General features: G+C 34.2%; 4 protein-coding genes and 1 long non-coding RNA gene across 21 annotated transcripts; 2 read left to right on the top strand and 3 right to left on the bottom strand.

Annotated features, from left to right (window-relative positions):
* Positions 1 to 5,593: 5,593 nt before the first annotated feature.
* Positions 5,594 to 7,520, bottom strand: LOC105329760 (uncharacterized). The gene is made up of 5 exons (XM_011431160.4): positions 7,375 to 7,520; positions 6,938 to 7,104; positions 6,638 to 6,772; positions 6,304 to 6,538; positions 5,594 to 6,189 (listed from the first exon to the last, which is right to left on the bottom strand). The coding sequence occupies exons 2-5, from the start codon at positions 7,091 to 7,093 to the stop codon at positions 5,849 to 5,851; spliced, it is 867 nt and encodes a 288-aa protein (XP_011429462.3). The 5' UTR covers positions 7,094 to 7,104; positions 7,375 to 7,520; the 3' UTR covers positions 5,594 to 5,848.
* Positions 7,521 to 9,075: 1,555 nt separating this feature from the next.
* On the top strand, positions 9,076 to 10,877 carry LOC105329759 (uncharacterized). Its single transcript, XM_011431159.4, has 5 exons — positions 9,076 to 9,231; positions 9,366 to 9,539; positions 9,645 to 9,779; positions 9,928 to 10,162; positions 10,297 to 10,877. The coding sequence occupies exons 2-5, from the start codon at positions 9,390 to 9,392 to the stop codon at positions 10,623 to 10,625; spliced, it is 849 nt and encodes a 282-aa protein (XP_011429461.3). The 5' UTR covers positions 9,076 to 9,231; positions 9,366 to 9,389; the 3' UTR covers positions 10,626 to 10,877.
* A 3,078-nt stretch (positions 10,878 to 13,955) lies between these two features.
* LOC105329757 (pleckstrin homology domain-containing family G member 5) lies at positions 13,956 to 74,058 on the bottom strand. Of its 14 annotated transcripts, none has more exons than XM_034481474.2 (24): positions 73,335 to 74,058; positions 63,638 to 63,723; positions 54,093 to 54,228; positions 52,630 to 52,780; positions 52,254 to 52,338; positions 51,836 to 51,943; positions 50,606 to 50,694; positions 49,973 to 50,109; positions 37,456 to 37,529; positions 36,536 to 36,556; positions 35,406 to 35,558; positions 32,897 to 33,064; positions 20,452 to 20,610; positions 19,664 to 19,759; positions 19,224 to 19,274; positions 18,954 to 19,103; positions 18,616 to 18,726; positions 18,058 to 18,207; positions 17,629 to 17,766; positions 17,398 to 17,514; positions 16,889 to 17,021; positions 16,659 to 16,771; positions 15,542 to 16,545; positions 13,956 to 15,408 (listed from the first exon to the last, which is right to left on the bottom strand). In XM_034481474.2, exons 1-24 carry the CDS (start codon positions 73,459 to 73,461, stop codon positions 15,399 to 15,401), a joined length of 3,567 nt encoding a protein of 1,188 aa, XP_034337365.2. In that variant the 5' UTR covers positions 73,462 to 74,058; the 3' UTR covers positions 13,956 to 15,398. The 14 variants fall into 14 exon arrangements, with proteins under 14 accessions (XP_034337365.2, XP_034337367.2, XP_034337364.2 ...); XM_034481476.2 differs by lacking the exon at positions 73,335 to 74,058 and adding an exon at positions 71,758 to 71,871; XM_034481473.2 differs by lacking the exon at positions 73,335 to 74,058 and adding an exon at positions 69,456 to 69,798.
* A 3,061-nt stretch (positions 74,059 to 77,119) lies between these two features.
* Positions 77,120 to 96,708, bottom strand: LOC105329756 (D-glucuronyl C5-epimerase B). Of its 3 annotated transcripts, XM_066079685.1 has the most exons (7): positions 96,659 to 96,708; positions 86,996 to 87,086; positions 83,814 to 83,944; positions 83,396 to 83,606; positions 82,195 to 82,372; positions 80,581 to 80,823; positions 77,120 to 80,383 (listed from the first exon to the last, which is right to left on the bottom strand). In XM_066079685.1, exons 2-7 carry the CDS (start codon positions 87,011 to 87,013, stop codon positions 79,347 to 79,349), a joined length of 1,818 nt encoding a protein of 605 aa, XP_065935757.1. In that variant the 5' UTR covers positions 87,014 to 87,086; positions 96,659 to 96,708; the 3' UTR covers positions 77,120 to 79,346. The 3 variants fall into 3 exon arrangements, with proteins under 3 accessions (XP_065935757.1, XP_011429445.3, XP_065935758.1); XM_011431143.4 differs by lacking the exons at positions 86,996 to 87,086; positions 96,659 to 96,708 and adding an exon at positions 84,243 to 84,395; XM_066079686.1 differs by lacking the exons at positions 86,996 to 87,086; positions 96,659 to 96,708 and adding an exon at positions 84,148 to 84,170.
* LOC109618944 (uncharacterized) lies at positions 84,412 to 95,305 on the top strand. Of its 2 annotated transcripts, none has more exons than XR_010712152.1 (4): positions 84,412 to 84,553; positions 86,885 to 87,113; positions 94,291 to 94,475; positions 94,971 to 95,305. It is a non-coding gene; the product is annotated as an uncharacterized lncRNA (long non-coding RNA). The 2 variants fall into 2 exon arrangements; XR_010712151.1 differs by having other exon boundaries at positions 94,291 to 94,482.
* Positions 96,709 to 125,279: the final 28,571 nt, after the last annotated feature.

Here is a 125,279-nt window from a genome sequence, read left to right as displayed (position 1 = left end):
TAGAATATTGCTTATTTAAAAATCGCTTAATTTTACAACAAGAATTTAATGAGCTATAACAATGAATCTGTAATTGTTGCACTACTCGTATACAACGTGTAAAATATTTGATCAATTATTTCCAAGTCATATTGAGTACACATTATAAATGTCCCCCTAAGATTTTCAAATAAATAAAAAAGCGTCAAATTGAGCAATCATTTCCCTGCTTACGTATGTGATTTCTTTCTTTCTTTCTTTCTTTCTTTTGAAAGCATTATTTTGGGTAATAACGGAACTTAACGCATACGACGAGTTTTGGAGTATGCGTAAAGATAATAGTGTCCGCTGCGGTAAGTTCATAGTGTGCAGTATCATTATGATTATGGTTCGGGCACGTTTAAAGTTCCATAACTCAATCGTTCAAATGTAAAATGATACCATGTTACTTTAATTCTGAAAATGATTGCATTATCTTAATCAAACATAATGTTTTTTAGTTGGTTTGATTGGTTTTTGGTTTGAACATATTTTATTGTATAAACATATACAAATGATTCGAACACAAGTTTTTGCAACTTACGAGGTTCTTACCAAGTATAACAATTTACAACTGTATGGTAGTTTAGAATGGAAAGTACATAGAAATGGATTTTACTGAAATAGTTAAGTTATTGAACAAACGTACATGTATTTAAAAAAAACAGTTGAATTTGCTCTAGGCAGTAAGATCGAAATTACGAGAATCTGCCACAATCTCTGATAAATCTCTGAACAGCTGTAAAAATATGTTGAAATTGACACTCAGAGATTCATCTCCCCAAAAAAGTAAATGACAATTAATTATGTTAATTTGATTTAAGTTCAAAAGGTTTGAAAAAAATTCATTTCGTGCATTGGTATAATTTTTACAACCAAAAAGCAAATGATAAAAATCTTCTGGTATTCCACATAATATTTTTTCTGAAAAGGTCGAAGTTTAAGATACAGTTTTGTCTAAGTTTTGTGTGTATGATATTAAGTCGTCTCTTGCCGAGGCAAAATTAGGACGGAGGTTTAATTTGGTTTAATTGAATACTGCTTTTGAAACCTGTAAAGGAGGAATTATTTCTGATAATAAAACTTAAAATATTTTTGTTTTAGTTATAGCATACTTAGTAATAATTTTATGATCGATTCACATTAAAATGGCTTTAATTTCCTTTATAAAAGTGTTTGTCCTGAGAGATTTACAAAGCATTTTATGGTAGTTAGATAAATAATACATCAACACAAATATCTAGATTTTTTACAGTTAACTGGTAGGCTAAAACGTGATTTTAAAATGTAATTCACACCTGAACGTAAACACATCTGTTCAAAAGCTTGTTGCATCAAAAATTATTTCTTTTACCTTTTTATAAATTATATTAAATCTTCCCTAAAACAAAGCCCTGAAAATAATTTTGTTTTCTCATAACAATTTTTATAAGAGCACCAACGTACATGTATCTAACACATTGTTAGAGAGTCAGTGCTGTAAACTTCAAATTAATAGAAAACAAATTACTACTGTACAAACAAAAACAGATAATAAAAACATTTATAAAATAAAGAAAATACATTCGAAGTAAACCATATTTATTATGAAAGTTTCCATCCACTAAATGACGTTCTCTGGACAGGAGCGAGAGATTCTATGTTTCCATGGATGCCCCCTGTTGCTGAGGTACGGACATATACTACGTCACCTTGTCTCACTTCCTTAACAACGAGACCGGTCGTAGAAATTCTATCATTATCAGACAAGGTTTGGGTCAAAATGCCTCCGACAACATCAGCATTAACAACAAGTTCGGAAAACACATAGCCTGCCATAGAATCAGCAATTGTCCAAGAGAAGACATAGACACCAGATGTAGGAACGCTGAAAATTCCACTAAAATGGTTGTAGCCGTTTCCCAGATTTGTCACAGGGATGTCAAAGATGATGGTATGGTGATTACTAGGGCTGTACTCTGTGTGACTCATGTAAGCGTAATAGGCAACGACACCAGCTGTTGCTGTATTAAAGAATAACAACATTTAAGAACTAATTGTTCATTACTTAATATTGCTGTTTCCCTTTCTATTAAAACTGAAAAGCTAAGCACCACTCCTTTCTTACAAAGGGGCTCGGTTGTCGGATAGTGGAGTTCTTTGTTAATTTGTTCCTAAGGACCCTAATGATTAAAATTAGTAATCTTAAGTGTATTTCTGTCTATTGCATTTAGAATATTCTCTGAAAACCCCTGTACCAATCAAGTTAAAAAAGTGTATTGTACATTAAAAAAAAGTAAAGAGACGACACTCCTATAGGGAGTCCTCTGTTCACGCTATGTCTTAAACAAGTTTTTCAATTGATCCAACGATTTCTGACGATATCTAGGTTGGATAATGATCAAATTACTTATCCCTATCGTCTCTATGTGCGCAGAATAAACGCATCGTGTCGAAATGAACTAGGTACGCCAAACTAAAGTTGATGCAAACTCTCCATATAATCACTGAGGAGATCCGAAAGCATACGATAAACCAAGAGGGATCTTTTCGCGGAATTTTTTCTCCCTATAGACTTATCATATGTTTTCGGAACATCTCAGTGATTATATGGAGAATTTACGTCATTCAAATGTAAACTTTCGTTGCTTTCGATAAGTTTGGCGAGTATCTAATAAATTTCGACACGATGCATTTATTCTGCGCACACAGATTTAGTCTGACGATATGGATAAGTAAATTGATCATTATCCAACCTACATGTAGATCTCGTCAGAAATCGTTGGAGAATTGGACAACTAAGCTTGTTCAAAACATAACGTGAACCGAGCACCCCCTATACGGGGGTAAAGGTGGCGAGTGTCGTCCCTTTACCTTTTTTATTGTACATTGAACACACTTTTTAAACATGATTGAAACAGGGGTTTTCAGTGAATATTTTTTAATGCAATAGTCAGAAATACACTTAAGCTTACTAATTTTAATCATTTTGGTCCTATAGAATGGTATTTCCGGTAGAATTTGATTCAGACATGTATTTTTCCAATAGGATATTAAGTTTTCCTATCGGATTTAATCAAATCCTATCGGACTTGAAATTCCTGTAGGAAGTTCTTGTATTCCGATAGGAAATTTCAAATTACCTTTAGGAATATTGTTTTTCCTATGGGAAAAATTATTTTCCAAAAGGAATTTATTTTTGAAAGGTAAATATCTCCCCTGACAGGTGAGATACAATGATAACAAAGGTGGTTGTTAATTCTTTAAGCAATGGTCTATCATATGGCATATTTGAATTTTTCGATATATGCAGCTTAGACGGGTGCAAAAATGCCACCTTGGCACTGGCACAGTGTTAATTATAATTTTGTTTGTAACGTATAATGAACCTTACCTCTACGAATACGTGGTTTCTGGATTTCTGTACGGTTGAGACTTTTGGTATCACTATTAGTGATTAAAGTAGTGTTTGTGCTGGCGTTTCTTCTCCATTTTGCTTTAGACCGCAATCTAATACACGACTTTCAAGTGATTCCATTCTTTGTACCAAAATTAGTTTTTCCTCTTCAGACTTCGAAAGCTTTTCCTCGAGAGTAGAAACCCTTCTGCTCTGAACGTTGAGTTTTTCTGTCAGTGAGCGAATCATTTTAGTGTTTTCTGCAACAAGTTTCCGTAAGTCAAAGTTCACATCACCAAAACTCCCAGCTGCGGACTGCAATTGTATGAGATCTATACAAAAAACAACAAAGACAATTCTCCATATGTTCATTCTGGTCAGATGTTATATGCTATATGATTATACGTATTTGTTCATTCGTTATCTTTTTGTCTTGCACTTAGGTTTTCGTGTTCAGTGGCACAAAATTATAAGTACATCATTGAGAAAAGAAAGTGGGCGCACAAGATTAAAGTATGAATTGTAAGTAAATATAAAGAAGTTTTCAAAACAAGAATGTCATATCTCTTGACTTATTTATTTTTCTTCCAAAATTATTTTTGAAAAGGTACATAATTTGTTATCTTTGAGTTATTTCTCCCTCTTTTTTTAAAAGCCGCATATCTTAAGTTCAAAAATGTCATGTTTAAACGTTTCAAATTCGTAGAGAGAGAAAACCAGAGACAACAAAATCATTAAAAAACGGCTGCAAATAAGTATAATTTTGTCCCATTTTATGATAAAACCTTCTGCATTTCATTTTTTCTTTTTCCAATGGCTTGTTCCGAAGAAATCAAATAATAATTATAATTTGCAAAATATGCTCAAATATTCGATGAAATTTTAACTTTTCCTGTGTGCCTGGTGTACATCTTAAGAGTCAGTTTATTATGGAATTCATTTTTTTGCAATATTCATTTATGAGTTGGAAATGTGGTAAGTATCCCATAAAAATATACCTGGGTAGAGTATTGCGACTGATAACTGTGATATCATTGCGTATATCTTCAATGACACTCCATGAGTCATGTTATTCTGAATGCCGGTGTAACACGTGCTTGTTTAATAGAAAACGATTTATGTACGAAATCACACGCCATTATTAGATCGTTGATTTCTATCCAAAGACATTTACTATCATTCTAACAGATAACATACCGAAATATATGATATATAGCGAATAATTGACACGACAGAGCGCGTTCCTATGGAAAATGATCCCCGAGTTGCTTATTTCTGAGATGGTTACAATGTTTAAATTTGCTCAAGGTATACTTCTATCTGTTATTTTCTAGAGAATAAACACACAGCTGTGTCTCTGACTTCATAACGACCCTGAGGAATTGGTGAATCGTTTGAATCTTACATGGTTACGGAATACAGGTTCTGGCTGGTCCCCTGTGATATTGTACCTCTTGAGGTTCTGTTTATCAGCTACCCCTATTTATTAAAACATTGTCAGTAGGTCTAAATCCAATGATCAAGCAGCTTTGCTGAAATTTACCTAGGTGTTTACCATCTTTTGAAATAAAAAAAAGGACTTACTTTAGACTCAAGGAGGGTGTACATCTAAACTTTCTACCCAATACCTTCATCGCTATACATGTAATTTGTGGGGGGGGAGGGGGGTTCATGCGGATTCCATTCTAATGACTGTCCAAGAAGTTGTGCAAGTTAACATAGTAACATATATGGGAAAATCATATATAACCCATTTTATAAAGTACATCCCCTAAATTAAATTATACATAAAATACAAACATTCTGTTAATGCGTATATTCAAACTCATTCAAATTGAAACTTATGGAGGGAAAGTGGGGCCATATAAGAAATGCAATTTTCATCAAAGGTATACAAACAAATCTGGAAAACCTATTATATCAAGGAAAACGGGGATAAAACTAAGAACAAAAAAATTCTTTGTTTAAATCTTGGCCTTTCCCCTGAAGCCAGATTGTGGCCACATAATAAGTTTAAAGTTTTTGTTAACATTTAAACAGGAAAAGTATAACAGAGTGTAAAAATTAACTTGAAAATTGATATTCAGGTGAGCGATGTTATATTGTTCATTTTGAAATGTAAGAAATACTAAGACGTTAAACACTTTTGAGGATTTTAATAAAAAATCAAAAATGTATACAATATAAGTACAAATATAAAAAAAACATAAAAGAAAGTCATTTTAAAAAGCACATCAATATCAATATTGCCATCAACATGGACATTTACAAGAACAAACCAGTCAATAAATTAATAAATAACAAAGAAAACAGTTTGTGAAGCTTTGAATGACACATGCAGGCAATGGAATTGGCTGAAAAGAAAAAGAATAAGAAGCCTGATGACAATTTCACAGAATCACAGGTGATCACATAAAAAATTCTCGTTGGGATGAAAAAAATTGTCATATGGTCTTAACCATACACTGTGAGTTTTTGACACGCAGGCGTACAGTATATCATAGGACAGTAGCCTTGTCGGCAATTTGATTGGCACCAACTATCGGCAAAACTGTTAATGAGTCTGAAGGCTTGGACCCCGCGACAAGTTGCCCCATCCCCATTCACGAAGGTAGGAATGAGCTGAGGGCGAGATTCTACAATCTGTTCCTGTGCGAGGTTTGGACGAGGACTTCCGTTACCTTTGGGTCCACTGTCGGCGGGGCTGATGGCTACGTCTGCGCATCCGTAGAACTGTTCCTGTTTGCCACATCCTTTACAATTCCGACCGTCATTGGACATTCCATAACTATTTCCTAGGTTAAGGGAAGCGGAAAAAAGATTTTAACATTTTCAAATTATATTACCGCTAAATTTAGAGTTTACCAATATATGATAGATTTACGGAAAAAAATCAGAATAAAACTTACCAGCGTTATATTTCCACTGCAAAACACACTGGGTACAAGTTAATCCTTTTGGAAGCTTCAGTTTTATTGCGTAAGTCTGCGGACGCCCCTGCTCGAGAAATCGAACACTCCCAGATGGTTGGTGAAGTACGTACTGATTTAGGCAGGCCTGCGTGGCGGGTTTGTGGACGTTGTTGTTCGGACATAAACGGAATTCAAAATATCCAAAATGAGATGCCGTAATTTTCACCTGCACCTGCAATATCATTATAAAGAAATGCATTAATTATCCATTGCATTCTACGTAAAATTTTATCATTTATATTAAAAAGTGAAAAGGTTTTTTTGTCCTTACATCAATTATTTGTCCCTCTTTATATTTCCTGCTTATTATCCCCGTTGCATAACGTCCACCAGCCTCGTTTTCACGAACTCCATCCCAAGGATCGCCACAGATTCCACACTTCCCGCCATTTCTATCCCATTGTCTCTAAAAAAAATACCCACAAAAACCATTTGTTTAAAATGATTTTTAATTACCGTAGAACTTGTTTTCTTTTTTATTAAAAAAGCAACAACCCTCTTTAAATGGTTTTAAATTATCGTAAAACTCCTCCTTTTAATTAAGACTACATGTATTTTCAGTTTAACTTACTTGAAATCCCCCACAGAAAAGTTGATTATCATTATAGTTGTGGGGCGTGTTGTACCCGAATCTCCACATGCTAGAGCGGGAGGATGGTTCCTGTAGATAGCCGTGCCCCAGGACCGCGGGGAAAAGGCTGGCGACGAACAAGAGGACGGACGTCATGATGCTTAAATCTGAAACAGAATTTTTTTTTTTTTTCATTTTAAGACAAAAACAAATATGATGCTTTTCTTCAGTATGCTAGAATCGAAACTAAAAAATGAATTGAAAACATGTGGCATTATATTTCTTAAGTTTAAAAATATACAATCAAGAAATCAATAAATATATAATTTGCAACAAAAGAAAATCAATTGAACAAATAAAAAAAACTTGATAAATAAAAATTTACATTGAGTCCAGACTTTTTTTTTTTAATTTTGGTTGAAGAATATTATCAGTACCTTATAATTGTTTGAGTATTGTTTTCCAGCGGCGAGTTATTTGTTTCTAACCAGCCCACATCCAAAGAGCTCCTATAAATACGGGATTCCGATTTGAGTCTTTATTTACATATGTCTCATTTTTCATACCGCGTCTGCGTAAACTTTTTGCCCTTTATCTGAAATAATTAAATCTCTAAGATAAGCAAATCCAGATTTCATTCATAAAATCCCTGACATCCATCTTTGTTTTATTAAACAGATCTCGGAGAATTCCTATATTGTCCTTCAAAAACCTCAAGACGTCAGTGATGGATAACAAAATAAAACGACTTAGCTATAATATGTGCGTGCGTCTTTTTTACCATTACTTTTTCATGGTAAATATTAGATGAGATTTTGGTTACCTAATTTCTATGATAATTATTACAAAGTTTGTAACCAAGTAGCACCTAGTTACCTGGAGAGAACGTGTAACATCCGATTGTGTTTTCCCCGTTATCAGGATTTGCCGATGATGTGTCAACCTTTGGGGTTAGGTTGCGGTTTATACATCATAACACTGGCCGGGTACTGTCACTTAGGAAGAACAGATAATGTCTTTCTATTTTTTTCCCAAACATTCATCCTGTCATACACCGGGTATACAATAGATTATCGAAGGGATTCCCCTTAATTCGCCAAGTTTCTAATGAGTACATGTACTTCCATGTTTGCACAGAACACTCCTCTAAGCTTTTAGCAAAGTTTGCTCGCTGAGAATCAATGTTTAATGAAAATACATAAATACTTTTTAAAAATCCAAAACTGCGTTTTACAAAAGAACCTACGATAAAGTCGTAAATATTTTTAGTATATTGGAATGATCTTTGATGAGTCTTCTTCTTTTTTTTTTTTTTTTTTTAGATAAAACTACTTCAGTTTCAGTTATTATATTTTAAAGCAAATATAATTAAATACTGATTGGAAAATAATTGATAAGCATTTAATAATTTGATCGTAAGTCGTGAGTTCTTTTGTAAAATGCAGACCAGAAGCTTTACATACAAATATGTCATGCTTATTTAATTCTTTGAACATTATTTCATACATGTAATAGGTCTCGAACTAAAAATAAATGTTCAGAAAACGGGGTCATTGAATCATATTTATGTCAGGTTCAAAGATGTTTAAGTATCATGAATAAAGTTCACCACTAAGTGTCGATTTATATTCTTTGTTAATTCATTAATCATTGACTTAATCAAAGAAAAGTTTGATAATCCCAATTTTGCGGTTTAATTTTTTTTCTGGTTTTCTGAATGGCTTTATTCATTGCTTTCAGTGTTGCGGTTCCGTATACTTGAGACAGAAGTCTTCACGTAATTATTGATTTAAATGTTACCTTATTTACCCTTTTTATCACAACAAATACACCAGTTAATCAGCATTCAGAGCTATTCTAGGACTACTACAGTTCATATCTATGTTTGTATATACTCTGTATTAACTTGATTGGTGTGTAAGCTTCTGTTATCAATAAGCAAATTTCTGTTATGTCTGGTAAAATGCATATGACGTAGTTTATTGAAAACAAAACAAAGAATTTGCGTACCCCGAAAATTATAACAATTGATGACTAGCACCCAAACAAACTGTAAGGTATACAATGATGTCACACCCTACAAGAGTCTTTCGAGTACGGAATGATGTCAACAAAAACTGCACGGGAAGTCTTTGAGTTTAACTTGAATTTAAAATCTTATCAGTGGTCAGATTGCGTAGTAGTGATTGTGATATGTACACAAAAGGGTAGATAAAAATTTACTATATATACGACCATCGACTCTCTCAGAGTCAAAACACAACAAAAACAACATCACAGACCTACCTCAAAAAGTAAGTACAGTATGAATTGTAAATCAAGTAATATCAAACTTGTGCTTTTTGCGATGCAATCCAACCGTGTTGAATTACAAATTCTATTAATATTGTATATTTCTTACTAATTTTTTCTTTTTACACATATTTAGGTCCTGCCAACCTCAGTTTTGAAAATGATCTGTCTTCTTTTCCTGGCATTAGTCCCCGCGGTCCTGGGGCACGGCTATTTACAGGAACCACCCTCCCGCTCTAGCATGTGGAGATTCGGGTTCAACACGCCTCACAACTACAATGATAATCAACTCTTTTGTGGGGGATTTGATGTAAGTAAAATGCACAGACACTATAAAAGATGGTTTCGTCACTTTTCAGCCTAAATTGCTACATAACTGCTTCAAACCTTTGATATTAAACTTTTTTTATTATAGCGACAGTGGAATAAAAACGGTGGAAAATGTGGTATTTGCGGGGATCCTTGGGATGGAGTGCGTGAAAACGAGGCTGGTGGACGTTATGCAACAGGAATTATTAGCAGAAGATACACAGAGGGACAAATAATTGATGTAATACATGTTTTAGTTTGCTTTTAAATCCCAGTCTTTGATCCCAGTCATGTTTTACAAATTGTATCCCCTTAAAAACGATTTTCAGAATGTAACAATTTGAAATCAAATGATATGAAAATGAGAATAAATTTGTTTTCAATTTCAGGTAAAAGTGAAAATTACCGCATCTCATATGGGCTATTTTGAATTCCGTTTATGTCCGAACAACAACGTTCATAAACCCGCCACACAGGCCTGTCTAGATCAGTACGTACTTCACCAGCCATCTGGGAGTGTTCGATTTCTTGAGCAGGGACGCCCGCAGACTTACTCAATAAAAGTAAAGCTTCCAAAGGGATTGACTTGTACACAGTGCGTTTTGCAATGGAAATATAACGCTGGTGTGTATTTATATTCTACATGTAAAATGCATTTCTTTTTTCTAAAATAAAAATGCTGTTGATTTCAAAAGAAACCATAGTCTTTGATTTTGTTGTTCGGTTTGAAAGATTTGCATTCTGTATTAATTTTATAGGTAACAGTTTTGGAACTGCCCCGAATGGCCAAGTCTGCAAAGGATGTGGTCCACAGGAACAGTTCTACGGCTGCGCAGACATAGCCATCAGCCCCGCCACTAGTGGTGCTCACCAGGCCGGAAGTTATCACCCGTACGTTCCCCAGGGAGTGGTGGCTCGCCCTCAGCTTCCGGTGGGTGGGAGTTCGGTCACCTGCACAGCCACGACGGCCTTCAGAAGAATCAGTCCTTGGAGCGCCGACAGCTGGTGTGTCTCTAACTGCCGCATGGGAAACTGTCCGCCAATGTATTGTAACACGCCGTGCAAGAGTCTGCGCGTGTTCGGGTAGTTCTTTCAGGGTTTTTAAAAGTATTTTTCTAGTCACTTGTTATTTACAATCATACTTATATATTTTTTGTACTTTTACATGTTGGTTGCATTAAGTTCTATATTTTGTATTTTATAAGACTAGTCACATGATACTGTAGTAGTGTTTTATCACAACCGTTATGTCCTTGCTTTTATTTTTAAAAGATCAATTCAAATAAGGCTTTCATGTATGTTTAATCAAGATGATTTGAATATTTTATATTGAATTTTGTTCCATTATAGTTTCATTAGTAGAAACAACTGTAAAATTATTTAATTTTTGACAACTTTACATGATATTAAGCATAATATATGTATGTACTTTTATTTATTAATAAATCATTGTATTTATTTCTTGATTCAGTTTATTTGTTATTTTGAATATGCGGAATGTTAATTAAGAAATGGACATATTTGATTGGCTCAAAATCCCTAAAGGTCAACCACCTCCACAGACAACGCTGCTGGATCCAAGATTTGGTTAACCTTTGTTTCCTTTAACAAGTTTTTTTTTCTTACTTGCTATGTTCGATAAGGTCTACATCCTCTAGAAAGTTTTTTGAAATTTCAGAACAGATACCTGAGTCGTTATATTTAAGCGTTTTGTAGGTAACTCTAGACCGGGTTCGTTTCCTATATTCGACTATTTTTGGCCGACAACAACCGCTCATGAAGGACAAATCAGATATATGTAACCGCTGGCCTGTCGTTCGAAAACCCGAACATTGTGGGTGCCCCATGCGTTAGCCATTTCTATAACTAAATACGGTATTCTCCGTAACACACGGTGAACTCCATTTGTTAACTGCTGCTTGTAGGGATCGTTTCCAGTTATCATACGGTTGTTGTCCATTATACACTTTTTAAAGAACATACATTACGAAATATCAACTAACAACAAAAAAATGAAATTGCCATATGTCCACATATTTCCATTCATTGGGCGCCTGTTACCTTTATGAAACTAAACCAAAATATATGATCGCAGGGTTTCGGTATGCGAAATATTTGACGGAAAAAGTTAATCTGTTAAAGTGCATTGCATTTGGAGGATGGAGTGTGCCAGGATTTGTAATTAAAGTCTTTAATAATTTTAACTTTGTTCTGCTTTATAATCAATGGAAACTGATGAAGTTTAATACATATTGGGATATACCAATCCATTTCTTTTTCTTTTTTGTATATCAACCAGAATTTGACAGCTTGCATAGGTGATTCATCAATTACCTAATGCAAAAGAAAAACAACGGTTTTAATTTCAATAGAAATGAGTAACTACTCCATGTTAAGCTTAACCACTGGTGGTTGAAGGAAAAACTCGTTACGTCTTCGGATGGGTACGCTTTGAATACTCACTTTACACAAACCTAGAACTCGTTAACCAAAACAAATAACAATGTGAGAGGAGCATTGTATAGCCGTCATATAAGATGTGATTAGAAATCAAGTTAATTTGTTATTGCAATCAAAAATCAAAAAATGGTTAACCACAGCATGTCAATGTCAAAACAAAATGGAATTCATCATTTGTTCAATCAACTCATATTGAGAGGGGGGATGAAAGTTGTTAAGGTCCGATGTAGTTCAGGTACTCTGTTGTTTTTCTAAATGATGTGTTCAGAGTTTCATATTTCGGTTCGCTGGAATTACATATAGATATAACGACTCGAATCGTATCGAAGAAGCTTTAAAAAATCAAGATATTGATAACTTCAATCATATCCTGCGCTATGCACCCATCCAGAAAATTGTTCGGGGGGAGGAGGGTCCGAGGGATATTTGTGTTTGCCAGAGGGGTCCTATGCCTTTTTTTTGGGGGGGGGGGGGGGGGGTTAAAAAATGAGTTTGAATTTTCAAGGGGGGCTGACCTCTAGATCCGCTCATGTTGGGTCGAATTTTCGTATCAACGTTTCCCCCTTGTTAACTCTCAAATCCGTAAAAAATATTATACTGGCAAAACTTTTCTAAAATCTAAATAACACATCAGTGAGTTTGCATCTTAGTATCCTCTCCTTTTTAATATGCCCATAAATTAATGTTTTGTTAAACAAATGCTTCATTATCAAACATTCTAAAACATGAAGCCATATTCAATAGAAATAGATTTACATGTACGTGTAATATCAATCAAAAAATGTAAAAAGGGCATCAATGAAATAAAAAAATATTATAAAGCCTAGCTTGGAACATTTTTGAGAAGAAACCAAATAAACTGCGGAGACGCTCATTTCTCTATCTTATACGTCTGATTTTCGATTCTTTTTTTATATTTCCATGCCAAGTGAACAAAGCATTTAACATCTGTTGAAATTGAATAATCATAGTATACCTTTCTGTTATAAGTTTCCCATAGGTCAAAAATTGTTAACAAAAGAAAAATCAGTAAGAGTTATCCCTCTTCCTAAAGCACGCATACTAACACTATCAAAACTTGTCAATCACTTCATTCACATGGCGGATCGGTGCTCCATCTTAGGACAAGAACTATTTGAATTTCCTTCTTCATGATGCTGCTGTACATTATTCAAGTCATTTTCAGATCTAGTCTTTTTTTCATTTGCAGAGAAAACGCTTGCCCTCTTCTTTAATTCTTAAACCCTTCAAGGTACGAGCTTCCCAAATGACGTTGTCTATAGATACTAATCGTAGACAGATGTTATAAAAATGACTTGAAATTTTTTCCACATGGAAAAAATCATGTCCTTAGCGTTTATATCTATTTTGCTTCTACAGATTTCTTAATAAATGCTGTATTCAAGGTAAACGTATACAACGTTCAACAAATTCAACGTAAAAAAAATCGGTGAATTTACGAACATCTGTTTTATTAAAATTTACAGACAGGGCCATTATTTTCCTCGAAATTAAAGAAATATAGAAAAACTCATTTATCTCGGAATCCTGTTTCTCTATGATGCAAGACATTTTGTTTTAATTCGTTTAAATGATTTAACAATCAAAATATAAAATAAATTTTTAAAACGAACCCGTCTATCCTAGTTATGAAAGCACTAAAAGCTTTCCTGTCCATCATAAGAACTGTCAAGGACAATTCTAGGTATAGTCATGAGATCTGTTATGTCACATGAGTATATATCTGGAAGACATTCAATAGCTTGTCTGCTGCTGCCAAAGATTTTGACTATATTTTTTTAAAATTAAACTGTAAATGTGATGTAACTACGCAAGGGTCATTTGCAAAGAAAAAAATTACCCTTGTAATAATTCAATCTTTAATCACATTAAAAGCAATTGTACAACCCAACACCCCGACCTCCAATAATGCTAATAAAAAACTCTGAACACTGTGTCATGTTTTAAACTTATCATATTTTTTTATTTTTTGTAACAAAAAAATTGATTTTCAAAGTATACATGATATGGAACAATCGGGTACATATAATAAATAGAGTGGGCCGTTACATTTATCTTGGGACAGGCACTGTCCAAAGCTAAAAAACCTGGCCCAACCATGACCTAATTAACCAGGTCAAAATCTGATGGGTCAACACTAGTATGCCATTATTAATAGAGGAATAGTCACATTATGTCAAAATAAATCCAGGGAACTTCCTTCCATTGCATAAAAATGAACACTTGTTACATCTCTCTCCTAACTTTTCTTTCTTTCATCTCCTGACATTTTAATATTACTGTACTACAGCGAGTCTAATTATTTCACAAATTAATCAAGATTTTTTTTACATAGAAAAAAATTTAAATTCAATCTATATATGAGTTTTGCATTTATAATCCAATATATCTGAAAAGAGTAAGGGAAAATATCAATAGCATATCTAAAAGTTAAAAAAAAAAATCACAAAAATATTTTTAAAAAGGGAGACAGATAATTCATCATTGCAAGTTTAATTGTATATAGAAAGTAATATGTCATTAATATATATTGCAGGAAAGGGTAGTAGCATTGAGCATACATACTTGTATATATATTCAATATATTATCACATGTACACTAAAAAGTAAAGGGCCTTACTGTGACATGGTTTAGTTTTTTAATAGGTCACTAGGTCAATGAACATATTTGAATACATTCAATTCTGAGATACCAGACCTCTGTTTCGATAAAAAAGAAATATTAATAAAGAAATTGCACAATATTATAATAGATATGTTTAACAACAGATCTTTCTCAACAAGTTTGTGAATGTACATATACCAAAATATACCACAAACTAATAATATATACTGCAGTTTAGTTTTGTTTAGAAATAATTCATAAATGAAGTAAAATCTAACAAAATTAAAATTTTAAAAACCAATACATGTATACGTATATGTAGCACATTATCACAATTTATGTTCATCCTGTAAGACAATCATGAAAATGTAAGAGCACTCAAATATCACAATCTTGGCCATTTTGTATTGTCATGGCAACAATTGTCATGGCATGCAATTCAAGTCAGTGGAATGAATATCATAGATTGATATGTCATGATTTCGACAATGTACAGTAAATGGAAACTGATTTGTGCAATCGCAAAGTGCATATCAGTGTGGCACAGCACATTGTCTGGAGCATGAAGTCTGTACTGCACATTTTATGGGTTTTGCACAGCACATTGTTTGGAGTTTGCACAAAATATTGTCTGATTTATGCTTAACATAGTATCTGTTGCAGGCAGGCTAATAGAACTTGGATTTGCTTAAGGAATGGATTTTATGGGCCATATTTTGCCGGATATAGAGCTGATTGTAGCACTGAGGTTTGCTGTAGACTTTTGGCCACTTTTTAGACTTCACTGCAAAAAAAGATGATATGAATGAACAAACATATATCAACAACTTCAGAACTTAACAGAGTAAGAATATTAAAATACATGTACAAGTATTAAGAACTACAAACTCAAAAGACATATACAAAAGGATTTTTACCTTGCTTCAACATTTGAGCTGAGTAGAAGCTGCTTCTTTATCTTCATGATTTGAGCATGACTATATTTTCTCTTCTCCAGGTTAGTGGGAATGTCCACAGACGAAATCCCATCCTTCACCTCACTCGTATGAAGGTCCTCAAATAACTTAGAAATATCTGTGGTAGATTTAGATTTGTGTCTATCTTTCTCATTGATATTCTCCTCTTCATTGCAGCTGGACTCATGAATAGTGCTAATGTCATTGTTATTGTGGTAGATATCCTCAATAATGTCTGCATCAGGACTTAAATGCAGAGACCCAGTGGAACTTACGCCACTAGAACTATGTATGCTCCTTATAGAGTCAGTACTTTGCACTTTGTTTTTCAATGTATTTTGCCTGAGTTCTTCATCTTTGGTTCCACAGTTCCACGAAAGTCTTTTATGAATACTAGTGTCTTTGTCCTCATGTTTACTGAGTTCCTGAATTGCATCAGCCGTGAGGTACCTCTTTGTATCACTCCTCGAGGACCTCCTCTGATTCAGTTTCTGCCTCAATCCATCATCAAGGATATCTGGCAGTGAGGAGTTACTTGTTGCTGAGGAGCCATTTGAGGAGGACTGCACCTGTCCTTTGTCCTCATCATGCTCCTCATTATTCACAGAATCCTCAAAGCTGGGTACTGAGTAGGAAGATTGCACTGGGTGATGACTACTTTGAATGTCCTCTGAACGCGTCCTCTCCTTAGAGAGCTGTAAGCGATGGCTTTGGATTGTCTGTTCTGAGTTAGATTTGTGAAAGTAATGAGGGGGACACTTATCGAAGGGGCTGGGCATGGGACTACTGCTGCTTCTGAAGAGATCGGACACGTCGTAAGGTGTCGTGGAGGGAGACAGAACATCCTCGTTGAGGGGGTGGAGGGGGGTGGTTCGTATCACTTCCTCCTCCACTACTTCCTCGTTTCCAGGATACATAAAGCTGTTGTGTCCTTGACTGGACTTTCTAGCTTCTCTGTACAAGGTCTGCAAACACAAAAAAACTATTAAGTAATTTGCTAAGGGTTTGACTTATTTAATACCAATGATATTCAGTTTCAGTTTTTGTTAGAGATTCAGTAAGAGTTGCTGCCCTTTACCTGAGCCTTCCTAATGTGTTCCACCCACACCCTGATGGATGCCTGGTCGGCATGGAATGTGAAAGCAGACACAGGTACGTGGTACTCATTCAGGTAAATCAACAGAAAGCTCCCTACAAAAGACGCACAGTATAAAGACAGCTGTGTACAGCCTATAGCTACAGTGATGAGACTGTTGAAGAGTCTTGTTTCAGCTGTTTATACATCAACTACTACGCTGCTGGTCTTACCTTTGTCTTTGAGTTCCTGAATGATCATGCGATCGACTCGCATTGGAGGTTTTATGATTTTATACTTTTCCATTCGTTTGCTTGGTTTACATATCAGTAAGAGATCAGTGAATAAGAGACACTCCACATCCATCTATAAAGGTCCAAAACAAGATAGTCAGTACATGTATATATGTGTAATATGTGCATCACATAACCCATATGTATGGCTCTGTACACTTGGCATTCAAGATAACCCATTATATGACAGAGTTTATAGAAATAATAAAGAACTTTTTATTTTTTGTAAACCTCAACGAATTTGCAAAAGTTTTAATTCATGTTTTTAATTAGGGATTCATTAAATTTTATTTAAATATTTATAAATTAAGAAATAAAACAATTTTCAAGCAACCTTTGTTTTATAAATAGAAAAAAAAATCAATTTTTTTTTTATCAGAACAACCCGAAACATCCCCTTCGTTTAAATAAACGTCAAATGAAATATCCAGTATAACACGAGTACTCACTCGAGTTGAGTCCTTGAGTTTGAGCACAGATTGCATAATTAAGGTCCGGGTGTGATCAGGGCTACACCCAGGCATAGGTGCACGAAGGTCAAAGTTGTCATAATATTCTTGAATGTACTGTAAAATAACAATATATTAAAGGTTATGTCAAAATTTTTCATTTATGTTCCTTTCCTTTCAAATTTGTCTACAATTTAATTCACAGTTTTTGGAGATCTGATCATGACTTACTCGTAGACATTCATCATTCGGTGACTCTACCGCATCATACGACTCAATTTTTGCAACAATCGCATTTAATCTCTCTTGGTCGTGCTTATGACGCAGTGTCACATTGACATGCGAGACAAATTTGTCCACCCCAGCAATCTGCCAAAAGAAAAATTTCATATTAGTTTCACATAAAAAATTTAATTGTAATTATAAAACTTTATCTTAAAAATTCAATATAATAACATGTAGCATGAAAAAATTCATCCAAGTTTTGACAAATACATATTAACTTATTCCTCAATGCACAATTTATACCGTAAGAAATTTTTCCTCATTTAGCAGTCATAAAAACAAGCTACAATATTCTATTTTGTTTGAGTGTGGCTACTGTTTGGGTGGTATGTATGTGAGTGTGGCTACTATTTGAGTGTGGCTACATGTCCCTACCATTTCTAGGAGGTCTCTTCGTTGTCGATCTTCCTCCGTCTTGCGGAGTATGGCCTGCAGAAGGAGGGAGTATTTGGTCAGACGCTGCATCGGCTTCACCAGTAGGTCCGTCAGTTTCAGCCGGTTACACTGTTTCTGGGTTTCCGCCCACTGCAAGAGATCAACAAACTTACAAAAATGCCAAACAGCACAAAACAAATCAGGTCAAAAGTCAAGCAACTGTAGATTTGCCCGAACAAGTTCCTTAAATCTGTTGTTACAAAAAGCTATAAACTTGGAAAACAAACATTACTTCATTTAATTTGAATTTTTTTGTAATTGAACAGGAGTAAAAACAACTGTAGAAAGTTTAAGAGCTTTGTTTACAACAGTTCTCCTTTCTCATATCCTGATTTTTTGTAGTTTGTTTCTCCACACCTAGTTAAACAAGCTCCTAATGTGACACATGACCTGCATTGATTGCAACAAGGGACCCAACAAGGCCCTTTGACAAGACCTTTCACACACCGCTTGCATTGTCTGGGAACACAGCGTCCACATTGACTGGGAACTACTTACCACCACAAAGGTCTTAAACAGGTCGTTATCGGCGTATCTGGCTTTCATGTACTCCGTACAGTTCTTCTGCTCAGTGCAGTATTTGGTATACGACCCAAACAGCTCTCCAAACTGTCAAAAAAAACCAAATTTTATTCATTTTATCCTATGCAAAAAAGAAAACCCCCCCAAAAAAACTTTTATTGTAGAGTGTTGTGTGAAAGCTTTAAAAAAATTGCTCCAATGAATTTGGGTGCAATCACATCTTTACTTTTTTGAATCCTTACAAGGGTAATAAAAATTTCATTCTTCTTTTAGTTTTGTCAACATTTAATTAATACAAGTTTATTTTATTTTACCCTTTTGAATCCATCCTTCATGTCTGAGGGATTGAGGGGTGTTCGGTTTTCCCTGGCTTCTAACAGCACTTTTAACAGGTGAGATTCCCAGAAGTCACAGTTCACAGTCAAGACATCACTGATGTTCCCAAACAAATGTTCCGTCTCAATCTGTTAGCAATCACAGATACAAATCCATCAATGGAAATCAAAGCAAAAGCATTCAAAGTTCAAATGTCAAGCATCAAGTGTTCAATTTCTTCTTTGTTTTTACATACTGAATAAACCTACCTCATTTAAAAGACCTTCAGCTTGTAAGTTTATCAAACAGCACATAAATAGCTGAAAGGATTAAAAGTATATATATAAAACAACAAAGTTTCATTGATGAATTCATGGATATTGATGATATCAGTGATCAATAATTTTTCATCCAAACAACAAAGAAAATGTAATCATTGCTTTTATAAAAATCACTACACCTAAGAATTGTACTGTTGCATATGTCTAGGATCAAAATAAATTTAAAGTACATGTATATGTTATTCTTTTTTTCATTTGTATATATAGACATGCATCTTTTCCCCTCTAGGTCTGTATGCTAAGGCCAGTACAATCCATAACCGGATCAAAACTGTATACTTTTATAACTAGCTGTCTCTCACTGTCTACATCATGGTAGAAAAAAAAGGTCCAAATTTTGTTGAGCTAGCTGTTATCTGTGGACTTACATCGACAATGACCCTGAGAGCCTTGATGTAATGGAGCTCAGTGTTGAGTAACTCCCAGATCGCCTCCTGTTGATCGTGCTGTCTCTTCGTCAACATCTGAAAGACAATACCAAGATGTTCAGGCTTCAGTGATGCTAAAGTACAGGTTAGGAGATAATCAGAGTGCAACATTGACACAAATTGACATTATCGGATTCCCAATCTACCATTGACAAGACGTCCAACAAAGAGTTCTTTACGGATCGCTAAGCGTTGTTTACAGCCGAGCGGACCAATCTTGACAGACATTTATACTAATCTGCTACTTCTACAGTTTTTAAAAGGACAAATGACATTCTGAGCGATACAAGTCTAATGGCTCCAAAAGGCCACCGATCTAACTAATTTAAAGATCAAAACAACAATCAACAGTTACTCCATTAAATGTTTGCTTCTTATCCATGTCATAAGAATCTTTAGTTATGGTTTTAATCCCCTCTCCAATCCCTGGGCGTAAACAATAAGGTCCTCGTCCTATATTGAGTTATTCTGAGTTAATAGTAATTCAGTTTGTAGGACTATTATCAATGTTCTTTTGGTCAATTATCTAATTCTAGTAGATAAAAAAACCCGATAAGTTTCTGTGCTCTAACAACAAATTCTTAAAGATAGTCTTAGTTATGGATATATATCAGACTGTAGTAAATTAGTCGAAAAAAGAAACAAAAAATTGTTTTTCTTGGTACCCAATATGATTGTTATGTACATTTTTATGACATCATCAAATACGCCATAATAACAATTCTTACCGAGGCATTTTCCACCACAGAACTCCAGTGAGGTTCGATCTCGAACAGGTTTTCCTGGATAGTGGGCCGTCCGAGTTTGAGGAGGGTTGGCATATCTGGGATACCATTGCTGCTGTAGTTGTTCAAAATATCACTCAGCTGGTCATGTTTCTCCCGATCCTGAAAGTACAGAAATAATCCAATTAAAACCAATCTAGCAATAAAACAAAACTTATCGGTAATCATGGATTAAGACTAGATCATTTAAACAATAATTGTCAAAATTGAAATATGTACTGGCTGACACAGGTAAATATCTATGACTTTTCTACATATCTTAGTGATTGTTTCATAAATTACGACCATCCACAAAAAACAAAATAATGTTCACAAAAGATTTACTACAGATCATATCCATTTCTATCCAATATATTTGAAAGAAATTTTTAAAATTTAAGTGAATGATCATGAAAAGCAATGGGTTGTACTGCTTTAATTTGTAAAACTGCATTCACATACTGTAGTTGTATGTGGTTTCATCATAATTCAACAAAACCAGTTTTCCTGGATTTCTTTGTTGAATTGATCCACGTACGTAATAGTATTTATCAAAGTAAAAACAAAAAGTTAATTTTTTTGTAATTATAACCATACAAAATTATGTTTCGTTTATTGCAAATAAACTTAATTTTTGCAAAAAAAAACGTGCATGCATGTCCACAAATAGCAATGACACTATAGTACTGAAACACATATGTACAGACCATTAGTAATTTTGACAAAATCTTTGTGTCAATGATTTTGACATGAAAATAAGAAAAATCAACAATGAATGCTTTCTATTGCTATCTTAATCTTAAACATCAAATATTCAGCTGTTTCTGGCTTAAAGGTCTCATTAATACATTAGACATCTGTTCCTATCTATATTCCAATAAGTAACCACTTGTCCATGAAAATTATCACAAAATAATCCATTCGCTTTATAGCGAGGCATCACTATTGGCAATATACATTATGTAAGTGAACAAGTAATTGTCAGGAAGCTTAATACTGAAAAAATCATTTGTTAATAAGATCTTTAGAATATTACGTTGTATAACCTCGTAAATAGAAAAAAATCAATATTACTAGTAATGGTCAAAGTAACAAAGCTAATTTTTCTTACATCGGATTTGACACTAAAGAAAATGTATTTGCCATAAAAGGTCAACTATCTAACAAAATGGGGGAGTTAAAAGTGTCTGCGATACAGACAATGCATCATTTACATGTAGATAATATTAAGTGAGAGACAATTCTCTACAATAAAATGCGCAAAAAACCAAGTCCCATTCAGCCTGATGATATACAGTTAGCAAAAGGGGAAAAAATGGTTTCCTTATAGCAGAACTTGACAGCAACCTTTCTGTGCCATAAATGTACCTGCTGATGGGAAAGTAATGGTCAACGTTTGAGTGGAGAGGACATCGCAGAGAACTTACTGTCGATGTCAGCGGTACACACGGAAAATTACCTTTTGACTAGACTTAACCCACATCTCTACATCTTTATGACTGCGATGTCGCATTTTCCGTCTCTGTTTATGACTAGACCGCCGAAGTCCTGAGAAATCCTTCGAATGTCCCATCAACCAAATTCCTTATACCCATCAGCTCAATTTTTCACAAAATTTAAAAGTTTCTCATCCAAACTCAATTTAATATGAGTACAAACAGAGTGTATTCCAACATCACTGGTAGCAGTATGAAGTCATCAGATTACTGGAACAATGCTTTATATTGTACAAACAATCCATTTAAACTGTTACAACATTATTTCGTGTGGAAAACAAAATCTGGCAAAGCATACAAATATGAGGTCACCAATCCAATTTAAGAAAGAAAGAAAAACAGGTTGATTTAAAGTTCAGCCACTTTTATAAATCCCCAGATTAATTAATCTTATATAAAAGGTTCACTCCGTCCAATTGTGAATTCCATACTCGACTCTATCCATCCATACACAGGAGCCTGATTAGAAAGTCACTCCACCTATAACTAGCTAGATTACAGGTGTATGTAATAACCAGCTAAAGTTGCAATAGCACCTTATCTTCTGCCGCACTTATTGATTCCACCTGATCTGACGGAAAAATCCAATATCGCGGTACTTCAGACATACATAATTAAGTCAGGTAGATTCCGCCTTCTTGCTACGAAGAATTCTATCTCATCATCTTTGAAAAAACCAGTTAAAGTAAGATCAAGTGGGTGTCATGTCCGCGTGTACGTATGTCCCAAAGGAGTCAAGTTTTCTGTTGATCCCAACGACAATGACATAGATAAATAAACAATTTCCATAACAAAGCTGGTGTGACCACTGTTCCTATTGACGTTTGGGGTATTTAACCTAAAAGTGTGTGTATTGGTTGTTGAGGTCTTCCCATGACTCAGGTATTTAGAAATGAATAGTCAACCCAAAGTTCTATAATTATAGAGGAGTAAAAAAAAGTGAGCCAGACACTCGTAAATCACAATTTTCATTTCATCAACTGCACATAATATACTTTTTTTCTTTATCTCAACCACAAGGTATGTTACCATTCTTGGTTAAAAGACATGAATAAAATATCTTAAATTCCCCACTTTCACGAAGCCATTCAATCTTAATCGATCGGAGAGAAATATTTCTCTACCATTAAAGAAAACAGAAATTAGCAAGAGAAGTCAATCTAGTTTGACAGGTGTATTAAAATTACAAGACAAGTTTAGGTTGACATTAAAGTTGTTTGGGTTTTTGGTTTTTTATGATTTATCGAATTGTGACAACATTGACAGGTAAGTATTTATAGGTCAGTAACTTCAAATAACCTTATTTGTAACAATTATATCACACACTTACCAGTGATCAACATCATAAAACTTAATGTTCATGGAAATACAAATATAGGTTATATTATTCATCCTTTGTTTTAATGTAATGGTTTTATCATAAATGATATGACCTAAAATCTATAATGAGGCAATCCGACTAAATTGGTTTTAATGATACTTACATATTGAACTTTAATATCTTAAGAATATCATGAATTTAGCAATATGAGTTACAAGTTTATATTTTCAGCGTGCACTCTGAAAAATTCTCCTGAACAACCAAGAACACATGTCCAGGACAACAAGAATCTATAGGATAAACAGATATTCCTTTCCTGACCCCCTCCCCCCCCCCCATTCTCAGTTAGTAGGTTATAACCCATGCATATGTCATATAGCCAAGCACATTATGGGCAGAGTGTCCTATTTTATGACAGTCAATCATTAGTCCATATCTAGCAATAATTTAACAACATAGATCACTAATAGAGTACTTGGGTACTAAATCCTCAGCGACAATGCCTAACTTGTGTGATCTGATCTCAGCTTCTATAGCTTGCATCAATAATTGATACCAGGGAAATGTATTTTATGTAATCATATAATAAATTCATATGACATATAATATAGCAGAGATGTAATGAATTCTATGAAAATTATTGACAGGTAAGCATTTATTCCTTTCGCATTTCCCCCCTTGTTTGTTGATGTCAACATTTAAACAGAATATTGATCAGTGTAAATCTTTGGGCATTATAGACCATACCTACATAAAAACATTTTATCGTTCATCTATTTGAACATCCTTCAGTAAGTACGTCATCGTCGTAAAATCAGTATATTTGTAGTGGGACATAAAAAACGCCCTTTTGTGCTGTGTATAATGAAGAAAGGGACAAACTTCAGCAGCCAATATTACACAGATGGTGTACACAGCAGCCGTCAAAGAGAACAATAATCAAAAGATGTCTGTCTCACAATAAATGGCCAAAACAGCATGCATCTGATTTTATTTGGAGCCATATGCATCAATACCCTCCCTTTTTATATTGACACACAATATAATGAAAAAAGAAAGTTGGTTATCTCACTGAACTAAAGCTTTTGAGATGGTAAAACCGCTTTTCATGGAAGCAAAGAGGATTTTTGGCTTGGTTTTCTATTTGTCCTGTACTTTCAAGAAGACATTATTCAATGAACGCACCTGGATCTGAAGAGATAGGATCTCTCTCACTACATAGATATATCTACCACACAAAAAGTTAAAAAGCCTTAGTTTACAATCTAGGGTTCCCCACCTAGATTTCTGATCATACTTAATATGACATCAAACCATGAACTGTAACCATATGAACACGTTTATGCATTTGATTTCTAGAGACTTTCAAGAGGGTCTTTAACTCCCTTTCATGGAGTGTGCCAAGGACCTCTTGATACAGTGCAGATATGATCAAACAATGTCCTACTAAAATGGGTACAAGAGGTACTAACAAGATGTTTTGCCAAATCTGAGTAAGGCTGCTTATTTAGAATGAGTAAGAACTAATAAATCTTGAGTGAGAACTGGACATTATTCAAAACAACGTTAAAGCTCATATTCATTTGTATTAGAAAAACGTTCACACAGCTATTATTGCATTCTCCGAGATGGCCCTAATTACACCAAGAACAAATAAAAACTCTTCTCAGAATAAAATAAAACCACAATTTGGCAGTGAAACAAACATTTCTTTAAACCACCAGAGAAATTAGGGGACAAAAATTAAAATCATTGAAGTGTAAAAAAATACATCTCAACAAATTTAATTCCATTAAACATACAATTCTTAAAGGCTCTTTCAGCAGAGATTGGTTCTTCTTTAACACACATATTATATTGACATGACCTGCATATACATGTATTCTTGTCATCTTCTGAGCAAAAACTTGCTGAGTAACTCCATCCATAGCTATACTTACATGCATGATCATCTCAATGACGTTTGTGATGGTTGTTTGCGAGTACCTCCTCATTTTGGAGGAAGCTAGGGATTAAAAATCCACGGAATTCCAAAGTATCAATCTCCAATCACATCGGAATAAAGGCCTGTGCTATAAAATAAGGCCATACTGACACACTGTCAATGACCACTGCTAATAATTCTCCTGAGGGCAAGGATTAAACTGATCAAATATCTGTTATCTCTCTCAAGACAGAAATTTAAACATTCCTCAATTAGCCTCAAATGGTCCACATGCAGAACACAATTTGTCAACCCAAGTCAAGGTACCGATCATCATAGGCACACAAGATTTTATCATCATGCCTCACAGGCTAGTCCCAGAAACATCCTAGGATCTGGGAGTCCTTATTCTCGTTGGAATGGGGGGAGAGGAACGCGCTGACAGAGAGCTGTCAAAGCCCTGACACTGTGTTATAATGGCGCTGGACATCCATCACCACAGCTCACCACAAACTCTTCCACTGGTGTCAGAAGTGAGAGATGAAAAAGACATAAAAGTCGCTACCTATACAAGCCATCTTTGCATAGATTATGAAATTTATGAAGTTATGATGGAAACGTACAAATGAGAAAAACCCTTTTCTTGTGCCAGAGTGAAACTATTTAGCAGGATCTCCCACAATGCAAATATTAAAACAAAATTCCATTGCAACAGATTTATGCAGATGACCAGAATACTGTAATGATTTCAGCTCATATGACCTTAAAACTGTGACATATCCATTAATTATTCAAGAGTGATTAGGTGTTAGATTTTCAGCAAAAAAGGGTGTTATGTAGAGAAAAAAAAATTTAACATGCCTAATCATATTGACAGTTCAACTAAGACAACACCTCTATTTGGGACTTGCATATGGTTTCTTATATTAATGAACACTATAACTTGCAAGGCTGCCATCAAAATATATGTATCAGCTAAACCATACAACACATATAACAAACAGGCTGACAATTAAATACTGTTTAATATGCATGGAAGCCACTCTTACACAATATCAAATACCTTCACCGTGTTTGAATGTAAATAACAGTGTAGGTATGAATTCTGATTAAATAAATCTAAGCTAATAGAGCTTGTAACATTCCATTTACTTAGAAAAACCCAGCTCAATATCAGATTCTCCACATACTAGGGATGACACTCACAGCTGAATGTCTTGCGTAATTAACTCTGTTCATTTGATCTAAAATCAATTGGCAATCCGATCTGGACACTAAGCGATGATTAAGTATGGATTTTTGTCTATTGTTATTGTTAGAAATTGAGTAAAAAGTTAATCAGGCTGGCTGTCACTGTAAACAGGCAAACATTCTCCGCATTTCCTGACAAAATGGCCCCCTTCCAAACCATCCCATCACATCCTCTAGCATAAGTCACAATAACTGCTCTCTCTCTCTCTCTCTCTCTCTCTCTCTCTCTCTCTCTCTCTCTCAACTTCTACTACTATAATCATTATAAAAATTCTCAAAGTGTGAAATTAATTATACATGCAACTGCAACTTAGGTTGTGAATTTTTTGTTATCAGTGACTTCCCTTTGATGTTTCTACCCATAACACTTTACACCAAGTTCTTTTCATTGAATGAATAACACCCTCCCAAAAAACACCAAACAAAAGAAAACCAAGCATCTATCAAGTTGCGCAAGTCACCATAAACTTAAATAAACCCAACTCACAAAAGACACAACATTACCCCTTTATCTAGAATGGTTGGGAAAGGCATGAGAAAACATCATTGATGCTAAGCTGCACATGCATATAATTATACAGAGTGGGATGACTAGGAAGAGAAATCCGAAGCCCATCATTTGTTGAAAGCCCTGCGAGATCAGGTTGCATCCCATTTCTCACCGGGTCCTTTCTATTGTGTGGGGTATACCTCAATGTAAAGTCACCTATGACATAAACGGTCATCTACTGAGTGGTAAAATAAAGTACAAATTTATACCGCTTACGACAAGGTGAAGAGGAACCATTAAATGGTCTGTATCCCCTCAGTTATCTAATACCTAACTATAGAGCATAAGGTCAGACAACTCAAACACAGTAAAACTTAAATGTATCTTACGAAAATACTACATAACACATGTGATACTGCGACTTAAGCTTATTCTTTTTCTGTATGATTCACTCATGACTTTCTCTCATCTTTCATTCCCTCTCAAGGTTAATCTTAAAAATTCTACAAAGATTTAATCAGTATTATTATGTTTTCTAGCTGGTTTCAGTAACCAGTATTTTGTTTTCGTTTTTAACTTCGCAGAAATACATGTATGACCTCTGATCCTGGCTGGATGATTCTGGTGTTTGTGATGTCGGTCTCTATACCTCCAAGTCATTTCGATTCAGACCAAAGCAGCACAGGAATTTCCAATAATATCAAAATCAATTTCCCCATTCACATATTAACAACATTTGTATGTATGATGTGCTGTACTCTAATACAATACAAAAGTGCCCATTAATTTTGTATTGGATATACCAACTACAGCACTCTGTGTCATTACATCTTACAGCTTCATTCATGAAGCACTGATTAAGAGTCAGATGTACCTCAATCAACTCACTTAATGTCTTAATGAACAGCAGTTCACATGCATCTCTTATATATACCAATAGACAAAGCAGTAGTAGAAAAAGCAGACACCAAAAGAATAGGAACCGGAATATTCAAGTTAATACAATTGTGGACATTATGATTGTACATACCTTAGGGTTCCTATTCCCGTGAGGAGGGGCCAGAGGCCATGACCGCCTATACAAGGGGTTGTGAACATTACGGTGGGCCCTACGCTTGACTTCTACACTGCTTGGCAACATGATAACGGTTTATCCGCGACCCGAGGAAGAAAGCTCCATCAACGACAAAAGTTAAAGCTCCCCTCCTGCATCACTCACTTGTCTCCTCCACACAGCCATTAGAAAGCATCCAAATCCCAAGAAGCATTGACACCCGAATCAATATTGTTATGACTGATGACACTCCAAACTCGGTTTTTGTCAATCAAACATGAAGTAAAACACCATCCAGAATCATAAGTGGTTCATATCTAACAATTGAAACAATGCTTCTTCAAGTCCGGCAGGGTTTAACACTGAAAGAGATCTCTGCGAATCTGGTTTAACTCGGTAAACATTAGCCCGGTAGTGGCAAAGAAAACTATCCCTTTTGAAATAGGTTTTCAAATTGGCTCACTGGTGACAGTGATCAGACGCTTGGCCATGTGACACGGTATAAAACCAATAAATGCAATTGATTTATCTCTGACAAATCCATGTTTGTCTCAATTATATCCAGTGAAACCGGGCTATGGAGAAGACATTCTTTGACCTTTTATTCAAGAGAAAGACACTTAAAAACCTTCACACAGGTAAACGTAAATTTGGGTTTTGGCTTGTTCTATAATTAATTCCGAGTTAATTATAAAAGGTCCAAGTCTTGTATCAACAAAAAATCAATAGCTACCGTTCAGAAGTTTTACACCAAGGTAGCAAACTGTCAGGGAAAGAATGCAAGGACAGATGATGGAACAAACCACAAGCATAAAGAAAAACCCCACCTTTGTAAAAAAAAATAAAAAAATGAATATTCAGGTCTCTGTATATATAGAAATAGAGTTTGAAAGAAACCTCATTTAGTCAACTATCTCAAGAATATGTCAGGTATTTCTATGTCAGTAGTTTGTGCATACATTAAATCCCTGTTGATTTCCATACATTTAATAATCAATTATTGAAGTAAAGAAAAAAATAACCCATCCTTCACAGCTTAAAGACACATTAGAAGAGACATATTCAACAAATGGAATAAATCCCTCCTGTCTTCTAAATTTAAACCGCAGAATTCATTGCAGTGTAAATCATTACTAAATTTTCACACATTGAGTTGTTCCGGAGTCATTAAACTTGTCATGCTTCACTGATTTTCCTTTTGCAATAAACGATCAAAAGTTGCTTATGATAAAATTCATAGGAAATTTTATAACCGTGTATGCATAAAATTTGAAATCCAAATTTTTAGAATTGTTTTCCACTCCTCATTTTTTTTTTTAATCTCCACAGACAAGAAGACATGTATGACACAGTTTTTGAACTTCTACAAGAGGGAACTCTGATAAAATATCAATCAAATAAAACACACAAAAAAAATTGTCTGTAACAACATCCTGCTTAGAACAAAGATTGTACTAGAGTATAGTAAGGTCAACTAACTACTTAAGTCTGTAAAACAATCGAAACAATTTGAAAATGAAGCCTTTTGAGTAGTACTCCATATAGAGCAAAGGAAACGTGTCGGTACCACCTAAACATATGCGATCCAATTTCTCTTGCTAAAAATGTCTTTTGTTGACATTGAAAGAAAGCAAATACCAAAAAAGATTTAAATAGCAAAGTGAATTCAAATATTGCTGCAAATAAATCCATCACACTACATTGTAACTTGAACTTGTAGCATATAATTAAAACACACCTGACTAAAACTGCATTAAAATACCAGTACGGCTGACAAATTGGCAGGTCTAGTCATTAATGAAGAGAGTATTTCCTCACTAGTTTCACTCATCAAGCTTGACAATTTTGTACACAACTACTGTATGTAACACTTGAAGGGGATTTCCTTTTCATTGCAAACCAGGAAAACTACATGTCCCAATCCTTAGAGAGTACACTGCTGTTAATTGCTCTTTAATTTGTTCCATTAAGACCCTATCAATACATGAATATGAAGCTTACCTTTTTTACCGGCATCCACCGAGCTACATCCCCAAGATCTGGATTTTCTCCATTCGGAATAAAAAGGGATGGGGGCCTGCTACTATGACCAGCGGATGGCTGAATCATATTGGCCAGAATAAGCCTGGATATGGTACCATATCCAGAGTCCTTGGACCCCCTCCGATTCATATTGTCGCCCACCATTGGAAACATTCTTTCATAGTCTAAATCCCTTCTTAACTTTCACACAAGTGCACGCATCAATTATTTACTGGAGTAAATTTAGTTTAAAACACAGCACACAATTAATTTTCGACCTCTATATGACAGTAGTCTTGTGTCAAGCCTGTATCAAATATACTGGAAAGCACAGGTAGATGGCAAATATCAGTCAGCACAATTGGCCAGCTGTCAAATTTATCTTTTGATAAGTATTTCACAGCACCAACGTGGTCAGACCATCAAGCGGCAAATTTCCATCAATATGGTATACAATAGGGCAAATAGGCCCCTTAACACAACAATCTCACAAATGTAGCCCTCCAATTTGCCAAATAAAGAACTTCATTACAAAAGTTACAGAAGTGCTGTTTCTTTCCATCAAATCTGCCAGATCTTCACTGCAAGCTACCTCATCTTATACCATTCAGGAAGTTAATTAACAATATATAAATTTATATATACAGAGGGAGAGAGTGCAACACAAAGAAGCCTTGACAGACTTTGCACAAGCAACTTGTTATTCAATTTCGGGGGGAATTCACAAGATCAATGCGATGTAATTGAGGAACTTGTTTGATTTCCCGTTTGCTGATCGAGGTGTCACCGCTTATATCCGTCGGATGGGCAGTGAGGACTATTTAGTCGTCAGAGACACATACTTAAATCACAATCGCTGTCAATTTGTAATTACTGTTGTCACTTCTGCTATGAATTTCCGAACCAAATCAACAATTTTGGAAATGCAGTCCTGTTTTTGGTCTGTTCATCAATTTAAAATCACTGCAAAGTCATGTAAAACTGCGACACTGTCTGCTCACAAGACAGGAATGGCAGGCCCCAAAAATAACCGAAAGTATATATATACGGACAAAATCATATCTTTTATAGCTCCCAATGGATAAATCACTATCTCAAGAATCTTCAATAGAAATATTTTGACAGCCTTTTTGGTGAAATTTAAAAATGCCGGATGTTCCTCACTAATCGCACAATCCTTTTACCTTTGTAATGATAGAGAATTATTTGTTCCACTTAATGGCCAAGTGATATTGCATTCCTATCGAGTACATAAACAAAAACTGACTCAGAGTGAAGCCAACAAGGCTAAAAACTTCTCCAAACAAAAAGTGACAAAGGAAATACGCCAAAAATGTCTAACAAAGAAGAAAGTTTCTCAAACAGATATCTTGTACATAGATACATTTCCAAAACAACAACACAAGCCACCAACAAAAAAACCCAAGCTCTCTGGTTAACTTTTGAGTAATTCAACACCCCCAGGTAAGTCGAAAGATCAACAGATTTTTGTGTGGAAACCAGCATAAATTAATTCACAATGGGGAATGTGTAAAATATGTAACAATTGTAATCCATTGTATCCTTCCATATCCTCAGGGGACCCTTTTCTTTCTTAAACACCAAATCAACTTAAAAGACTGTAATCATCACACATTAAGAGAATGAGAAAACCTCCATGTTTGTCTGATGTTTATTGTATTACAATGGGGGGATTAAGAGACATAATCAAAACCATAAAGTCTAATGTAAATTACATATAATATGCTCTGCAATTATCTAAGTTATCACAACACTTTTGTTTAATTAACTCTCTAAATTCATTTACTTTTTAAGCCAATATAAGCCAATAACTTTCACATTTGTTGAAATTGGTACATGTACTGCTAGATTATGACAAACGAGAACTAATCATATTACACCACAATTCATTATTCTACAGGTTTAAAATTTTGTAAAGCCAATTTCCAAGTCAACCTAAAAACACCTAATTTGCATTAGATTTTACTGTATTAATGTAATTAAAAGACTGTTTCGAATTCTTCCTCTAAAAAGAGATGATTACCCAAAAATCTGAAAAATTTTAGCTCAGAAAATTATACTGGCACTGTACCAGTTATCGGCTAAAATTTAACGATTTTCTTTTCGTATTTCCTTATTTCTTGATATTTTTGGAAGAAACTTGACATTCTTTAAATGGTGATGTCCTTGTTTATACATCTGTTATATTAAATCATTATTTAAGAACTCAAAACATCCTGCTTTTGTGCTTTTTAGCACGCCCCGAATTTGCCAAGTTTTACGATTTACTGTACCAGTTATCGGCTTTGCGATAATAACATACTTAAATCCCTGTACATTTTGATTTGATACTCTGCATACTGTAATTTGAATTATGCCCCCTTTGGGGTCAGACTAAAGGTCGTATGGGTTATGATACATATTAAACAAAACTCATAAAATTATTCGTTTATTTTCATACTGACTTGCGACCAGTTCTCACCGAGTACCATTTCTCGCCAGTACATTGTGATGTCATTTTATCAACACATAAAATTATAGACGAAAAATGATGTCACAATGTACTGGCGAGAAATGGTACTCGGCAAGAACTGGTCACACGCCAGTACGGTAATACACAAAATTGTAGACTATTCAATACGTAATATTATTGTGCAATCAGGAATTAAACTGCGATATGAATCTCGCAGAATTTAATGAATTCCTTTTGTTTCTACATGTTATATGTATTGATATTATATATCAATTGTGTTTAGTAAATCCGGTAGATACACCAATTCATATCCAGATGATCTGGATAAACCTTAATATTTTAAGCATTAATATGCAATCCCTATAAATGTTTATTTACCTTAGAACCAGCTGGACTGAAGAGATTGGTCAATTTGCTGCGGTCTTTGTTTCTGCGCCCCTCTGTGATGGTCCCCTGCGGACTGACCGAGGAGGACAGGGTTTGTGGGATGGGGGTCATGTCGTCTATGGACAGGTTGATTCCCCTACGACTCCGCAGACTTCCCACCTACAGGACAGAGTACTCCACAGTCACAAACAGGAACCATATATTACATAAAATCATTGGTAATTTCCAATCTTTAGGTTTTTAAGTTAACAAACTCTTTGATTATTTTTATGATTGACAGCTAATCTCCAGAAACACACAATTCTACCGGTAATCAAATTTTAAAATGTAAAGTTTTAGACTCACACGTACAAGATCTACTTCATCACATATGATTTTTAGAAATAAATACGGAAACTGAGTTATCTTTATGGAACACCTGTATATGTTATCAAGATATTTCTACAGTCTAGTACAGACTATACAGTGAGATAAGTAAAAACAAGTATAAAGCTAACATATTGGTACAAAGGTGACTATATTTTACGATATTTTTAGAGGTGTACATTATAACATACATACATAATATAGAAAATACAGATACATGTATATACAACAGTTCATGTATATATTGAATACAAATTTGTTGATACTATTACAGTATTACATAATTACATTATTACATACGATAAAATATGTAATTTAGTTATAGGGTTATTTTATGTACATAATATCTATACCAGTATTTCGTAAACTCAATGATATGAATTCTCTGGTTTGTTTTTGGTATCCATGATCAAAGGTTGAAAACAAAGGTTTCCAACAATAAAAACATTTTGTTTTGTTAGTTCATTGAAGTGAATTCTATTTCTACAAACCTAGTAACATTTCATTAACAATGAATTACCTAATCATGCTAATTGTTATATGAAACATATGAAATTGAGGACCTAATTACCCAGTACAATAAGTTGTTGAAATCTTATCATTTGGAGTATGAAGATAATGATTCAAGTTATAAAATGCAGTCCTTCTGAGCAACTCAAAAAATGTGTTCCAAAAACCTCACATTCAAATCTTACTTGAAAATCAATTTTATAAGATAGAAAAAACATCTTTAAACTTAAGCTTCAACAATTTTACTCAAAAAGAAAGACGGTACATGCTAAGATCATAAGAAATAATCTTGTATTACAGTATTTTTTCATCAGGTAGTTGAGAAAAGAAAACAAACAAATTTTTAGAGGTGCATCAATCTCTCTTGTTTTTGTTTTTTTTATTTTGTAATCAATTGATCCCCCTTGTCATTTTATAACATGAATTAATGATAAATGATTTCCTCCTCATCTTAAAAAAAATTGATCTGTACAAATAATAACATGATAAAACCCTCTCCCCTCCCCATCTCTGTTACAGATACCTAGCTCTAGACATGTCTTATCTGTAATTGTTAGACGGATTAATAGCTCTGATATACAATGCGTTAGAATAAAGTGCAGACATGTATAAGCCAAGCCAAAGCATGAAGCATTGCCAGTGAAGCGCAGAAGCAGCATAGTGACAGAGAATGCTGCTGTTAAGCATAGGGTGCAGCGCAATGCATGACAGGTAAAAAGATTGTCCAATGACAACATGCAAGAAATTGCTTGAACACATGAAAAGAAGCACATTGCATCAGACTGACTAGATATAGAAATATATTACAACACCAAAGCCCCATACCTCCATAAAAAAGATAAATTATGGCATCATTCATTTAAAAAAGTCCCAATAAGCATACCTACTACCTATCACTTTAATATTTTATAATGTTAATTGGGTTGTTCCACCCTCAAACATTTATTTATGGCATAGAAATTAAATATTTATTATAAAGTGGAATAAAAAAAAGAAATGATGGATGCAGATTTCCATACGAAAACAAGATATTCAAAGAATGGACAAAAATAAATGATAAAAAATTCAATAGCAAATGAATTTGGTTCAATAGAAGATATGATGGTGCATTTTTTTCTCTCAGATGATTGATGATTCATCCATAATTAACTACATGTATTAATAAATCAAAAATGGATTCATGTGAATAAATAAGCTGAATCAGGGACATATAAGAGCCATGTTTTGACCATGCAGTTTTTAACCGCCTGATTTTTTTTACATGCATGCATATCATGTCATCTTTCCAAAAAAAAAAAATCTTTAAAATTATTCTGTGATATATCTGTTTCAAATACTTTTACTAATATAATAGAAGTCCATGTTAAAAAAGGTGAGCTATAGCTAAACATATTGCTGATTTTCTATGCCAGGGAATACACGTAGTACGATGAATAAAATATTTCAAAATGTGGAAAGATAGATAACTCTCTGTGGCCAATGGAAATAATAAATATTGGAGATAAAAGCAGATATACAAGATATATATTCCATATATTGTATATAAAGAGATAATCAATCTGATGCAATGGAGTTGACAACTTGTTGTCAAGGTGACATGCATTACCATGACAACCAAACTTACGGGCAGATTATCGTCAAGCAACTTTGGCCCTTCACCCTGTTTGGGTGTGGGGTGTGAAAAAAACGGGATAGACAGGGAATTTCTACGTTGTTTTACCGACGGTACTTCGACCACAGGTGGCACACGCCCGAACAGAGATTCACGTCGTCCCATCTGTATGGTAACCAAGGAAACACATAACATTGAGCAAGAAATCGACATAGACATGATATAAATATAAGTATTAGGCTTAGGACACATACAGCATCACTTGGCATCAGTCCGTTACAGTATTTAATGTTAGTGCCACAAAGGTGCCACCTCTGCAGGGTTCTTTAAAGCTTTAGATGCATTAGTGCATGTGTTATTATATCTCCACTGCATTTTTTCTTTTCAATTTTTTTTAAAGAAGAAATAACAGTTTTCAAATTTACTGGAATGTGCTTTAGTCTTTAGACAAACTGTAGATATTCAAAGTTACAATTTTTTTTTTCATTTAAACAAATGAGCCAAATATCAAGATAAAAATTAATGAAAATCAAAAGATGAATAAAAATGGTGGCAAAATAGAAACCCATGTAAAAAAAATCTAGCAATAGAATTAAAAATAGAGAAAGAAAAAGAAAGTTTTATGATTTAAAAAAAAAAAACTAATTAAAATCAGATAAAGGGGCTTTAACTTATATAAGAGCCTCATGCTATCAACTGGAAAAAAAATTCCATGTTTTTCTTCATCAGGCCTAGGCTTATTAACATGCATTCATATTAAGGTGCTAGAATTACAGACAAACAAACCAACATGCAGCTGCTCATGCGCCTTGGGTGCAGGATAAGACATGCTTCACCCATAGGTAAAAAAAAAAAAAAAGGAAAAGAAAATACTAACAAAGGTACATGGATGATTAAACCTAAACTGATCAAATTAGGTAGTTAGAACTAAAAGGTTAACGACTAAACCTGATAACAAAATACAGTCTATAACTTTAATTCCTGCAGAAAATGTTTCTGTTTGTTTGGCCACAACCTGTTCATTAATTAATTACATGGACACCCAGGTACAACATTATTTTACTATATGTACAACCACCTAAACACGTTGACAACTTAATACAATGTGAATACTAGACCCGTTTCTTGTACACATCATTTACCCTCAAAATGGAGTCCCTTCTCTACAAGAATGCAGGTAAATCATATCATTTTAATTTTCATTTCAGTTTTGTTTCGTAATTTTATTAACACCTTTTATACTAATTTCTAAATATTTCAAATCAAAATTTTACATTACACAAATTTGATGGTTAGATTTTCTTTGTTTAAATAATTTGATAAAGCAGATTTGAAAATTTTATTCATAGATTTGTGATTAAGATGTAGAAGTTTGAAGCAACATGTAAATCTAAGAAATGAGAATGAACTGTTCCTCGTTCATCAATAATAAACCATTGCTAAAAAAAAAAACAGAGAAAAACAAAAAACTTGATCCGTCTGATATCAACTACATTAATTACTGCTATACCAGTAGGTAGTATTAATTATGAAAAAAACTTAAATTCGAGATCAGAAGCACTTTATCTATAATCTTGCTGGAAGGATTTATATATAAGATCTTTTTAATTTTTTCTTTATAATCTTTTCATTGACACCTGTGGGGGATCACAGCTGCAATCTCTCATTTATAGTGATGGATCCTTCGGAGGATCCTGCAGGTACAAATTACACAAAATACTTCGATTGCCAGGTTATACTTATTACTAAATTATTACTAAAAATGGATGTCAGAATAATGATAGGTATCATTTCATTAAATTTATCATGCTGTTTAAATGAATTAAATAAAACCAAATATCATCCATTAAAATACAAGCTGGGAAACTACCTACCCCCATCCCCCCCCCCCCCCCCAAAAAAAAATTACAGGTAAATGAAACCTTTAAATATGTGGCTTAAAGGTAGTCCAAACCAGTATGAAAAATAAGAACTCAAACCATAAAACAGGATAGAAAAAAAATCAAATCAAAATAAAATAAAAAGAACCTAAAGGGAGGTAATTTAAGACAGAGTTACACACCCCTGAGTTCTTCTTGCTATTCTTTGTTCCACTGCTGGGCCTTGATTTGCCTGAGCCACCTTCAAAGTCCTTTTCTATAAAAAAAAAAGAAATCAATAGATACTATATAAAATTTAGTTTGATAAAAATTATACAAATAACTAAAGGTGCAGATATGTGAATACAAGTCCATATGCTACCACATAGCAGGTCCTTTTGGCCTGATAAAAAACGATGCAAATTTAATAATGCTAATTTTAGCACATACAATGCAAAGATTTCCCTGAAAATATTTACTGATCATCAATATCAATTGTTCTGTAATTATTTTACAATATTCTTCAATCTGTTCAATTGTTTGGTCAAGTTGTCTTGATTTGAATCCAATTTACCGGTACTTGCAACAATATCTAGATTAACTTCAAATACTAATTTTCTAACATTTCTAATTCATATGCAGTTGGACTTCAATATCTCGAGCAATGATATCTCAAATACAATGGATATGTCAGAGTGATTTGTAAGTCCCAACCAGTTATTCTTTAAGCATTTTATCCAAGATATCTTAAACAGTCCCATCTACAGTAAAACACGGTTATAGCGAACACGCTTATAATGAATTGACGCTTACAGCGAAGTGATATTTATTCCCCATGACTGTATTACAAGTTGTAAACTTGACGGATATAAAGAATTACGCTTATAACGAAGTAAAATCGCCCGTCCCTGGCACTTCGTTATAACCGTGTTTTACTGTAGTTTGAGATAACAGTTTTGACTGTATCATGTATCCATTTCAGATACATCAGTAAGAAAGTGAATCCTGGACATGAAATTAATATTGTGTTTCATGCAAACACCTAAAATCATTAAAGCTATTTTTATTTCATCCATTTGGATAATTACTTTCCAATAGAAGCTATAAAACTAACAAAAGTTACATAATTCATTGGCATCGTCTGGATCAATTTAAAATAAACGCAATACCTGTTTAATTTTTCACATCTGTAAAGGTTTTATTGTAAAAACAGTACACAGAAAATTCGGATAAGATATTTCAGTTACATTAATCAGTATTGCATCTGATTTTCCTGTTATTATATAAGAACCTCGGGATAAAAAAAAACATCAAGAGGCAGAGAGAGCTAAATCAAAGCAGTAGTATGGATGCCAACTGACTGATTCGAGCCTATCTCAATTTTCCCATAGAAAATGCTGACTCAGGAATGAATTAGATCAATAAAAATTGTACATATTTTTATCCGAGGTCTTTCCTGACAAACAACTTTTCAGCACACAATGCCCAGCTGGAGTTTTATATGCTTTTCTTGGCTGAATTTTTACAATACATACACTTTTTATTGGAAATGACAATGTATATGATTAGCCCTCTGAACAGGTATATATAGGCAATCTAGTTGAATAGATATGGTCAAGGTATACAAAGAATAGCTTTTTAAAAATTGATATTCTAAAGGTTCTACAGTCCTCAATTTTATACTACAGGTTAGCAGATAGTGGGTATTCAATTTGCATGAGCAAAAATTGGGTAAATTGATCATCTGCATGATTTGAGAGAGAGAGAGAGAGAGAGAGAGAGAGAGAGAGAGAGAGAGAGAGAGGGTCAGTTTAACATTTCGGGGAGTTGGGTGGAGATAGAAGTAAATATTGTTGGCTCCTCACTTTTAAACAAAATAATACATGGTCTCAGGGTGTGCTAATGGGTATAAGATCAGTCAATATTATCCTGCGCAACAAGTGAAAGTAAACCAGGACCACCTTTAATCCTGTTTGTGTTTGCTCAGTTGGTTTCAATCTTAATCTTCAATTCCAACAAAAAATATAATCTCATTCTTACCACAAACCGATCTTCGACGGAATCCAAATGCCATTTTCACAGTTTAGGAAAAAAATTAAATCCTCTTTTTTAAAGCAAGGTTGTCAACACTCAAATTCTGCAAACATTTTGATATGGAGTGTTATGTGTATTCGTCTCACAATGATCAACAGGCATAGGTATTCTGAACATGATTTGTTCAGGTAAATGCAAAGTCTCCATATCTAAATAGCCTTATCATATTAAGGTGACAACTCGATCTTGAAGCATGTACTCCTCAATGTACGCAGCCTACACAAATCACCTTCATCCAAAACTACACACAGAGAGAGGGAGAGCAGATCAACAAAGAGGGGAGGGGGGATTTAAAAACCAAAATATCCAACATCAATAAATTTTAAAAATTTGCAGAGGTGTACACAAATCCTCCACATGTGCTCATTTTAAAATAGAGGATCTTCTCTCAGTGGGGAGGCATGCACAAAACTGAAATGTTAAACATTAATCTCAAATGTTTTATCCATGTGAATTAACTTTTGTGCTTCCAATTATTCAGTAAACAGATATGAGTTCAAGGTCACAGCACCTATCTATTAATTTCCAAACATTGCAAGTTTTTATGTTCCAAGTCTAACAACAGATCTCATCATGCTGAATACTTCCAATCATCAACACTTTTATCCAAGTTTGGAATATCAATGGATCAAAAGGCTTTTTTCACAGTTCCATTTCAATTGAGGAAAAAAAGCTTATGGCTTCCACAAGACTGCATTGCCAACATTAAATCTTCATATTGAAGTCTATATGAAATCAAGGGGGCAACTTGCAATGTCAATATATTCATGGCAGTCAAAAAGCCTTTACAACTTTAATAAACAGCCATCCATCATTGGGTATACTCAGATAAAAAGACAAATATGACCTGTACACACAATGATGTCTATCCTCCTACTCTTCACTCAGAAAGCACTTCACAAGTTAATGGCTCCTAATTTACTTTTTTCTCAATGACTGATTGAAATCCCCCTTTTAATACTGGCTTTCCATCACAGTGGGGTCCCAATGCAAAACTAAGATCGACTAAACTCAGCACATTCTCTAATGGTGTGATAACACTATGACCACACCGTGGTTTTTGATCACTTTCAGGGTCGCCTGTCAATCGCCACAAAGGGTCCTCAGCACCTCCACCCCACCTGCGATTGACCAGTAATCCCCCGCGAATCGTTTCTTATCGCCAAACACTGACCACAGTTTACCTACAAAGCCCTATGTTTGTTTGACAACTACATACCAAATTTTCAGCCCAGTCTTTAAAGCTGGACCTAAAATATTCTAATTTAATTTCATTCCTTTTAAATTTCTAGCAAAGCTGATAATCTTTGTTGTAAACTGCTTATGATGCTATAAGCAGGCTGTATTATAGTATTCTAACAAGGTCACTTGTCGCATTACCACGACCCCCCAAACACTTGAAAGGTATTTGTCAAAATTGTTTCAACCTTCTGAAATGCTTAACTTAACAACATCAAATGCTGTGGCCACACAGTGAATTTTTTGGAAAGTGTATAGTCCGAACAAGCTTAGCAACAGCTGTTACGGTAGATTGAAAAAGGTGAAGATGATTGTAGTATAAGTCACATATGTTGTTGGGAAAAACCGCATTGGTATTGACTTCACATAAAATAAAATGTCAAAAGAGGATTTGAGTACATTGAGGTGTTTTTCACACATCTTATCATTTGATCTCCCTGGCAGATATAACTAAACATTGCGATCATTTACTTCCTAATCAATGAAGTAGGAAGCAAGTCTAAGGTTACACAAAAAAGTTCTGATTTTTTTTTTTCAGACTCTTGATTTTTTGGCTTCCTAGTAGAATGTTTTAAGCTAATAGCTTTTTGATAATCCAGTTTTAAAAAATCACTGTATTTTATCTCCATTTTCTCTAACGGTTTTTTAGAAGGGCAATGGGTGGTTGTCTCAACTGGGTAACACATCAGGCCAATAGGGCTGGCATAACTTGGTAATTAGAGGATGTCTGGGCACACACAATGAAGGAATGCTGGCCCTATACTGGTCTCTTATCAGCAGGCCCACAGGTTATTAATGCAATCGCTGAAGGTTAACTAAACCATGTGCTACCAGTTTGTGTAGCATAGTCCCCTCTCTAAGAGACCCTCCTTTTCAGCACTATTTGGAGACCATTCCACAATAAAAAAAACACACCTTACATGAACGTTTCATGTTTCTTCTTATGTTTAAAGAATGATGTTCATTGCACTTTGATTTGAATTAAATGCTGGAAAGAAAGCAAAGGAAATAGTTCTTGCAGCAATTTGTAGCCATATTGACTTTCATTTCACCTCCTCTGATACATGTCTTTTATGCATGTCAGTAATGAAAAAGTTCAAAACAAAACATTTAACAGGTATAATCAAGCTCCAATACTATAAATCGACTAAAATGCAAGCATTTGCGTCCTTCTTTGGTGTCACTAGGGATGGGACGATCCACCGATGCATCACAGTATTTATTTTGACGATATTTGGATCGATACATTTACCATTAATACAACGATACCTAAGCGAACTTTTTTTTATTTTCAAAAAATATCCAAGCTTCATATATCGGCTATTTTTAGTCCGCGCGCCTAATATGAAAGTACAAAGATGGCGGAAAACCTCGTAAAGTTGTCAAAACTGTTAGGAAGCTAAATCTGGAGTGTGGACAACTTTTGGATTACTTGTTTATGAAAAAGTAGTGTATATGAGACTAAAGTAATTTGTAAATTGTGCAACGCTCACTTTAAATATATCAAAATAACTTTTGACATGCGGTAATACATCAACAGATTGAATAAATTTTTAACCCTTAATCATGTTTTCATTCAGTTGCAATGTATCGTGATACGTATCGTATCGCATCTCATGTATCATGATATGTACCGAATCGGCTAAGTACAGTATCGTCCCAGCCCTAGGTGTCACTAAGCTTACTTTTGTTGATAGTCTGACATTTTACCTTCAGTCATCCTATGGTTAGGTTAGGACTTTACTGATGAAACATAAGCATGTGTATCGAACATCCATAGGATCTAACCCAATGCAAGTGAACAAACTCTTAGTTTTCATTTTAAAAAAGTATTGTACATGACATTATAATTTCATGATAATTTGTTGTATACCAGTTCTTGTTGATATCAAGAAAACTTAATATGAAGAACACATGCACATAAACCTAACCTTGAGATAATTTAATAATAATTGCAGTATTGCTCCATCATATGTCAAAGGAATTTCACAAAACATCTTTAATGGCAGGCATGGGGCAAACTTTTAGACTGTGTTAATCATATCCTTCATGGAAAAGGTAAAAGAATCTCAAAATAAGTATACCTTATTCAGCTGATTGATCTGTCCTACATATTGCAATATTAAGGCATGTCTTATTCAACTGAATTATTAGACAAGATCAATGCCATTTCATCATTCATTAACACGCACAGATGCGACCATCAAGTTTGACTTAACATTGCATGATGAGACTCTGAAATATCAATGAAAATTCATCTTCTTGCCAGAATCAATCTGATGAGAGATTATTTCTTTGAACATACCATTGCCTACAGGTAACATCTTTTTGGGAAAGAACATAAGTACACATCGCTTCTTGAAGGAAAAGTTATCAGACAAGTGTACAAAGATAAAATCTTCTGGGACAAATTCACTCCAATCAATACGAGTAACATATCTAGTGACATATTCAGGAACAGGTACATGTACACTTATAAAAGACAGGATTCTACATGTAACTCCAGAGATCTCAATCTACTGCAGGGCAAGGGAAAGCATAATTAAGATATATGACTCGCTCTATCCTTTAAGTTCAAATACACATCTTGTTAAAGTGCAAATATAATTATACAATAAAAAGGCTATTTCAAATTCTTGATCTTAAGGCCTAATCAGGAAGACAAATTCTTAAGTCCTGTCAAATTAGGGCCATTTTGAACTGTGAATAGGGGAACATTCCCTTCAAAATCTAATTTATGTGCTTTCTCAGACCCAGTTAAATTGAACAAGGTAAGACTCTTTGACAGAACAAATTGCCTGATTTTTTCTTTATTATCTCCTGGCACACGTTTTCGGGGAACACTCAATTTATACTGCCCCCAATGGACCTTATCTTAGTTTTTATCTTGTGCACACCTTGACACCTTTCAAATGCCTTGCTTGTAATCATAACAATGACCAAAGTCCTTCTTATTGAATGATTTTCGTCCTTTTAAAAGTTAAAGATTTTTGCTGTTCATTCCAAAAGAATTATTTATCTTATTAACTTCACAGTAGAGTTATTATAAACAATACTACCTGTGAAAATGTGGAAAATTTATCACCTGTTTATTGATTGAAGTAACTTTGTAAAAATGGCCTATATTTTTTTAAAAGGTTTTTAAACTGTTACAAACTCAGTTAAATAAAAATATAACAATTCAATTTAGAGTAGCCCTGATTCAACAAAGCAACACTAAGTGAAACTAGAGAAAAGTTGTTTTTGGAATATCTAAATCTCAAATGAATTTATGTTCTGATGAATGAATTCTTTACATAGAAAAATTAACAGTCAATAGCAAGATTCTAAAACAAACTAAACAGTTATGTGAGGGAAAAAATATTGATGGAAATTCAACATTCTTCATGGCCTTAAAAGCAATTTGTCCATTTTATAACGATCAGGGTAACTTTTTAATCAATTTTCCTATAGCTTTTACAATGGAAAATAGTTGATAAGCAAAACATAGCCAAAGCACTAGAAGTAATTAGAGTAAAGCATTTTGCAGAGGAGATTGAGAAAATAAAAGATTGTTGTGGCAATATTACCTTTCCAACCAAATAGCTCCTCCGCAACATTAGCAAAATAAGTTGGTCTGAATAAATCCGACTCAGATTTGCGACTTGCTCTGGATCTTCTTCTTTGCTTTGACGATGTATTCATCTTTTTCTCCATAAAGTAATCCGTTATTATGAAATTTTTTTTCAATACAATTATGGTTCCTCCATATTGAAATACATGCACCTCATGTCTTCACATTCCTATATATTTCCACTGTTTTAAATGTGTTCCTTATCATAAAGATCATTATATCTATCAAACAGATTTACTTATATACATTTCAATCAAGTGTGCTGATAATAAAAATCCTTCTGTACGTATGACTTTAAATATTTCATTTGGCTTCGAACACATGCAATATGAGGAGCAAACTGTAAAAGATCACCAGAGTACCTCGGAACATTCAATACCTGTTCAAAAATAGTTCGTCAAAGCCCATGATCAGAGTAGTCGACCCGTAAAATTGACTTTAACACAACAAGAATAATCAAAGAATAATGGCTGACCTACAGAACTTTGTTCCTGGGCGCAAAAGAATTTGTCATTATTTGCACAATTCTGTTGACAAAATGTATTAGCAGAAGGTGATCCTATACAATGCTAAATCAATTATCAGCTCCCTTTAACTGTGTACTGGTATAGGATAGAACTAGTCAAAATCGGAACTGCTACTGAAAATCTGCTGAAAACACACACTACATACAGTGATAATAGATTAACTTGGAAGTTTCTGCAGTAGAAGCCAATCGCTGCAGAGGTAGAGTGAGTGGGCGAGTTCCAATTAATCAGTCCAATTAAGCTTCCCTAAAGGACTCAAAATTTCACTCATGAACCAAACATCAAAAGGTAGGAGTCCAGATTTAGTCAAACACCATGATCTGGATAGTACATCACACTAGACAATCGCAGATCAATACAAAGCAGGCAGCAGTCTCTACAGATCTTATATACTACCGGTATACTAAAGAGCTTGAGTCATAGTCAAACTCTCACTTATAGAGAACTGAAGCCTTCCTTGTCTTTAACAACTGACATAATAAAAACCTTTGTCCTCATAATTCTCATGGAGACCAACAAATCATCCCATTTCTTATTTCTGGTAGACTTCCAAATTCATCCTCTTTGCAATTTTTTTCCTCATGAAGAAACAGGTTTTAAAGCCAACTTAATCAGTATGGTTTAGATTATGATACTTGCATTATCAATATTTGGAACTGTCCATACTATATGCAAATGGTGTGAAAGATACTCATTACAATGATCGACTCTTCCCTTTGTTTGATTATTACAAGTGCATTTATTCCTGCAACTTGTTTAGCCGATTTTCTGCTGTTTTAGCTGGATGATACCTTAATGACATTAATCAGTTACTAAATCTATTATTCTAGATCATTTTGAGCATTGCTTTCCAGGAAATTCTCAATTCTAGCGGACAAATTAATTTAGCTCTTTTCTGCAATGCAGATTTGATAGCTAGCTATCATTGTTAGGGTGTTAAACAGACCAGTCAAAGAGCAAGAAGGGTGTGAGGTGGAACTGACTGCATGTAGACTTCATGCCAATTCCATTCTAGACTAACATTTGTTGCACTGGCAGCATGCAAGCCGCTTGCTAAGCTAAGTGGTTATGTTACTGCAAATACACAAATCCCTTCCTACCTCAGATACTGTGATTTTGTTTCATAGGGTTTGATAGGTTCAATAAAGGCTTTACAAAAATTAGGTTTTGAGAGAGATTAATACAAATCATATAACTAATTTGTTTTGCTTCATCATAAAAAAATGTCATACTCATTGAACACCCCACTTACCCTACCCCCATTTATTCTGTTGATGCATGAAAAGCCATTGCAGGAAAACTGATCCTGATCTTACCTGGGCATGACACATGGCGTTTGTGAAAGTGTCTGCCAGCTTGCTGGATGAAACTCTGACGTGCTAAATCCATCTTAAATCTTCTTGAAATAGACTACATTAGACCTCATTAGCAGTTCCATGTCCCTTCAACTTGCGAGAGAGTAGGTGAGATAAATCACTGTCACACAGACGCAGCAGCCATCATCGCACACTTTTCGTGAAAAGTTAGTATTTACTGGGAGCCTAGAAGTTAAGCTGTAAGTAATACCAAGAAGGTTTGATGAAATCCCTCACTAGACAAGATTTTAAGTATGAAAGAGCTGATCCATCTTTGGAAATTAAAATGATCGGTGTCAATCTTTAATCCTTGAAAGGGAAGGAGAATGACCTCCAAAACTTGAATTAAATCTCGGTTTCTTTTTTTCAAGCGACAGGATTTGTCTGTTATATTTCACAAATCAATGAAATAGATCTATACCCTGCACTTGAATAGTTTGACATGGTGTTCCTGAAGACCATTGAACTATGTTAAACCATGGTATAAAAATATTTTCAAATGCACACACATCAGGCTTTTGTTGTAATATCAGATTTCTGACTGAAATTTACAGATAAGAAACATTTGCAATGGGTGACTATACCCTTCTGTTTCAGCACAATCAGTCTTTAATCAAGGTAGTTCGGAATGTATGAGTCTACAAAAGGAGCACCACACCAAAAAAATTACACAAAACTTTCACTCCTGTCTTTTTCTCTTGAAAAATTTCCATTTCAGTCAATCTGTCTCCAAGCTTTAATAGTCCATGCTGACAAGGTAACTAAACACAGATCATCTAGTAGGTTTCCTCAAAATTTCTCAAAAACAAAGGCAATTCTGAGATGGACAACAAGAGTTTATGTCTTTGAGGAATTTGGCCAAATCAGGTGTCAGAGTATCATAAGCCCTGTGTATAATTACAGAAAATTTCCATAGCACGGTAAACCACAAGGAATTGATGTATTCACCATTCTGAATATTGATCAGCACCTCTGTGGAAAAGAGCAAAGAACTTTTCTAAAGGTAAATTCACTCTACTGCACAGCTGAAACCACCTACATCCAAATGGTATGAATAGCTTTTTCAACCAAATACTAGGATTTCTATTTGTATCTAGTTCTCCAGTTAACTTATGTTCCAGGTCCCAGCAATGCTTCAGAGTTTCATCAATAGTCCTTGGACCCCAAGGCTTCAGGCTTAATGTTAATCTTTGATATCTCAGACCAATTGGTTGGCAACATGGTCTAGAGCACTTCGATGTAACTGTGAAAAGGTAATGTCTGGTGACCATTCAGCCATCTGTTGTTTTTACTTGTAAGTTTATTCAATTTCACTCAGCATTCTTTCTGGGCTACAACTTGCTGACTCAGGTAAGTCTACATACATCAGATCCTCAGATAAGTCACAAAGCAGACTGAGACACAAAATAAATTAAGGTAAAATGTGGACCTTTACCCCTCATTTAACAGATATTTACCACTAGACCCTTGATCAAGTTGAAAATAAAAATCTACATTTGCTTAGCATGGAACAAAAGTGAAAACAGATAGTTATCTTTGACAACGGACTGAGGAACACACAAACAATGACTAGCACCAGAGCCTGGGGACCATGCCATTACAGAACTGTCAACAGAAGGTGTTCAGCTCACACCTATGGCATTTATTTTTTATGCTGCTTGACAGTTATTTATGGCTTGTCTTATGAATCAAATACACAAAAGTATGATGTTTAATTTGTCTGCCACATGTCTTCTGGTTCATTCAGAATAGCTTCTTATGCAAACTGCAATTTAAACGTATTGGTATATCGTTTTTCCTTATTTTCATTTGCAAACAGAACATACAAAAGATGTCAGTGAATGCATTTGGAATAAAGCATAATGTTTACCAAGACTTCTGATTAAACACATCACTATTTACTTTAATCAGAATATTTAACCCAAAATGACAGAAATGGCAACACCATGACAAAACCTGTTAAAAAAAAATGAGATGAGCCCCAAATGACAATTATAGACTTTTATAGTGATACTATATTTTTCAGTGCAACATGCAAATTTGGGTCAAGGTGTAAACATATTGGAAATAATGAGACACTTACATAAAATAAAAAAAAATACTCTAGTTCTCAAAATGTGTGACGAGAGAGAGAGAGAGAGAGAGAGAGAGAGAGAGAGAGAGAGAGAAAGAGAGAGAGAGAGAGAGAGGTATGAAAAATTTACCTTTAGGTTCATACTCTGCAACCATGTTTGGACACAAACTTAGGGTGACAATATGGTTTTCTAACTGATTTACACATTTACTACAGAAATCCCTTCTCAAATGCACATACTCAATGTACTTCTAATATTACAATGTACACTCAATGATTGTCAAGAAATACAGTTGTGTTTTATACAGTTGTGTTTATATTATTTGCCCTTAAGGGGGACCTTTTTTCCTGAGACAAACCAGATCAGTGAATGAGGTCATTAAGATGTAGTGATCGGTCAGATAATTACCCCACACTCTGATGTAATACTGTCTATCATAGCCCAGTGAACTTGAAGAAGGGACAACCTGATATACTTATATATCCATGCTGATGGTAATTTGTTAAATAAGGTAACATAAAGTTGGAAATGTATATCAATATAATGTTGGGACTTGTACTAGTAATTGTTACAAGCTCAGAACTGACTCAGACATTGCTATTTTTTCCACAGTTATACATGTATAAGACCTCTGCAAGCTATATATAGTAGGACTATTGGTAATACATGTAACTGTATGTAAAATACATTTTCCTCCATGATTGGCAGACAGAAAAACAGAGAAGAGACACAGGAATCCATGTGTGGAAAATTGGAATTTTTGAGAACAAATAGATCATCAAAATAGATAGACCTGTGCAATAAAACAAACTATCAGGTATAATATTCCCTAGAGGATCGCATTCAGGTGGCTTCATAAAACTCACAATAGCTCCACATATAAAATTACTAAGTAAATATCAGCCAGAATCCTAGAAAATATTCATTTAGGTCTTTATTTGTTCATACACAGTCTGTCAAAGTTATCATATATCTGTCATAATCTATAATTATACGCTACACACTCTCAACCTTACGCCCACCAGCCTGGGTCCCCGGATACCTGCTGCGTTACGTTATTCAATCTATTCATTCCTCTTCTACTACGACTGGATATATCAATATTAATGCTATTGTCTGTGACTAAATTAAATTACAATAGCTTTGTGTATTCAATAACTACAATAAATGCCTTTATTGATCATGCGATTGCCCACGGAGCAGAGATATCTTAGATCAGACATGTCGTAGGGTCAGTAACAGGGGCTGGTCAGTTGCATATCAATCATCGTTAACCATAGCCCCCAGAAACAACCAAAATACTGGACTCTCTGATCCACTAAACAACTATCTTTTTATGGCCTTACTTTGTCCTTCAACCCAGTCCCTAGACTCCCTACATTTCCATATATCTACACAACAAAGTGATTTGTGTTCTAATGGGTTTTTTGGTGGTATTTATCTGGAAGATATAGGTTTATATCATCATATGGTCTATTTAATTCAGTGTATAGGGGTCAGAGCATTCAACTTTTACCTGTCAAGTATTATGACCTTTAATATTGGGAATACATACATTATTTCTTTACACACTGTTTGAAATATTACAATCAAATCAATCTTTGTTCATGGCTATAAGTACATTATTGCATATATGGTGACCACTAATTGGGTAAGAATTAACTTCTGTCAACCAATTTAGTGAATTTCTTCAGACTTCAACTAATTAACAGGCATGTATTTAATGAATTCTTTAAAAAAAAAAAATTTAAGTGTATCTCTCAACCTTCATTCCAGTACTTTGTCTGGAGTTTTTTGGTTAACATATTTTTTCTCACCTTTGATATTAAGGGTGTTCCCTCCCAACAGGAAGCACTCACAGTCCAGGGGTAGGGGGGTGTTGGAGGCCTCCACAAATACATTGACCCTGTGGATGTCCATGCCACGCCTCTCCAAAATGGGCTGAATGGACGCTCTACAATTAGAAATAAGTACTGAAATTACTCTAAAAATATTAAAAAAAGTTTGATAATGAATACACTGTCAGTGTAGGGTAAAAAACCTACCATTTATGCATGTAGTTTTATAAGTTTACCATTTTCAGTATTATAAAAGAAATCTGCAAAAAAATATTTAATCATGATAAAAAGTCATTTTTGCTGGCTTTTATGGCTTGTTGGTACTCATTACATATCGTATTGGAAAAAAATTATCCATAAATCTGTAAAATGTTTTGCTGTGGATAAGTAATTATTGATTTTGTGCAATGTCCATTTCTATACATGTACCCCATCTGAACCATGAATGACATAAAATAATACAGTAACAACTTTTTATTGATTCCTGAGGTATAGGTGATCCCGCAAAATGACAATTTTTTTTTCAAACTTACATGCATGTACCATAAAAATTAATCGTTTTATAGTGATATAAATCGTGTAGTACCACAACCAGCTGACGGAGTGATGTACCTTAAACTGATGCCGCGAACAGCTGCCACTACTTCTACCTCGTCTACATCCACAAATCTCAGAGTAAAGCATTCATCGCTGATAGCAGACTGAAAGAGAAGAAAAAAATATTGTCATCACATACAGGCACACACTAGAGATCATCATAAAATTATTTGTTGTGATCGTAATCTGAAACAGAATTGCGGTAAAAAGAAATGCCACAGGAAAATTTTGGTCATCTTAGGTGTTTAACTTAAATACAAGGTGTATTTCTATTTGTATATAGATTTTACAGAAATTAATTATTTCTGTGTAATTTGAGAATGAATGAAAGAGTGAAAGAAAGATAGAAAGAGAGAATAAAATAAAGTCTGCCTGGCAACAAACAGAACCATGTTTTAATCCTTCATCATGTCGTGTGATGTGATTTGAAAATCAATCCTGCTGAACACTAGATGATATAATCTGTAGGTGTGAGTGCACTTCACAATCAATACATGTACATGACGTAAAAACATTTATAACAATAAATCTCAGATTTCCTCTCAATATGATACAAATTAATGAATAGTCTTTGTTTTTTTTCAATGATCCACAGACCCTACAACAAAAAACTATTACTTAAAAAACTTTTTGATGATTAATTTTTTCGACGAAATTAATTGATTGCTTTTTTAATGTGATGCACTTACACTGCAGAGTAAGCATAATATCAACCCAAGATATGCATACATGTATATGTATTAATATGTAAAGAATAAAAATTAAAAAGTGCAACTGGCGTAAAATTGTTAAAAGGAAAGTAACAGGTTACTAGCGGACCCAGATTGTTAAAGGGAAAGTAACAGGTTACTAGCTGACCCAGTTAGTAATTATGGCATAAATTAGTTTTTCAAAACAAACCCTGCAGCAATAGGTTAACCAGGGTTATCATTTTCTGATCAAAAAAGAAGCCTATAGTTCTGAAGATCTATTTGTGATAAACATTTCACTGGTACACTTTATATGGGTGATGGTATAGTAATGATATGGTGTACACATTAACACAATATTATCACAGTGATTTTTTCCTTTCTTTTAAAGAACATTAAACAAGAGTGAGATGTTACATATATCAGTACACTGTATTTTCTTTCATGAAAAGTGATATGATACACACAGAATACTGCTGTCCATTTCTAGGAGTGTAACCTATGTGTATATATATATATATATAATATGTTATTTAGATTTCTACTTTCTAGACACCTTCAACTGTTTGCGCAATCCTCCTGAGAGGTCCTCAGACATTCGTCTGAACTCGAGATCGCTCTCCTCCTCGTCTGAGTATAACTCGCTACTGCTGTGGTGTGAGTCCTAGAATTAAGGAAGGAGTAGGGATCAGACAGAAAGTGACGGGGTGTGGATCAAAGTTCTGTGTAGGTGAGGTTAGTATCAAACAGCAAAAGTATCCACACCTTAGAATTGATATAAACAACAGGATAAATACAAAGTATGGTCACTTTAATATACCCATTATAGATAAATACTGTCTAAATAAAAAGCCTCTTTATTGCTTTATAAGCTGTCCCACTAGTATTATATGCTTTGTATATAATAATACTGAGAAATTGTTTCAAGAAAGATAACTCTATTCTGCCATCATCCTCTGTGCTCATTAACTCACGTCTGTGTGCCGTCGTTTTAACTTCAAGGCTTTCTTCCGCTTCAGTTTCAGCTCAGCTGCTGAAGGGGTTGGGGGAGGTCTAAACCTGAGAAGACAACAAAGATGGAATTAAACATGTAACATGATTTTTTTCTATCCTCTTGAAGTAAAATACTTTCTGTAGTGCCTCAAGGCATAGGTTTTCCTTTAATATTGTGTTACTGCACCTCTGTTGTGGTCGATATGCAAAAAAAAAAAACTGTTTGTCCCACTCAGCAGGTTTCAATAGTGTTGCAAGCATGCTTAAGCAATTGATTAATCAATTTATTATTTTTAAACAATGAATAATTAAACTACTATATACATGTAATTAAAATATATGAATGGGTGGACTTACTCCTGGACCTCTTTTTTCTTGATGTAAATCCCGTCCACAGCATCATCATCCTCATCCTCAGGGGCCGTGTGTCTACGATTCAGCTCCGAGTGGGACTCACTGCGAGTCCCGAGATTAGGAGAGGAGGACCCTCGGCCGAGCTGAGCCAAACCTACGAAATCATCCCCCAATTAATTTTAGCCTGACAGCCGCCATTACAATGACTTCATGCCCCGGCCAGATCAGAGTGGGAACCCGAGATACCCGACGGCCACACTTGACAGCCTGGCCTCTCATTTCAACCCAGAAAATCAACTGGATAGATTTACAGGGATGAAAGACGAGGTAGTGGAGCTTTTGTACACATGTACACTACCAAGTCTGATTCATAGAGATATGGTTTACATGCTGAAGGACTCCAATCTGATACTAGATATCCCATCATTTCTTTTTTTTTCAAACCAATTAAATTGTTTCGGTAAAAGTGTCATATTAGAAAATTTTTTACATAACTAGATCAACACACAGTTTAGAACAGGTTATCCTTCTAAATATCAGACTGGTTCACATGATGTACATTTGTAGTGCTCTATTAGGCCTGCTTGATAAGAGATTGATATTTAAACACTGACTCCTTGTATTCAAACAAATTTTCACCCTATTCCAGCAATAACCACACATTTGAGGTTGGGTTGGCACACAAAGCCACGTTCTTTTCGAGCAAATAAAGGCAAATCTTTTACTTCCTGTCTGACTAGTTTTGACCCCCCCCCCCCCCCCAAGATGTGCAGACTTCAAAATATGACATGTATAATCGATATCAAATCAATTATCATTACTTTATCAATTGGAAATTTATCTTTGAATAGAATATACATTCCCAATTCCAAATATAAAAGTCAACTCCCAACCTTTAAAATGCAAAATTGGTGTCACAATAATCTTGTACATTATATCTTATCTCGATAAATGAGCTTATTAATTACTTAATATCATAATTTTGCAGTGAAATATCATAAATTAAATCTACTTAGTAAATCAACCTAATGCTGCAATCATTAAATTCCATCAATAATCCTTCTTAGGATCTCATCATCAGTATATGTGTCATTGAGTCTCTTATATTTCTACCAAATAACTTATATGTTAATTGCATCAATATCTAAAAATGAAATAATGATTTTTTTTTCATTTCTAAATATCATGTCAAATATATGTAGATATATGAAATAAACTGAATATTGTATCAATCACGTCTAATAAAACTTTGAATATTTGATAATGAAATTTTCAATACAAATTGAATTTTAAAATTGAATTTTAACTGCCAAACAATTTAAATGCATATCAAATACACATTACACCAGTAGATCTGCTAAATAATTACCATAATATAATTGTATATCTATAGTTTTATTTATCACAAGGTATTGTGTGTTGATGATGTGGTAAGTAGGTAAAATAAGTACTTAAGTAGGTCATACCAAGTTTCTTTTTGGGTGCATCAAGGACCAGATGGTTGCTGTTTTCGTTGCTGCCATGGATACGCTTGTCACATGGTTTGCACATGAGCAGAGGATGGCCTCCATTGCTCTCTGCACAGTCTGGGTGGTGACAAACCTATAATGATTATTTAGATAAAGAGGAAAATGTTCCACACGAGTTGTTTCATGAAAAAGGATAACAATCTTTATAAAAAATTGGGCTTACAAACAGATCTCCATACACTCCTTTTTTTGTACTAAATGGCTTTAAGTATTATTGATATAACTTGATTTTTATTCTGGAGTACTTACAAGTACATGCAGCAAAGTAAGCATTGAAATGAAGTTTAATATAAACACAATTAATATACTTCACAAAGATTATTATTTTTTGGCTGAGCTGAATCTTAGTCAAGTTAAGATGCACACTACATCATTTTGGAATGGCTGCTATCCAACCATATTTTGCGACTCAAAATATTAAATTGTCTGTTTCATCTCAATCAATAAAGATTACTATTTTTCATCATGAATACCGGTACTCTACAACAGCTTTTTAGGGGTGGGGTGATGCTTTTGGAATTTGGCAGTTTATCATAAAAATTACCTGAATAGCCAAATTCCAATTTACCAAAATTAAGCTTTCAATTATATAATCATATAGCGAATAATATGGGAATTGCAAAAATTAAAATAAAGAAAAATACTTCACATAATCACCAAAATAACCCCTCATACAGTATGTCAGAACTAGAAGAGGAGCAGCCTGTCGGACCAACTTCTTCAAGTTGATCTTTTTCATTGTTAAATCAATCAGCCCCAAAAATCTTTAAAAACTTTGCAAACATTTTTTTTTCATTAGTAATGTAATTGTTATTTGTATTATGAAAGTTATATAATGTGGTCAATTTCTTTAGACCAGTGACCTTTAAAATCCTGATTAAATAAACCTGTTCAACCAGGATGTTTTACAAAACCAATTTGAAAACGAGTAGGAGGTGAAAATTAAAAGTCCTGGTGCAAATATTGTTTGCACACAAAAACAATTCTGTAGAGGGACTGGCAAATTATGTAACAAACAAACCACTGCAGCAAAGCAATCTGATAATTCTAAGCAATCTGATAATTCTGAGACATGCTGATGACAATTAAGATGACCCTCATTATCTGATTGAACTCATCTTTGACAACATGATTCAAATTATCAGGAAAAAAATTCATGTACAATTAATCATCATAAAGGGACTATGACTAATAATGACCAAAAGCTAAATCATTATGTGAAAATCAGAAAACCATAGAATTGATAAAGGGTCTTTCTCTAAATAGTTTCAGTATATATATTGGCCGCATATTCATCCCGAAACTTTTCATCAATTACAGTACAGCTTATTTTTCTCCTTTCTGACCACCAGCTCTGGAAGAATATTTTATACAGGTTACAATTCTAATGAGTACATATCAATACATGTATTGCTATACTGAGGGTATACCTACCATAGCCTGAAATGTCTCTTTGACAGTACAGCATTCCCCTCCCCCTTCCTGAGGCTGTATATCTACCACTGTCACAGTGATTCCATACAGACAGGGCTCACTCAAAGCCTTAACAATATCCGAGTTCCTGCCTTTCTTAATCTCTGCTGAGTTATCTATGTTAAACCTAACTCTTTTGGACACCGATCCTTTACCATCTTTTATGATTCCATTCAAGTGTTCCAAACCCTTTGGTGATTTACTGGGTGAATCATATGAGTTACTAGGAGATTCGTTATTCACCGAATCACTAGTGTTGTTTGATGAATCCTGATTATTATTCAGTGTATCACTAGTGTCTTCCTCATCACTGGAATCGTGTTTGATAGTGGTATAGGGATGCTCCTTGTCATCGTGTTCACGTTGTATCACATAATCTAATGCCTCCAGCACTGACCTCAGATCTTGATTCTCTGTCTCTCCATCACTGCAAGAGGATGAGGAATTGTGTTCCAACACCATTGACAGTGGGGAGGGGTTTCTGTCAGGCTCTGGGAGGGACAGAACCTCCTTGTTCTTTTTAGTCTCATTAGGTGGGGAGAACAAATCATCATACACAGAGGCTGGAGAGTTAGGTAGACCGCTATCTGGAGAGGAGGACAACAAAGGACTCCTGACCCTCTTCTGATCCGTGGCCAATTTCAGCGGACTTTTCCGCCTGGGCCACGAGAACCCATACTCCAAAATCGGGAGAAAAAAGTTCAGGGGTGAAGTGGGCCTACTATTGCTGAGTGGAGGTGTGTCCACATTGTCGTCGTCGACACTGCTATTGGTCTGCAGCTGGTAGATCTCCGAGGACGAATGAGACTGACGTGTTAATTTGACTTTTTTCTTGGAGGCTGGTTTTTCCGGAGTTGACAACTGGCGGGCAGCTAGTACTTTGATCTTCTTTGGTTTGCTTTTCTTGGGCATCCTTATCCTGAGAAATATTGGCTATTAGCAGCACCTGAACAAGATCCTTCAGAGGGGATCAACACATTCCTCACATTTTCCGATAGTATTGCATTGAGTCACCCATTATCATCATCCTGGACTTATTGAATAAGGAATTAACATCACATTCTTTGTATAGAATCCCTTCCTTTGGATTCAACTACAAAATAATTTTTTTTCAACTTTAAAAGCTTTAAAACTGATAAAGAATATTAGAATTATCTTATGATAAGCTTTCACTTGAGGATTTATAACTCTTTCCAGCTGATTTATAACCTATTAGTCCATGGGGGAATGTCAACTCTAACAAATCACAACAATAACTATAATCCATCAAAAACCAATTCCTAATGATAAGCCGTCAATGGAAGATTAACAATCCATTCAGCAGGGTCAGTAAGTCAAAAAGTTCATTCTATTACTTACAACCACGTCAAGATCAGAAGAGACACATTCCACCTAATCTCAGGCCTTCCATAAACATATCAATATGTCTGGACCTTATATCTCATGCTTGCCCATCAAAGAGGCATCCACTGTGTTCATTTACATAAGGACCTCTCTTCCTTAAACTTTGAATGCTTAGCACTTACTATCTCTATCGGATTAGTCCCCTTCCTGATTGACCAAAAGTCTAAAGAACTCTTAAACTATAAATACAGAAAATGGAAAGCTATTACTTGTTGAATGCAAAAACAAAAATAAGGCCAGTTCATTGAACACCATAGATCTCTAACCATGCATACATATAGAATTTCTTCTATTTCAGAAGGAACTACAGATAATATTTTGTCCTTACAGCTCTCCTTTCTAATTATAAACCTTCATGAATAAAGACAAGCTGACACATATAAACTTGATACCAAACCTTCAAGTACCTCAAACAAAGACTGTCATTACTTGGGATTAAAAATTTTGAATGAAATTTGAAAAGCAAACAGCTAGATCTTACATTTCCACCTGCTTGAGTTGAAGTAGCCTGCAAGGATTAATTATAGAAGATTTTAGGTGTTTTAAAGGGCAAAGTGATATTTTAACACTTGATAATTCAATTTTCAACTCCAGCTAACTCAAAAATATCACATCCTTTAATTCCTAATTTATTGGGCAAATTTTATATGAAATACATCCTTGTATATATTGACTGATAAAAAATAAATCAAAAGTTGCATATGAATGACAAAATTTTATCCAGAGTTAATTTAAACCATAGTGTCGGCACCTCATATATTTCAAACATATCAAAATCATAAGGCCATCGAAATAAACTGAAAACATAAAATCAAACAACAACAGCATCAACTCAAAATAGAATACCTACAAAGATTTCATTTACATTGTGTCAAGGTTAATCCATAAATTACTCCATCTCCATTTCATCACTGGACACATCCAAATTTAAACCTACAATCAAGTCAAACACTCCTTTCTAAAACATCCTGAAGAAAAGGCCAGATAAATGCACTAATTTTTTTCACACGATCCCCCTTGGTAAAAAAGCCTGATATTTCCTACCTTTTCCAGTCAATGATACTGACCTGGAAAAGAGAGCGGACCCCTAATTACCACACCTACAAAGACATGTGGCACCTGCTTCGCAATACATAGTGGGATCTCTTAACGAGTTACACAGGCATAAAACGGTTTGCTAACCTCACTGATCAATGTTGAATAGGTTCTTATCTTGTTAAATCCTCTTTTTTCAACATCTTTATTGCTGGTTTGGAGTTCACCAGATGCAAACAAAAGACTGTGTTTTGGAGAGATCTGCTTATTGTTCCATATCATAATAATCGCTGTTCACTCTATAGAAGACTCCCCATCAATTGCTGTTTTTCTAGTGAGATTTGTAATCCTTCTACACCTATCTGTTGCATAACCTAGAGGATCTCAAAACCATGCTACTTTTGTTGACAGTCCATGCTAGTCCACCAGAAAGATGACTAATTGTTTGACAGGGCTCATCTTGTTAAGCAAAAGTAAGTACTACCCTGCAAAAGAGGAGGGGATTTAAACTTAATAAATAGCTCCCGCTGGTCTCCTTTATAGTTCTCCAAAACGGTTCCATTTAAAGCTGGGGTTGTGTCATCGAAGAGGAAACAAGGTGTGGTATAGGCCAATCTCTGATCTCACTCTCATCAAAAGATTGGTTGTCCAATTGATATCCTGATATCCAGAAGATGAATTTTGAATGATCGTGAATCAACAATCAGATAATTTTTATGTACACTTCAAAAGTGGTGAATCGAGCAGTTATGGTAATTGATAAAACACATTGGGGGTAGTGGTGTATGTGCTGATTTATTCATTGCCAGCCAACAGCAACTTTATTTGAAAAGAAAATCTAGGATAAAAAGAGCCACTGAGTCGTGGCCATACACGAGACAGTCTATGGACGAGGAGGAGAGGTGTGGTGCCTTATATATGCAACTTAAAGAGACACGGGTGTTTTACCCCGGCAAACCTAATATTTGCTTTGAAATTACACTTTAAGCAAACAAATAATAAACAACCTGCATATTCTATTCCCTAGTTGTTAGCGTTTCAATGGTTAGAGTGCCTCTTCTATTGTCAGTAATCTTTCATCTCATTTTTATTTAAACAAGGCATGCCTGCCAACAGCTTTTCAGATATATCAAATTATGTCCTAAACTCATTTCTAAAACATGATGATATCGAACTCATCATGGTGCATCTAAGTAAACACCCTTATCTTTGACATCATATATAAATACAAGTATTATTTCCTTTAAAGCATTCAACGCAAAAATCCCATTCTTTACAGCGAAATCTCAGATACCATCTTAACATCAGTATTACTGCAGATAATCATCTATAAATTTAAACTTTATCACATTAGCATAGCTTATCAGCTATTAACAATTCAAAATTTTATAGAGAAAGTCTTTTAAGGAAATCATTAATATTCAGGAGGCAGATGCCATCTTGCCAAACCTTGCACCTTTCTCTGACTCACTAAACAACAGTCTGTGAGCAAACTTGCTGACATAGATAAATATGAACAGAGGGAATAATCTCCAGGCCAGTTGTCATTTTTAAATACATTCATCTTTTGTATACACAAACATTGACACAAAAAAAACTGTATACAAACAGTGACACAAAAAACTTCATTTGGTTCAGACACTTGTTTGCCAAGATCTCATTTTTTGTATACACTAAAGAAATGAATGAACACTCAGAGAACAACAGATAAGAGTATTACATGACTGACCCTGAGTGTCAAGGAGAGATGGGAGGAGGCAGGAGTTTTGGGATCATTTAGCTCACCAGAGACCTGTTCAGGGATCATTTAGCTCACCAGAGACCTGTTCAGGGATCACAAGCACTCTCAATAATCCCCTATACCCACAACTTTTGGCCACTGCAAGTGATCACCCACTTTGCTGAACAGGCATCAAGTAAAAAAGTGTCACAAAATTGCTGAACAATGGATATGGGGTCTATATAAGGAGAGTGAGAGGGAAGTTATAATAATATTATATATTACATTATATAAAATTATTTAATTAATTATTATATATTATATAATAATTTCAATAAGCTTCCTTTGCATACCATTTACAGAAGTAGAACTACAGCTCTAGCTATGGTGAAATATTGGGTTGTCAGAGCTACAGTCCTGTACAATACTACTACATGCAAAAATCTTGCAACTGACTGAGCACAACTGCAAAAATGTTTGCTAGTTTTGGACTTACTAAGTCAGTAAATAAACTTGAGATGTGAACTCTAAGTACCAGTACAATGTATATTGATGCACTGTCTCAAAATATTAATACACTATGCATGTTTATGTTTCAAACCTGATATTATACCTCACAGATGTTGCTTCTTTCAAGAAACACTGACAGATGTTGCATAACAATAGCGGTCAATTCATCTATCATGATCATATATTTCTTAAGTTATTCATCATTCAGGACCTTTAATTTTCTACATCAACACCACATATGGGTATATTGGTGAATGATGTCTTTCCTTTTATATAAATATGTCACGTCATACTGCCTAGAGAAAAAAACCTGTATCAATTCACATCTATGGTTTCAGAGACAGACACGATTAATAAAATAAAACGCCATGTGAGCTAAAATTACAGCTTGATTGAAAGCTTTTCATGGAGATCAAAAGGAACAAGTTGTTTTCCTTCACTGAGCTGTTTGGTAATTGGACAAATCTTCACAATGGCAAGGTGATCATGCTTACACAGGTAAAACTCTAGAGATCTCACACCTGACAAACCATCAATGTCATGATCAACTCATACACACACAATTTTTGGCTCCCACTATGTTGCTAAAAAACACAATCTTTATTATCTTGCATACATTTAGTTTGCTTTCATCTTTAGACAGTGTTGCACTTTTTCTGTCATGATAAAAAAAAAATTTACAGCTTTTTTACGCATTAGAGTGAGAATATACTCATTTAGAATTAAAATTATTCATAATCAAAGAGTTGTCACGATACCTTAATGTACCTGGAATTTCACTCCTGTACATTAGCTGCCCCATAATACAGTAAAGATAACTCTATTGGGTAAACATGGCATACCCCGGTATGTATAATGTAATGAGTCTGTTTACTCCATTCAGCAGGTCTTTTTTTGGTAGTCTCTTACAAATAATGATAACAAAACATCTTTACATTTAACCAGTAAGTTCTAGCATTTAAGAATCCTAGCTGGCTACAATGTGCCTTAAATTAAGAATGTTCTGCAATTCTTAACAGTCCTGAGAAAATTTTATTTGGACTTAGAACTATGCATTTTGTCCAAACTGACTTTTCTGTGAGGCTAGCATTCAATCCAGCAGTTAAAGTACATGTATAAACTAAGGGTCACTGAGATTTCAAAACCAGATTTGTGTCTCAGGCCCTCAGCAGTAATCAAGACTACCCCCATACATGGTAAAGTGTAGTCAGAGTCCATGCTTGTAGGCATATTGTCATATCCAGTTCTTTGTTGCTTTGCATTCATTTGGTCTGAATTTCACTTGCCATACCCTTGTCTTCTTTCAAAAAGATGGTCTACCCATCACTTCAATATGAAGAAAACAGCATGAAGTTGACATGTGATACCATGGGACCAGGGCAACCAGTCATTTTCATTCTCTAATTTCAGCCCACTTTTGGTCACAAAGTTTGTAACCATACTGTGGCCTGTCAATAAGTGTGTATTCCCTATTTCAACGTCAATGACCTTATTGCATTTTATTTGAACTCAAGAGTTCGGCTCTGAACTTTTCTACCTTGCATTTCTGCCTCAACACATACAACTCATTGGCATTCTTCTCTTTGTTACAGCACTCTTTGAAGTATTCCTTATTTAAACACAAAATTGGCAATAAAGTTTTAAGTCCAGAGAGGAGGCTGACTGATGACTCCTATCTAGCTGTTCTCGTATTACATGGCTGATGGCTTCTGCTTCACATTGCCTTTGAAAGTTCCAAATACAAAAGAATCATTTTTATACCAACTCATGGATAGGGGTATTGGCAACAAAACACTTATGACATAATTTTCTTAACTTTGAATGGCTGAAATTTAATCACTTTATCTAGTTTGGAGTAGAGAATAACAAGATGAGATTGGAATTTATGCTTCATTACAGTGTACACTGTAACACAAATACAGCATTGTTTTGATAAATACTTTGATGCAGAGCTGCCATGTCCCTTTATGAGGCAGCAATGACTGGAATAAAAAACAATTTTAGACTTTGGTCAGAATTCTGAGAAACATAACTTAATACATTTCCATTCCTGAAACGTTTATGGTGATTTTTTCCCATGTGATCCTGACTTAGTACTTTACAAATGTACAGCCTTCTTCATGGAGTGTATTGCACAACTCACAATTATCTTCACTGCATATCTAAATAGCACTCACACTAAAAAACTCATCTTTATTATATGTCTTTGCACCATCTATACCATCCCATCTTCATGCTGTTTCTTTGCACCACTGATACCATCCCATTTTCATGCTGTGTCTTTGCACCATACCATCTTCATGCTGTGTCTTTGCACCATACCATCTTCATGCTGTGTCTTTGCACCACTGATACCATCCCATTTTCATGCTGTGTCTTTGCATCATTCCATCTTCATGCTGTGTCTTTGCACCACTGATACCACCCCATTTTCATGCTGTGTCTTTGCACCATACCATCTTCATGCTGTGTCTTTGCACCATTCCATCTTCATGCTGTGTCTTTGCACCATTTCATCTTCATGCTGTGTCTTTGCACCATACCATCTTCATGCTGTGTCTTTGCACCATACCATCTTCATGCTGTGTCTTTGCACCACTGATACCATCCCATCTTCATGCTGTGTTTTTGCACCATTTATGCAATCCCAATTTTATGCATTTTTGTGCAATTTAACCCACACCAACTTCATGTCATGTCTTTGAACCATTTGAACCATCCCATCCTCATTCTGTGTTCTTAGTCCACTCACAACCATCCTTCATCATGCTTTGTCCTTTAACTACTTAAACCATCCACTGTACTGCTAATAATCACAATAATTCATCTCTCTTTTCACCACACAAAACCATTCAATTGGTTGTGTTTTCCCCAAAAGCAACCATCTATAACCACTTGTAGCCATCCAGTCACATGGTGTTTTCGTTCACCACTACACTCACTCATCATCATGATCGGTCTTTGCACCACACAAACCAAACATACCATTCAAACACACCACTTGCAATCAGTTAGTTCTGTTCCTTTTTCATTGCACCACCATCTATCTGTCATACAATCATACAACTGTTTCATGTTTAAGCACCCCTGACAATATCCTTCACATTGCATCTTTGCACCATTAAATTTACTCACTAATAATTATACTCACTACCCAAGGGTACTCACTCTCAACAGTACCCATATAGCTAGAAACCTACAGTTGATTATTATCAAACTGAGCATAATAATCAACTGTAAAGGGTTTCTGACAGTGCCATATTCAAAATGGGTGTCATTGCATTATCTACTAGCTGGTAAATGCCGTCACCATCTCTATAATAGGTAACTCCTGTCTTACCCTTATGGCTATGGTCTTGTGCTGACACTGAGGACTCTGGCACTCCATATCGTCTAGTCCTGCATCCCAACCATCAGTATCACAATCTGAAACCAACAAGGAAACGATTTCTCTCAGTTCAGGTGAATGCTTAGTTCACAACCAAATTTACACAACTCCAAACAAAGCATTGTGGATTAACATGCAGGATACACATGTATTATTGACTTGGTCGAGAAAAAATACAACAATCTGATTAAAATTGATTACCAGTAATATCATGCACACCTGTTGAAATTGATCAGCAATGAGCTATATGACAAACTAACAGTTTAGTGGTATGTTATTTTTTAATGTTTAGTTAGATAACATGCAAGACTTGATATAAATACTGTAATAACAAATTGATTCATGTGGATCAGTGGGTTTTTCCATATAATCTAAAAACAAACTTGATAACAAATATTGCCACTTATTTCACTGATGTTCCGTACCTACCTTTTAAACAAAAAACTTTTTGTTCACTTGAAATTTAATGTCCTGAACGTACATATGCATTCTTGAGCAATGCCTTTATTTCACCTGTGCAAAATTATTCATATTGCAATAAAAAAAAATATCCAAAATGACTAGCATTTATATTTTTAGCAAAAAGTGCCACTTAGTATATTGCTCGAAAATAATAATCATGTCATAAAATCAGGCATGTCTCTACATAAAGTTTGTTACACTTCAAGCTGCATAAACCACCTTCCTTAGAGGGAGTCCTTGTAGATAAATTCCTTAATAATTATCGCACTTCCAGTCTGCCACTAATTGCGAAAACAACAATCCGGTAGTCATAAACCAAAATAGCCATAATATAAAGAAGAATTCATGTCAACGTATTTACAAACAATTCTGGTGAACAAGATGGTAGTGGGGGGCATAAGGCAGAACAGTTCCTTGTGAATAATGACCTTACAAGTAAGGGACAGTGTTAACACATAAAAACCAAGAGAACTTCATCTTACAACACAGAAATTAACACTTTTCAGCTGTTCATTAACGATTCCAAACAAAAATGTGTAATTAGGCTACACAATGTTCCACGGCTTAGTCCAAGTAAATGCATGCAAGCAAAGACAAGGTGCATTCAGGTAAGTGACCTAGCTCTTAAAAGAAAACATCACAGGCTTGATTCTGTCAAGTAACTGAATGAAAATCCAGCATATATGAATAAATAAAGTAATTCAAAGCTGCAAGGCTTTCATTATGACCATCCAAAAGAATTAATATTCCAGGTACTAGTGAATAATGCACTAGTTTTTTTTCTAAGACATATAATAAATGGTTATGGACAAAAATACAAATTAATAAAAAAAAATTAATGACATCAATAGTGACAGTTAGGAGTTTATTACATGTTCGTACAAATCTGATAACTTTAAGTCTGACTCATATTTTTGTAGAGAAAAACAATATACATTGTCAATTTCAGGTTAATGTTGCATTTCTACATAAGTATTGTTAGCACAACTGTAATACTGCCCTGCAGTGTTTAAGCAGACTTAAAATGCATATTGTTTACCTGGGCAAAATTGATACCTTGTAACTCATAAAAGAATATGCAGGACTCTTCATAGATATTATAATTAACACTTGTTTTTAAAGCTGGCTTTAACAAAGTTTTTATAATGCTTCTAGGAAAAAAATACAAGTATCTTATAATCTATAAAAGCATCAATAAGTGCAAAATCCACAAAAAGGAAAAAAAAAACACCTCATAAACAAAAAAGACAAAAAGCCTTATATAAAGGTAAATAATAATTAACTGGGAGCTTAAATGTACCTTGGTGTGAAAATCCAAGTCAAAGGGTTACCAAAATATCCTCTTGATCAGTAGATCCACTTAGATTGACGCGTAAAAAGCCGACACTTTGAAGATGGATGAAGGAGTAGGTCAAAATATACTATCATGGTAAACATACCAAGTGATGGTCACGCCTGACTGCCTCACAATATAGTAAATAGATCACCAATTGTTTCTTTCCCGTACTCTATAACCACTGACTGTCACCAAATCTACCAATGGCATGCCTTAAAATCTGTGCAAAGTTTTGTAGTGCCTCGGTGAGTTTCCCACAACCACAAGACAATCAGCATTATAAAACTAAAGGCTACAATTTGCTCTCTAAACAGTGCGAAAAATGTTCAATCACTGCTGAATTTTCTAGCGGGGATTCAAATAGGTAAATAACAGGTGAATTCTTCGCATACAGTGACACATTCCTTGTGGGCAGGTATATATATATATATACCAGTATTGATGGATTACACACACAGTTCGATGTAAATGAAGTCATAAACCACAATTTGAATAAACATATACCTGTTTATCAATCCCATGTTCAATTTATTACAATCAAAAAGTACATTTACACATGGAGAAACTTTCAAAGGTAAATCCTGTTATACATGTTATATGGCTCTCTATGTCTGCATGTATATACAATTTACATACATTTTTGAAATATATTGTGGGCTAACAACAATTATCATACACTCAGTTGGAAGAAATAATGATCAATTTTTGTCTTTAAGCGGTTGAAGAATATTAAAGATTTAGTAAGATACTAAACAAGGTTTATACTGCATAGAAAAATTGTTTACAGGTACATATTTCATTAAGCTTGAGAAACCACAATAATTCATCAAGATTTTAAAGGGTTGTCGATCGTTTCTAAACTCACAGAATACCGAGAAACAAACTCGTAGAATACTGAGAATAAAACTCACAGAATAACAAGAATAAAACTCATAGAATACCATGAATTAAACTCCTAGAATACCAAGAATTAAACGCTTAGAAAACTGAGAATTTAAATCCTAGAATACTAAGAATTACACTCATAAATCTTTGTTAATCTTGGTGTCAATTTCTTCATGCAAGCAAAACTTATTTTACATGAATCAATTACATTTTCTTATATGAATTATAAAAAGATACAAAATATGAAATTTAAACATAATTTAACAAGATAAGTACATGTATTAGAGATGAGGATCAAAAAGAAAACAGTAATCAAGAGTAAATAAATATAGCATATTATGCCGGTATAATAAGCATGCTTACCTGGCTAATGAATGCAAGGCTTCAACTTTTTAGCCACACTGACACAATACCTGCACACACAATTCAAGAAGGAAAAATATTGCATGTAACCTTTACTGGACACACACCTACCTCTGATGTCCAACTCCTGTATAATAGCTTCCAACAGGCCCATCATTTCTCAATTATCACAATTTACAAAGCTTCAGAGATGTCAGACTGTACTTAAATATTCCAAATATCAACAGGTATGTTGTTAATTCCACATAATGAGGATGGTCATCACTGGATGTGATTCCAGTGTTTGTAATGACTGCATTGATAATGCTCAATCTTTAAGTCCCCCCTTTGCAAAGGGCCAAGTATATATAACTCTCAACTGACCATAAAGAGAAACTCAAGCCACCTTGACATTCTAGTAATGTTCTGGCCCTTTCACAATCGGTATTATTTTTGGCAAAATTTCTTTTAAACTCAATACCTGCCTTAAGCACAGAGAGTAGTGACATAAACAACATCACCTGAAGTTAATACATCTTTAGCAGTTTGTACCAATGTTGGTCACTGTTGGTCACAAGGTCAAATTTTTTATCCAACTCTTATGTGTGCCTTAATTCAAGTCCATCAGATTACGAGACAAAAAACTGATCTGGAACTTCAACAAAAATACAACACAACTGCTATCAAGAACTATAAATATCCTACAAAAATTAAGAGACAGCGTGGGCAGAATTCTAAAAATAATTGAACTTATATACTTACAGGACTTTGGTTGAAAAGAAGGCATTATATCAACCTGCTACCTCCAGGTCAGAAACCCTGCTAGTTCTTGTTCTAGGCATTCGGAAGTCACAAGTATTGCTTAACGTACAGGGTCCAATATTTTAAAAAGAAGAGTCAACAAATGTTAATACAAGTCCTACTGGAGGCTTTACATCTCAATCAATAAATCATAGCATTCAGTTCATTGGAGGGCAAGAGTAAACATCCCTATCTGTCACTAGCCAGAAAAAAGCTCCGAACTATGCGACACCCTCTTCAATGGGGGCATTCGCAAAGATACACGACCTTAATAAAGAGTGATTGGAGTTAAAGGGATTCAAATTAACAAAACGGCTCCCCAATAACAGGTGCACTATCTATAACATTGAGGATTTAATCAAACTCTTTTTTAGATAAAAACAGTGATTTCAAGTGTTGTAAAATTGATTGTCGAAAGGATTTACCAGTATTCTATTACATCCCCTGGGTAACATTCGTAGGGATTAGACATAAAACATAAAAATCCTGATAGGCTATACCCTGGATTAAGCTGGATATGCTCTCACAAATGTTTGAAATATCAAAGGATAAACCTCAATACAATAAAACTCTAATAAGATGCAAAGATCTTTCAAGAGGATTTCACATAATGTCACCCATATAAATTCCTCCTCAGTAAAACATTATATTCCTTAGCCGACAACATCTCACTTCCAAAAACAAGACTTCTGGTAATTTCCGGCCCGAGTTTCACACAAAATGATGCTCTCATCTTTATAACTCCATCACCAGACATGCATCAATAGAAACAACGTATCAGGTTCCAGATCCAATTAGAAGGATTCCCAAAGAACACTACATTTAAAAACTTTTTTCAAAGATCCTTTTACAATAATTGTGCAAATCTCTTCCGATCATATTTTCTATCTTCTTTTTTTTTCTTCCAAAAATTTTAATCATGTCATATTTTCCCACAGCATTATCAAATTCAACAGGCAGAGAAATGCTGTTTTTATGTCATAACCTGACATACACAATGAACACAAGTAATGTGGTTTCCTTTACTTGAAAAACAAAAAAATGGCAGAAGTCAGAGCAATTCAAAAAGGGATTAGTAAAAGTGAGACATCTTCTGCAAAGTTTGAACCTTCTGAATTCCGTTAGCAAACATACTTGATCAAAAAAAGTTTTGTTTTAAAATAATCTAATGCTAAAGTCGATTTGAATACAGAGAGTAGAGAGAAGGGAGGCAAATCTTACTATAGAGAGAAAAAAAGCAACTACCGGTAGTAGACCAAATAAATTTTGTACTCATTTTAGAAATCAAAAAGAAAGCAAAAGCATCAAGTACAATTCATATACATGCTTCAGTCTAATTATTAATCTAATTTGAAGTTAATTCATGTATAACGTTTCTCATAACTGAGCAAAAGTACAGTACTAAGGTTACTTGATGCCTTCATCAAATTGAATTCATTCTTAAGTAAACTTAAGACAGTCTCTTACACAAGGGTCATATGTATTTGCATGACAAACAGAGCATTTCATTTACACAGCTCAGATATATTACATCTGATATGAGATAGTATTTCCTAGTCGACGAACTGACAGGTTAGATCTTAGAGCCTCGGAATGTAGCGATGCACTAAGGTGTCCCACATTACAGCTAATCCATCACGCTGACGAATTACACATCAACATATTCGTCAACCACTGTTTGATCAGATGCAAGTTTTTCCCCCTTAAAAAAATCCATTACCAAATACAGAGCAGTGGATTTTTTTTTAATCAATTAACCTGGCAGTTGATATTTCAGGAATATCTTCAGACTTACTGACACTTCAATGGATATTTTACTTCTTATAATGGTGTACCAGTGCATGCAATGAATTGTATCAAACATTTTCAAGAACAATTCATTTATGTTAGTACAATAAACATGATGGTAAGCTTATTTCTTATCAAAAGACCTCACACATTTACCTCCTGTATATGACACACTACCACATTCACTGTCAGAAGTTTCCTGACTCCGAAAACTTTCATTATCCGAGCTGCATCTCTGAGCGTAATCAGGAGTAAGGGAATTCTGACCATCACAGCTGTCTTCATTCAAAGTCTTGTGATGATCTTCCACACACTCTTTATTGTCTTCCTCCTCATCCTCCAGACTCAGAAGGGTTATCATCTTTGGACCTGGGCTCTCGGGAGAGTTCAGCCACAGCACCGTGGATTTCGGATCCATTTTTGGGGGGTACACCAGGCAATTTATGCATAAATTACCACAATCTGACTTTGTCCACCCCTTGAAAAATTCTGAGCTTCAGTGGGTATATTGCAAATTCCCAATCGTGTTTAAAAACTCTTCTCTAATCTGCCTTGTCAACAGTTCGGCATAAACAAATTCCACTGGATTTTAGGAATCTTATGTGGACAGAATGGAATAACAGGACAAGGTCACTTAATAGCCCAATACACAAGCTTGCTAATGAAGTAAAAGGTATTCCTGCCTCATTAAACGTCTAATCTTCTTATAGACATGATATCCAGCAGACAAACGCTTTGTGTACAAACTTCCATAAATAGCTATTTCTAATTCTCTCACAGTTGTCAAATTTGCAAGCCAATAAGAACCCCATAAGCTGGAAATTTCAGATACATGTATTTGTTGAACCCTGCTCCTCACGGTAATAAAACCTCCATAAAAGTGTTCATTTCAATACCCATGAACATATATTCATTTCCATTTTCATTGTTCACATATAAAGATTAGGGGGACATGCTCCACTGACAAACCAGGGGCATACAAAAACACATCTAAAGGCTTTACTTTTCAATACCTATATATTATTACACCAATTTAACAGGCATGATAATCATTATATATGTGCATATTTTAAAAAATTTGAACAACTTAAAAGCGTGATAATCTCTCCATCTTCTATCCATGCGTATAGGAAGATGCCAGCTAGAAGATTCATGTACAGCATACATGTATATCACATTAAGAAAATATACACTATAAAAAATTAAAAACCATAATTGCTGATAAATAAGCAGAGAAAATATTACCAATATTGAATTTTAATAAACTAATTATCATTTTATAACTTTATCATATGTGATACCATATTGAGGCAAGCTGGAAATTGGGTAGCATATATAAAACTAGTTTTTAAATTTAATTGAGCTATATGCATGTATATATTTCATCTTTCAACCTCTTTGCTAGCCAAGGGTTTTCCATCCATCCAGGGGAGCGGTGTGGACCAAAAACCAATGGCTATGTGAAAGTTGTCTTTCAATAACTTACCAGTAGCTTCTTAGATCTGCATGCAGGCAATTTTAATTCCTAACATCTAGTTGTCACATTATTCATCAACTTTATTTAATATATAGACTGCTGGTTGTCTAGATAAATAATTATATAATGATACATGCATGTAAATATGTTAGATGTTGCTTTTTATAAATACTTCCCCTTCCAAATAAATCTATATGTGTGAAAGATGAACCTTATATGTAATGTGATTAAAAATTAATCAGCTTAATCAAATATTGGACATATATATAATACTTTTGGTGTTTTATACCAATAAATCATCTGTTGAACAAATTATGCTGTAATTGTGAAAACCCACAAAAACACTTTCATCAGACATGAAAGAAACCATTCTATATCAAATACTTGTACAATATAAAATTCCAGGAACCTGATGCCTCAGTCAATGCTAATTGCTGAGAGTAGAAAATTGATTGATGTGCATGTCGGATGTCCACCATGCAAGGTGGTCGGTTTTGTTTAATTCTCTGGGTGCCTATTTGTGACAAAATAATTTTCATGCATTCATTAAACTACCGGTACAAGATCTAATTTATTTAATTTAGAGATTAAACTGTTAAATCAATCATTTAACTGTTTAACAGTATTATCTGTAAATTAAACTTAAAGATAAAACTATCAAATTATTGATTTAAACGGTTGTATCTGTAAGTAAGAACTGCGATTAGCTCGAGTGGCAGTGAATACAAAAATACGGAATTGTTTCACACCTGTCAGACCTGTGGTGTACCATATATACCTTAATAACCCGAAATGGAGAGAACTCAAGAAGACTAAAAGGTCGTGACAGGCTCTTTCGGGTTGTGTCTCTCTTTGACTGTTTGTCACTGTGTTTGAGGTGTTTGTAAACATTGAACAGTGAATGATAAACAGATCAACTTTCTGAGAGAAACCCGAGAAATTAATGTAAATGAATTCAAAATGGATAATCAATTATATAACCTCGAACTTCCGATTCCTCCGTCTCACTCATCATCCACCACGTTAACTACATCGCTGATCAGATTATAGAACTTTAGAAGCCCCCAGTTAGGCAGTTTTCATCTGGACATTGTTTTCTATTTTCATAAATTCTACAATTTCGCGCCTCCGTGTTTCATGACGAAGAGTTCTAGTCTAAGGGAAAGAACTCTAACTACTTTTTCGTTTAAAAAAAATCAAATCGGTAAGTATACGTTCATAATATTAAAGAGGTGAATACATTTATTCACATTTAAGTGGAAGTGACTCTAAATAATTCATTTTGTATTGTAAAAAATGATCTATATACAATACACTTTGAAAGGTTCATAAGCACAAAATCAATTATGCATGCGTGGATCTAGAAAGGGGTGCCCCCTAAAAAAAATCCATTGGCTAACTTATCAAATTAAAATAGTAAAATTTTTACATATCTGTCTCGCCCCCCCCCCCAAAAAAAAAATAATTCCGGATCCGCGCATGCAATGCATTATTTTTTTTTAATTATATGTTTTCACGATAACTGCGGTATCATACATGTAGCTTATATATATAAGATTATGCTCTGGGGTTGTTGTTTTTTTGCAATCAAATCGATCGCTTAAAACTTTTTTTTAACCTTTTTTTTTTTAAATTGAAAAGGCATGAGAAAATTTCTATTAATAAAGAGTTCCAATTCAATGTACATATATCATGCCTTTTAAACACTGGCGAAAGAGCGCTATTTAGTGGACTCTTATTTATAGACACATAGGCCTCATCCTATCAACAAAATCAATTTTAATATTTCTTTCTTCGAACACAAATAGTACAAAATCTACTCTGATATCAACCGTTCCCCGTGTGTTTCCACTCCTAAAAGAAAAAAAATGCTTTTTGGCATACATGTTAATTTTGCTAATAATATTTATGGAACATTCAGCAAGTTTTCCTTGTTTTGGAGGATAAGTTTATGTGTGTATTTGACACATAGGTACTAGATACAAATGTTTATTGCGCACCTTGAGCGATGTCCATTAAATTGCCAGTCATAAATACGGACAACTGCTAGCTAGCCTACGTCGTTTACATAGATCTGCATTTTCCATTCATTCACCGGCACGAATATCAACCCAGAAAACACGAAATTAATTTCTTTCTCAGCAGTTCATGGGACGAAGACAAATTTCTTCGCAAAGATTAATTATAGCTTATCTCATCACATCTCATCACAACGTCAGAGAGAGAGAGAGCGAGAGAGGGAGAGAGAGAGAGAGAGAGAGATAGAGAGAGTTTCATTCATTTATTTTTTAAGATATACATGTATCTACATAACGCATTGCTATAATTCACAAATTTATTATACATGTACATGTACCAATAGAACTGCTCCACTAAACTACAATAATTAGATAGGACATTAGTGGTGAATTTTAATGTATATTAATTAATTGTGACAGGATGAATGCAGAGGAATATGTGCGTATAATAATTATATTATGAGTTAAATATTTAGGGATCACGTGAACCATAAACTAAAGTAACACATCGGCTAATAAATAAAAACAATATAGACTTACCTATCTGGTTGATGGTTTTGAAGTTGGGGTGCGATCGATGTACCCTCTTGAGTACTACCCTGTCCCCCAGAGCCCCTGCTCGGACGAGAGGGGTGGGCTGGGCAATTCCTGCTAGAATCGACTTCATATCTAGTAGTACTGATTAAATACTGAAACCCTCGGTAATGTGTTCCTCATGTGTATGTTAATAAACTTCACATTGGTATGTTGATCGTCAATTAAGTCCTACTTTGAGAAATTTATGCTACACACATTGACGACTCCGAAGTAATCATTTACTAACGGTTTATATAATTATTGAAGCGTACGGTCTTTCCATGGTCCAGAAATAGCACACACCTTCAGACGTTTTAGTTAAGAATTCAATACACGTTATGTAAAGTCTATTTAACCGTGAGCCTCTAATAGAATGAAATGACCGAGGGTTGCGTTCGATTACGTCAACTGAATACAACCCCGACTGTCTCGATTTAATCCCAATACAACAAGGCGAGAATCTTCACAAGTTCTCAGACGAGGACAACCCGGTTCCAGTCCCCAGAGTCGGTCAGGGGGACACAAATCCCCCTGAAAATATAAACACCTTTAAACAAATATAAACAAACTACTGAAGTGATCCAGACGGGGGGATATTTTTTTTCCCTGCAAGCTTCTGTGCGTTCCTTTATTGAACAACGTCGGCCAAAATCAAAGGGAGGGTCCCGTATATTTTCCTAGTGTTAGAAGTAACGCATAACAATCATAATATGTGGGTCCATACCAGGAAATATGACATCTTTATATGGGTCGTAATCCGGGCCATTAATTAGAGCATCTCGCTTCGTTCCCATCCCCGGGAACAGCAGACGTTAATATCCATTTGATAGGACAGCCATCTTCTTTGGTTCTGGCGTCACTCTGGACGTAGTATATATACATATATGTATTTTGGACGACACGTTCTTGACTTAAAACGTAGTGGGTCAGGGAATTGAAAGAGAACAATTACTTGATAAGAAAGTCCTATGGTGAACGTGATGGCTACCCCGATAAGAGAGCTTGGCTGTTTTTAGAAGCATTCAACAGTTATTATTGTTCGCGGTCTATCAAACATGTCCACAGACTTTTCTTTTTCCCACTTTTTTATTCCCTCGTTTAAAATCATTTTTTCTGATCGAAAAGAAATTATCCATGATAAAAAAATTTCCTCCAATTATCATTTGCTATAAAGATGATTATATCTAATTTTCACTACTAAATGGTTATTCCACTAATGTCGTAAACTAAATGGACACCTGCAAAACCAATATTTGCTAAGTAGTAACCAACATTGTCAACATTCCAATTATAGGTTTGTGGGACAGCACTCGAAATTAATGCAAATGTTGCACAGGTAAAAAAAAAACAAATTTGTTCAATCTACACTACAGTTTTATAGTTAGAGAGGCATTTTTCTTTCTCCCCAACCAATCAACCTTTATTTAACCTTTTATATTTCAAAGGACAAGCAACTGTTTCTTTGAAAGGAACAGGAAAGTGGGGGGGGGGGGTTGCTGGTAGTATAAAATGACAACCAAATGAAAGATTACAATAACTACAATGTATTGTCATTTATACATTTAATATATTGAGAATATCGAAGTGTGTCAGCCTAAATTAAATTTAATATAACCTTTAATTGCTTTAAATAAAAATTTGATTTCGGTAGGTTAATGAACGTATATCCGTTAAAAGGTGGTTTAAATCTTTCCTTTAGTCAATACAAAAGTGACTACACTTAAAATGTGCAATTTAATTGTATTAACTTAATCTTTTAAGGGGATCATTTTTTCCTTCCTAATAATATAATATTAAATCGATTTTTCCGAACCCCCCCCCCCAAAAAAAAATATCAGTGAGCAAAACTATACTTCCAAGATTGTTCTCCAAATACCGTTACATTCCCACGTGTAGAAAAGCAGACAGGTGGTTTTTTTTTTAGCATAAACAAGATGCCTAAAGGTCACATAACTTACCTGAGCAGCAATACCCAAAACTGATCAAATAAGCTTTATGGTAATATATAAACATATCTAAGTAAAGAATTTAAGGTGGAATAACACACATAGAAAAATCATTCATATTTACAGTAATATTTTTTATCATGAAAGATATAATAAATAAACTATAAATACATATGTCAAATAAGCGAAAATTTGCAGTTTAGGGATAAAAAGCTGTCAATGTGACAACAAACCGGGTTTTCTTTTATTTGAACTGTATCCATAATCCATGTCAAACCTGAATTGATAAACACTACCTACCGTATCGATGAAATGGAGTACCCTATATGCAATATTTTGCCAAAAAATGACAAAGTTGAAAAGCTGGTATTTTTTTCATAAATTATCAGAAATCAAAATCCTAGCAATATGCATACCTCTGATATATGTGCAATTGATCTGCAAAAGAACAACTTCCTATCTTGAAAACTGTTGGAGGAGTTATCCGTACAATGAGGGTTACCCTATATGCAATATTTTGTCCCAGGATTCGAACTCGGGATGTACGGGTCACAAGACCGAGACCTTATCCACTCGGCTATGGAGTAAGTTACATTTTGCCATAAAAAATCTTTTAATGAAACGAAATATCGTTTTTGACCAGAAGTCAGCCTTAAACGTGTACAATTAACTAGGAGAATCACTAAATCTTATGCATATTACTTCTGAATGTGAAATTCTACATGTTGTACAAAACGTATAGAATCTATAGTAACTATACGGAGATGAGAACTTAAAAAAAATAAAAATATAGACTTAGTGTATATTAAACGTTGTTTTACGTAAAGAAGGACGATTGTGGTTTTGGTTTCATCGAAGTTATAGAATCATTCATAAACAATGAGAATAAGCTGAACATGTCTAACATATACGCGTACACGTGCAGTTTATTTTGGTACGTGAACCTGTAAACATACATGTACTTGTAGTTCTACACGTAAAAGTAAACGTACACGTTCAGTTGCTTAAACTAATCTAGTAGAGTAGACCTGTTTTTATTCTTGTGTTAACCATCGAGCTTCTTTTTTTTTCATTTTTTGAGAAGATTTTCAAAGATTTTTCTTCATATATTTTTATGTAAAAATACAACCCCTCTTTGTAGCCCCACCTTACCCTGTGGGATCACAATTTGAACAACATAGAATCTACACAACCTGAGGTTGTTTCCTTACATGGAGAAATGGTTTTTAACATGTTTAAGAAGATTTTTAAGATTTTCTTTTATTTATTCCCATGTAAAAATTCAGCCCTTATAATGACCCCTCCTTACTCCCGGGATAATGATCTCAAAAAAATTGAAAAAATTTGAATCAACACTAGTACCATAGGATGCTTCCACGCAAGTTTCAGCTTTTCTGGCCAATGGTTTTGGAGAATGATTTTGAAAAATGAAAACATGTTTGCAAATATCTCTCCTTGAAACAGGGCAAAGCCCTTCATTTAGACAAAATTAAATCCCCTTTATCTAAGGATGCTTTGAGCTAAGTTTGGTTAAAATTGACCACATGACTCTGAAGAATAAGTCGAAAGAGTGACACGTTTACAGATGGACAGACAGACAGTGGACTAAAGATAATCAGAAAAGCTCTCTTGAAATTTCAGCTCAGGTGAGCTAAAATCTTTCCTTATGATAAAGCCAGACAAAATCACTTTCACTAACATATTGTGAGGTCTGTTGGCTATAATATGTTACTGAGCAAACTTGTGTACCAAAACAAACCCTTTTCAGTGTGCAGGTAATCACCCAAAAAATAATAATGTTAATCAAGGTTTTTATGGTTTATTTAGCCTGCCTTTGTATGAAACCAAGTGGCCAGCTGATAATGAAAATGGAGTATTGTGACAATGTAACAAATGCCAAGAGTTCTCTCCCTTCTACACTTAAGTCTGTCATACATGAAATTCTACGCATTCACCTACAACACGCCCATAATCAATAAACATCCTCCTCTCAGACTATAAAAATATATGAAAATCTTTTGATATACAAGGACATGATACCACATTGGAATGTGAACATATAAAACTTTGTATCATACAATGCATACACATGGATTATATATAAAACACAATATGATCATGTTTCATCTGATGTACAAGAACAGTTTAAAGCACCATAATTAAAATACCCTCTCACTCAATAGAATCCAGTACCAAATACCTTTCTAATTGTATTCCTTCATATGCCAGCCTGTATCTATTAATTGGAAGACATATGAAATATTGCTACAAACAATAGGTTTTGTATAATTTTTGTGTGCTAATATCTGCATCTGTCAAGAAGCAAGCATTAAACCGTAGCATGCTAGAATCAACTGAATATCTATTTGGATGTTTTTCAGTGAATATTATGTGTTTGTCCATGAATTAAAAAACAATGAGCATTCATGCAACAAATTTGTTTACATTGTTGGAATAATATATACAATATGAAAGTAGAAGTTCTTTTCTAAAAAAAAAAAATATTTTTCCCATTACATATATACAGTCCTGTAAATTACACTCCAACAAAAATGACCGTGTTTACAGTAGTTTTGTTCATTATATTGACAGCAATAAAGAAAGTAACATGTTAATGCATAAACAGAGGCAACCCCACTGATTACTAAAAAAAAGAAAAAAAAAACCCAAAATAACAAATCTAACAACGACAGATAAAAATGATCAACAAATTAAACCTGAGCAAAAGTCATTACTGACTGCAGAACCAATGCACAAGTACGCATGAGATGGTGCTACATGGCACAACCATAATGAAAACTGATATCTAAGTAACTAATTCATAAAGCTACAGTGTCCATAACATGAGTATACCTGTTAAAGTCTACATACTTATAGTGTATACATGTATATAGCTAATAGAGATCACAGATACCTGTATTTGTATTAAATCAGAAAATCAAAACTGACAAAAATACACAATGATGTCTGTTCTGTATTTGTTTCTTTGTTGTATATGAAAAATTCCCTACTGTAAATGTTCAAGAAATTATTTCAAAATTCAGAAGAATTACACAATCACAAATATATCTCACTTGAGTCACTTCCTATTTCATATGAATGTTTTTCCTATCTGTTCAGGAATATATAATAGCAAATACCTTACATTGTCAGGATACGAGTTTCATTATCACTGGTTAATACCATAACGAAGTAATAGCTAATAAAACTTGGTTTACAGTATTTCTATTATATGTTACTACATAAATAATAGATATGTAACAGATATATCATAAAATCAGTGAAATAAAATGATGAACATTGGTCTCAAAGCATCAGATATGTGAAACACATTGATATCATCATAACTTGACTTTGCTTATAAAATGCAGTTACAGTAAATGCTTATTTATGAATCAAAAGCACTGCAAATCATGCCCAGTATATTAGAATATATTGATCACCTCAAAACTTGAAATATGTATTGCATTGCACAAAGTGCATTTGTCTTTAAAAGAATAGGAAATAAATAAAACTTAATATCTCAAGGTCATGTTCACTTAAAGGCCTAAACAATGATAGTCATTTTAGAATATATTCTCTATAAGGAGAGCGCTGCATAAAGATAGAGGAAAATATTCAAATTTTAAAGCTAAATTATATGGAATTTTTTTTTACTAAATAAAACCCGGTAGTTTACTTACATCTTTAAAAAAATCAACAACAAATTAAATTTTTTCTGAAATGATCAAACGAAATTCTTTTTTTTGTTTATACTACAATTATTCAGTTTAATTTGATGCCCTACATGTCTTAACCGTGTAATAAAATTATAATCGTATAGTTTTCCTAAATCTACAGTTCATTGAACAAATAAGCACCAACAGAAAAATCATAAAATAAGTTAAAGACTTTCGGTAAAATAGAAAAGAATTGGAATGACTAAATAAAACACAGCTTTATGCCTCATCTGTGTAACTATTAAAAAAAAAAAAAGAGAAAGAATATCACATTTCCTTTAAAATGAAAACAAATAAAAAGAAGTTGTATTCTAATTGTGGGGCGACAGCTTCCCTTTCATGTACCCTTTCCATCTCTCTGCTGTACTGGTAAACAGTGGATCACTGTCCACTTCACTCAGCAACTGTACCTGGTTGATATGAACTTTGTGATAGTCCCACCTGGCTCGGTTCGGCGCTAGACCCGCAGTGATATGTCGTAGGTCATAGAATGTACCTGTTCCAGAATCAAACAATAGAAGCATGGCCTTTAAAGTCCTCATCCCTCTGTTGAATAACTCTGATGCTTTCTCTCTGATTTTTCCTGTTGCTGTTTCTCTTAAGTCGTAAAGCCCTATCAAAGAGTACATGAATCCATTGAGCACAAAACTACTAGGCGAGGTGGGGTACTCTTCATACCACTCATAAGTGTTGAGGTATTTGGAAGTTATTCCCCCTTGGTAACTTGGAATGTCAAAAACACTGAGGGCTTTGCCTGCTGCGTCAATGTACTTTACGTCTTTTGAGACAACATAGGCACGCACAAGGAGAGATATTGCTTGACCTTGACCCATGGCCGAGTACCAGCCAGAGTCAAGCTCCATGACCTCTGGAATGAGTTTGCGAGGAACCATGACAGGCCAACCGCCAATGGAATTTTGATGCCGCACTAAGTAATTTGCAGCATCGAAAAACAGGTCCATATGAGCATGTGCAGAAAGTGTGACATTGTCCATAACACCACGGCCGCGAACACAAATGGCTGTAATACGAGCACTATTCTTCATTCTAGCACCACGAGTTTTGGAATACATCAAGTTCATTCCCTTTTGAAAATCAACCAGAAGAAGTCTTGTTAAATGGAACCACTTCCCTTTCTTGGAAGATCCAAGCCCATAGTAAAGGTCTCTGTTGCCGTCTTGCCTCATGACTGTGTCACTGAGCACATAGTGAATACGATACAAATTCCCATCCCCCATCTGAATAACTACAGTTATACTGCCATTGTTGATGAAGTTGAGATCCATAGAAAGAGTAGACAACTTTTTCTCTCTCGTTGATATGCTGATTCCTGGATTTTTCATGCTTGCTGGAAAAAAAGAAAACAAAATAGTTTAGAGATATTTGTCAAACATATCCTTAATCCCTTCAATTCATATTTCAATAATATTTTAAGTACAAAAGTTTTTCTAAATCTTGGAATGTTTCAGAAGTCTCAATTTACTATTACAATCCATTAAATCTAAGCAAATTAATGCTATATCCGTTTTATATAAAATGTCTTACGAGATGTTTGGAATTCCACCACTCCATTATCCAGGTAAGTACGGTCATCCAGTTTGCTGCGGATTTCCGACTTTTGATCTGGGAGTAGCCAGTCTGATAAGTCTGTACGCTCTCCATCCTCCAGTATTTTGACCTTGTTTTTGGGCTGGATTAAGTGTTTACTGTAGTGACTTAATCCAAACTGTGCAATCTGTATTGGATAATAGTGACCTTTGTGATCCCATTGTGTGGATATTGGGACACCTAAAATAATATCATGAAAGAGTTATTCCCATTCAACTACAAATGTAACCCTAAGGTAAGTTTATCTAAGTGAAAAATTTTTTGTAAGATAATATCCATTGATTATGAAAAATATTCAATTAACTTAAAGGGGCATGGTCACGATTTTGGTCAAAATTATTTTTCCAATTTTAATATTTACAATGCCTCAAAAAGGCATTTTTAATAGGCAACCGAAATTTGAGAGTCATTTGCTGAGTTATAAGCAAATTACAGAGCTTGAAATTCTTCGCTATGTAAACAAAGCATTTGTTTATATTTTGAACGTTGAAGTAAAAAATTAAGTTTTAAACCTAAACCAAATGTGTTAAATGTTAGGAACTGTTTATCTATGCTTAAAATAAATTAAAAGATAGACAAATAAGCTGGAAAAATATTTTTTACTGGTATATTGAACCTATGTAAACAAAAACAGGGCACAAGCCTTGTTTACATGACAAAGAATTGTGAGCTCAGCATCTCGCTTATAACTCTACAAATGAATCTCAAATTTTATTTGATCATTAGGCATGCATTTCTAAAGCATTGTAAATTATAATAAAAACATAAAAATAGAATTTGACCAAAATCATGACCATGCCCCTTTAAAGGGAAACCTACATGAAGTGGTTCTTTCAAATATAACACTAATGAACAAAACTGTTTTGCCATAATTTTACATGGCATAGCCCATAAACATTACACCCAGTGAGGTTTTTGCCAAGACAGAATGATTGGCCCTAACTTTAAATAAGACAGGTCAGCCCATATATAAAAGACCCCTTGCATGGTCAAATGGAAATTTCATTAGGAAATATATTATACATTTTCAATAAAATACAATTATATTAATTTAAAAAGGGGAAATAAACTAATGATCAAAGTTATAATTAAACAAGATAAAACAAAATAGACCTTCAATGAGTGAAGAGTAACAGATCATTAGAGAAACAATGCTACATATAACAGGTACATTAAAATTCAATTCTGATATTGATAAAATTCTGCTAAAATTAAGTTTCACTCAAGAGAATCATATATCATACTGGGCATGTTGATAATTAAATTAATTAAGGGCTTACTGATTTGATGTGTTAGAGAAAGAACTATTCATGAAAATGAAAAAAAAAAATGTAATATTATATGAAAGAAATAAAAAAATTAATTTTGATGCTATCTTTGATAATAATAAGATATCAGACTCCAAGGATAATTTTTCCATTCCTGAACTGTGTCAATAATCTTGGTCCAACCTGTCAGGGCCAAGGTGTCACATTTAACAAACCAACGTTTTGAGGCGAGACTTCTGTCTACCATATAACAGTTAAGTATGAGAATTCAATCCAGTCATACCTTCTATCCCACTGACACATTTCACTCTGTTCCTGTCCTCTACACTGTAAAGGTCAAAGGACATGAAGACTCCACTGGGGGAGTACCTGGGCTGGGGACCAGTGGGGAAATCATCCTGGTAACTGTGGTGGAAGGAAAACCTCTCGTACCCGTCCGACTTATCTATATCTCCATAAACCTACAGTACATATGCACATGTAACAATAAATTTAATTATTTTCTTCATATGTATGCTGTAATTGTTGTGTCATATAATATTTTTAAAAGTTAATTATTATTTGCTATGTTAGTTACATGTATTAATCAAAGCTACCAGTTTAAGCAGTTTTTAAATGTATAATGTCCATTATTTATAGAGAACTTTGAAAAGTCTCCGAAGTATTTGAAAAAAAAAACTGCTACAGTATTTTAATCAATATGTAAATATGGTGTCCGGTCAAGTCGTACACAGACCAACTCGTATACAGGTCAACTCGTATACAAAATTTCCGCATAAAAAAACCGAAAGTCAACTCGTATACAAAAAAAAAACCCGTTACAAAATCGAAAGTCAACTCGTATACAAAAATTCCAAACACTTGGTTTCTTGTAATAACATTTCTTTATATATTGCTTCCGTAATTCAGCGTAAAAAGGACATATATAAGAATAAAATGGATGTTATCAACTATTACAAAGATTGCAAAATGCATACATGTATAATTGTGCATTATCATTAAACTCGGTAACGATGTGAAATTACAACATAAAAATTAACGATAATTAATTGTGTCAATCCAATCATTATTATTTGGTAATTATTTCTACACATCAAAACAATAATTGTTAAAACATCAAGCGCGGTGTTTCTAGCTTCTCCAAACGTCCGATGACTTCTCAAAGGCTAATTAAGATACTCCTTATTATTTTGTTTAAATTTTTTTTTATACTACGTTGACTTTCGGTTAAGCATACCTATTTTATATGCGGAATTTTTTGTATACGAGTTGACTTTTAGTTTTTTATGCGGAAAATTTTGTATACGAGTTGACTTTCGTTTTTTTAGGCGGAAAATTTTGTATACGAGTTGACCTGTATACGAGTTGGTCTGTGTACGACTTGACTGTAAATCGTAAATATTAAAGTCAAGGTTTTACACAATTTTTTTTTACCCAATTTGAATACATGTATTTAATATCTCTACTGGTAGTCTGGTACATACCTCAAAATATTTCTGTATGAATGAAAATGGCATGTACACTTCACTGCCCTCTTTTCTCCCTTTAACTGTATAATCCTCATTTATAATACAATCTATTTCCTCATATTCTATGGGTTGCTTCTCTTTAGCAATGTCATATGAATGAGCTACTCGTGGCTGAAAACCTTTAGTGCCACCAAAATTACCATCAAGATGTGGCAATTTTTCTTCCCTGCAAGAAGAATAAAAGTAGAGTTACCCCTCTTTCACTAATTGGCAAACTTGTGAAAGCAATGATCAGAAGGTGTTGATAAAACTTTCAAAAATTTGTACACCCAATAATAAACTCAATTGTCTGTATCTCAAAAAATATTATAACTTAGATGTCATTTTAAATAATTAAATAAATTAACAAAGAACAGTTCATATGAAAACTTACCGATAGAAGTTACTGTCGTTTCTGGCAATATCACATTTTCCAATATTGTACACAGTTACCAGAAGTGTGGTGATGCCCAAAAATACGAGCAAATGTTTTAAGCTTGCTCGGGGCATTTTTGAGATAAAATTCTACAAAATAAAAACATTTTCTATTATAATATAATGTCATTCAAAAATATTAGTAATAGTATCTTGCATACACATTTCCTTTTATTAATAAATCAACTGGTGTTGAATAAAAACAATTCAAAACATTATATGAATAAGAATTGAAGCAAAAAACCAATGACAAAATACATGTATAACAGGTTTCATTGACAGATATGACTAACCATGCTAACACAGGTGAGACATAGTTCCAGAGTCCATCGAAAAACTGGGTCATTACCTTCTGATTTGGATTAAAAATGAATTCATATAGTTTTACCTGCCACCAGAGCATTAATCCATAAGTTTAATTCCGAGATGTCCTACATTTTTTTCACCCAGAATGTGTATTTTTTGGTTCACCAAAAATTACTTCAGAGATAAACATTCGTCAGATAACATGCTAACCTTTCAACACAAAAGAGTTCCAGCAAGGGGGACAACTAAGCCAAGACAAAAATGTAGTAGATAGTCTCATACAAGTTGCAACTTCATTCTAAAGAACACCTGGTTAAATAAGTAGAACCACAATACGACTAGAACAGACCAAATACCTTCATTAGATCAACAACAGGTGTACATCCCTGCATGGTAATTATCATTATAGATGCATGATGATAACGTTATATTGCACAGCAGAACATTCATTGTAAGGGGGGTGTATCATGACTACAAAATTGTATATATATTGGATACCTCAATATTTTTAAGAATTTACCATCTCTTAATATTATTTGATACTTTTTTTGGTTTCACAACAATGATGTCTTACAGCAAAAAGCAATAAGTTAAAATAAATTTAGGGGTGTAATGGGATGGGTGCATGGCCATGGGAGAAATAATGATGGGCCAGATCAGGATTTAGTCTTGGCCCCATGAATCTGTAGTCAGGTGCTCTACTAACTGCATGAACTATCTGGCGCTGATATTCAGACTGGTCTGAAAGTCAAATTCCTCCCCCTTAAATGATTTTTGCCCTCAAATGAAGATCACCATCCTCATGCAGGCTCTTTCCTTTGGGCGGAGTTAGAACCATTATTACAAGGCCTTGGACTTTCCGTAGGACGTAGCTATCATTTCTTGCGCCAAAACATGTTAAAAATGATGCTGGATTCAAGTGAAATATGCACCGATTGCGTAGTCTTAGCTCAGAAGCCAGACAAATCGTGTTGATTTCAATGAGCTTTCACTGAGTGGGCAGCAATGAAATAGACAGGCATACGGGTAGACGGACATCTCGGCCCAACGACACCTTGGCCAAGGGCGTTTGACACCTCGGCCCAGACGGGTCGGCCCAAATTTATTGACACGTCGGCCCATGTAAAAGACACCTCGGCCTAATGAAACTTTAGGTTCTTAAAAAAAATAGGGGCAGATAATTACATTCAATCTATTCATTGATTTCTTCTTTCTATCTCTTTTTTAAAGGTAATGACCAACGACATGAAATATTGAATTGGTGCTAAATGTGATAAAATTGTCAGATGATATTTAGCATCAAAATGTTCGTACAAGACGCGCACATGACCATTATATTTAATGTCTATTGTTTTTAAATTTACATCGATATGTACATTAATGAGCGCGCATAACTTCGGACATCGGGTCACACTTGCATACATGTATGACTAAACCTGTCAATCAAACTCTGTGTATTTGTTTCATTGGATGGTCACGCGTCTCATTTTTTTTTTGGTCAACAGCCAATAGAAAGTTGATGAATTTAAGGTTGTCGAAATCTTATTACTTAACTTTTTACACTACAATAATAATAGAATATGTGATTTTTGTAGATCGGAAATTTCAGGAATTGATGACACACTTAAAATATATATTATAGTTAAATCTAGGATTTAAAGATTGCAGTATTTAGATATTTTCATTTTATTAAATCTACAAAGATTGACCAGAAAGTGGACACAATAAAAATATATTTACATAATAATGAAATGAAATGTCATGATGTGTTGTTTCTCTGACGATTTTGTAAATCTGATATGGGGTGGTAATCATTGAAAGGATATATATGGACTTCGGTGATTATCGTCTTATAATTAACTGCTCGTAATTTAAAAATCTTCATTGTCACCCGTGACACGCATTTGCGACTCCAAAGGAAAGTGCTGCATCCTCTTGTTTGTTTAACTATTAGTGTCATTGTCGTTGTCGAAATTGTCGTCAATTTCTTAATTTTACTCTCTTGTTTGCTTAACAATTAGAACTTAATGGTCTCATTTTTCTATTAATCAATTTCCTTTACACGTCTTTGATATGTAATATTTTGATAAAATATCTATGTTAATAAAATAAAAACATTTAAATCAAATATTTTTGTTTTAATTTTGCTTGAACCGAGATGTCTTTTACGTGAGCCGAGGTGTCTCAAATTTTGGGCCGACCCGTCTGGGCCGAGGTGTCCTGGGGCCGAAGTGTCGCTGGGCCGAGGTGTCGTTGGGCCGACATGTCTGACATTCAGAATACGTCACATTGCTGTTTGACACAACTACCCAAAGTCCAAGCTCCTGTTATAATGGTTCTATAACCTGTCAGTTCCAGGGGGTTTTCATAGCACCAAATGTATGATAATGGGATAGGAGAAATAATGATGGATCAGACCTGCATTTCAACTCAGGCCCCTTGAATCTCTAGTCAGAGCTATCTGGCATAGTAAGCGTCGGTATTCGAACCAGTCTGATCATTGCAAAAACAACATGAGCTACTCATCTACATGATAACCCAGCCACCAGATAGACTTATTCAATTTTAACTTTTCTAATAAAAATTAAAATGCAATGTTTGATCAAATATTCTAAAATTTTTCAAAAGGCGATTATATTTTGAATATAGTGTACTTTTATCCATATTAATATCTCAAGGTGTCTCATTTACCACTCATACATGTACAATTAATATACCATACAGAAAAAGGGATGATGTGTCCAAGAGCTACAGAGTCATTCAAAGAAGGCATTTTCCTCCCATTTTGCAAATATGTTTGAGTGTGCACAGGTAATTCAATAAGAGCATAGTTACCTGTGGGGGCTGGGACATCAAAGATAGACACCTGTGGCGACCTTGAAGCACTGGAGAGCTCTGCAGTCTGTGCTGATCATCTCATCTCAATCTGAAAAAAAAGAGAAAATAATTACCGGTAAGTTAACAATTAACTTACAATTCATTCAGTGCATGCTTTCATTGATATGCCCTTGAATTTACTTGGAATCCCCAAATCATTTAAGTTAAGTCTAGGAGGGAAAAAATTGCAAGCACATTGATTAATTCAAACTGTGTAATGCAATCCAAAAAGAGAAATTATCTGCTTGAATTAATCAATTAAAATGATTCTAATTGCACTCGTAAAAGCATATTGTGTCTAATAGTTATATCAGAGGTTCCACCTTGTAGTATAACATGCATGGACAGTTACTAATTGACTCTTTTATATTACCATTTAACACTTCTACAAATTTAAGGTTGCAAGTAATCACAGCTAGTTAATTGGAAATTCCTTTATCTTAATAAGTATGCATTATTATTTTCACTCAATCATCACCGATAAGGCAAACATTCGGAAGCACCCTCTCAACTGCATGTATAGATAAAAATTTGTCACGTACCACTAGCTACGCACTTGAAAATTTAAAATCTGTTCAAATAATGTTCCAAACAAGCAGAAAAACATGTACAGGAAGAAGTATTCAGATTACATCAGCACAAAAAGGAAACTTGATCATTCTGATATTGTTCTGTACATTTTAAAATTCTACATTTTTAACTGAAGAGCAAGCATAACGTTTTCTATACAGATCACAAATCAGGGACGTACCGGTATATAAATATAACAAGAGCAATTAAGGCAACAGGGAGTAAACTCCACTTATCTCAATCAAATAACTGTATCAAACATGTCCCCATCCATGGAAGAGATTAATGTCCATAATCATACCTTTTTAAGATTGAAAATGCCATCACTTCACCAATATATATCTTTGCACTCAATCAAAAGATGGTCAAGCAAATTTTTTTTTGGGGGGGGGATCCCTGTTTGCCTTTGTCAAACTTCAGTTTCCTAAAGTCTTGAAAACTGTATGCAACGACATCTACTTATCTTCAAGGTCTATTCAAAATCCGAGTCTATATATGCATATTAACATGTCATAACACACATGTCATGATGTGTATATGGCAGGAGAGAAAATTTGAATCATTGAATTAAAAACATGCCACCATTTTTTTCTTTTGTATGTGTCCCTTCTATGTATTTCACCAGTATAGAGGCCAAATTACAGATCTGCAGGCAAGAAGTATGAGGGATAATTTGCTTTTTTTCGGACTCGCAGAATACCGCGGCAGTGGAAAGGAGAACTGTGCAAATCTGATCAACGAGTTCTGTGAAGCAGAACTGAACATTGTTGGCATTAAAGATAATATCGAGCGTGCCCATAGGATTGGACGATTCCAGTACAACAAAACAAGGCCTATTGTTGTGAAATTCTCGAACTTCAGGGTCAGGGAAAGTGTCAGGACATCTGGATACAAGCTCAAAAACAAGCAGTACAACATACGAGAACAATTTCCTAAAGAAATCGTTGAGAAACGAAAGGCTTTAATGCCTATATTGAGAAAAGCATTGGAGGAAAATAGAAGGGCTGTATTGAAATACGACAAACTATTTATTGACGGCAAACTATACATGGGAGAGACAGGAAACACCATTAACACAGAGGCTGGCAGAGACGATCCCGAGGATGACGAGCCTGCGGACATACTTACAGAGGACGCTGGAAACGGCAGAGGTGAAGCTTAGGGGCAATCGGAGGATGATTTCGTGAAGATAATCAGCTGGAACATAAACGGGGGTTTTGCCAGTAAATTCAGTGATAAAAAATTCCAGTGTTACATTCTCTCATATGACATCGTTCTCCTTACGGAATGTTGGATAGAAAATAATTTCTCAATTGACGTGGAAGGATTTCATAGCTTTGTTTTTCCAAGAATGCGCTCAAAATCAAAACAAGGAGGTGGTTGTGTTATTCTAATTCGTGAAAAACTTAAGCATTATGTATCTTTTCTTGAAAATATGTGTGACACTATAATATGGCTTAAGCTTGATAAATGTCTATTAGATAGTTCTGAAGATTTGTATTTAGCATGTGTGTATATACCACCAAGCAGTTCAACTTTTTACCAAGCTTATGATTGTGATATATTTAGTGAGCTAGAAAACCAAATTGTTAAATATTTGACTTTTGGAAAAGTGATGTTGATTGGTGACACTAATGCAAGAACTGCAAATGCAAATGATTTTATAATGTATGATATACTACATGATGATGTTTTGAGAGATTTAAGTGAAGTTTTATTTTATGGTTTAGACACACGTCTTCAAAGTAGAACTAATCCTGACATGGTCATCAATGATTTGGGTAACAAGTTATTATCATTATGTAAAAGTAGTGGTTTAAGAATTTTAAATGGGCGTCATAATTTGGGTATGGATAAAGATTATACATTTGTTGGCCCAAGGGGCATGAGCGTTGTGGATTATGTTATAACTACACCTGATGTATTTTCAAAAATTGATCAGTTCATTGTAGCAAATTTTACTATGTACTCTGACCATGCACCTCTTCATGTCAGACTGAAGTCTAAAATAGAAATTATTAGCAATTCAACTGTGCTTAATGAAAGTGAAAACCAATTGTCTTCGAAATTCGTCTGGAACCAGGACATGATTCATCAAGCCCAGTCAGCTTTAATAGAGAATTCTGATGACCTTGTGGCATGTTTCCAGAATACCCTGTGTGATTCCCAGTCTAGTATTGACGAATCGGTCGATTTGTTTACATCACGCCTGAGTGACCTTATGCGACCCTTTTTCGAAATAAACAAAAGGTATCCAAACCCAGTTCAAAACTCAGGTGGAGCGAGACCTCATTCATGTGTGAAGTCACCTGACAAACCTTGGTTTAATGAAGATCTCCGAAAAGAGTACAGGATATATCGATCAGCACTCACTCGTTTTAATAATACAAAAAGCAGAGTTAACCATTTGAACTTAATCGAAGCTAAGAGGAATTACAAACGTTCAGAAGCAAAACTTAAACGCCAGTATTTACGAAAAGAAGGCAACCTTCTTGATCATCTCCGTAAAGACAACCCAAAAATATTCTACAAACATTTCCGGAAAAGAAAACCTAAACATACATCAATTGAACTGGACCTATTCCGAAAACATTTTGAAGATTTATCTACATTTACTACCGATACAGATAACGATCCCCCGGTGGACACTGGAACTACCGTGTTTGAAGAATTAGACACTGAAATTAATGTAAAAGAAATATCAGATGCTATAGACAATCTCAAAAGAGACAAATCACATGGTCTTGATTATATTTTGAATGAATATTTTATAGAATTCAAGGGTATACTTATGCCATGTTTACATAGTATTTTTAATCGTATATTATCATCCGGTTATTTTCCTACACAATGGTCAGATGCAGTTATTGTTCCTGTTTTTAAAAAGGGTGACCCAGATGACCCCAACAATTACCGAGGCATAAGTCTTATCAGCTGCTTTTGTAAATTGTTTACCTCAATATTGAACCGTAGACTAATATTATGGGCATCTTCCAATAGTATTGTCACAGATGCACAGTTTGGTTTTCAACCTATGTTAGGTACTACAGAAGCAATTTTTGCACTTCATTGCCTGGTTTCACAAGCGCTGCAAACTAAAAAACGGTTTTATTGTTGTTTTGTTGATTATAAGAAGGCCTTTGACTCTATCAATAGGGAGAAATTGTACAGAAAATTAAAGTATTATGGTATACAGGGAAAGTTACTTACAGTAATTCGTTCAATGTATTCCAGAATTAGAACGTGTGTTAAATCTTCTGGTCATATTTCTAATTTCTTTGAAAATCATGTTGGTCTTTTACAAGGAGAAGTGTTGTCTCCCATGTTGTTTGTATTATATGTTAATGATCTTGAAAATGAATTTATAGGAAAAGGGACTGCCCCCACTGACCTGCAATTGCTAAGTCTTTATCTTCTTATGTATGCTGATGATATGGTATTGTTTTCTGAATCAATTGATGAGCTACAGAGCATGTTGAATATTTTACAGTTCTATACAAATGAATGGAACCTTGATGTAAATGTATCTAAAACTAAAGTGGTTATTTTTAGAAATGGTGGGAATTACCGCACCAACGAGAAATGGCTTTATAATGGTGAAAATTTAGAAATTGTGGACCATTTTGTTTATCTAGGTGTTATGTTCAATTATAACGGTAAATTTTTTACCACTCAAAAACAATTAGCGGCACAAGGTCGCAAAGCCATATTTGCTCTCAAATCAACAATTAATCAGCTTTATTTAAACCATTGTACTTTGTTTTCTGTTTTTGATACCTATGTGTGTAGCATTTTAAATTATGGATGTGAAGTTTGGGGTTCCCACAAGGGACAAGATATTGAAAAGGTCCACCTTGAGTTTTTACGCTTTGTGCTTGGTGTCCGGAAAAATACTAATACAACTATGTTATATTTCGAGACTGGGCGTCTACCCTTATATCTTATTCGTATATATCGAATGTTTAAGTTCTGGTTTAAATTATTACAGACAGAAAATTGTATATTAAGAGCTGCTTATGGCTGGTCATATTGTATTTGTGAAAACGAAAAGCAAAATTATCAAAGCTGGGCAAAATTTATTAAGGACCAATTATATAATCTGGGACTTGGCTACATGTGGAATGGTCAAAATAATTTAAACAGTCGTATTTGTTTACCAATTATTCAGAAAAGACTTAAAGACAACTTTATTCAAACGCTGCATGGCAAGATGCAAATAGAAACAAAATGTTTTATTTACAAGCACTTAGTTGATAATTTTTGCTTACAATACTATTTAGAAAAATCAATACCAAGGTTGTATAAAAAATGTATTTCCAAAATGAGGTTGTCCTCACATAATTTGCTTATTGAAACAGGTCGACATAAAAATATACCAAGAGACAAAAGATTTTGTAAAACTTGTATAACAGACATTGAAGACGAATATCATTTTATACTTGTATGTCCAATGTACTTAGCATTACGATCAAAGCTCATAAAAAAGTATTACTGGTGTAAACCATCCATGTACAAATTAATACAGTTATTAAGTGTTAACAATATTAAAGAATTGTGTAATTTAGGAAAATTCATTTACAAAGCCCTCACACTCAGAATGGTTTGACTATATCAAGTGTCATTTGCTGATTTCAATTGTTATTACTATCAATATATATATAATATATGTGTTATTTCATTCTCCAAATACAAATTATTCTATAGATTTGTAATCTATGTGACCGTCCATTATTATTATTATTTATTCATGTATTGTTCACATTTATACATGTAAGTGCTATAAGACGTATGTCTTTGCAATAAAGAAATTGAATTGAATACTGACATTATAAATATAAAAGATGGACAACAATAAATGTGGCAAAAACTTTGAGATATCATCACCTCCACCACAATAAAACACTGTTATTTTTCTAAGGGGACACCAATTAATTGCTGTCATTAGTAATTATGATATGCTTATCATAACACATACACAATTATGGACAGCCTAGGGCGAAATTCCAAGTTTGTCAGCTTGAAAATAATAATTATCAAAGTAAATAACGATGATCAGATTGCTATTTAACAATTTTTTAAAATCATTTTATATATGTTGTTAAATATTAGGGGCTATGAAAGTAGAATAGAGTATGATTATCGTGTGATGGGGGGGGGGGGGGGGGTAGACAAATTTGTTGGTAGTTTATGGGACATATATGCATGTGTAGTACATTGGTATGTGAGTTGGATGATTTTAGATCCATCATGAAACATCTGTGTACATAAGTTTATTATACATATGTGTATAGTAACCATTCAACACTGTCTCTAATAGTAAGATAACAGCCTGACATTATAAAAGGATTGTAAACCAAGCTCATAGTCAATGTACTTCTGATCAAATTCTAATGCAGGTATTAAGATTTTTAAAAGAAAAATTCCTGGATGATTGCATGCCACAAGTGTTACTTGCTCAGTATTATGCAAGTTGACAATACATATAATACAATATATCACATCCATGCATGCATATTTAAAGTATCCTTAAAGAGACAAAAACAAACCTAAGGTACACTAGCTTATATATGACGATATGAAAAATATCTATGTTCACCACATTCTTTACCTCTCATCACTACAAACCTTTTACATTCCATTATCAAACCTCCAAACATTATCAGCGGAACAACATACCTGTATTTGAATCAATACATTCCATGCTGAACTTGTTAAGTACAAAAAACAAGGCTCTTCTTCCGACTACTTTTCAAATACTCTGTATTAATATGCAAAACAAACACACACACTAAAGGTAATAAGCTGTATTTAGTTCAGACAGCCGTTTCATATCTAACCTTCCTTTTTCCCAGAAGTTAGCTAGCCGACAGACAGCTTTCATGGCCATGAGGACAAAACTAGTTTGATTTATGGTACCTGTAGTTTATCAGTTTCGGTATCATTTATTTTTGCACATTGACCCTTTCATTTTAAATGTAAGACTTTAGGATAGTTCAATGATCATTTCCTACAACTTATGTTATTAATGATATACTATAATTAAAATATAATAACATAAATTAACAGAAGATGTTAAATTTTAATGTGCACGCTGTATATTAATTTCCCTATTTTGATAATTTTTTAAAACTTATTATCGCACATGTTTGGTTTTTTTGATTTTCAAAAGGAACTTGATTTAAAAATACATGTATTAATATTAAAAGAAAAGATTAAATATTAAATTGCAGTGAACAACTCATGCAACCAGAACATATATATATGACCTATTTAAGCACACTCAAATTGAAGATCAAAAGGAAGTTTATAAGTGTATAAACACAGTGCTACTCACATGACAGACACCACCACTTTAAACTTTTACACAAAACAATAATCACATTTCAGCCTAGCATATTTATGTGATGACCATTCTTATTTGCATAAATGACAGAATTAGAACAAAAAATCCAATAATATTTATTACATGCCCTTATAGTTGGGGTGGGGTTACACTTATTAATTTTGTTGTCTGTTCATGGAATACTTAGACAATCCAAGATGCATGATTCTATTAAACTTATTTTGTATTTGAAAACTAAATATGCACAGAATTAAAACACTTCTTATCTTAAAATGTCAACACCTGACTGCAATAAACAATTTGATAGTCTTAACAAAACAATTCTTGTAAATCTTTTCAGTTACACTGATTCTAATTCACCTGGCATCTTCAGACAGCCTTGACACATGCTAAAACAACAAATATTACCAGAGCTGTAAGAAGCTTCTAAAGAAAGACAGGTGAATTCCTTCACCTGAGTTTGACACCTTTATGAAAACTGCAGTGAAAGGGAAACAACTCTGAGGAGTCTATTGGCTACCTCAGGTACCATGTAAATAATTTTTTTTCTTGCAAATGAAATGATCAGTAACTTTTATGCATCAAAGTATTAGTGATGAAATTTTATACCAGCTGGCATATATATCATAAGTGCAAAAAAATTACATTAAATAATGCAGTAATTATTTTAAACAATTATGCATGCATGCAGGTTTTGGTTATTATTAGGATTAATTCACAGTCAAGATTTTACAAACGATACATGGCTTTTAAAGGCCTGTGGTTGCATCATATGACAATCATTATTTTGGTTGACTGTTTATGATGATGGCAGAGAGACACGGATTATAAACTTAAGGAGTCAAACTCAGCAAGTCACTTGAAGAACGTACACTTCAGAACAATGTTATTATTAAGATGCTGGTTAAAGAATGAAATGGAAAGTTCTTAACAGAAGTATTTTAAGAATTAAAGTAGATGTAATGCAGGAAAAATCTTGAAAACAGCCCCTTAAACCAATACATTTTCACTTGTGGCTAGTGCATGGAATGTGTCACCACTTCGCAGTACAGAATTACAAGAGTGATGATGGGACTGCTTGATCATCAGCGGACCCATATTACATGGCAGTGCATGCAATTATTTAACTTTTGAGGAGGGATATGATGATGTAATGAATTTTCAGTGAATGTTTTGTTAACTTCTTTTTTTTTACTCCTATATGTTAAACACCAATAGAATTAACAAGTTACATTATGTCGCTTTTCATCAAAAGCAGTCTTGTTTTCTCTCACAATTAATCACTTCATCAAATTTAATTTAAGAGTGACATGAAATCTGGGAACAATGGTCATTTTCCATGGTACTTATTTGGCCAAGGACTACTTATAGCGAAATCTCATTAATAAATATCAGTTCAACTACGAAAACAGTCTTACACAACACTTGTCAAAATATTTCTCTATTGTGGCCATTATAAGGGGGCCAAAAGTGTTTGGACTAAGAAAACACTTTGGACTAATCCAATGTACTGAAGAAATGGTTCAGAAAATGTTTTCAAAATCCTTGCATAACGGTTCAATTTGAGAGGCACCTGTTTCACAATTTATTGAGCAAGACCCCCATATCTAACAGTTGAAGATCTCAAAACAATATTTGGTATGTCAACAAACAGTGATTTTAACACCCACAGAGAACTTTTTCATATCCATAAAAAATATTGACATAACAAAGATCCCAAGGAAGTAAATAAATGGCTTGAAATCTGTAATGGCCAGTGTGCAACTGTTTGTCTTAATTATTATACATTAATGTATTTGAATTAAGACATTACAAATTTATGGTATATAAAAAAATTCAAGGACCAATTTAATTTTCTTAAATTTAACAATTGTCTAAAAATCATGGAGAGAGAGAGCAAGAGAGAGAGAGAGAGAGAGAGAGAGAGAGAGAGAGCAAGAGAGAGAGAGGAGAGAGAGAGCAGCATGTGTGCATACCAGAAAGGGCATGTTCAACGTCCTCATGTCAATTATCAATAGAATTTCTCCACATTATCTCTCTCATATCACAAATACATTACATGATGCATATTCCAGTATGTCTGGCCAACACTTTTCTTGTTAAACAGCATTTTGGCTGTTTATATACATGGACAACGAAAGCACCTGCCATGTACATCCTCCCACTGGCAGGGAAGTGGTACAAGTTTGACCAAATAATTGCCTGTTATTGCTTTTCCCTAGTCCATTATTGATTTGCTGCAGATGAGTATTATTGGAAGTTAATTTGTCCTAGCCCATGTCTGCAAGTCGCTGGCATTTTGATTGCTGATACAGCGAGGCTATACAGCTTTGTGCATATATATCTGTGACGTTCATAGCAGACATCTCCGATGAAGATGTACAATATTATGTTTACACTAAGTACTCCATTAATTACTGACTTAACGAAGATTAAATTAATTATTTATTCATTAAATGAAATGTTTTATCAAATATATAATGTAAACACTTATTCTACAATCTATTCATTATGAAACTTCCATCTTACACTATTATGTATCAATTTAGGTAATTTAGGAGAATGCTTAGATTAATTAGCTGCATTCAGCTCTAAAGTCCATATACTGGTAAAATTGAATTTCCAATTCTGATACAGCATTAGATTTTCCACTAAAATACTTGCATGTTCAATTAAATAAAGAAGTGAAAGTCCTGTGGAATACTTACAAATTGATTTGATCTTTATCGAAGGTGGTACCCCTTTTATGTCCTTATTTCTCTCCTCTGTCAATCAGGCCTGGAACTGTTTACAAGGACAAATATTCTCTGTTGATCTCTGTCAGTTTGTGACCCTAATGAGCTGTAACCAGAAAATAAAGCAATCAATTATTGTCAATTAAAGTTTCAAATTCAAGTTCACAATGGTCCTGTAAAAACATTGTGACCAGGTCCGGCTGTGTGAGTGGGTATACCTGAATAACAATTAGCGCTTAATTTTCCAGGTATTTATTGACCAACACGGCAGTATCCTTTTATCACACTGATGCTAATTGAATTAAAAATTCAGAAGAGAGGCGACTTCCTTCAGTTTTTTAATCCTTAAATTTACAAAAATAATTTTTGGCATATAAAGAAACACATCAAAGAAATTCTGCTAGCAAACAAAGTCATTATCTGTCATTATACAATCAAGAAACTTTGATAAAATTTCCATGCATTTCAATTAAATTAAAAAAAACCATATTGAAAAAGAACATGAAATATTTGGTTATTTTGGGAAATTAAGGCTTTTCATCAAAGTTCATTTAAGCTCCTTGATAAACTTCAAAGACATGTTTTTCCATGACCTCAACATGCCTAACCTTCAGGAAATGGACATATCCTGTATTGGTAGATACTTTGGTATACTGCCAATCCCTAGCTTGATGTTATACATGCATTTTCAACTTTGAATTTATCTTTGGAATAAAAATAGGGATGTTTCATTGATTTTAAGGAATGCTGTTGAGGGAAAATCCCATTTGATTAGAGTTATTCCCCTTCATAGGAAAATATTGATTTGAAAATATTCTAATGTGTAATTATGCAAGAGGATTGGAAACCAGTTCTTACAACTTATGTGTTCCTCGCCTAATGATAATACATACAATATACACAATTATCACTTTTATATTACATGTTACTTATAGTTATTAACTTTATAGAAAAATATTGAATGTTCATGGCATATATTGAACATTCACATGGATTATAAAATATAAGGATCTTCTTGAAATCAGTATGATTTTGATACATTCATTAGTATTCATTTATCTATATATAATCAAAAAACAAAAAAGTTTTCTGTGCACTCATGGATTAACTGATATTGGATTTATTTAATCCACATTACTCTGAAATTCAACCTTGTACATGTACTTTAGAAAACAAATCACAACTTTTAAAACTTTTATAATTGTTAAATTTTATCTCATTCAATGCCCTTTAGCTGTTTTCAATCTTATCAAGCCGACAATCACATTGTGTCTGTACCAGACAGATTTTTTGTTAAGGATCAGGTACAGCTAGCCTATAGGAAATATGAGAAGACTACTTGAAATCAATAGAAAATTCTGGATGAGCCCAGTCCAACATGAAAGTCTAATTTAAAGTGATAAGTGTACCAATCACGGGATGTTCGAAATGGCAGGCCCCTTGTGTCATCAGCAACAAAAAGATCTTGATTATCAAATGAAAAAGAAGGACTATAAGGCTATAGCTCTCTTACCCCCTCATTGATAAGCATAGGGTCACCATAAGTAGACAAGTACATACTAAAGTCTGGAAACAAAAATCTAACGATATTACATAATTTTGGTGGATGAGCCACTGATAGGATATATGCTGTTGGTTTTTTGTTAAATTATCTAAGTTTAACTAGCAGCCAATTAAATTTGACAGCCATCAATTTCAATCATTACTTACTCATAAATAAAAAAAAACCCCACTTTTCCTCAAACCCTGTTAAATTGGGTTGTTCTTTTTTTATCTTAAAATGTTTGAAATCTTTAAATCACTGCATGGTCTCAAATCGTCCCTTCTCCTATATCAATCATCAAGTTGAATAAAAAAATAAGTTTTCCAGTAAATTTTTCCAAATGATCACATTTTTCTGAATGAATCACCAAAGTTGTACTTTAAAATTCTGGAATTATTTGGCTATTTCCTTTTGAATATTTCATTAACATCATATCGGGCAGGGCAAAACATGGCCAAAATTAGAAAGAGCTGGATTTGTGAATGGGTGTCACCATGCACCTCGAGACAAAGGCTGTGTTCTTCATGTGTCACACCGCCCATAAAATTCACAACAAAATACCGGAAAATTATTGGTAGCTGACATCTTGCACAGCATTTCGTTTTATTTGAGACACATTTATTGATATTCAGCTTCTAATGCTTCATTTGTATGGCGGATGACTCGATATCACTCAAATTGTTATAATCCACATAAAATGTATGCATGAACGTCATACTTGAAGGGAGGAAATACTCTTTATTTTCCAATCATGAGGTTATCTTATAAGATGAATACCATTCCCTCAATTTTGATAGAGCAATTCAGGAAAATTTTAAAAAAAAACATATGTCTGCTATCTTGAATATAATATCTAATATCTGATGAGATTTCTTGAAAGTTACAGCAATTATCTAAATGATGTTGCAGTGTTTCAATTGAGGCTGCAATGTTTCAAGCACGTTATTAAACATATTCCATATGTGTCGTGTGTTACTGACAGTGTAAAAAATTACAAAACCTAGTGCTCAATTTAACAAATGGGTTTTTATGTTTATTTGATGGTGTCACGCAATTAATACTTGAGATTTTCTCTATAAAAAAAGCAATCTTTAAAAGTAATAAAATAACATAAAAACCCATGATAACAGTTATAAGCAGAATTTCGCAATGAAATATCTTGATGCCTACGAAAGTACATGATGCACATGGCCTATATAGGCAGTGCAATGCAGAAAATGATTCTTCACAAAATTACATTGTTATCTCTCTGAGATTTTTATTCTCTCTACCCTATATAAAAAAATAAGTATATGAACATGTCTGGACTATTATTTCACAACTTGAATGTTCTTTAGATGCATTTCAACCCATTATTTCCATACAATTGTCTACAGCACATTAACAGCTTTAGTTAATTGTGCATGAAAAGTCATCATACATGCACGGTGAAGCAAAAACTTACACAGCATGAATGCATTACATGTATATTGTTACTTCATCAGGCTTTCTCAGCCCCTGTGCAGTTTACTGAAAAATGTGAAACACTGTAGCCTTTAAAAAATGACTTATACATGCATGTATCTTAAAAATCTTTTAATGCAAACCAGTGTATATTTAAGAGAACTGTGCGTAAATATTAATGAGATTTTTAGACTCCATGGGGGATTTTGAAAATTGTTTAATTTGTCTATATGCTGTACATATCTTCTGGCTACTAAAATACAAATGAAGCTGCCAAATTAACAAACTGATGGACTGTTGCTATGGCAATTTGCTTATTGCAAAATCATTTACAAGAACTCTTGTTCCTCAGAACCCACAAAGACATCAACAGGGAGGCCGTTTTGATGTTCGGTCTTAGGGTAATCTACAAATGTATTTTCCTAAGTACTCCCCTTACAGTAGCAAAGAATTACTTTTAAAGAAGTGTGTTTTACACATGCAGTGAGCTTCATGTACAATGACGATGTAACCCAAAAAAATTAACAATTGAAATCTTGTTCACAAAAAATTGGATACACAATATGGCATTATAAGAGCCCCATCTTCGATAGCCAAGGGTTTGTGATCTGCTACTTCCTTCATGAGGAGAGTAGCATAAAAACCCTTGCTTAGCAAAGATGTAACACCCTCTACCCTAATCTTTTTCACATAGGATATTCAATGTCAAATTAGAAAATTGTATCAAGTTATAATGAGCTTCAAGGTATATGTGCCCCCCCCCCCCAATCCACCCCAAAAGAATAGTAGATTTTCTCAAGATTATTTAAGCAACATTAAATGGAGTATATTGCCCCTATTCTCTTTTGAGAAGTGGACAGGCATAGCCTACATCCAGGCATAGCCTACATCCAGGCATAGCCTACATGCAGGCTATGCCTGTCCACTTCTCAAAAGAGAATATATTGCCCCCAGTGTGATGATGTGTTGATCCAGCTGATGAAATCATTCTGCTAGCAAGTTGAAAAGTTCATGTACGTATATACTATGCCAAGATATGAAATATTCCCTGCACTAGCTTAGTGCTGTATTTCTATAAGCATACAAGAAAGACCATTCTTTTAGAATTAACATCATGTACAGTTTAAATACATGGTCTACAGAAAAAGGATGGTTAAATATACACAGGCAAAAACAGCTGCATCTTTTATCTTTTATTTGGACCCAATGATATTGATAAACATACTTTTCCATTCGCGGTGAATTAAAAGGGCATTTAAAGTTCACATTTAGCCCCCGCTGCACAAACCTGTGTATTTACTCAGACAATACACACTTCTTTGTCAAGCAATACACATACTTCTACTTTGATAATAGGCACACGTGTATTGACAAAATCACAACAAAGCTTACCTGTCTGCAGGTCAGAATATTTGGAATTCCTCTAACCACACAAAACATCAAAAACCGAGAGCTAAAATCGTAGACCTAAATCAACCATCGCACACGCGTTTTATAAATACATACAATATCAGATGATAAAAAATGTAAAGTTTGTGGTCTCCTGTCAAAACGTCAATACACACGCGGTTTCTACACAGCGCTCTAACGCCGAGCAGTTGCCGAGTTGTGAATGGACAGCCTATGAAATCCTCTCCACTATAGCGTGCAGCTTTTTCCGGCTAGCTTCCATGAAAAAAAAATATTTTGTCTCGCGTCTGCAGTTGAGCCGTGGGGTAATATCGCTGATGAACTTAAAAAGAGTTCGTCTCGTTTCAATTCTCGACCTGGTTATGAACAGGTCTAATCTTCGGGAATCCCCGCATTATACCTTCCAAGGCCATCTATCATTTTGTATAGACCGGTGGAGTCTTCTCTGTTTTCTATAGCCCCTGCAGGTGGTATTCAGATACAGTGAAAAGTGCAATATACCAGAAGAGAATCATTTGAAGATTTATTCATCTAACTCCCGAATAAAGGGAGTCAGTGCGTTTAATATATTTAGATAAATATGGAGATAACGAAAATCATATTTACCCATAAAAATAAATACCCTATATCTAATAATATAGGGTTTTTATTTTGAGAAATATATGTAACGCCAGGTGCCTGTGTGACAAAATACAGTATGACTCTAATGGGCGGGTATAAAGGTAAATTTTATTTATATCAACTTAATTATTTCCAATGTTAAGAATAGCACCGATTATGAAACAGCTACACTGTAGTATATTGCACTCTCGAAGAACCATTCAAGAAATTCTCATATCTCTATAATTTCTGAACTTCCAACAAGGACTTGAGTTGAAGTGATTGACAATACTAACCCAGCAGCCACTCTTCATAGACTGGTAATGTTATATCAAAAAGAAAATTGCATTGGTTATATCGTTTACCTTCTCTTTATTTGGTATCACACATTAAAGATGGTCCAATTTGTATTTTCTTGCTAAGCCGGAAAAAGCGCCCCAAAAACTCTCTTTCCGGATTTCATTAACATTAACCGGAATATACTAGGTCAAACACAGGCATCTACTATTTCAAACTTTGTATAAAAATTTCCTTGTACTATATTGATAATTATATTATTATAACACACGGAATATTTTTTTTGAAAAAAGTTACAAACAAATTATTAGCAAATGTTACTTTTTTTAAATTCTGATGATTAAAAGTAGAACAAGAAACATATTTGAAGAAGAGAGAAATTTGTGCTGTGCATGTCATCTCCTGTGAGTAATTTTTTGCCAATTCCACATTTTTGGAGAGGGAATCTAACACGTTTTCCGTATAAGATAATTTAAGGAAGAGAAAAATTATAATTATTTCATATTCCTTTTGAACCGTTGCAAAAGACCGGACTACTCAGGCACGTAGCATCAGGGGGGCCGGGGGGGGGGGGGGGAAAGAATATGAAGAGTGAAATTGAAGATATATACTACGCTAAGCCCCCCCTTCCGGATTAGGATTTTGAAGATTTTGGAAAAGTAAAAATTTCCCCCTTTTTTTTTTTTTTTGCTTGTCAAAATTTTTGGATGAGTCTGGCCCCCCCCCCCTTTCAAAAACGATGCTACGTGCCTGCTACTAAATCAACAACTTACATTTAGAGAGTAGGCACAAACTATTCCGTGTAGAGCAATTATCTTTATCAGTGAAATAAGTTCAATGGGACGTAGAAAGGCAGCTTTTGTTACGCTTTTGAATATTAGTATATTCTAACATTTTTGTTTATGTATTATTACATTTTCCAGTATCTTTATCAGTGATAACACTGCGAATCTAATATGTAATATATAACCCAATACATTTCATCAGTGACGCAAATGACGTATTGTGAGGCGCAAGCGGGGTTTGCATAATTTTAACGAAATTATAACGAAATGAAAATAACGTAAACATCTCAATAATCTAATATTTATTTGAACATTTGTAAAAGTTTTATGAATAAAAGTGATAAGAAATCACTGTTTTAGTGAGGTGATCAAATAAGGTCGAGAGGGGGGGGGGGGGGTAATGTGTGATCAAATCTACCATTAAGCCCTTTTGATCACCCCGACCGATTTGATGATCACCTCATAATGCTAAAAGAACGATTCCTTATTCATTAAATAATACCCCATTCCCCACCGCAACAGTTTGGCATTAGGGTCCAGTAAAATGCATGCGCATTTTTTTCTTGATCCCGGTCATAAAGTGTGTGGTAATGTATTTATAGTAATAAGTATAAAAAATACAATAAATCTTCAGTCTATCAACCCAGAAAACACGATAGATTGAACCCCATGTCTTGTTTCATTGAAGATGATGAATTGACCGTTTTGTCCTATATTCAATACACAGATGACAGGGGGTATATCAAATTTACAATAAAGAAAGGACAGTTTGTCAGACTCATTTGCTAGGATATTGAGACTGATAAATTATTCAGATACACCATACATTTTCACGACCTGTATCATTTTCCACCAGTTTTCTCTCCCTAGAAAGGGATTATTTCGAACCATGTGTATAAAATAACTGTTACCATACCTTATACAGTTTCCAATGCCCAGAACACCTCAGTTGAACCACTCTGAAGCCCCTCTTAACATCGTTTCGTCTAAACATACCTTATTCAGAGACAGGCTCAATTGTCATCGGTAACACGAAACTCTTGAAGCTTACACAAAATACCAATCATTCTTATTAAAGTACGACCGAATCCCCATCTAGAACAATGAGTCCGCCATAAGGTACAAGGTTACTGGGTTTCTGCTGGGACTGTGTTATCACAAATTTGAATCAACCCTCTGTTGCAGTTTCATATGCACCGTATTCTACTATGACATTGACTAACCGAAATTCTACCAGATTAACCGTGTAAACCGTCATCCAATATGAAAACTACGATACATTTGCAAAAGAGATCGAGGTACAATGAAGCCACGTAACCAATACTGTTGATTACAAAATGACGCAAAACATGCGAATTGTCTTCTACAAAGTATTTGGTTTTTTAATAGTAATATTTCATTGTTTTGAAATGGGCAGCGTACTGATATCTGATATTATTAACAAACAAGAGAAGAAGAAGAAGAAGAAGAAGAAGAAGAAGAAGAAGAAGAAGAAGAAGAAGAAGAAGAAGAAGAGAGAGAGAGAGAGAGAGAGAGAGAGAGAGAGAGAGAGAGAGAGAGAGAGAGAGATTTTTTTCATTTTTCAGGATCATGGAAAATATTTCAACTTTGAAAATATTCACATCCATGATCAAAAAATTAATCAATATCATATATACCAAAGTAGATATTTCGTCTATTTGAAAGACATCATTGTATGACGACAGGCAATCAGAAATCCGCCCCCTAAATACTAGTACTTTTATAGTAGCTTCTTCAAGAGTGTTGTTGGGTTCAAACCCTCTCGATTTCGCAAACGGTGACAGAGGCGTAGCTTATAGCCTTTTCTTATTCAATAATTTCCAGATAACATCCCATTGGCAGGTTAAATATTTTTAATTAAAATAATAACATGACATATTCCATCAGCTTTTAACCAAACTTTACTACAAGGTTCTGGCTCACAAAAAACAATGCGCGCCTTGGCATGGTGCTTACGTCATTCGAGTATAAGTGTTCAATCAGTTTGAGAAACAAAATATGCGTCTCGGACATAAATGGTGATAAATTTTACAAGGAAAAAACACCTGGAATTCAAGATACAAGATTGAATGGTTTTCGGCGCACACGTCCAGTTGTTGAATGTACTGAGTTTACGGATTCAGAAGAACTGCATCTTTTTTTTTTATCGTTACAAGCCTAGGGTATATGTAAATACAATCTATATAAAACGAAACCAATTAAATTTAACCCCTTGACCAACATTTGATGTTCTGCTTCGAAACATTTATGCTAAACAAACGATTTTCCTGTTTATTTACGCATAAACCTGTGTATAACTACATTAAAGACGTCCAAGTGTTTGAAGTTCTTTCATTTATTGCAACACCAAACCTACAACCCCTAACGGCAGATGTAAAACCTATTTGTTAAATGGCACAGTCGAATGTAGATTATTACCTCAACTATAAAGTTTACGATCCTCGTCTTTATAAAGATAGACCGGGTTTATTTGTGTTTCTATAAAGGGAGAGTGGAGTGGTCTTATAAAAGTGGTTGAAGCTGTTGCAAGAGTTGAACGAAGAGACCTTATTACACTCTTGAATATTCATCCGCTGTTATAGACCGTGTCACAACCTTGCACCGCCAGACGAATGCACAGCAATTGCAATAAATGTATCTATGCTGAAAGATATTTAGAAACAGACGAATCAAATGCATAAAAAGTTCTGCACACGGATGAAAGAACAGGTAAACCAAAATACAAGAAATGGGTCAAGGTGTTGTTATCGGTAAAAAAAAAAATGATTGCATTGCAGTGGTAGGTTTTCGGCAAAGCACGTATACAGATAAAGATAAAATGTGGAGAAAGGTAAATCATTGTGTGGGATTATCACGCTATAAACGACTTTATCTCTCTTAAGTCTCTGGTAACCACCATATGTATTAGTTTATATCGCCCAATGGGTCTGATGTTAGGGAAGAGAACGTTATTGTGCACCTAGAAACATCACTATGTTGATAACAAACCACCAGTAATGTCATTGTCAATTCCAATTTATTCCTGTTTTCATTGAATATACATTTAAAAATTTTAGTAATTGAATTCTTTTTTTATGTATTAATTACCTGGTATTAGAAATCCATACCTGACGATTTCAAAGGTTTCGATAATAGCCCTCCTACTTTTCATTCACCCACAATGGATGTACAATCAACCATCTTCTCAATCCATAATTATGAGTTAACAATCAATTGGAATTCGGCTAAACTTGGCAAAGATTGCAAAAATGCTCAAACCCGTAGAAGTGGCATGTACTTCACAATTCAATTGTCGCAAAGAATCGTCAGTAAATATTTTATATATGTACACACATTGCGGGTATTTCTTTTTTCATTGTGAGTAGTGTGTCCTACAGATATGATCTTTGGGAGTTCTTTAGGAACATTTCTGCGCCATACAATGAACATATTTTCCCATGTATTATGTCTTTTGTTTTGCAATACAAGACAGTCTTAAACACCAATGCCAAGATTGATAAAAGCGATTTCTGTTATCTGAAAGATTCCAAGAGCAGTATAAGATCGCTTACTCAAAACATGTGCAGTTTAAACTGTTTGAGGACAAAACATTTGTTGGGTGAAGGAGTGTCGTGAACAATTAAAGGAAAATGACCTGTCCAGGAATGTGATTCGTATACATATCTAAACTGTCTGCAGTTAGAAGTCATTTGTAAAATACCCTATTCTGTATAGAATTATTCTATTTTCTTTTCATAAAACAGGCATAATTGTCATAACTACTTCATAATCATTTTAAACAGCCATCATATTTGCATTTAAAGAAAATAATAGTTTTTCAGCTTGCTCGTCTGAATCAAAACCAGGAATGACGATTTAGAGATAAAATATCAACCTCTTCTTGTTACAAGTTTAAGACCTTTTATGACTAGACAAAACAATACACTGCCTGAAACTCCGAACTATAAAACTACCTTTAATCTATCTCCAGCTTTGACAAGAAGCTATTTGCATTCAGATATCAGATTTATTTGAAGGGGGATTTATTAACTATGATTTATAAATACAGTACCTACCTCGGTATAGGTGAGAGATCATTGCCAGGTGTTCACAAGTCAGCGGAGAGACGAGACGGGCCAGGTCTTTTATTTCTAGACGATTGTTTGAATCTGTGATCAGAAATGAACCATGTGAGATCAATGTGATAGATTTAGTGAGCTGTCACAGTCAGTTATTGTTGAACAAATTCCCATATGAGATCATTCAATATCCCGTGATTGTCATTTATTACAGGAAAAGACGATGACATAGGTACAACTTCATCTATAACATAATTATGCATTTTTTCTAATGCAGCGTATGTGTGAGTGAAGGGTGGGACAGTCAATATTTTATTCGGATTCAGATAAGAAGGGTGTATTGTGTATTGTATCATTTCATATGGTCGACTGTTAAAAACTTGGGTGGGTGGGGGTAAATAGCGAGATTGCGAGGAAAACACACCAATTTTCAACGGTCCTGGTTATGCATCAAATTTATCTATCTTAGTAAACTTTCAATTAAAACTTTTGTAAACCAATATGTTTACGTAATGGTTCGAGTATATACGTTTCCTGGAAATGGTTGTTGTGTACATTGTATTACGACACCAATTTTAACATCGGATAAAGGACCAGTCTTGCTTTACTTTGAGAACTACTGGAAGCTATAAAGGTGACATTGGTTATTTCTATTAAGTTTTACTCCTTCATAATCTCCTTGACACTCAAATGCCTACATTATGCCATCATGCAAACAACCATCACTTTTCAGCAAAACATCATCTGACACTTATACCCCTCCGTCTCTACAGCGGCCTAAGAAAAGTCAAAACAATTTCCTAGCTCTTTTCTTACAGGCCAAAAGTTCCCCGGGCTTCAATGGGTTCTCCTGTAGCATGAATACTCCAGAGTCAGGGGTTGGTATTCCAATCATTGCCTCTTGTTCAAAGCTTCATCGTGACAGATGTGAAATCTGTGAAAACGGAGATAAAAGCTTTAGGAATCGCCACGAGAGTTACCGGTATAACGTGTTAAAAACAACACGTGCAGTTGGCATGCATTTATATTAACAGCCACCGAATCATTTAAAGATTATTCAACACCGAAATAATTGTTAACATAATAACATTAAATTATTACATGATACGATTTGATAACGTTTTTATTATGTTTCATGAAGTATTTAAAAAATACAAATTTCTAGTGTAAATCTTTGGTGATATCATGCAAAAATTTGAATCAAGATGTTCCCATGAGTAAATTTATGTTGAAACTTGTTCGACATCTAGTTCACACCATTGTGAACATGTACTCTTGCATGTATTTCTCCTTGGGGAAAAATTTGGTTTAATTGGAAGCTATTTGCCATACGTATTATAATACAAGTAAATGGATGAAAGGATATAAAAGATTGAGTTGGCAAATGTTAAAGTGTGAAAGAAGTGAGTACAACACATTTCATGATGTCAGCCAACTTCGTTTGATTTCCGTGACAAGAAAACATTTCGCTTACATGCCGAGGAACAATAGTGATCAATTGGCACACAACAGCAGCTGTTATGGAGATAGACCATGCTATGGGTTGAAAGAGAAACTCCTAGACATAGATGAAAAAAAGATCTTTCGAAACACCCACTCTTCCAGATAAATAATTCATTGTCAAGACAAAAGCACGTATCAGATTAGCAGTCGGGATCGTGGATTAAATGAACTGAGTAAGGAACCTTTAATTTTTGATTGATAAAATAATGCACGTTTACTACCAGAATTAGTAACCTTGTTATCCAAAGTTATTAGGTTTGATACACAACACGAACATTTACTGTACATGTCAATGAATGGAAGAATGCCCTATTTTTATAATTAGTTTACGAATATGTTAGTGCTTTCGCAATGATTTAATGAAACTTCTCAACAAAATGATAAAGATGAATGCAATTCGATATAAAATGCAGAATTTAAATCTATAGTCAGGCCAAAAATTTATTTGTCCTTTAAAATACAGAATCATCTGGTTATATTAATGTCTACTCGATTCATTTTCAGTTATGAAATTAATTTTGCTTGTCACATTCTATAAAGGAATCGGTGTCATTTTACCATCCTAAGACTCTTATCAAATTATAGATGCTGGGATTTGGTGAAAGTCTTTATCTGTCTATGTCCAAACGAAGACAAATAGCTGGGAGGAATGACAAGTTCCTTCGTTAGGTCTGTTATGGAGGCGCACTTTGAACGGGCTTGGGAATGGTATTAGAGACCTAATAAAAGTGACGGAATATTGATCAGTTTGCACATATTCTTTTTATTTAAATTTTTTTTTTGCTTGGCATTTTATTCGAGATATGAATGATCTAGCGCCGCGCTTTATAACGGTCACTCACGGATAAATAATGAATAGACGTCATTTTATCAGTGTTATCTTTTTGTATTTTTTTTTTATATATAATTATCGAAAGACCTTATACAAAATAGTAATGTTGTTGACATGACCATTTATACTGTCTGACAACTATTTACTCGCTGGCTAAAATGGAAGCTAGAAGTCTATATATGTCACATTAATATTCATAAATTTGTTTACGTAAGCCAAGATAAGTAATGACATCCTCAATACATAATACGATTTACCAAAAGACAAGTCTCCATGTATATACACAGTATGACTAAGTAGAGGAATGGACCGACGATGACCAATCAGATCGCATTCTACTTCCAAGTGACACAGACCCTGAGCTTACAGGTATTCCTGATTACGATTTCATTAAAAAAATCACCATGAACAAAATAAAAAGTACATGTATATACATGACATATTTAGTGATATATTTAATTTCTTGTTTAAGAAGCGCTGGGACAAAATATTTATACATTGCACAAAAACATGTGCATGTGTGTTTAATGCACGTATTAAATGCAAAATTCGTTACCCAATTAAGAACACAAGTTCAATGGTTTATTTTCTATGCAATTACCCAGTCATAAGAAGTATTAAGAGCCATCAAGGAAACCTTACAACTCCATTAATGAAAGTCATTGATCGAATTTTCATTATAGCTTCAATTGAATCCATTTTGTTTGTTATCTGTAATTTCAAAGTCAATGGAATGCTCTAGGGATAATAAACAATGAAATAAAGAAGTATAAAAAGAACTCTCCAACTTTTATGCTTCCATCTCAAAGAATCTTCACAAGATGGAGGAAATAAACGAGGACTCGACACACAACCCCGTGATGATTCCCGATCAATACCACTTGGTTTCTGGAAGAACCGGGAGATATTTGCTAACCTTTTTCTGCCCCTGACCCGTTACAACTCATTGGTAGGCTTCGAAGGGGTTGGGGTTGACAAGAGGGTGAGATGGGGTCTGAGCTTCAATAAAACATAATTCAGTTGGCTTCGAGAAGAGTCTTAAGGCAGTATGTTGCAGTTCAGGCTCAATAAACACGATTTGACCTTTAAAATCACCATCTTTTGCAAGTTACTTAACTCTAAAAACATTAACTATGCTCTTATTGACTAATAAATGGTACAATTTTGTCTATCATTTCCAAAGTCACGTGATTAAAGAAACAAATGAAGAATATTATAAATCAGAATATTTGGGGGGGGGGGGGGGGGGGGGGTCGGAATTCAAAAAATAAAATTGGTTGTGTTGGCAATGTTACTCTACAAAGTTTTTAGAAAGTTAAAACATAAGAGAAAGACAAACAAATTGAATATTTTTCCCAACTTTGGTTTTTTTTAAATAAAGCTTAAATTTTAAAAAAAGAAACACGTAAGAACATTTTATTTCGATGAATTAATGACAATGTTATACAACATTGATAAGAAAACACCCTTCTTCATGTTGCTAATACACATCTAAACAAACCATTTATGTAATCCATATCATTAATTGTATTGTTCGGGGTTTTTTCCCGGGTTTTTTCTCCTCCATTACCAGACAAGCTATATTTATCGTTCGTGAATAATGGATTAGACAATCGACTTTCCCCATTACCAATGTTTGCGCATCATAAATAATTTTCAGTTAATAAAACTGTTAAAAACATTGATGGACTGGGCTCTACCAACCATATTTAAGTCATGATTTATATAGTGGACAGACGACTGCTGAAATTGAGGTCGGAACACAGCGGATAAATGTCCCGGTCGGAAAATCCTTGAGCTGTATTGTTCATGCTCAGATTGAAAGATCGATTCCGCTATATAGTCAACAGATAATTCAGACTGATAAATGTCACTTATACATCTCCGAGTTCTGCCTTGATCTGAAAGTCAATTTCTATATGGACTTGATGATCATCAGTATAGTATAGAAGTCCAAAGAAACCCTAATCGAAAACATTTTTCATTGCGTGTAGAATATCAACATTAAGGCATGTTAATTTCACTACTGCATTGTGTCAATTAGCCGTAAATTTGGTAATATACCTCCTAAATGTTGTTACAGTAAAACTCGGTTATGGCGAATTTCTTTAGACCATTACGTTGTAACCGTGACATGTGACAAAGATTTGTTAAACTACGAATATCCGAGATTTTGCTATATCTGTGTTTGTGTGCTAGACGAGTTTTACTATGGTACAGAATACTCAGAATATTCCACAGTTATAGAGGTTGTCCATTTAGATCTAGGATGAAGTATATAGGTCTAGGAGATCATAAGGCTACATTCTGATAAATCTGTGGATAATGTTGTCAACAAACTTAATATTTCCGCCTTTACTACTGACAAGAGTATTTGTAACGTCGAGAGCTAAGTTCAAAATACCAATAGGAAATAAACTATCGTGGGTGCAATGATGTGGGATTTGTGATTTTTCTAGGGGCAAATTTTATCAACCGAATTACGCATTAATCATATAAATATGGAAATATTATATCTAGACGGAGACATTGCAGCAAGAAGCAATATTTCTAGGCTTTCGACATTTCATTATTTGCATTGACTTCTTTTTTGTAGTTTATAGATGTTATTAAAAAACTTGAAATAGACGCATCTTCTGTTGATTTATCATCTTTCTGCTTATGTAGCCGGATTAGTTTCATGTAACTGCTGACTCGGTTTTCACTCTTTGAACAATTTCCGTTATCATAGACGAAAAACAACACAAGAAAAAGTATTAGTTGATACATTAATTTTGTCTTGAAGATAAAATCGATATCAACTGGCTTGCATTTATTTTTTGGGATGATCTATCCAGGGTTTTTTTTAATGGATTTGCGTGGTTTACATTTTCACTTTATAAAATAGAGGGCAGTACACCCATCCAGCAAAATAAATACTGTTATTGACTTTCAGAGACCATTAATAGAGTATTATATCATTTTGGCAAATTTTTAGATATCAATTTAACAATTTTCGTCAAGGGAGCTTTAAGGAAGCTACAAATATGTTTTTGTTATTGCAATAAATATTTAAGGAAAATACACTTCATATAGTATTTTGCAAAGTTCGTCCAGAACATTACTCTCACAATGTACGCGTAGAATCGTGTGGTTATATTACAATGTTTAATCTTAATTTACGTAGTAAGTCAAAGAATTTAAAAATGAACGTACGGAATTTGACTATATAAGAGACATAACCTACACAAATTGCATAACTCTCTGAATTTTTTAGGTATCTCCTTATGATTCTAAAATTAAAGTACATGTTTTTCAGAAATCAACAAATCAGGAAATACCACTGCCCAGGTGTGCTTTCCTGAAAGGATTTCGCTAGAAACCCGAGCTTGGTAATTCACGGATTCACACTTTCCATTCTCATTATCGACTTCTCCCATTATCATTACATCTTTTTCTGCCAGTTGCTGTCAGACGCTAATGATGCCAAACATATCACTTAATTCTTCCTAAACTGCCATTTCCTGCAGGCCACAATCTCCGTTCCCTGGAAATCAATACAGTTAATTTTGGTTAAAACCTCACGACACAATACAGTGGTATGAGAGAATCCTGTAAACCATTTTCATGGTCATTTGAATATTTATACGATAAGATGAAAATCTAAATGTTCTGAAGATGTTAAAACAAATTACAGGAAAACTGTGTCTTAATGGTTTTCAATTGAAAGGTTAAAGTGAGAACTGACATGCACACGCTGAATTCTTTATGACCTGACAGACCTTTCACAATCCATTCAAATAATACGGTTGATACAGCCAGCATGTATCAAAGATTCAAAACGTACCAGAATCTATTATATTTTGTATATCGGCACTTCACTCCTACTAAACTTTCTTGAATTAGACCGGCGTCTGTAAATATTAACTAAATCCTGCTGATATTGAAAAAAGGAGAAGGGCCAGCTTGTAAAATATTTTGCATATGTTCAGTAGGATTCATGCTTGATTACCGACAAATTAGTAATTAAAGTCGAACCAGATCACCACAGCCAGCCACCAGCTGTGTTGGCGTTAACGTCATGTCCAACACATGATGTACGTGCACCAAATTCATGGCGGTTGTCCGAGATCCATGTTAACAGAATTGTTTTACATGTGGACCACTGTGTTGTTGTTGTTGTTGTTATTCTTCTTCTTGTTTGGTTTGATGCAATTACATGGTTATGTTTTAATTGTTGGTTCAAACCGATACTTATACATAAACGTCTTTATTATACACGTTTTTGAAAACAACCGATGACAGAGCTCGAAATTATCGTCGATGCAATACACCGTAAGTAAGAAACTCCTATCACGTATTCGAAATATACCTATTAACTTTGTGTCTTTGGTAGGTATACAAGCCCTTTGTTGCATAAATCACTTAATATATAAAATGTTGGTATTATATAAAAATAGCATAAATACCAGAGAATAAATTATTTAACTGAATAGTTTAGAGATTGAACCTACTTTTACTAAGTTGCATAATTTTTATCCGAACAGTTGTATTACCATTTCCATTACACATGATTAACTTTACCAAGCATCCCCCTCTCCCGATCGCTGGAATTACATAACAACTTAAACATGTAGTATTGCTCCACGAGCATGCTCTATGTGCATATAGAACGAAGAATCTTGCTGCCTTTCTAATGCAGAAATAAAACGCTAGCTTATCAGACTGAACAAATAAACAAGTGCAAGAGCTAACCCTGGCAGATACATGTGTTAATTGTCTGTAATGATGTTCTTCTGCTATCAACGACAATAGACTTGAGGGACCACACACTAAAGAGAAGGGAGATTCATTGCAACGACAAAATTTAATCTCAAGTATCATTATCAAAACTCTTCATAAAATCTTTAAAAATGATCTAAGGTCTAAGGGAAATAAAAAGAATTGCAGATACCAAAACCGTGCCATTTTTGAAAAAGAAGAATAGAAACAGGGCTATCGATGTCGCTGGAGAAACACTGATTCGTTCGCTTACATACAATGTAGCATTACATAACATGCAATATTCAAATAAAGAACAATAACTGTTTCTAATAAAACATTTTGGAAGCCCCGCGACACGCGTGTTGATTTTGGTCTAAGGTTGATTTCTATCAGCTGAAACCAATAGGTCTTTGTCCAATTAAGATCTATGGGTTTATTGCCTTGACCATGTTTCACTGCCCAAAAGTAACCAATTACAAAAAAAACTGATGAAGTGCTTCTCGCAACATATGTTTCGATAATTATACATGAAAGATCGAGCCTGAATTCAATTTACCGATCCTTTGAGACCGACTCTTCACAATAACTGACACTTCAAGCTCCAAACTGCACATCTTTCTCTCATCACAATATCTTTAATATAATTCTCTAAACGCCACCTTTTATTAAATTATCCAGACCACGCAGAGCTTCAGAAATCTATTAAATAAAAGGTTATCAAAAATATAAAAAATATATCTCGAAAGACCCCATTTCACTCTCATTTGTTGAACTATTGATTTCGAAGTAGCAACTATCATGAAAAGGCAATGCATCTATCGGAATCTGTCAACTTTTAATCTTACGCTATTTTCCTTTCATTGATGTCTCTCATCCAGGGTATTTTGGTGTAAGTAAAACACTTCTTTCTGTAAATTGGCTGTCTTTTCGTGTGGACAAATGATTGCTGATATAGGTCAAGGGGTCTCGGCCTTTCATTCAGAAAATCGCAGTTTGCCATTAAATAATAAATCAAGCATTAAATCGAGAATCCCCAATAGATTTATCAAACCGAGCCAAACGACACTTGAATAAAGGTATATTGACTCCAACATTTCTATTACTTGACTAAAAAGTGCGGAACAATTCATTTGAAGCGCTTTTATCCACTCAATATTATTTCAGATGTATACAGAATCATGCATTTAGAAAGTTTTTACGTTAGTTTTAATTTAAAAGATCAGAACATTCCATTGAACATGCATGTTATCTAAGGTGTTGAATATATGTAGAGCTGTGGCATTTTTTTCCACCTAGAATAAGGCATATGAGCAGTTGTTATCAAATAATGCATGTTTCTATCCGATAAAGTTAATTTGGAAGCCACGTGAATGTTCCAAACATTGCAGTATTACTTCACTTGTCATTCCTCATAAGTATCATCGTCTCCATCATGAAATTCCCAAAATTCTTCCGTTTTCAAACATTCACTTCACAAGAATCCGTTTTCATGATTCTCTTATGCAACGAAGAATGAATTTTATCACTGCTTTTAAACAATCAATAAAACCTATAAAACAATAAAAAAAAATTAAAGACTTGGAGATAATGAAATGTAGAAGTTTTATAGGCTTAAAAATACCAATACCGTGGTACGCATATTTCTATTCCTTTGAATGTTTTTGCGAATCGTGCAACATTGCAGAAAGTTCTATACAAGTAACGACTGTCTCTTTTATCAAGAGCCATCTAAAAGTCATCAAATAGTTTGTTCGTTGAATTACAAACATAAAGGCTATATTAGGAGCCGACTCTTAACCTGTCACCGGGTAATCAATATCCGGTGTCGTATAATTTAAGGTCCGCCCCGTAAAATGGTCCGGCCGGACCTTTAATGTTAACATTTAATGTCCGGCTTTCCCCTATAAGAAAAGGTCCTACCCGTAGTCACTTGTTAAAATTTCTCTTAAAGTAATATGTACTTGTATTTTAAATATGTCTTTGTTTACATAATCCAGTCGGCCATTTGCGTATTACTTTGTGGAATATCAAATATCCATAGCGGATTAGATTTTGACCAATTGTTTAAGAATCTGAAAAAAAGAAAACCAAGAGTATTTTGACATTAATGTGTACACACAATTTAGTCCCTTTGTTTTTAAATCTCTTCCGGTGTTTATGTATTAGCAGAGGGTTTCATGACAGGTAAACACGGGTAAAAGAAGCCCTGCAGGCATTCACACCTGTGTTAATCAGAATACACCCCTTAACTGAGAGAGAAAAAATGTCTCCGCTGTAGTGCTCTACGCAATTAAAATTGTCATTTTAGCTTTTGCTTTGTTTAATTTTTAGTAGATCAGAAACTTATGATAATATACTAATAACTTATACGTCTCTAGGTAGATTTATTACAAGTTTAAGATAATTAATAAAAGGTCGCATATGTGGATTACCGTAACAGAGGATATACGTTGACAATGTAGTGTATACATGTACGTACTGTGGTACAGTAAATATAAGAGCCAGAAAAGACAGAAGAAATTAATCAAATGATACGTGTACCTATAATTAAAAAGCATGCTTAAATTGACTACAGGTTAATTGTTTAAAAACGTAATAAAGGTGATAATGTTGTAATAATCTCTCTCTCTCTCTCTCTCTCTCTCTCTCTCTCTCCCTCTCTCTCTCTCTCTCATGCGCATGGGATATAGTTTAAAAAGTGTAAGTGTTTATTTCCGACAGTATTCGATCACCTCATTATTCTAAAAGACGTATTCCCTTTCTTTAATCAAACGTACAATACTTTTATATGTATATAATGATGCATACATGTAATTAAGCAAGGATTTGGAAACAAGTAAACACTAGTCTTATTAAAAGTAAATCCGTTTCCATCGATAATGTTTAAATTCTATATCACAAAGCGCTTTATTGCAGAAATATATTTGTAAACTGCCTAAAAATAATCCTTGTTGATTTAAGAAAAAATTTGTATGGAGTAAAATATTGACGTCCTTATCAAATGGATAGTGTCTAGAGTAGCAATCTTGCATTGGTATAGATTTCTCTCTCTCTCTCTCTCTCTCTCTCTCTCTCTCTCTCTCTCTCTCTCTCTGACTTCCATGTTTGTGAAGTGCCTAGTTACATATCCTTCGATGCAGCAATGGTATCATTGGTATATAGGAAAATACTTAATCAAGTTGACACTTGTATTGACTCTAATTTAATGATGATCTTTTGTTTCAGTGGGTAGGACCCAATAATAAAGTTAAAGAAATGGTCCGCCACGTTGAAATACTGAATGCAGATAATATATATTCATATAATAAATATTCGTATAAATACTTGTTTTGATATTTCCCTATAATCTTTTAATTTAGGGCTAGAACCTAATATTATGGCACAGAAAAGGTCCACTTGTTGAAATACCCAATGCAGAAAATTAACATTCATATTGATATTTGCTTTGATTGACCCCGATGTTCTTTTTATTTAGGGATAGGACCTAGATATAATATTATGGCTCATTCAGAAAAAGTCCGCCCCATTGAAATACTGTTTGCAAAAAAATCACAGTATTTTGACCCGATGACCTTTCATTTTAGAGGTAGGACCCAATATTATAGTTCAAGAAAAGGTCCGCCTCGTTAAAAGAACTGCATAGTCATGCATGAATGTAGTGAGTCTGTTATAGATTTTTATTGTGATATTTTTCAGTTGAACTACGTAATGTTGAAGTGAACATTAAACTGACTTCAGTGTTGGTTTTATTTTTTAAAATGAACCCAGAGTAGTTACACATTAACTGTAATAATATTAATATAAATAATTTTTATCGTAAAATATTTCAATTAAAGGGGCGGGACCCGATACATGTACATATATATGTACATGCATTGTGTCCTTAAAAATTAGTGTAATGTTAAGTAAGAGAAGTAGTAAAACATATTTAAATTGAGTTTTATCCTACGACTTTTAAAATGTGACAAACGCATGAAATTCGTTGCAAACGATTGTCCGTTTCGTTGAAATAATCTTAAAATATTAAGGTAGGTTTGTCCTTTATGTCTGACGATATCGATTAATTTTCATCTAATGGCAATAAGAAATATGTGGGAAAAATAATATTTTCCACAGGTGCATGAGGACAACCCCCCCCCCCCCCCCATCCCCCCTTCCCCGGTCTGAACCTTTGGTGAAGTTGACTTTTTTTTTTTAATAGAAATTCTTTAAATTAAAGCCATGTACACAACATGTTCCAATTTAAATATCTAAAATTTAACGGAAAATAAACGATTAATGTAACCCCCCCCCCCCACCACCATTGCATATGAAAATGAAAAGAAAGATCTTTTATATGCAGGTTGGGGTTGTTTTAAATAAATCGGAGCAAGTTGTGTACATGACTTTAAAGGAATTTCTACCAAAACAGGGTTAACTACCCCAGGGGTCTAAATTCAGGGGGGGGGGGGTTCCTGTCCTCAAGCACTCTCTCTCTCTCTCTCTCTCTGAATGTATTATTTATATATATGGCATAGAGAGTGGAGCGGATACGATGCCCCTGTGCCCTAGTGCAAATAAAAAGTAGCAATGATATCGCTTGCATGTACCGTTGTAATTGAATTGTAAAGAATATTTTATTTTAAAAGGGGTAACGTTTTTAAGCGTGTATCGTATTGGAGAGATGTGCAAAAAGAGGACGTTGGAAATGTCCATTGTTTACATGATTATTTCAAACAGTCAAACACCTGAAGGTGTGAACCCCTCTCACCTGCAGGGTGGATTGTTTATACAACACCTGGTTCAAGCCATTGTTTAATTTATGACACCAATCAGTTTCATTTCCTGTTTATATAAGATAGACCGGCAAAACTAAGGTTGAAATGAGAATCCAGTTTTAAACAGTAATTATTTAAATTTGTGATTTATTTGTGTTAACCAAGCTACATGTATACGTATTTTCATTAAAACTGTGTGCTGGATATTTACTGACTCACCTCGGGTAGGTACTCCTTTATAAGAATTACAAAATAATGCCACTTATTTTGTAACAAAATAGTCGAAATTGAAAAAATAAAAATGTACCCCGGACCTTTAATGTTAGGCGGACCTTTTCTTATACGGGCCGGACCCTTTTAGAGCAAAGGCGGACCCTAAATGTTAACATTAAGGGTCCGCCCCGGACCATTTTACGGGGCGGACCTTAAATTATACGACACCGGCACGGTTTCCTATTTTATAATCTGTATGACAGTCTCTGAGCAAGTATTTTATTGACTGAGGTATAAAAAGCATCATTGCTACAATGTCCGTAACCGTATCAGAACAAATCTAAAACAGAAATCGTAGCTTCATGGTTTAGTGAATATTCATGCAATTGATTTAAAAAAAAAATCAATCTTTCGAATTTTTGACATAGTTGAAAGTAATGAAGATAATATACAAAAACTGTTTATATCAATTCTGCACGATCTTTATATAACTTTATCAAATTCAAACAGCTCTACGTTGTTGTACGCGTTGACTTTAACTTAGTGCAAATAGCGTTTGGATATTACTTCTAATACAAATTGTGAAGATATCAAATAAGAAGTTATTGTGGGGGTAGCGCCGATGGATTGATTGAGTCACACGTTTTGCTGTAATAAAGACACAATTTGTTATCAATTTTTTCTCTTTATAAACGATACCATTATTCACGGAACACATTACAAGCTATCTATACCGAAAAGTTAAATAGTTTAGATACATCAATATTTGGGCTATTGACACCCTAGACAGAGTAAGAGGCCAAATATATAGCACCAATTCCAGACACGACTTTCCAATGTCATCTAAAATGATTTAATCAAGTATACTAAACATGTCTTAGTTTGTAAGTTAAAATGAAAATTTATGTGACAAGAAATATTTTCTTTTACAGCCTTTATATATTTTATTAAATTAACTTTGCTAAGATATGGAATCTATATAATACATCTATTAATGCATCTATTAATATCCATGTTTAGATATCGTGCCCATATAGACACACCACCGACATCCTTTTGTGTGGGTGGGGGGGGGGGGGGTGGTGGTGGTCATGGAATCGAGAGTAATGGTAATTCACAAAAATAAATTAACGTTGTAAAAATACCGAAAATCGCCGACCCCCCCCCCCCCCCCGGTAAACATAACCTTCCCTTGGACACCCCCCCCCCCTTTGAATTTAGCTGTTCACCGCGCATAATGTTCAATTTTCCTGTTTATATCTAACTGGGTAATCAAATATATAAAATAATTTATTTTTATTTCTACATTTAACCAAATGTACTCGTTCATTGCACACATAATATTGCTTACTTACTGTAATCAAATGAAATAATCTTGTTTGCATTATTTTGATACAACAAACGCTTTCATTTAGATTGTTATTTCAGCGTTATGTTCCCATTGTCGCGTTCCATTTCACAATCAGTTCAAACCTGTTTTATTTGCCCAGAATTAGGGACCAAAAAATCGCACAAAGAAACGGAAAGTTGGTCGTGTCAACATGACAACTGTTACTTTGCTAATCCTATTTGAACAAATGTTGGTTTAATGTAAGTAAATAGTATTTTGTCAACTTATCAAAAATTTGACGCTGGTAAAAACTACATAAAATATTTGAAGTAGGAATAGACGATTTTCAAAAAGGGATGGTACCACAGGTTTTTAGGAAGGAAAAAGAGACATTCAGTATATACTAGTATTCATCAAAATTTAAGATTTTATTTTAGATATGTGAATTTTCTATCGGATAAATTGAAGTTATCTTAAATATTATAAGTTGCTTTCTAGAGCCCCCAACCCATTTTGAAATATGTAATGACTTAGTTGACAATAAAATAATTGCTAAATTATTTTGATTTTGTTACATTCTCGAAATTTGTGAAATGACAAACTTCTAGATAAAAGGTGTTTATCTGTAAACTAGCAAGTACCATACTTTCACCTGTGTCACTATACCTCCCAGTGACACAAACCATTGCTCGGTATCTTAACGCCACATTCTAAAACTGTTTGATTTACGTGCGTGACGTATGTCATAGTTATCGGAATAGTTTGGTTAAAATTTCACACCTATTGTTGTTTAAGGAACTTTTCTAGTTAATGCAGTTTTGATATTGATGAGCAATACTCCAAAATTTCGTTCAAGTTTGGGTTAGAAACTTGATTGGATTGAAGAGTCCTTGATATTTTCAACAACGACTTGATTTTAACTGGCCTCGTAAGCCCGACAACCATTGACTTGGATATGCTTTTCTTCTTACAGCAATTAAATCACCAATTAAAGATTTCAGTTTATTAACAGGTTTTCGTAAAGGAAGCGAAAGGAAGAAATATTATTTGGCCAGCATTGTATAAAATGGCTACATGTGGATCATTAACGTGAAAAAAATATGCAATATTATATCAATCATATTATTTTTACAAAGTACATATACACTGTAAGTAACAAAAATGTTTACACTTCATATCTAATAATTATCAATCATTTTACTTCTATTGAAATATACAATATCAAATTGGTCCTATTTGTGAAAGTTTCTTCAAGCTTGACAACAGACTCACACAAACGCTTTAATAAATGGTGGTATGTGTGGTGTTCGATGAGCATCAACTGTACCAACGAGGGAGATTCCAGGAGTTTAATTTGCGGTGATAGTAGATACAAGTGTCAGTTATACCCCTGTGAACCATTCTCTATCAAAGAAGGTCTATATATTGGCAGAAGTGTTTTACTACGGTACTTTTATCAGCATACAAACATTTTTCCATACCAAAAACTAATAGATTTTGCCTTGCATCTTTTCACAAATTAAGCTAATACATCTACTTTTATGTGAAATGCAGTTTATATTTCAAATTTACATCAATTTTCTGTAATCATATCTTCCTTTGGCAAAATTATATAATAGTTTTGAAATTTCTTTACATTTGTTTACCTTCTGAATTCCAATTTGCGTTCCATGATAGATATTTTGCCTTTGAAGTCGTTGTCAAAATGACACAGTTGATTATCTTCAAACATTCATTTAATTAAAGGATAAAATGGGTGACATGTAAATGATACATATTATGTTTTTTTGCCCACTGCCTATTCATTGTTTACTCGTATTTAGCGTATTTTTTCTTCAGGATGTCAGAGTTGCAAACCCCTAAATTAACAGACTGTTGTTAAAATCAGCAAATAAAGTCACTGTTAATAACGCTATTATGAGAAAAAAAATACCAGGGTTCATCTTGAATCAGATAAATGGACCAGTTCTTGCACCATAACGTGCAAACAAATTCGACATTACAAGGAGGGAGTTGTATGATTCCAACTAAGTCTGTATTTTATACATGTGTCGTTTAACGTTGTGGAGATTTTATATATCAATTTTCTCCCATGAGTGACTCTGCTGTTTATGAATGGTTCTGCAATCTTCGTTTTCAATGCGAGTAAGTAATGATGGGCCATGTCGTGCATTCCATTATATCATTGTATCTTTTTCCCCCGACAGCTCGTATATATCTAAGAGCAATAATAACGAAAACTTGATAAAACGATTAAAATCTGTCGCCTCTTACAAAGGGTTATGACATTGCGGGTAGACTGAGCAGGGTAAAGCAAGGTATGGCAATAAACATTTAACCCAAGAACAACCTTTGATCTCAATATACAATAAGGAACAGGCTCTTCGTATCTGTGACGATATCAGATGTTATCAAAACTTTACTTATAATTCAATTCTACAGTGGGTCGGCTTCCAAGCCCATGCAACAAGGAGCAATGCTCACGAAAGGTAACAAAATGACACCCATGATGGCATTTGAAATTCAAAAAGCGCTGTTGCTGTCTCTGTATGGTAACGTCGCATCTCATATGAACATGTATTCGTGTCAGCTGTTTGTCTAAAGCAATCTGTAAGAAATGCCTTAAACTGGCTGAATTGTCAAGATATTTGGCTACTCTAATCTACCGGAGATTAAAAACTCAATATAAGTCCAAATTCTGAAGCAAAGGTATTTGGGTTTTTTAATAGAAAAGAATACCTTGATTTGATATGCAAAATTATATGTTTTTTATTTTGGTCGTCCGTCTGTCAAAGTGAAAATACAAGTACAATGTGAAAATTTAAAAAGAATACCTTTTTTTTGGGGGGGGGGGGTAGAAGAGGGGATAGCATATTTCTTGGTCTTCAGTTTAAATTGTCAATATCCTTTATAAACTAACATTGTCTGAAATATTTAGTGAACATGACACTTGTCTCACACTCCTGCTGAGCCATTTCACAAACATACCCCACGTGCAAGACACTTGTATGTAGACTGTCTTTGTTGGAGGACAGACTTACTTTAATTGGAACAGCACATAGCACTTGTAATCTATTCATCGTATTATCTGAACGAGGAGAGTGACCACGAGTAAGATTTAAAGAAAATAGATTTATTTAGATATGACAGTCTATGTCTAAAAACCTTGTTTGTACAGCATTGAATTCGGACATCTATAAATGTGTTGAATAATTCCAAAAACATATGTCAGAGGTGAAAATAAAAGAAAATTCATTTGCTGAGTGAAGATTAACTGGAACAATTATTTATGCTAATTTTTTTCAAAAAATTTTGTTCTTACATTTTCTATTTGAGAAAAAAAGACAAAACACAGTGTTTTATGTAATATCTAGGATCATCCTTAGGCTTACCCATCTATTGCAATGTTTTGTTTAATCGATATATCTTAATTTTCTGCAGCTATGTACACGTGCACCTTTTTACAGTTATACCACGCATTTTCATACTTCTATTAGGTAAACAGAGGAGATAACTTAAGTTTGTCTTTGTACTTTAACTTTAATTGCATTCCACCGTTCTATTAAGTAAAATGTTTTTCACTGACAGGTACATTTATTTTGACATCTTTCTGTGTAGAGCATTTGCACGTGCACTGTCAATTAGCTAAGTAAAATTAAAAAAAAAAAGGAAAAGAACGCCCTTCGGTTATAAGTGATATATGTATCCCAAAATCACAAATTCATTTGAAAGAAAATATTTCTTAAAGTAGCTACATGTAGATTGTCAAGTCCATTTTCATTTTTTATATACAGCAGGTATAGAAAAAACTAAATCATTCTCGTTTTCTCTTTATCAAATGATAGCTTATCGATATCAAAACCATACTATTATAAGAAGTTTATGGTAGAGCTTATGAATCTTTTTTTGACCAATTAACCTCTTTTAAAGAACTGATAGCTCATGGCCATTTATAAGACCACTGAAACCGCTCGAGAAAGAAAACACTCTATATATTAAGATTGAATCGAATTTTAAATGTACAACTTTTTGAAGTTTTCTTCACTAATGCTAGAAAGACCATATTGATTTTTTTTCGGGTTTATCTGATGGGCATTGATTCAGCCTCTTTACTAAGTAAAGGATTACAAAAAAGTGTTTTGAGTTTGGTCTTCTTTGTTAATCAGACCTTTTGTGCATTAGACATCTCTACACGCCCGTTGTATTTGAATACTACAAGGACAACATGATAAAAACCAACAGGCAAACAATGGAAATAACATTCAAAATAAAATACTGACATTTTGAAATAAATACAAAGTTCACAATGACGCTTCACAATATACGTACAGATCTGCAAGTTGTACCTATTGATAAGCTAATTTGGAGTTGTGTGCGGAACTATTGGGGCAAGGACCGCACCAGTAAAATTACTATTATCAATACTAACGCGACTACAATATAGGATTTATTAATCTTGGCTGGAATCTGTTTTTATGTATTGTCGGTTTTATCGCTGAAAGAAAGCAAAAAATATACTTTGGCTGTATATCTTTGTTGAACGTGCTTTGTCACGTTTAAATATCAATCACTTTGAGTTTTTTAGGCAAATATATCTGCGTTTATACAAATATTTAATGTATATTTGTTTTGGGAATCAAAAGAATCTTCTTCTAATGTGCCTTTGTTAATCTTTGTTTGCTACTATCCGCCGATGGTTGAGACGACCTCTCTCATCAAAAGTTGGTAAATGGAGGGCGTAAGTTACTTTAATATGGTCGTGTTTTTATACATTCTCTTTTTATGATAAAACCTTAAAAAATATTTCTACAAATCATATACATGTACGTACAAGTTAATAAAAATTAAAATAAAATATCTTCATTTCAAATGTATACTTTTTATTTGACTAGAACTCTGCAGAAATAGCAATCTAATTAAAATTAGATCCTTCACGCTCTCGTATTTGATATGTCGCTGTGAGGCGACATATCAAATACGAGAGCGTGAAGGATCTAATTTTAATTAGATTGGCAGAAATAGATAATTGTGCATAATATACAAAGTTGTAATGAGCACG

This window comes from Magallana gigas, chromosome 3 (assembly GCF_963853765.1).
Source record: "Magallana gigas chromosome 3, xbMagGiga1.1, whole genome shotgun sequence".
Lineage (NCBI taxonomy): Eukaryota > Metazoa > Mollusca > Bivalvia > Ostreida > Ostreidae > Magallana > Magallana gigas.
Note: the sequence above shows the minus strand (reverse complement) of the source record. Positions and strands in the feature narration are given on the sequence as shown.

Coding starts and splice junctions, on each gene's coding strand:
- LOC105329759 (XM_011431159.4), top strand. CDS start 9,390: ATGATCTGTCTTCTTTTCCTGGCATTAGTCCCCGCGGTCCTGGGGCAC. Junction 9,540..9,644: donor TCTTTTGTGGGGGATTTGAT/GTAAGTAAAATG, acceptor TTTTTATTATAG/CGACAGTGGAATAAAAACGG. Junction 9,780..9,927: donor CAGAGGGACAAATAATTGAT/GTAATACATGTT, acceptor TTTCAATTTCAG/GTAAAAGTGAAAATTACCGC.
- LOC105329757 (XM_034481466.2), bottom strand. CDS start 56,540: ATGCCCAAGAAAAGCAAACCAAAGAAGATCAAAGTACTAGCTGCCCGC. Junction 51,944..52,253: donor TAAAACGACGGCACACAGAC/GTGAGTTAATGA, acceptor CCTTAATTCTAG/GACTCACACCACAGCAGTAG. Junction 18,727..18,953: donor TGAAGGATGGATTCAAAAGG/GTAAAATAAAAT, acceptor TTTTTTTGACAG/TTTGGAGAGCTGTTTGGGTC.
- LOC105329756 (XM_066079685.1), bottom strand. Junction 82,373..83,395: donor TCATACAGAAATATTTTGAG/GTATGTACCAGA, acceptor TATGTACTGTAG/GTTTATGGAGATATAGATAA. Junction 80,384..80,580: donor GGTGGAATTCCAAACATCTC/GTAAGACATTTT, acceptor CTTTTTTTCCAG/CAAGCATGAAAAATCCAGGA.
- LOC105329760 (XM_011431160.4), bottom strand. CDS start 7,093: ATGACGTCCGTCCTCTTGTTCGTCGCCAGCCTTTTCCCCGCGGTCCTG. Junction 6,539..6,637: donor AAGAGGGACAAATAATTGAT/GTAAGGACAAAA, acceptor ATGATATTGCAG/GTGCAGGTGAAAATTACGGC. Junction 6,190..6,303: donor GCAGTGGAAATATAACGCTG/GTAAGTTTTATT, acceptor CCCTTAACCTAG/GAAATAGTTATGGAATGTCC.